We start from the raw sequence: 144,179 nt of genomic DNA, 5'->3' as shown, positions 1-144,179 counted from the left end.
CCTGCAGGTCCTCGTGGAGGGACAGCAGGAGTGGTCACCACATATGCCCAGCACTGTCCTGGGCCACATGGTCCCTATCAAGCCTAACAGCCCGTGAGTGTCAGTCCTAAAGGGGCAGAACGGTGGTCTGAATTCAGAACTGGCTCATAGACGGAGCAGTGAGGCCTGGGAAGTGACCGGCGGTGGGCAGTCAGCAGGGAAGCCTGAAGCTCCCTGGAGACCTGGGACATAGACCAGAGCCACAAAGAGAACATGGGACACCTGCCAAGATGGGGGCAGGGCAGGAGCAGCCAGCCGGACACAGGCTCCACCAGGGAAGAAAGATCTGGACCACACACAAGACACAAGGTCTTCTCAGGCGAGGCTGCTGGTTCCCGGAAAGGGGGGGTGAGGGCTCTGCCTCCCAGCCCAGCTCCGCTGGAGGCCACTGGCCTCTGGTTGCCCTGGGCGTGATGGCAGGGTGTGTGAACCTGGTCATTCACTCTCAGTACGTACCTTTGCCTCTTTTTCTTTTCGCATAAAGATTGGAGTGAGAGAACCCCCGCCCCCCAGAAATTGGTAGAGAGTGGGGTCTAGGCTCGGGGAGCCCTGGGCTGTTGCAGGGAAGCAGCTTGCTGCTGTGCCAGATGCCAGGGCCCCCGCTGCACAGTCCATCCTCGTCACCCTGTGTGAAGCGTGGCCCTGAGGATGTCTTCTGGGTCTCTGCACCCCAGGGTGCTGCGGGTCCACACACACGGCCACTCCACATAGTGAGAGTGAAGACACAAGTATGTGTGTAACCTCCTCGCTGGCAAACACACGTGTGTAAGCACCTGGGCACCAGATTCGAAGAGAATCCCTTACGTGCAAACTACCTGGTGTCATTGTGTCTAAAATGCCGCCACAGGAGTGGCGGGGAGGGAGCACGTGGGCCTCTTCCCCCCAGATGCCTTCTGTGCGGCTCTGGTGTCGTCTTGCTCAAGCACTCCGGAGACCAGGCTCCCCACCCGGCCAGCCCGTCTGGGCCACCCCTCTGGCCTGGTTCCAGCCCGCACCTAGCCTGACGATGAGCTTCTTGCGGTCGTCCAAGCAGTGGGCCGCTGTCAGCACCCAGGAGACGTGGACGAGCACCGCCCCGCAGGCCAGCTTCTTCTTTGAGTCCAGCAGGATCACCTGTAATGGGGGGTGGGCAGTGACGGCACCACACGGCCTTCCGACAGCTCCGTGTCAGGGCCCCCGGTCTCAGCACAGCCCCAGGCACTAGCTGCATAAATAGGTCTTCCCTGGGTTCCCTGGTCACACGGGCATGGACTTTTTTGGCATTTTCTTTTCTGCACGTTTGACGGCGTTTGCCTGTTCCAGGGTGTCTCCCCGCCTTTGCCTGTGCTGTTCCTATAATCCTCCTCAGCAGCGTCCAGAGAGTTCTTCTCACCGTCGGGGACTCAGGCTGGTCGTCGAGGCCTTTGAGAAGCCTTTGAGGCCCCCAGGCTGCCTTGGGAGCCCTCTCCAGGTTCCCTCAGTCCCTGTCCTGTCAGCCGGCTCTGGTCCCATTGGGTTACCATGTGTTTAGGAGCCTGAATCTCCTGGGGGCTGTGAGCTCCCCAAGACCTGCCAGTCCCCTGCTTTTTTTTTTTTGCGGTACGTCGGCCTGTCACTGTTGTGGCCTCTCCCGTTGTGGAGCACAGGCTCCGGACGCGCAGGCTCAGCGGCCATGGCTCACGGGCCCAGCCGCTCCGCGGCATGTGGGATCTTCCCGGACCGGGGCACGAACCCACGTCCCCTGCATCGGCAGGCGGACTCTCAACCACTGAGCCACCAGGGAAGCCCCCCACCACCCCCGCTTATTGATCTCTGGACAATCCCCCCCCCCAACCCAGTGCCTGGCAGAGATGGGGACCAAAGAAATGTTAGTTCCCATGGCGGGGCAGAGGACAACCCTCCCTCCCAGCCCTTTCCCATGCAAAACACCGCTCCCCTCAGCCAGGCTTCTGCCTCAAATACCACCAGCAGACCATTATCTTTCCAGCTCTTTTTAAAAGCTATACCTCTCCTTCCTGCACATTCCCCCTTGGCCCCCGGTGCCCAGCCCACCCTGCCCGGCTGCTCCTCTCCCATTGGGTTAGCGCCATCTTTCCCTGGAACCCTCCACCCTTAGCACTGCCGCCTCCCCCCCGCCCAAGCAAAGGCTGCACTTCCCTTCCCACTGGTGCCTGCTGAGCAGGAACTGGGTGGGCTCAGTGACTCCCGACCCAGCTGGTGAGCCGCTGCCTCTCTCTCCTCTCACCTGCCAGGGGCTCTCTCCCCATCCGGCCTCCTGCCCACCGATGAGCCGTGGATCTAATTGGCCTTCTTGGTCTACTTGGTCTGCGTCACGTTTCAAGTTCTTGCGTTTCTTCTCCATTCGCTTCCCTGGCCTCCCACAAGGGAACGTCACTGAAGGCAGGGGGAGGCTGCTGAGTGCCTGCTGGGTACTGCTCCCGAGACTGCCCTCCCATCTCTGTCCCCCTCCTGCCAGCAGCCTCCTTTGCTGCCTTGTAGGATAAATGATGCTCAACGCTCAATTCTATCAACTTGCAAAGCCCCTCGGGATAGTCAGTCGGTTAACGAACCGCGCCACTTAATGGCAAGAGTCAGACCAAGCAGCATCTCTACCTGGCGGTGCGCCCTTGGGCAGGTCGTTAAAGTTCTCAGAGTTGGGACACCCCAGGGCTGTTGGGAGTAATCCCTGAGATGCACAAGCAAGGTCTCAGCGCTGGGATACTGCCGAGCTCCTAACAGAGGTAAGGACTTATGGGGAGGAGGAGGTGGACACGCCCAGAGAGCCGCAGAGTGGCTCTGAGCACGGCTGTGAGCTCCAGCCCAGAGGAGAGAGCACTGAGCAGAAGTGAGGGCTGGGAGGCGGGCCAGGGCCAATTCAGGCTGCGATGGGAGATTTAGACTCGCGAGAAGCAGTGGGAAACCATCAGCAGGGGGATTGCCTAGTGACAGAAAATGGAGATGAAACAACAGCGACAAGGTTCCAGAAGCTGGACAGCAGAGGGACATGGTAACTGATTTGGCCGACTGAGAAAGTCGAAACCTCAGCCAGTGGTAGGAGACGCTGGGAGCAGGCTGCTTGGCAACACAAACGCCCAGGAAGCCTCCACGTGTCTCTGAAGAAGCTGCGCGGGTGGGGCTACAGCAGGAATGTTGAGAGCTTGTCAAAGAAACTGCTAGAGCCCTAGGCTTCTGTCTCGACCCCTCATCAGTGGCTTGACTCTCCTCTCTGACCCCTGCAGAAGACCCTAGGTGTATTCTCCGCAGACGGTGAACCAGAGACCTGGGGGCTCCAGGCACCGCCACAGGGAACAGTGACACGCAAGGCTGACCAGAGAGAGTCACGCAGACATCTGCAGACGGGGCAGATGCCAGTTCCTCTCCCCCTACTCTCCCCAGGGGCCTGGAAGCCAGGCTGGGACCACCCAAGCATGAACTTGGAGGATTACTCTCAGAAAAAAGCCTAAAGACCTAAGAATCTGGGCAATAGGGGTTCTGCCAGTGACCTGGGCCTTCAGATGGTCTCACAGAAAAGCCCACCAGCCAACAGGTCCACCAGGCATTTCTTTGCACCTTCCTGTGAATCTCTAATTACTTTAAAAGGAATAGTTGGCTTTTTTTTTTTTTCAGTAAAAGGACTGGAATATAAAGTTGTGGAAAGTTCCCTGAAAGAAGAACACAAAGTCAAAGATACGGAAAATAGAAGAGATAATGTGATAATAAAACTAGAAGATCAATCCGGGGAAAGAGATCTGATTAGGAGGTGCAGAAAGAGAGAACAGAGAAAGCACAGAGCAGGTCATCAAGGAAATAACTAAAGAAATGTTCCTAGAGATAGAAGACACGCATTTCCACATGAAAAGGGCGCTGCACGGTGAATGCAAGAAGATCCACACGGAGGAACAACCTGCTGAAATCATGGTAAGAGCTGTGAAACTCCGACTGTGGCGTAAGTATATAAATCTGATAGAAATTTCAATGTATAAAAAGGAAAGTAGAAGAGAAGGCAGAATCACGGTTCCTGTCTCTCCTCAGAGAAGCCAGAGGTGAAGGCGGAAAGAAAGCCGTCAAGAGAGATGAGGAGGACGCTGGAGGCGTGCCCGCCCCATCCGCTCCTCGCTGGGGAGATGCGCTACCTCTGGGTTCTTGCTCCAGGCCACGCCCCCAGAGTGGGCAGCGGCCCCTGGAGGAAGGCGGGTGGGCGAGGGCAAGAGCGGGCAGGAGACCCGACGAGGGCACCCTCCCTCCCCGTCGGGGCGGCCCGTCTCCTTCGCCTGGGACTCGGCCCTGTGGCTTGCTCACCGCCCGGGCGCCCCGTGCTGTCCCCCATCTGCGGCTCACCCTTGGGCTCGCAGAGCAGGTGGTCGTCCCCCAGGCGGTAGCCGGGCGCGCAGCGGCAGTGGCGCCCGCCCTTCTCCTCCAAGCAATAGTGCGCGCAGCCGCCGTTCTCCGCCGAGCAGTTGGAGAAGCGAACCTCTGCGGGGGACCGGCAGGAGGGCACCGAGAGAGCGCAGCGCTCTGCGCGCCCGGCCCCGCCCCCGGCCCCGGGGAGCTCCCCGGCCCGCCGCCCGCTGCCCCTCACCTTGAAGGCAGAAGCGGCCCTCCCAGCCCTGCGCGCAGTCGCAGCGGAAGCCGCCCAGGCCGTCGATGCACGTGCCGCGCCCGCAGCACGGGCTGTCGCACGGGTGCTCCGGCGGCGGGGCCGCGCACTGGTCCCCGTCTGCGACGAGGGGTAAGGAGGGGATTACGGGGGTCCTCCGGCCCCCGGCCCCGTCCCCGTGCCCTCAGCAGCCCAGAGACCTCGAGGGGCACGGGCACCGCGGCCAGGGGTCTGGAGCGCACTCACCGTGGTACTTGGACCAGAAGGCCATCTGCGGAGAGAAGGGGCGGTGTCAGGGGCCGTCAGCCCACCTGCGTAGATGGGGAGACCCCGGGGTCCCTCCCCGGGCTGGCCCAGGTCCGGGAGGCAGCATCTAAGCGGGCAGGGAAGGGAAGGGCTTCCACACAAAGAGGGGTCAACCCCAGCCTCTGGGCAGCTGCACCCTGAGAAAAGCCAGGCTCCTTGCCCCTCTGCCCATCTCCACCCCACATCCCAAACCCACCCCCCGTCCCCCGCCCGTGCCGCTGGAAGCGTCCTCTGGGCGCTGGCTGCTATCCCAGCAGCCTCTGCAAAGGAATGGACCCAAATCCCAACCCCACCCCCAGGGTGCTCTGCCTGCTTCCAGCTCCATCCCTCCAGGCACCCGGCGTCTGCTCTTTCCCTGAGCCTGTCCTCAGAGCTGGGTGACGAGCAGGACATGGTGTGCGTGAGACACGGCTTTTGTCGGTTCAGACAGTCTTCTTTTCTAAGCAGCTCTCTGGTGGCACTTCTGCTGCTGGGCTGGGACCACCAGTCCCTGAGATCTACTGCTTGATGCCCAGGCCGAAAGCCCCCATGCTGGCCTGGAAGACCCTGGGCGGGGGGGTGGGGGTGGGTGGGAGGGGGGGAGGCACGGGAGGGGTGTGATGTGCCCAGGCTGTGCCTGCCGAAAATTATCTTGGCATCTACTGAGGAGGCCATTTGGGGAAAGAGGCAGTGGAGATGGTGGCTGAGGGCAAGAGAGGAAGCCACCCAGAGCTCCGCCTTCAGCTGTGAGAGCTAAGTGGGAAGGGCATGCCTACAGACAGCTTGAAGGGGACCCAGGTGGTGGCACAACCCCCAGGTCCTAGTCGCTAAAGTGAGCTCTGGGTTCTGGAGGGGGTCTGAGCCTTGTATCAGGAACACCTCCCTTACCGAGCTCATCCTACCACCTCAGGGCCACCACCACAGGGCCCTGGGGGCCAGAGAGGATGCAGACCCTTTCCTTGGATCCCCTGAGCAATCAGGTTTCACCCCTGGAGTATCTAAGGCACAGAGTGTGTGTGCCCAGACATCAGGGAGTCTTGGGTCACCTGGTCAGCAGGGTGGAAGCAGGGGTGGTGGCCTCTGGATCAGAGGGAGAGAGAAGAGGGGAGGCCGTGGTGGCCAGTCACAGGTGGAGAGGGGGACTGAGCTACCTCCAGTGGGATTGGGTGGGAATCCCTGCCTAAGGCTTCCCCAGACCCTTCTCACGCTCATTGCAGAGTTCTGTTTCTTGGAGTCCCACGTGCCCTGGCCAAGACCACAGGGCCGTTCACTCCACTGCTGCACCCCTGGCAAGCTGGGAGGGTAAGGGGCTGGTGTCCACCGCTTCCCAGGACTCCCAAGGGGCCCCCGGCTGACGCTCCAGGTCCCACCCCTGAGCCTCACGCTCTGCACCCAGTCGGGCGGCCTTACTGTGTCTTCCATGTTTTGGAAAATCTCCCGAGCTTCCTCAAATTCACAGGTCTCCTCTGTGCACTCGCGCTCCAGGCTGCCGGGCCGCAGCTCCTCCAGGAAGGTGTTGGCGCGTTTGCGGATCCGCAGTACCTGGTGGGCACGCCGGTGGCTGGAGAACACTGAGTCTGGGAGGGAGACAGGGAGCTCGCGTTGGTGGGGGGGGGCTGGCTGGGGAGTCCCTGGGGAGGTTTTCATCTTGGGTCCCTCAGGATTATAACTCCAGGTACCGATACCCTCTCCTCCTCCCGAAGCCGGGGGCCGGCCATCGGAGGACAGGACACTTGACCATTCAGGGTGCATATGCACTGAGGCCGACAGACCTCCCTCCCTCCGAGCCCAGCCCGACCTCCGTGTGACCCTGAGCCCATGTCTTTACCTCTCTAAACTTCAGTTTATTCATCAAAAAATGAGGATGGGATAATCACATAAAACAGTACGGAAATGAGCAGCGACAAATGCCAGGTGCTGCTGCTGTTGTTATTATTATACGGCAAAGGTAAGTGGGCCTCGTTCTCCAGATACACCTTGTGCAACCCCGTCGTGAAGCCGTCCCTCCATCCTCCCTGCCCTCCCCTCCTCCCGTCCCCCTCATGGAGCATTTCCCACGCCCTTCCCCTAGGGCAGGCACACCTGGAAAAGGCAGACCTGCCACTCGGGGAGCATCACCAAATGTCTCCTGGGCTCTGAGAGGTGTCTGCCTTGGGGGCAGGGGGACAGCTGGGGTGGAGGGACCAAAGCAGGGGAGTGAGCAAGAGAGGCTCGAGGGTGCCTGGACCAGGAAGGGCATCCTCAGGAAAGGAAGACGTGCCAGACTGAGTCTGGACATAGGAGCCAAGAGGACCGCAGGTGGGAACCGGGGCTGGGAGTGGGGAGGAAGGGCCGCCAGGAAGACAGAGCAGCTCAGGAAGAGGCATAAATGGGAGAAAGAGCCCAGGGTGGCTGCAGGAGGTGTGGGGGGAGGGGCTGCCTAAGAAACCAGGCAGCACAGCTGTCCCGCGGGCCGCCTCCTCTCCACGTCCTGGTCCCCTGGCCGCGGGGACCAGGGGAGGGGTTGGGGCAGGGTGGCGGCCAGCAGATGAGCATTTTAGGAGGACAGGCTGCTCTGGGGCAGTTTGCGTGGCAGCGGGGCCTGGCACTCTCACAGTTGAGGGAGTGAACGGTGGAGTGGGGGGACCCAGGGGACTCTGTGACCAACCCCCCAGGTGGGAGGAAGGACGTGACCCCGCGACCCCGGGGGCTCCCTGCCATCGCCACAGGACTCAGCCCCTGAGCTGCGGCCCGCTGCTGTGTTCCCCTCAGTTAATTTATCCCTGTTCCCTCAGGTCCGCCTCTCATCTCCTCTCGCCCTGAGGCTCAGGGGAGACGGTGAAAGGTGTGAAGACCCCGAGGGTCCCGAGGAGGGGGGTGGGAGAGTGGCCTTACCGGGAGGAGCTGGTGCGCTGGAAACTCCCCAGATGGTCACGAACAATAAGAGGCTTGTAGGCCGCCACATTCTGAAGTTGCTGCCACCTGTCTGAGGAGGACTTCTGAGCTTCCAGCAGCCGCGCCAGCCCCCGCTCTGCCCCCTTCCCCGGCCCCGGGTGGGATCGCCAGGGCAAAAGCTGGGGTCGGGGGTCCCTGTTTACTATTCAGACACCCACGTGGCGCCTCGGTCCCCTTGTCTATATGGGGCTAAGGTCACACGACCCGAGCCTGCCCAGTGAAGAGAGGAAGTGGGAGGGGCAGTGACCTGGTGAAGATCAAAGGGGACTTGACACAGAAGGGTGATGGGCAGGTGCACCCAGAACGTTCCTGCCCTCCCTGGCTGAGGATTCGAGGGTGACGCCTGTGCTGATCTAAAGGCCAGGTTCAGAATAATAACTGACATTTATTGGACAGTCACGGTGTCTTGCAAGAAATTTGGACATGGTTCAGAGGACAGGCCACCAAGTCAGAGCGCCTGGTGCAAATCCCAGCTCCAGGACAGAATTGTCGGGCGAGATCCCTAACTGCCCCTCAGTTGCCTCGTTTGTAAAACGGGTGGAAAAACTGTATTTCTGCCTCAGAGGGTTATTGTGAGAATTAAATGAGTTAATCTACTTAAAGCTGTTGAATACGTTTGCACATAGCAAATGCTCGGTAAGCATGAGCTACTATTATCTCAGCGAAGGCTCACCACCACCCAAGAGGGAGGTATTAATGTTGTCACCCCATTTCACAGAGCGGGGGACTGAGGCTCACAGGAGAGAAATCGCTTATTACACACCCACAGCCAGGAAGCGGAAGAGCTAGTGCTCGAGCTCAGGCCTGTGTGGCTCCAGGCCTGGAACCTTAACCCCTGCCGCAAACCACCAGGCGCACCACAAGGCCACAGAGGTAGCCCTGCTGGCCGGAAACCTAGGAGCCCCCGCTGCCCCCCAGGCTGCCCCACCGGCACCCCCCTCCCCGTCTAACCTCATGTTCCACTTTGCCGACTCCCTCTGAGGCTGATTCTGACATTTGTTTAAAGGGTTTAGAAGTAGAGGTGAGGCTGCGGTGGGGAGCCTGGAGGGCTCCGGGTTCCAAGCTGCCTCTGGCGATGGCTCTGGGGTCTGGAGGCCCTCAGCCGACTTCCACTTCCCTCAAAATCTGGGAGGAAGGCCCCTGGGAGCCATGGCACCCCAGCCTGAGGAATGCCAGCCAGAGCCTTGGCCTGGCCGGCAGCAGAGCCCAGATTTCCTTTACCCCAAGCTCCAGCCAGCCTCTCAAACCCCGGCTAGAAGAGTCCACCTTCAGCCCTGCTCACCCTCCTCCGGCCCCCCTCACAGACCTGCCTCGAAGGGGACTTACTGGGGTGGACCGCCGAGAAACTGCAAGGTCGCCCTCCTGCCGCCATGACAGCCTGGACCTCGAGTTAATCCATAACTTCAAATATTTGCTTGGCCCTTGGTGCTGAGGCCTCCCTCTCCACAGATAAACAAACAAGTCCCCGGCTCAGGACCGCTCTGTCTGCCCCAAGCCCACCTGTGCCCATCAGTGGCGCCTGCAGGAGGGAAGGAGGGAAGGGGTGGGCGACGTCAAAACTGTCTACACACACGGCCTGATTTTAGCCTCACAGCAGCTGGCTGAAGGAGGGACGTTGTCCCCCTTTAGCTGATGGGGACATTTTTACCCGGAGATACTGCGGTTTGCCTCAGATCAGCACAACCGGTAATGATATTTCATCAAATCTAGGATGCCATTAGTTATAAGATGCATCTATTTTATGTGTCAGCGTAAAAGAAAAGAGACATTGTTAATTACTCAATGGCCGGCCATCCTGATTACATCATGAAGGTTTGATGTAAAACATGAAAAGATGTGCCTCTCAGGGTCCCTACCACATGGGTGCCAAGCACTCGGCTAAACTCTCAGCTCCAGCCGCTCCGGTAACTGCCCCCCAAGCCCACACACAGGCACACACGACTGCACACGACTATTCCCATAACCTCGATTTTGCAGATGAGGACGCTCGGAAATCTTTTGTCACTTGCCCAGATTCACGGAGCTGTTAAGTGGCGGGCCTGGATTAGAACTCGGGTCTTCCCAGCACCTCTTGGCCACTTCTGTGAGCAAGTGAGAAAAATAAACAGGATTCCAAAAAGGCTGCAGTCAGTTCTTGACCGGTTTGCCAGAAAAGGCAGGAGCAGAAGTAAAGGGTTCGACCTGGAGCCTCTGCCCTGGCCCTGCGGTCCGTCGGCATTTATTCTGTATCTTCCTTCCTGTATCGGGGATGCCCCCACTTCTCCCAAACCCCACTCCCTCCGTGGAGGACTTGACCAAACTCCTCAAACTCCCAGCCCCTGAACGGCTCGTGTGACCCTGCCCTGCCGGCCTCTGGTGACGGCACCAGGAAGTCCCCTGACCCAGGAGTCCATCAGATTCTCTCCCTCGGCCCCGAGGAGTATGGCATTAGAGCCTAGTTCCACTGTGAGCCCTGGACTCACAGATTTTTTAATTTTTGGGGCACGCCTTGCAGCATGCGGAATCTTAGTTCCCCGACCAGGGATCAAACCTGCGCCCCCTGCAGGGGAAGCACGGAGTCTTAACCACTGGAACACCAGGCAAGTCCCTGGACTCAGATTTTGAAGCCAGAGGCTAGGCACTGACGTTTCCGACTAAAGCAGACGAGGCTGATGAGGTGAAAGATGTAGAATGTGCAGACAGAGGCTGAGAGTCGCGGGTGGGCTGCGGGCGGGTGGTAGCATCCTACCTCGTCATGACTGGGGCATATCCTACCATTGGCTTCATGGCAGTCCCCCTGTGCTCCTGGGAAACCCCCTGTTTCCTTATGTCTCCTTGCAACCAGACGCCTCCTACTGGGGTACAGCACCGTGCCCGGCTGTGGAGTACAAGGCCCTTGTGCTGCCCACGCGGCCCACTGGAGAAGACCAGAGGAACAGGGTGACCTTCTAACAAGGCAGACCCACTGGGCGGAGGCCAGGTGACAGGTGCAGATGGCGATGCTTACGGAATTCCGAGGAGAGGGAAATCAGCACAAGTGGGATGGTCAGGGAAGGCTGCCTGGAGGACGCAGAGCTTCAGCTGGACATCAGAGGGCAGGCAGGACCCAGGTAAAAGAGGAAGGGCCCTCAGGTGGGGAGGGGGAGGGGACAGGGTTTGGGATGGAGCCTCGAGGAAGTAGGGAGCCAGCGGCTGTTTGTAGGGTCTGGGGCCACTGCTTGGAGAAGGGAAGTCACGGTCCTGTTGACTCGAGTAGGAAGCATGGAGACGACGTACCTGACCACACAGGAGGGGAGGCTTGCAAGCTGAGGAACGTGTGAAAATGCCTCCTGCACCCCTGTGCTTGCTCCAGGGTCCTCCCCCATGGGTCTGCGGCATCACCTCCACTCCACTGCCTGCCACCCCTCACCCCGCCTGCCAAGTGCAAGGCGCTGTGTGTGTTCACAGGGATTCCCGCCCATCTTCCCTTCCCCACCACCTCCTCGCCTCCCACCTGCTCCCCAGCCTAGCCCAGGAGATCAGCTCCATGTGAAGTCTATGTAGGGTCCACCACGGGCCCTGACCAAGACTAAGGGACTCTGCCCGAGGCACCCCCTTCCAAACCAGCCCAGATGCCCACTGGCACCCAGAAGAGCCAGAGCACCTGCAGTGGGAGGAGTGACCAGTGCTGGGGTCCGCAAAGGCCTGGAAGGCTGTCCGGAGGCCAGGGGGTCTCCTTTTGCTCTTTACGCCTGTTGGCCTCCTGGGGCGCTGCAGTGCGGGTGCCTGCATCACGGCCTCCGCATTGGCTGCCAGCTCAGGAGACCCGGCTCATCTCCCTGAAGCAGGGAAGGTCCACGCCGCCAGCTGTTGCCGAGTTCTGCTGGCTCTGAAAGCCTGGCATCACCTGGAGAGTCTAGGTGCAGCCTGGACTCCAGCGTCTCTGCTTACCTGCAACAGGCTTCCAGCAGGGGGCGCTGCTCTGGTCCCACAGAAGGGTCCAGACCGCTGCTCCAGGGTGCAGCTTCACCGGGCTTGGTGGGCGCGGATGACTGACCTTGTCTGACTCTGGGGGTTCTCTTCCCAGGTGTGTCACCCCACATGGGCCCGAATTCAGTCAGGTCGACTCCAGATGCTAGAGCAGAATTTAGGCATCCCAGCCAGAGGTGATTGAGAGACAGGGAGGACGTCTGTGTGCAGGGAATTCCCTGAATTTGTGAGGACCCAGGTGAAGGAACAAGAAGCAAAGGTGCGTGTGTGGGGAAACAGAAAGTCAAAATTATCAGACGGCATCCAGCAGTGGGGTGTTCAAAAACCTCATCTTTGGGGTCAGGCTTACGCGGGTTTAAACCTCATCTTGGCATCTTCCTGGCTGGGTCTTTAACTTCCCTGGGCCCCAATTTCTACTCCGTAAACGAGGCCAAGAATAGCATCCACCTCGGGTGGTTGTTATGAGGATCAAATAGTTTCTACAAGGTGAGCCTGAGACTTAACAGGTGATCGATTAATCGACAACAATTTTCCCTTGTGGCTCCCCAAATATCCCAGAGAGGAGGTGAGGATCAAACCCCCCGGGGGAAATGATGTCAACGGCACGAGGACACATTGATTCTTTTTCTTTTAATTTTATATTGGAGTAGAGTTGATTCACAATGTTGTGTTAGTTTCAGGTGCACAGCAAAGTGATTCACTTATACATATTCATATATCCGTTCTTTTTCAGATTTTTTTCCCAAATAGGTTATTACAGGGTCTTGAGTAGAGTTCCCTGTGCTCTACAGTAGGTCCTTGTTGATTATCTGTTTTACATACGGTAGCGTGCATATGCCAGTCTTAACCTCCCACTCCATCCCTCCCCCACCTCTCCCCCTTGGCAACCACAAGCCTGCCCTCTAAGTCTGTGAGTCTGTTTCTGTTCTATAAATAAGTTCATCTGCATCGTTTTTTTAGATTCCACATACAAGTGATATCATATGATATTTGTCTTTCTCCGTCTGACTCACTTCACTTAGTGAGTCCATCCACGGACTCGCTCAGGTCCATCCATGTTGCTGCAAATGGCATTATTTCATTCTTTTTTATTATTATTATTCTTTTTTTAAAAAATAGGTTTGAGGTATAATTTACCTGCAGTAAAATTCACTCTTCTTGAATGAACTGTTCTGTTTGTTTTGACAAATGTCTGTAATAGTGTAACCACCAGCACAATAATTAAATGGGACATTTTTAACACCCCCAGCCCCTGGCAACCACTGATCTGATTTCTGTTGTTTTTTGTAGAATGGCATATAAATGGAATCCTTACAGTATGTAGCCTTTTTTTTTTTTAAACATCTTTATTGGGGTATAAGTATGTAGCCTTTTTAAAACTGGCTTCTTTCATTCAACATGAAGCTTTCAGATTTATCCATGTTGATGTGTGTATCAGCGGTTTCTTTGTATTGCTGCGTAGTTTCCATTATACAGAGGTACCACAATTTGCTATCCGTTTGCCACTTCTTGGCTATTATTAAATAAAACTGCTAGAACATTCACGCACAGGTCTTTGTGTGGGTATACGTTTTCATTTCTTGTGGACAAATATCTAGGAATGGGATTGCTGAGTCATGTGGTAAGTACGTGTTTACTTTTGTTAAAAAAAAAAAAAAAGAAAGAAAGAAAGAGAGCAAAACTGTCATCAAAAGTGGCTTATATTATTTTGCGTTCCCACCAGCAACATACAAATGTTCTAACTGCTCTGCATCCTCCCCAGCATTTGGTGTGGTCAGTTCTTTGGGTTTTGTTTATTAACTGTTAGCTATTCTAATAGGTGAGTTGTAGTATCGCGTTGTAGCTTGAATTTTTATTTCCCTGATCACTAATGATGTTAAGCATCTTTTCATGTGCTTACTTGCCATTCATATATCTTCTTTGGTTATGTTACTGTTTAAATCTTTGACCTATTTTTTAAACTGAGCTTTGAGAGTTTTTATATATTCTGGCAACAAGTCCTTTGTCATATAAATAAAATTTTCTTTCAGTTGATGGTTTGTCTTTTATTACTTAACAGTGTCTTTTCAAGAGCAAATATTTTTAATTTTGATGAACTCCAATTATCAATATTTTTTATGGTTTGTGTTTTTGTGTCCTACCCAAGAAATCTTTGCCTTAGATCCCATAGGTCACAAAGGTTTTCTCTTATGTTTTCTTCTAGAAGCTTTATGGTTTTAGCTTTTACATTTGGATCTCCAACCCATTTTGAATTTATTAATTTTTATATATGGTGTGAGGCAGGGATTGGTTCTTTTTTTTTTTTTCCTATGGATATCTAGTTGTTCCAGCACCATTTGTGGCAAACACTATCACCCATTGAATTGCCTCAGTACTTTGTCAAAAATCAATTGACCATATATGCACGTGTCTACGTCTGCACTTTATTTTATTCTATTGATCTGTCTGTTCCTCCTTATGCCTGCATCATACTGTCTTAATTGCTTGACCACTGTTACAAGATTCCAGTGAGCCATGAAATCAGGCGGTGTAAATCCTCTTTGTTCTTTTTTAAAATTGTTTGGCTATTCCAGGTCCTTTGCATTTCTACACACATTTTAGGATCAGCTTGTCAATTTCTATGAAAAAAAATGCTTGCTGGAATTTTGATTGGGGTTGAGTTGACGCTATAGAACAATCTGGGGAGAAAAGACATCTCAGTATTGAGTCTTCTGATCTATTAGCATGGTATTTCTCTCCATTTTTTTTTTTTTTTTTAGCTCTTTGTTAATTTCTCTCACCAAAGTTTGATAGCTTTCGGTGCATCAGTCTTGAATATATTCTGTTAAATTTATCCCTACTTAACTCATGTTTTTAAAATGCTATTGTAAATGGCATTTTACAGATTACAATTTACAATTGTTTGTTGCTAGTATATAGAAATACGATTGATTTTTTAATATGGAGACATTTCTCTTTTTGCAGTTTTATTGAGATGCAATTAACATATAATGTATTAATATAAGGTATACAACATAATGATTTGAGATATGTATATATTGCAAAATGATCACCACACTAAGTTTAGTTAACAGCTGTCACCTCACCTAGTTACAATTTTTTTCTTGTGATGTGAACTTTTAAGATCTACTCTCATTGCAACTTTCATATATGCAATACAGCATTGTTAACTATGGTTACCATGCTGTACATTACATCCCCGGAACTTATTTATCTTATAACTGACCACCTTCACCCATTTCCCCCGCCCAGCTCCCACCTTCCGGCAACCACCAGTCTGTTTCCTTAATCTATGAGTTCTTTTTTTTTACAGTCATTAGTGATGTCATACAGTATTTATCTTGAGATGGAGCTCTTGATCCTGCAAGCATTTGCTAGAGTGACCAACCAACCTGGTTTGTCTGGGACTGTCCTGATTTTAGCACTAAAAGTCCTACATTGGGTAAACTCTTCCCTGGGATGAGAAAACTCCCAGTTTTCAGTGATGGGCACAGAAGGTTAGGGGAAAGGTACAAAACCCAAAGGTGACCCCCAAAAGAGAGGCTGAAAGCCACACTAGTTTTAGTGCCAAATGGACATGGCACTTTCCCTAGTCTCTGTTGCTGATGGTGACAACCATGATTTGCAGTTACTAACAATGGATCATCCATTATAGACCACCACCCCACCACTGCCTAGTGATTCCACTTAAGTGCATTGTAATCTAAAGCATGAACATCCACTTTGCCTGTGGACTGACTGTTATGATTTGTGTCGAGACAGTGCTAGTTTAATTTTTAACATGGTGAATATTGTGGCCATGTTTTTAAGAGTTTGAATAATGAAAATGATGACAATACCAATCAATGCCAGCAGGAACCGGACATGATGGTCGTTTAGAAGGCTAAATGACTATGTTACTTTAACGACAGCTGGCATAACACATACAATTGGGTTAGGGAGGTAAAAAATTAAAAAGAGCATACTGCACAGTATGCAGAAAAGAATTTGGGTTGGGCATGGTGGAAAAAGGAATGTGAAAGCACATGTAGAAACTGATTCTCACAAGTCCCCAATGAGACAGGCAAGTGCTTCTAAATTAATCAAAAGGGTTTTTTGGCCTCCCCCCAAAACAACAATTTGCAGTTGAAAATAATGGCTGCTGGAGGAATCATGCGCCCTGACTTCAGACTATACTAAAAAGCTACAGTAATCAAAACAGCATGGTACTGGCACAAAAACATGCACATAGATCAATGGAACAGAATAGAGAGCTCAAAAATAAACCCATTCACTTATGGTCAATTAATCTACGACAAAGGAGGCAAGAATATACAATGGAGAAAAGACAGTCTCTTCAATAAGAGGTACTGGGATGGGACATCCTTGGTGACGCAGTGGTTAAGACTCCACGCTCCCAATGAGGGGGGCCCATGTTTGATCCCTGGTCAGGGAACTAGATCCCACATGCATGCCGCAACTAAGGAGCCCATGTGCTGCAACTAAGGAGCCTGTGAGCCGCAACTAAGGAATCTGCGAGCTGCAACTAATGAGCCCACCTGCTGTGACTAAGACCCAGCACAACCTAATTAATTAATTAAAAAAATAAGAGGTGCTGGGAAAATTGGACAGCTGCATGTAAGAGTATGAAATTAGAACATTCTCTGACACCATATACAAAAATAAGCTCAAAGACCTAAATGTAAGACCAGAAACCATACAACTCCTAGAAGAAAACATAGGCAGAATACTCTTTGACATAAATCATATTAATATTTTTTGGAATCTGTCTCCTAAAGCAAAGGAAATAAAGGTAAAAATAAACAAACGGGACCTAATTAAACTTAGAAGCTTTTGTGCAGCAAAGGAAACCATCAACAAAATTAAAAGACAACGTGAATGGAGAAAATATTTGCAAGTGATATGACAGATAAGGGGTTAATATCCAAAATATATAAACAGCTTATACAGCTCAACATCAAAAAAAAAAAACCACCTGATTAAAAAAATGGGCAGGAGACCTAAATGACATTTCTCCAAAGAAGACATACAGATGGCCAACAGGCACATGAAAAGATGCTCAACATCATTAATCATCGGAGAAACCCAAATTAAAACCACAGTGAGGGGCTTCCCTGGTGGCGCAGTGGTTGAGAGTCCGCCTGCCGATGCAGGGGACACGGGTTCGTGCCCCGGTCCGGGAGGATCCCACATGCCGCGGAGCGGCTGGGCCTGTGAGCCACACCTACTGAGCCTGCGCGTCTGGAGCCTGTGCTCCGCAGCAAGAAAGGCCGCGATAGTGAGAGGCCTGCGCACCGTGATGAAGAGTGGCCCCCCGCTTGCCACGACTAAAGAAAGCCCTCGCACAGAAACGAAGACCCAACCCAGCAAAAATAAATTAATTAATAAACTCCTACCCCCAACATCTAAAAAAAAAAAAAAAAAACCACAGTGAGATGTTACCTCACACCTGTCAGAACGGCTATCATCAACAAGAACACAAATAACAAATGTTGGTGAGGATATGAAGAAAAGGGAACCTTTGTACACTTGTTGGTGGGAATGTAAATTGGTGAAGCCATTATGGAAAAGAGTATGGCAATTTCTCACAAAACTAAAAATAGAGCTACCGTATGACTCAGCAATCCCACTCCTGGGCATATAACCAAAGGAAACCACAGTTTGAAAAAATACATGCACCATTATGTTCGTAGCAGCATTATTTATAATAGCCAAGACATGGAAGTAACCTAAGTGTCCATCGACAGATGAATGGATAAAGAAGATGTGGTATATATATATATGTACACAATGGAATATTACTCAGCTATAAAAAAGAATGAAATAATGCCATTTGAAACAACATGGATGGACTTGGAGAGCATTATGCTAAGTGAAACAAGCCAGACAGAAAAAGACAAATACTGTATATATCACTTATATGTGGAATCTAAGAAATACAACAAACTAGTGAATATAACAAAAAAGAGACAGACTCTCAGATGTAGAGAACAAACTAGTGGTTACCAGTGGGGAGAGGTAATGGGGAAGGGGCATGCTAGGGGTAGGGGATTAAGAAGCACAAACCACTATGTATAAAATAAATAAGCTTCAAGAATATATTGTACAACACAGGGAATACAGCCAATATTTTATGGTAACTATAAATGGAATATAACCTTTAAAATTGTGAATTATGTTGTACATCTGAAACTTATAAATATTGTATATCAACTATACCTCAACAGGACTTCCCTGGCAGTCCAGTGGTTAAGACTCCACACTTCCACTGCAGGGCTCATGGGTTCTATCCCTGGTCAGGCAACTAAGATCCCGCATGCCACATGACCAAACAAACAAACAACTATATCTCAATAGAAAAAAAAGAAAAACAGTGGCCATTTAATTAGCTTGGGACTGCCACAAGAATGAACGTATTGCTCCTTTCACTGTTCAGTGAAACTGAGTAAAGTTACATTTCCTCATTCAGAGGCTGTAACTGAAATATCCTGTGAGTGAAAAAAAGGAGAAAAATTTTGATAACAGATGTGTTGGCTCTTTATGATGTAGAGCTGAATCTATCAGACACTACCAACAATCACACTTTCTGCAGCCCGCGTGCCACAACTACTGAGACCACATGCCACAACTATTGAAGCCCGCACACCTAGAGCCCATGCTCTGCAGCAAGAGAGGCCACCACAATGAGAAGCCTGTGCACTGCAACGAAGAGTAGCCCCCGCTCACCGCAATTAGAAGAATCCTGCGCGCAGCAACGAAGACCCAACACAGCCACAAACAAACAAATAAATAAATAAAACTGTTTGATGATGTTTGAAGAGGCCATATGGACCCGAAAAATGGATGAGCTGACTGCACCTGAGTTGTTCAATGTGATGTGTAGGTAGTGACAAAAACGCATATAATGAAAAATGATTCACCTTGCGGGAAATAAAATAAAATGTCACCAGAAAAGGACAACGAATTTAAACAGGATTTTATCATTTCTTTACTAAAACTTGAAATTACTTGTCATTCAACTTTAATTTCCTAAGTTCAAATATCACTGTGCTTAAAATCATTTTCCCTGAGAGGTTTAACTTACAACATCCAGAGTGCTTCAAAATGTCTAAAAAGGACATTTTAGACATGAATATCCTACATAATGAGTTTATAGATGCAAAGGAGCTGACAACTTATCTACCAAAACCAGCCTGTAGGTATGAAGCGGATGGACATTTTTGGAGATCTGGAAACTAATCCCTACAGTCTAAAAACTTGCTATTGTTAGTTAAGACCCTACGTATTCCACGCTCAAATGATTTTGTTGAGAGAATCGTTAGCTTGGTGCCATCACATTGGACTGACAGCTGGAATCAGTGCAAAGTGCACTTAATGACAGCAGGGTTGCAAGTCAAAGAATTTTATGTTTGACTACATTCAGTTTGATCACTACACAAAAGAAGGGTTTCCTAAAGGCTGCAGGCAAGGAAATAGAAAGAGGTAAAAAGGGCCTTTGTATCATAGAACAGAAATGTCGTTGTTTTTTAAAATTAAATACTGGTAATATCTGTTTAATTAGTCCTGTTATATTTACATTCTCCCTTTTAAAAGTCTTACATGTATTTTTTAAAAATTTATTTTGGGGCTTCCCTAGTGGCGCAGTGGTTGAGAGTCCGCCTGCCGATGCAGGGGACACGGGTTCATGCCCCTGTCCGGGAAGATCCCACATGCCGCGGAGCGGCTGGGCCCATGAGAGCAGTTTTAGGTTCACAGCAAAATCGAGGGGGAAAGTACTGAGATTTCTCATATACCCCCTGTCCCTACACATGTGCAGCCTCCCCCATTATGAACATCCCCACAGCAGTGGTGCATTTGTTACAACTATGAACCTGCATTGACATAACATCATCAGCCAAAACCCACAGCTCACATTAGGATTCACTCTTGATGCTGTGCTTCACCTATTCATCCCTGGCACTACCCCCCTCTCCCCAACCCCTGGAAGCTACTGATCTTTTCATTCTGCTCACAGTTCTGCCTTTTCCAGAATGTCATATAGTTGCAATCATATAGTACATAGCCTTTCATATGTATGTATCTTAATACAAAATTTTAGTAACCCATAATGGTTAAAATAAATTGCCCTGTCAGAGGAAAGACACATTATAAAACTATTTTCCTATTTCTTTCTCATACATATTACTTGCTTAATTCGTCCTACTCGTAATTTTTTTTTTAAGATGTTGGGGGTAGGAGTTTATTAATTAATTAATTTTATTTTTGTGTTGGTCTTCATTTCTGTGCGAGGGCTTTCTCTAGTTGCGGCGAGCGGGGGGCCACTCTTCATCGCGGTGTGCGGGCCTTTCACTATCACGGCCTCTCTTGTTGCGGAGCACAGGCTCCAGACGCGCAGGCTCAGTAGTTGTGGCTCACGGGCCTAGTTGCTCCGCGGCATACGGGATCCTCCCAGACCAAGGCTCGAACCCGTGTCCCCTGCATTAGCAGGCAGATTCTCAACCACTGCGCCACCAGGGAAGCCCTCTACTCTTACTTATTACTAATCCTATTGTTTTGTTGAAACAATAGCAGTTATGTAACAGAAAAGTAAATACAGAATATATCATTTTAAATAGACACCTAGTTTTCATATTACACACATAGAATGTGTAATTCTAATAGATATCATTTCAAATAAACCCGTTGTTCATATTTCTATGTTAAAGTAATATAGATATGTACGTGTAGAATTTTCTTACGTATTGTATTACTCTGGGTATAACAAATAAGTGTCTATTTTTTACCTATTATATTATCATCGGTTTGGGGGATCTGGTATGGATGTGTCTCAGGTGGGATCTCTAAAGTTGGTCACCACCTCCTCCTCTGCTTGGGCTCTGTTTAAGCCCCAGGGATGCAGAGCCAACTGAGACCGACGTCCAAGGTGCCAGGAGGGAGGTTCCCCAGCCAACCCTGGAGCCGGCCCTACCTAGCCCCGAGGAGGCCCCATGGAAAAGCTGCCTGGAGGAGGCCAGCCCCGTCTGGACCGCGCGGGGCGAAGGACCGGGTCGGGGTGGAGGACGAGGGCGGGGGCGTGGCTGGAATTCCGAGAGGGGGCGTGTGAAGAGGTGGGCGGGGCCGGCGCCCAGTCTCCCGGCCGGGGACTGGCCCCAATGGACCTGCGCAGCCCGGGCCTCCCTCCCGGTCACCGCCCCCGTGCGCCCGGCGTCTGCCGGGCCTGTCCTGCGCCGTGGGCCGTCGTCCTTCGGGGCGCAGGCTCTGGCGAGGCCACCGCTCCCGGCAGCGCGGGTTGCCCGGCCCCGCGGAAGTCAGGGGCCCGCAAGGCTGCTCCTGCGGCTGGGCGTGCGCGCGGGCCCGCGCCGCTCCGTCCCCTGCGCGGCCGCCGCCACGCCCCTACTTCCGAGGGCAGCGCCGCCGGCCCGCCGGCCGCCAGCCAGCCCGGCGCCCCGCCGCCCAGTCCGGGCGTGTGCTGGCCGCGCGCCTGCCGCTGAGTCAGCCTGTGAGTCAGCGCCCCCTGATCGCCGGCCGCCGCGTCTGGGCTGCAGTCGGGGACCCGGATCGGAGAGCGGGGGGCGGGCGGGGGGGAGGAAGGGAGGGATGGGGGAGAGGGAGGGAGGGATGGGGGAGACGGAGGAAAGAAGGGCCACTTTCAAAGCAAGGGTTTGCAACCTGTGGCCTGCGGGCCAAGTCCCGCATCTCATGTTTCTGTTCAGCCCAGGAGCTAAAATTGATTTTTACATATTTTCATGGTTAAGTCCCCCAAAATGACTTATTTTGTAAGAAACAAAATTATATAAAATTGAAACCTCAGCGTCCATGAAAAATTTCATTGGAACAGCAGTGCTTACTTGTTTATGTATTTTCCATGGCTGCTTTGCACGACAGCTGCAGAACGGAGCAGTTGTGAGGGGCTGTGTGGCCCCCAGAGCCTAGACTCCGCACCTTTCACAGAAGGCGCGCCCCGCCCGGCTGTTAAGAAGGCGGCTTGGTCTGCAGAGAGCACGTCCTGGGCTGGGGTGGGCGGCTCCGGCATGAGGGGGATTCCCACGCTGGGAACCGTTCCAGCCCAGCTAAGCTATCCCAGGGTTTGTCAGCTGGCGGGAGAGCCCTCGGCCCTTAGCCTCCTCTGCGGTTGAACTTGCTAGGCCCTGGGGCAGGCCTATACCCTGCAGTGTGCAGGGTCCCCCATGGGACCACACGCACCCAAGCTGAGTGGTTGTCGTCCCTGGTTACCCATTAACCAGCTAGTCCTCGAATCAAGTTTCAAGGAAGTCAGGCCTGCGCATTTATTGCCTGGTGGATCCCAGGAACATGACATGCCCTATGGCTTGCAGCCTGGGGCAAACTGTCTTGGTGATCCAGGTTCTAGCCTTCTGACAGTTGTGGCTTAAGGCAGTCTTTTTCAAACTGTAAAAAAACAAGCCCTCAACCCTCAGTAAGAAATACGTTTTACATGGTAATAGAGTTTCACAAAAACGACCCGTAATACAGTGATGTACTCTTGCCGTTGTCTATTCCTTTCTCTCTCTCTCTCATTTTTTTTTTTTTAATGGAAAGAAAAGCTGCCAGGAGATATAGCTTTACAGAAACTATTGTGGAAAGTCTCAAACACAGAAAAGTAGAATAATGTAATCAGCTTCCATGTACCGGTCCCTCAGCTTCACAATGAACGTTTTGTCCATCTTGTTTCATCTACTGTATTCCCGTTTTTTCTTAGAATATCTTTCCTATTTTTAAAAATTGATGATCATGAAACACTCAATTGATCTTTTGACCTACCTATTAGTGCAACACCAATGTGTTTGATGATATCCAGACATATCTGTCTTTTCTGTCTTCAATACAAAACACAGCAGCAGGAAAGGACCTTCTTCACCTGTTGGCAGAAGCTTCCTGGCTCTGACGCATCGTGACCCTCCTTGACTTCCTGTGACCGAAGACAGAGCCCCCAACCTCTACGGGCAATAAGTACACATACCTGTTTGTTATTATCTGATGTGCATCGAATCCTCTGTAACTGTGATAACCTAGGAGCGGGGAAGGGCGGTGGGGCGGGGGAGGGGAGGAACTTGGGGATGGGAAGAAGACTTTTCACTGTGGTGTTTGAATTCTGTTGTATATATTTTACTTCAAAATTTTTATTTAAAAACATTTCAAACCTACACAGAGGTGTCAGGAACAAATGTAACAGTCCTGTACCCACCACCAAGTTCACATACTTGGCCTTCCTCCCCCTCCCCCTTCCCTCCCCCTCCCCATAGACAACTCCAGCCAACCTCAGCTCTGCCCCTGGGATGAAGCCAAAGAATTAGCATTCGGGGCAGCCCTGAGTTGAGTTATTTGCCATCCTGTAGGCTGTACCCCTTTGATGCTGGCTACCAGCACCTCGTGTTTTTATTTTGAAAATCCCACACGTCATGTCTCCTGGGTCTCCTCCCATCTGGGACAGTTCCACAGTCCTTGCCACTGTGGCACTTTGGCCAGTTGTTTTGTAAGACATTCCTCACTTTGGGTTTGTCTGATGTTTTTTCATTCATAGATTGAGGTTATGCATTTTGGGCAAGGATGCCATGGAAGCAATGTTGTGCCTGTGTCAGGACACCACATCAGGTGGTGTTGATGTGTATAATTACACGATACCTCGTTTTATTGCTCTTTGCTTTATTGCATTTTTCACAAACTGAAAGTTTGTGCCAACCCAGCATCAAGTAAGTCTTGTGGCACCATTTTCCCAACAGCATTTGCTCACTTTGTGTCTCTGTGTCATGTTTTGGCAATTCTCACAATAGTTCAGACTTTTCCTTACTATTATATTTGTTATGGTTGTCTGTGGTCATTGACCTTTCATGTTCCTACTACTACTCGCTGAAAGCCCAGAAGATAGCACTTTTTTTTTTTAGCAATGAAGTATGTTTAAATTAAGGTATGTACATTGTTTTTTTTAGACATAATGCTATTACACACTTAATTGACTAAGGTATAGTGTAAACATAACGTTTGTATGCACTGGGAAAATAAAGTGTGGCTCGCTTTGTAGCAATATTTGCTTTGTTGCGGCGGTCTGCAACCTAAACCAAAATATCTCCCAGGTACGCCTGTACTAGTCATGGTAACTTTGATCACTTAGTTAAAGTGATGTCTTCCTGAGGTTTCTCCACTGTAAAGTTATTGTTTTCCTTTGTAATTAATAAACATCCTGTGGGGAGAATCTTTATGACTATGTAAATGTCCTGTTTCTCCTCTTACATTTTCCTTCTAATTTTAGCATCCATCAGTGATTTTTTAAAAAATTTATTTATTTATAGCTGCATTGGGTCTCCATTGCTGTGCGCAGGCTTTCTCTAGTTGCGGCGAGCGGGCTTCTCTTGTTACGGAGCATGGGCTCTAGGCACATGTGCTTCAGCAGTTGTGGCACGTGGGCTCAGTAGTTGTGGCTTGCGGTCTCTAGAGCGCAGGCGCAGTAGTTGTGGTGCACGGGCTTAGTTGCTCCACGGCATGTGGGATCTTCCCGGACCAGGGATCGAACCCGTGTCCCCTGCATTGGCAGGCGGATTCTTAACCACTGTGCCACCAGGGAAGTCCCGCATCAGTGATTCTTGTTTGCAAGAGTTATTACTGTGTGGTGTTTTTTTTTAACCAAATGGTGATTTTCCTATTACCATTGTTCTTTCTACATTTGTTCTTTGGAATTCTGCTGTAAAAAAGAGCTGTCTCTTTCCCCCATTTATGTATTTATTCCATTATTTCTATATCTGTATGGACTTTTGGATGTTTATTTCATTCTATAGGTTATAGTCCATTACTATTACGTTTTTATTTTTGCTCAGACTGCACCACATTTGGCTATTGGGAGCTCCTTTGAGTTGGTCCCTGTGTCTATGATGTGTCCTCATCATCCTTGGAGCACTTCCTTATTGTCTGACACAAGATGTTGCAGGCTCATCTTGTACTTTCCCTGCTCCAGAGCTGCGATCAACCCTTTCTCTAGGAGCCCTGGTTTGTTTCACTGGAGAACGTATTTAGAAAGTAAGATCTAAGCATGAGTCAGATTTAACTTGGTTAAATGAAAATGCAGAACTGGGCTGCCATTGGGGCAGCTTGGGAAGGCGAGGAGCAAACTGTGCAGGGCCGAGAAGAGAGGCAGGGGGCACACAGACTGTGAGACTGAGAGCGAACCAGAGCGAGGGAGGGCAGCTGGGTCCCTCAGTCCTTGGCTGGGAGCACTGTGGGGACCTGGCCTCCATTCGGATAAAAGGATGGATTCAGAGCGGCAGTGTCCCTCCATTGGGCTCCACGCAGAGCTTGCCTCTGGGGTGCACCTGGGGCCGGGAGTTGAAAGGGAGAGGATGATTTTTCTTTTTTCCCTTGCATCGGTACTGCTTGAATTTTTTTTTTTTAAACCACATCATCTATTATTTTTAAAACAGAACAGAAAAGATCTATTCTGTTTTTTTCTTTAACAATGTCTATATTGTTTCATTTTCCTCAAACTGAACAACAGCGGAGGGGATGTGGATGGATTGTTACAGTGGGTTTCACCCACCACAAAATGTGTGTGTGTGTGTGTGTGTGTGTGTGTGTGTGGAGCAGTCCACCTGCACTCCGGTTCCAAATGATGAAAGCCTCGGGGCTCAGAGGGAGAGGGACTTTCAAACTCTTCTGATTGTCACCCACAGTTAAAAATAAAAAATATATTTTACAAGATGTCCTACCATAGAGACACACATTCAACTTAAAATTTCACGACACAATAGTCACTCTTGTTGTGTGTGACACTTTCTACCCCATGCAGGTTATTTCCCCCTACTTTGATTTCACAACATACTAATGAATGGATCAGGACCTGAAGTTTGAAAAACACCCCTCTAGGCCAGCTTCTTATTGTGCAAACAGGGAAACTGAGGCCCTAAGAAGGGAAGTGAGGGCCCAAACTGCTGCGGCTTCTCAGGATACATTTGCTTATGGCCTTTAAAACAATGCTACATTTTTACAGCTATTGGGGAGAAATAGGTCTGAATAATAAAAGTAGATTTTTAAAAAGTGTCCAGAGCTGGATGAAATTAGCCTAAGGGTCATGAACCAGAGATTTCCTGCCCTTATTCGATAGCCTCAAATTCCTAATGTTGGAGGCTTTAGGCTCTTTAAGATAAAATAAACGTTTTGTCCTTCACCTACCCATGCATCCACTTACTCAGCAAATACGCACAGCTGGTCCTAGTCAGAAGCAGGCATGCACGATGGAGGTGGTGTACTTTGCCTTTGGGGTGCTTTCAGTCTCATCGGGAGGCAGCCGTAGAAGCAGCCACAGAGGACCTTGCAGTGACAGAGCTGAACAGGGTGGGAGTGAGGGCTGTCAGCCTGGCAGGATGGGAGTGTGACCATTGGAAAGTCATCTTTCTGAGCCTCAGTTTCCTCCCCTGGAAAATGGGGCAGCTAAGACCTACCCGCCTGAGTCCTAGTGAGCCTGGGAAGCATCCAGCACAGGGAGGCTGGGGAGGGCTTCAGGCGAGCATGGCGGGGAGGCCTGCGGAGGGAAAGGGAGGAGAGGAGACAGTCTGTGGGGGACCTGCAGGCCTGAGAGGTGGGACTGGTTGAGGATTTGGGGTCTGGAGAGCAAGGCGTGATGAGAATGACAAGAGGGGCTGGAGACGCAGCAGCCCCAGGATGGAAGCCTTGTCTGCCTGCCACACAATGGAGGTTAAACTTCATCCTGTGGGCAAGGAGGCCACCGTGAAGGGGAATTGAAACAGACTGGGACCTGGGACCTGGGACCCATTGCTGCAGTGCTTGCACCTGGACAAACATGTCCTCAGTGATGTTTGCAACAGGTACAAAGAAACTATGAGAAACTAAATACAGAGAAACTAAATACAAAGAAACTAAAAATAACTGTGTACATGCGCAGCTGGGGCAAATTCTGGACAATATGATATAAAAAGACCAAAATCCCAGCTGCCACTTCTGAAGAGCTGGGAGCAAAAGCAGGGTACTGCGCATGCCCCCTGCATGCAGCACCACCAAGGGGGTGGGCAGAGCACCTCAGCCGCCCCTCCGGCCAGACCCCTGGGCACACCCCTCCCCTCACCCCATATGAGGAACCAGTTCACTCCCCACACCCCACACTCCCCCGGGGAGGGAGCGAGCAAGGGAACCTGTTGGTTGTTCTCGCTCCCTCCTGCTCTAGCAGGGGCCCCAATAAAGCCTTGCCCGGCCTCTTATCAATTTCTATTTATTAAGGAGGCCAAGAACCCTGGTCGGTAACAGAGTGACATGGCCAGATCTGTATCCTTTACCCTGACTCAAGAGATGCCTGCAGCTCTAAGGAAACTGGTCAAAATCTGACACCGTGCAGCACTTGAAAGACACCCGGTAAGTTGACTCAAGAATAGAAAACGGGGGCTTCCCTGGCGGCGCAGTGGTTGAGAGTCCGCCTGCCGATTCGGGGGACGCGGGTTCGTGCCCCGGTCCGGGAAGATCCCACATGCTGCGGAGCGGCTGGGCACATGAGCCATGGCCGCCGGGCCTGCGCGTCCGGAGCCTGTGCTCCGCAGTGAGAGAGGCCACAACAGTGAGACGCCCGCGTACTGCAAAAAAAAAAAAAAAAAGAATAGAAAAGGGGGCACTTCCCTGGCGGCACAGTGGTTGGGAATCCACCTGCCAGTGCAGGGGACACGGGTTCGATCCCTGGTCCCGCAACAAGAGAAGCCACCGCAATGAGAAGCCCGCTTTCCAGTTAGAGGAGGCAAGCTGAGGCATGAAGGCAGCTGCAGCCTCTCCCAGGCAAGTGCAGGGACCATCCGTGCTAGTCCGAGACCTGGCCCTGACATCAGAGGGAGTTCTCCAGCCCTCCATCCTCTGAGGGTCTGCGCTGGAGAGTCACTTCAGGCTGAGCTCAGGAACTCAGTCCCTGAACCCCTTGGAGGGGCCAGGTATCTGAGCACCTGAGGTGGGGTGTCACAGTGAAAAGGCAGGGTGCTGTATCACCCAGATCCAATTGGAATCCTGCTTCTTCCACCTACAAATTAGGTGATTTTACGAAAGTTAGTCAACTTTGCCCTGGACTACAGTTTCCTCATTGTCAAGTTGGGGGCGGGGGTAAGTGTGAATGAGGTAATGTATTTAAAGTCTGTTGTAAGCCCCCAGTTAGGAGTCACTCTAAATGTGATCTCATACTCTTCCTTTACAGATGAGGAAGCTGAGGTCAGAGAGGTTAAGGGACTTGCCCAAGGCTACACAGCTGGCAGAACCAGGAGCCCGTTGGTGGTCTGACTAGGTAGCCCATGTACCTCCTAGGAGCTGGTGCTGCTCCAGACTCGGTTCCACAAGAAGAGCCCCGGCTGGCTGCACCCAGCCTGAAACGACGTGTACCTGGCAACCTAGTCCCAGGGGCCACAGTGTGCAGGGATGAGTCACAGCAACCCACTCCAGCAAGGAGACCCCCTCCTCCCCAGCCTGCTCGCGGCCCAGACCTGGTTGCCAAGCAACAAGACACAACACACATAAACACTCTGGGATCCCTCGCTGTAACAGTGAGGCTGTCTATGGCGCTGCTGTCTTTCCCCTGCCCCTCCCCTCCAGCCCCGGCCCCGCAGCCTTCCCTCCGGCTTTTTCTGGGGCAGGAGGTTTGACCCTCGGGCTAAGAGCTTCCAGACCGGAGTGAATGCGGACTTCCCGGGGTGGATACGGGGCTCTGCCCGGGCGATGAATGGGACGAGGCTACGAGGGGCAGGGTGGAGGGAGGGGCGGCCCAAGGCGTGGGCGGCGGCAGGCAGCGTGGACTTTCACCATTTCGGCTGCGTGAGGTGGTGCCCGGGCAGGGCTCCCTGAGGCCGAATCGGAGGACACAGGATGGTTCCACGATGAGAGTGCGTGCCCATTTCCCAGGGGCACGAGGGGCTTCTGGTCCTCTTGGTGCCTCGAGGGCGGTGACAGCGCCCTGCGTGGGTCTGCAGGACTCCGCGGCTCCTCTCCTCGAACCTGCGCACCCGCGCTTTCCTTACTCCACCTCGCATCACCTGGTTACTCAGTTTAGCTGCGAACGTCTTGAGAGGGTGGCTCCCTGGGCGGCCTCTCGTCTGCACACTTGCCTGCTTGGCCGAAGACAGCGTGCGCAGTTAGCAGCTATTATTTTAGGACTCCTGTCCTACTCAGGCGCTGAACTTGGGGCTGCATATATATCATTCCATTAACCCTCACAGCGACATTGTAATGCAGGTATTTTAAAATCAGTTTAATCAGGCTTAGCTGACATACAACAAAATTCAGCAATTTTATGTGTACAATTTGATGAGTTTTGACAAAAGTATACAAGCTTTTAATCACCGCCACCACAATGTTCCTGACATAGAACGTTCCCATCACCCCTCCGTAGACAATCCTCCCCACTCGGCCCCTGGCAACCACTGACCACTATAGCTTTACCTCTAGACTTTCATATAGATGGAATCCTGTACTCTGAAGTCTTCTGTCTGGCTTCTTTCACTTAGCATAACGCTTTTGAAATTCATTCCTGTGAGCACTGGTTTGTTCCTTTCTCTGCTAACCGGTTGATGAATAGTTGGATTGTTTCTGGTTTGGGGCTCTCATGAGAAAAGCGGCTATGAACATAGATGTGCAAGCCTTTGTGTGGACATATGATTTCATTTCTCTTGAGGAAATCCTAGGAGTGGAATTGCTGATTCATTTAATAGGTATTATTATTATTATCTCCATTATATACATGGAAGAGTGAAGCTCAGAGAGGTTAAGCAGCTTGCCTGAACTCCCACAGTTTGGCAGAAATTCAAAGTCAAGTCTGACCTGTATGCCAAGTGGCCACCCATAGAAAACAGGTATGTTTTGATTTCAAGGTACCTCTTTGGTCAGTAATCACTGTAGTGACGTGTACGTGGGCTGAGTTCAGCTGCATTCAAGTTCATAGCCTGACACAGAGCATAAGCTGCTGAGCACACCATATGCACAGGGACAAAGGTCGCTCCTGGAGGGCACTTCAGCAGGTGACTCCTGGAAGCTTAAACGGCAGGGCTGCGGGGTGTTTGTTTGGTAAAGGTGGTGTTTGCCGGGTTTCTCCACTGTAAAGTGACTATTTCCCCTTTGTAATTAATAGTTTGAGAGACTTTGAAATAAGTATCCTGTACCTCATCAAGCTTTCACCCACCAGTTTGAATATCCAACGTGAATTTCCTAACTCCACCATTCCTTTTACATTTGTTGGTTGACATTCTTCTGCGGCTCCTTCACGTGTCAGTATGCCCCATGGTTTATTTTATGATATGGGAGAGAATTCATTACTATCACTGTTTTATTGTCCACCATGTCCCACATTTGGCCAGAAGCAGTCCCTTTAAGCTGACTCCTGCGTCCTTTTAACACACCCTCATGGTTTTCTGAGCGCTTCCTTACTCTCTGGTGTACGATGGTCCAGGCTCTCACACTTCTGCACCAGCCCTGGTCCCTTTAGTGGAGAATGGCAAACAGAAACCAAGACTAGGGCATTAGACATACTCATCGTCACTGGGATGTCTGACTTCTAGGCCCCCTCAAGCTACGGGATCTTAAGGCAGCAGGGTTAGGTGAAAGGTATGGACCAGAGACTGGACTTGCAAGTGAGGGCGCAGCGAAGCCAGGCATCGGCCTGTAAGAGAATCTGTAGTAAGAGCCAGGTTCACTGGGTACGGGAATCCAAGCCAAACCAATCACAGTGCAGTTTGTCTGCTCAGCAATCTCTCTACAGCTTCATAATTTTATAAACCTCCAGGGATAACATCTTTCAGCTCTTCTTGCTTTGGCGTGAATTACTTCCAGGGCAGAGGACCTGAGAGGCTGGTTCTCAAGGACGGTGGTAGAGGGTCAGGGAGAGCGGGGGCAGGCCCAGCAGGGGAAGGGTTGTCTCAGGGGCTCCAGGTGGTAGGTTGTGTCTCCCACGGTGACAGAAAGCTGCCCAGATTTCTCCTGGCACAGACCCTGTGCTGTGCTTAAGGCTGACCGTCAACTGGCTCATGAGAGCCTGATTATCCGTGTGACTCCAGGAATGAGAGGTGGTGACTCGTCTCGTGGGGACACAATCTCAGAGTTGGTCTCCCTGAAAATGACCGTGCCTGCTGGTCGTGCTGGAAGCCCTCCATTCTGAAGGGCTCGCTGGCTCTTGGTCTAGTGGGGAGGGGGCAGTGCTGGGCTTTCTGTGGGCAGCAGGTGCAGACGAGTGCTGTCCGTTTCCAGTGGCTTCCACACGCCTTGCCCCGCGGTGTCCACCACAGTCCCGGGGCAGGATGCCTTCTTCTGTCTTCAGATGAGGATGCGAAGCAAGCTGGGCTGAGAAGAGCGGGCGCTGGTGTCTGCTAACTCCAGGGTTCTGTGTGGCTCAGCCTGGCCAGAGCTACCAGGCCTGGCCATGGCAGGGCGGCCACCGTTTGAGGACACAGGGAGCCCCGCTCTCTGAGACTGGTCTGAGCAGTCTGGAGGGCCTGAAGGTTCAGTGGCACTGCTGTCTCTTGAGACACTGAACCCTGCCCCGCTCAGCTTCAGCTAGGCTGGCCTCTGATGAAGAACCAGTGGAAGAAAGGCCCCCAACCTTCGTGATTTGACTTGTAGAAACCATCTGCCGAAGGAGCTACGTTACACTGGGTTGAGGGGTGTGATGAGCCCTAAGGATGACGATGACTGACCCTTAACTCACCTCTCTGGTGCCAGCCTCACCTCTGCTGGTGCCAGCCCCCTTGAAGGCTTGGAGTGAAGGACCAATGGTTTCAGGAATGACGAGGCTGAACCTGGAGAGCAGAGCCCTGGTGCTGGGAGGAACCCCCAGGCGTTAGGCAATCAGGGAGGGACCTGGCATCAGGGAGCTACGTGAGACATCAGGCACGAGGGAGGACCAGACAGGTGGACTCCAGTTCAGGGCTGCTTCATGAGGTGTCCCAGGGACGTGGTGACAGTAACCCCAACCTTTCTCTGCCACTTTTTCCTCATAGGCGAATGAGAATAGTAATTCTGCTGAGCTACTCAGGATGTTTGTGAAAACTAAGTGATAATACTTGGTGAATTAAAGAGAGTGGAGGAGAGGCAGAAAGAGAAGGAGAAAGAGGCACGGGAAGAGAATAAGAAGACGGCATAAACAGGAGCAAGGGAAGGGGCAGCCAGTCCTCGTTGTGCTGACAGAAGTCAGAAGCGAGGGGCCCGTGGTGTGTGCGGCGGCGGTGGGGGACACCAGGAGGCCCCAAGCGAACAGCCACCTGCTAAAAAACCTGGTTATTATTGTTCACAGTTTGATGTCTTAAAAGCATATCTTTTACTATAAAGTCTTAGAATGCACTAATGCGGATAAGCCATATGATTTAAATACCTATGGGTCCTTTTCCAAAATAGGAAGTTCTCCCCCAACGGTAATCCATAATATTCCGTTGGCACTATACGCAAAATTAGCTCGTGCTGGGACAAGGGCTAAGGGGATGCGAAATGGACAGTCATTCCCTGTAGTGTGAGGTTCACTTCTCAGACGTAGGTTAGCATTGGGATCTCCTGTGGCCGTTCTCTCTCTGCCTCCAATACTAAGGGCAAAAAGAAATCTCTCTCTGATGTGTTCCACAGCCGCCAAGAAGCTGTCATTGGCTCCACATATATCCATTTTATGAACATGTTTCATTAAAAAGATTAGAATAAAGGCAAAGTTTTAAGTATACATACCAGCGATTCAAATTTCTGTTTGCAAGTGTAAGGAAAATAAAGTCAAACTACTTAACGCTGTGTTAAGTGAAAAAAGCAGGATATAAAATTACACGCACAACTACCTGAAAACTATCTTAAAATGTATCTAAAAATAAAAAAAAACTCCTCAGCAAAGATCTGCGCGAAGAGAAAAGATTGGATGGAAATACAGCTACAGAAGGAATTATAGGGCGTTTTCTCTTGTGTTTTCCACATTTTCTATTACTATGTATAGCAGAAAATATGTAACAAATATAATTTTAAAGAAATGTATGTATGAGCAACAGATAAACAGAAGAACTGGAGATGATCAAGATCACAGAAAATTTAAGATAATCCTCTGTTAGAAATCCTTCATATGGCCTTTTACCAAACTCAGAAAATTTCTCGGGCAGTTCCAGGCAGCAGAAATCCCAGAAATGACTTTTCTTTGGTTGTGGAAGCACTGCACTTCGATCAGGAGATTACCTTACTAATGTTTTGCTTTTTGAAACAGCAAAGTGCGTTTCCACCGCAACTGCCCTGAGGATGATAAGAATAATAGACACGCCACCGATCATTTACACAGTACAAGATATGCTTAGGGGTCCTGCTCTGGCTCCCCGAGTCCTGACTCTCCACGCGCTTCTCAGGCAGACACTGTTGGCCGCTATGCAACAGCCATCCATCCCTCGGCTCCCCTGTAACCTAACCTGGCTTTCTGTCCAGATGTGGCCTGGCAGTGTGCCCAGCCCCAGTGTGGGCCTCATATGGGCTGAACCCGTCATCGCAAAGCCGAGTCCTCTGCAGGCACAGGCACGTGGCCCAGCTCCTGCCAATGAGATGCTATTAGGAGTAGGTTCTGCTACTGGTGACAGGTATTTACTCCTCTCTCATGAGAAAGTACAGACTGGGAAGGGGGCTCTGCTTCCAGCTCCACCATTCCTGTGTGTGGCCCCTTGTCCTCACTCTCCAAGATCGCCAGGAGGTCTTCCAGAATGGAGGAGAGGATGAAGACGGAGGGGCAAAAGCAGTGGTCTGCTGAGAAAGGGTCTCTCAAGGCAAGTACTTGGACTAGACACTTCCACTGATTTCCCTTTAGCCTGTACTTACTTAGTCACACAGCCACATTTAGCTGCAAGGGAGACTGGGAAATGAACTCTTTATTATGTGTGGGGGGGGGTGCCTATGTACTCAGCTAAAATCTGATGACTTGGGAAAGAAAGGGATGAATTTGGGGCCACCACTAGCTGACCTTGCTGCAAAAACAAAAGAGGCAGTCTTCTGGGGGGGAGGGGGGCTGATGTGAGATCATCCTTAATGAAAAGAGAGTCCCAAGCATACCCAGCCTCAGATCTTTGTTTCTAATGTCATCCCCCAATCAAAGAAACCAGGGCTCCTTGGAGAAATGGCTGAATCTATGACTGGGTCAGGAAACAGTCAAGATGAATCTGGCACATCTGTGAAGGCAAGAAAGTAAGGGAGTGCTCAAAAAAGTAAAACAAAAACAAAAACAAAACAAAACCCGCACAGTGATGGGGGTATGTCAAAGGGTCACAGGAGTCAATGGAAAGATCTCCTAATGCCCAGATCTGGAGCTACTTGAACAAGATAATGTGGTACTGGGTTATAAACCAGAGTAAAACATAAACACCCGTGAGTTCATAGTAATGTAAATAAATGACTGTATAAGTAAGCAACTGAGGTAGAAGGGACACATCTCCCACGCAGAAGAATTCTATGGAACTCACGTCGACACTCTGCACTCCAGGGAGTGGAGCATAACTCCCCAGTCCTCAGGTGTGAGCACGGTGCCTCCTCTGCAGAGAGTACAGTATGGAAAGGGGGGCAAAAAGACTGTAGAAACCTGACGAACCAGACCTCAAACAGGCAGTCAAGGTCAAGCTCAACAGTCATAAATCATGTGGGTAGGAGGTATCCTTGACAGGCTGTGGTGAGAATGGCACGTTACCTCTGTGCTCTGCATCCCCCAAACCCATAACCCTGGTCTAATCACCAGAAAAGACAGCAGACATACCACAGTGAAGGGATATTCTACAAAACACCTGCCTAGTACTCTGCAGAACTGTCAAGGTCATCCAAAACAAGACAAGTCATGGCCAAGAGCAGCCTCAGGAGGCATGATGACTAAGAGTAACGTGGTGTCCTGGATGGGATTCTGAAACAGAAAAGGGACATTAAGTAAAAGAACTAAGGAAATCTGAATAAAGTATGGACTTTAGTTAATGATAATGTATCAATATTGGTTCCCTAATTGCAACAAATGTACCATTTTAATGTAAATATGAATAACAGAGGAAACTGGGTGTGGGGTATATGGGAACTCTCGGTACTATCGTCTCTATTTTTCTGTAAATCTAAAACTATTCTAAAATTAAACGTTTATTAAAAAGAGGGGGGGGCTTCCCTGGTGGCGCAGTGGTTGAGAGTCCGCCTGCTGATGCAGGGGACGCGGGTTCGTGCCCCAGTCTGGGAAGATCCCACATGCCGCGGAGCAGCTGGGCCCGTGAGCCATGGCCGCTGAGCCTGCGCGTGAGCCTGTGCGTGAGCCTGTGCTCCGCAACGGGAGAGGCCACGACAGTGAGAGGCCCGCGTACCGCAAAAAAAAAAAAAAAAAAAAAAAAAAAGAGAGGGACTTCCCTGGTGGTCCAGCGGTTAGGACTTGGCGCTTCCACTGCCATGGCCCTGGGTTCAATCCCTGGTCAGGGAACTAGGATCCCGCAAGCTGCAAAGCGTGGCCAAAACAAAGCAAAAACAAAAAATGAAGAGAGAGAGAGAGAGAAGAGAGAAAGACGCTTTCCCCTCTTTCGTGAGTGGGAGGTCATAACGTTTGAAGCTGAGGCAGCCATCTTCTGACTGCAGAGATAACAATTCACAGCCCTAACCAACTTTGGACCCATCTATTGGATTTCTGTTATGCGAGAACATAAACTTCACTGTTTAAGCTGTTTTTGGTCCCGGTGTTTTGTTCCTTGCAGCTGAATGCATCTCAATCGACATTCTTCAAATAACTTTCACAGACACTGCTGTGGTTTACACCTTCCCCTCGTTACTTCAGATATTTAGCCTGCTCCAACACCCTTGCTTTTGCTCTCTTCCTTCTCTGCCTTATCCCCTGCCTGCATCTCTTCCAACACCCCAAGGCCAGCAACTCTTGCCATTCCCTAGACAGGGCATGTTCTTTTACACTTCCAAGCTTGTGCATACTTGATTCCCTCTGCTTGGGAATGCCCACTCCTCCATCCTTATTTCTCCCAGCAAATAAATACCCTGAACCAAGTTTTAGCTCACCGTGTGTGGTGTGCAGTATTCTCCTGTGTCCCTGAAAATGCCTGCCCATTGGTGGACATGGCCTGCATAACCCTGGCTACTGTGAATACAATGAGCTGTACTCCTATGTAGGACAGTGGGTCTGGATGGGTCTGGGTGGGCCTGATCTAATCATATGAACTCTTTAAAGGCAGACAGTTTCCTCTGGCTGGTAGCAAAAGTGGAAGTCAGATATTCAACATGTATAGGGGGATCTGGTGTGCAAGAAATCCTCTGCTGCTGGCTTTGAGGATGGAGGGGGTCACACGGCAAGGAATGCCAGAGGGCTCTAGGAGCCCACAGCAAGCTCTGGCTGACTGCCTGCAAGGAAATGGGGACCTCGACCCTACAACCACCAGGAACCAAATTCTGCCAACAACAAGGAGGTTGGAAGCAGATCTTTCCCAGGTACTTCAGATGAGCACTCAGCCCAGCTGACATCTTGCTTTCAGCCTGTGATACTGACCAGAGAACCCAGCCAGGATGCTGTGCAAACTTCTGACCTACAGAACTGTGAGCTAATAAACAGGTGTTGTTTGAAGCCACTAAGTCCCTGGTCCTTTGTTATGCAGCAACAGAAAACAAACACATCATGCCTCCTCTCGCAAGTTTCCCTTCACTCCTTGGGTACCCCTGTGCCGTCTTCCTCTCCACTGCTGTGGCACTTCATAAACATCCTGCTATAGGGCATGTCACTCGGTATTATAATGATTCATTTGCCAGTCTGCTCTCCTCAAAAGATTCTAAGTTCCTGGGAGAGGATGGGACTACCACTTTATCATCGTAATCCCAGGCACAGAGCAGGGAGGCAAAAGCAAAAAATATTTGTGCGATGAAGGTTTCATCCAGGAAAAGAAGGCCTGAGATCACTAATTTGTAATCATATATACTAAAGTAACCCAGGATGCCAGAAATTTAACGTCTAAGCAAGAGTCTCACCAGTGTAAAAAGAGACCGGAGAAAAAGAAAAAAGAGACTATTATTAATGTACACGCGGGGTGTTTCTAAGGAACCAGTGGTGGATGAAGTCCCTGGGTAGGAAAGGAAGGAGTGAGCAGAGGTGTGAAGAAAAATCCATCTCCATCTCTAGATTATTTAGTAAACAAGTATTTATTGAGCGACTGCTATGTGGCCAGGCCAGGAATTGTTGAAAACAATATAGAAGTTTAAGATTTAAATCCTGCCCAAGCATACTGAGATCCTTTTTTTCTGTGGTCTACCAGGTTTAGATGTTAGAACCAAAAGCAATCTTAAAGACTGATTTTATGCGTATGTAAGCTTAAAATTCCTCCACTTCTTAAATTAGTGGGAGCAATCTGCTCTTCTATTTAGCTGTGTATTTTTGAAGTCCTTCAGCATTAGCCCTTCTTTGTGTTGGCTGCCTAAGCCTCCGCAGAGCAGATGAACCACCGTCAGCTCAGTCCTACAGTCATGTAGGTTTCCAGGCTTTCACTGTTACAAAAACCTGCCAATGAACATCTCTGGTCCTGCTCCTTTGACAACACCGCTAATGGGTCTGTAATAAAAACTCCACGAAGGGGATCAGATATTTTATTACATAACATCCTCCTCCTCAGTCCCCGCCCCACGGATGCCAGCTCCCCTGCCCTCTAGGGCCCTGAGTTGGGGCAATTGCTTGACTCTGGGTGGCTACCCACCCCAACTCTCGGTCTGGAAAAGTCAGGAAGCGGGTGGGACCCACAACGTACCGAGAAACCAAGCAGATGCTGAGAGAGAGGAGAAATGGCACAGGAAGTTGTAAGGAGGTATTTGAGGAAAGAAGAGATGGGGAGGGACAGATACTTTCCGGATCAGAGTAGTGTGGGCTAAAAACAATCGGAATGTACGTTAGTCACATCACAGAGGCCTCCAACGCTAGCACGATGAATTTGTATTTTATCCCGCGGGGCGAGAGGGGGTGAAAATGGCTTCGGTGAAAGAGATTGGGTTTTAGACTCTGCCACGAATTCTGGAGGTGGGGAGTCAACTCATCTCTCTGGGCCGAGATTTCCACATCTGTTAAACTGAAAAGGTAATACTTGCTGGGCCGACCTCGAATACATACATGTAATAACTAAACACAAAACAACTATAAAACTTAGAAGGCTGATCTCCAGGGGGGTGGTTTACGGTCAGGTGACAAGCCGACAAGAATTTCGTAAGTCCTTTAGGAAAAAATTCTGAAACCAGATCCAAAAACGAAGAGGCAGATGGCTTTTCGCCTGCAAACGACTTGCCATGGACTCGAAGCGGGTCGCAGCCTCTTCTTGCTCTGCTCCTCCCGCTCTGCCCGAAGCCACGCGGGAGACCCTTTTCGAGGTTTGCTTTGGAATCTCGGCGCCGAGGACTCCCGCAGATGCGAGGTGACCGAAATGCGTGCGCGCGCGTGTGTGTGTGCGCGCGGCTCACCCGCCGGGAACCGGTAGCTACGACCTAAGTACAAGGCGGCGCGACAGCCGGGCCCGGGCCGGGAATCTCCGCACGGCGTAGCGGGCGTGGGCAACGGGACGTGCGTGGACGCATCCGGCCACTGCGCAGGCGCGGACACACTCCCCTCGGCCTGCGCGCGGCGCTCCGGGCGGGCGCGCGCCCACGGCGGGTTCCGCTCCCGACAGGCGGAGGGCTGCGCGCGCACGAGCGAGCCGGCCGTGACGTGTGCCGCGCTACGCCCGACGTCACGGGTCCGTGTGTAGTGGCGGCCGGGCTGCCTTCAGCAGCGGCTCCTGACGAGGGCGGTGCGTCCGCTGGGTGCGGCGTTCGGGGGTCTTGCGGCCCGCGGCGGCGGCGGCAGCGACCACGACCGGGAGGCCCGGCGCTCCCAGCCGCGGAGTCGCCGCTCCCGCCCCTTCTCCGGCCTCGGCGGCGCCCGGCCGCGGCTTCCTCCTTTCCTACCCAGCTTCCCGCGGGCCTTCTGGCCGCGGCGGCGAGAAGCTCCGAGGGGCTCCGAGAGGCTCCGGCCGGCCGCCACGGTCCACGCGCCCGGCCCGGGCTCCATGTGAAGGAAGGACAGGCCTGGTCCCCCGACCCGCGCCCGACTCCTCGTGCGCCCCTCCGGCTCCCGGGGGCCCGCAGCCTCCCCCGACCGGGGGGCGCGGTGACAGGCCGCGCGGGGGCGGAGGGGTGGGCCTGCGGCTCCCTATGTCCCGGCGGAGCGGCCGGTACGTGTGCTCGGGCGCGCGCATGTGTGTGGGGGTGGGGGCGGGGGCGGGGGCGGGGGTGCGGGCCGGACGTGGGGAGGGGGCCGCCGCCGGCCTGAGCGCTGCTCCTGGGGCGGAGGTTTCGCTAGGTGGTTGCCTCGCTCCGGGTGGGCGGACTTCTGGCCCCTTGCATCCTGTCCTGAAGTCTAGGTCTGAGCGAACTAGACTGCTGTGCGGTGGAGCTGTCAGACGCGTACTCTGCAGGGCTTTGGGAAGGAAGAGTGTCCCTGGTCCTTGGCAGAAGCAGAAATGTTATATGCAGTGAGCGATAAAGTGCTTGTCTTTGCACTGTTACCGCGTGGTTCACTAGTGGTTAGGGTCGAGGCCCCTTTCTGTTTACGGACCGTTTAGCTAGCACTTGCACTTAATGCGCGCCCGGTATTTGTCGTGCGTTGTCTCACTTCACTTTCGAAGCCCAGTGAGGTGGGTACGTGTCTCCCCATTCTACAGTTGAAAAAATCGAGGCTCAGATTCAGGAACTTGCCCAAGGTCGTGCAGCTTGGTAATCTGGGAAAGTCTTGATTCGAATATGATGTCTTTTTTGTAGAACCGTATTTCTGGGTCTTGCGAAAATAAATTTGTGAGGAAAATGAGAATAGCTGGAAAGTTTCTTCTTGGGAGTGAATTCTAAATATATAGGTAGAGTTGATTTGCCGTAATGTAGGCTGTTCGATGTGTTTTGCTGCAGCCTAGACAGATGATTTTCTTGGCTCTTCTTTTAAAAAAAATTACTTTTAAAAGGTGACTCCATGCACCTTTACCTTTTTTTTTGCAGTGGGACTGAATGAGCAGAAATTATTTTCTCTCTTAACAAAAAGAAGAAACAGATTTGGTAAAACTCCATGTTTCTTGAAAAGTTACAATTTTACTTGTGTAATTCTTGATGCCTACAGGGAACTCGCAGTTGGGTTATTTCCTTGAGATTTCCTTATTGCAAAATTTGTTGCTGGATTATGTGGCAATGGCAACACGCTTAGTAATTTGTGCGTTAATTTGTGCAATATTTCTGAGTAGAGTGTCAAAGTTTAATGTGCAGAATATTGTAAAAAGTTATCTTTTATTGGTGTGATTTTTTTCTTTCCTTTGTATGTATCAACTAATGAGTGTTTATAAACTAATTGAAATTCTCATTTTAACATTGGCCTGTACTGTTTCTTTGGTTATGGTTAGGGAAAAACGAAAGTTCCTTTACGTTTCTCTTTACAGAAGAAAGTGTTGATAAATCCCTTTGAGTAGTTCAAGCTTCGTGCATAGTTGTAAATGTTTAAGAAATCTGTTGATGCCCAAAATTGTAGTGCTTTATAATTTCCTTTAGTGTATTATCAGGTTTAAGAAAATTTGTAGTTGAATGTCTGTAAGAGAAAAGGTCGAATTATATAGTTAAGAAGTGGATGGTTCACAGATTGATTTGTTGTTTGGTTAAAATATAAATGTATGGTGAGTCTTGTTGAACATATCGTTGTAGAATGCTTATCCAGTCATGCTCTCCATGTGTCTCTCTTTTTTTTTTTTGCGGTACGCGGGCCTCTCACTGTTGTGGCCTCTCCCGTTGCGGAGCACAGGCTCCGGACGCACAGGCTCAGAGGCCATGGCTCACGGGCTGAGCTGCTCCGTGGCATGTGGGAGCCTCCCGGACTGGGGCACGAACCCATGTCCCCTGCATTGGCAGGCGGCCTCTCAACCACTGCGCCACCAGGGAAGCCCCATGTGTCTCTCTTGAAAGAAATAACTATTAAAGATTTATCTTAAATAATTGGATTACATTGTAGATTCAATCTTTTAAGCAGTGTTTTAGTTGGAACTTTCATTCCTAGTTTACCTTATTCCTACCAAAGGGGTAAACTATATTTAATAGATGCTATATTAAAATGAAATCATGTTTGGTTCTATGCAGTGCCCACAGCTTTGGTTTCAGGTTGATTTTTTTTTTTCCCTGTAGAATCCGAGCTCTTTAGGCTCCCTCCCACCACCACCCCCAAACCCAGCCCCAACTTTTTATTATAAAACAATTTCAAGTACACAGGAAGTTGGTAATATTGAACATCCGTATGATAACTCTCCGTATGATAACTCTCTAGTTTCATTTGTTGACGTTTTGCCGTATTTGTTTTGTGTATAAATATGCATATATTATTTTTGGTCATACCATTTGAAAACTAAGCTGTAGACATCATGACACTTTACCCCTTGCATCTCCAAAGATAAGGACATTTTCTTACATAGCCAAAATACCATTATTGTTAACTTCCTTAGTTAATACTTTTTATTGATAGTTAATAGTTTCTTATTGATCATTTTTTAATGTAATCTAGTATCCATCCATGTTTAAATCTCCCCATTTGTGCTGCACGGTCTTTTATGGCTTTTTATACTCAATCCCACCAAACCAGGATCCCATCAAGTTTTATTCACTGCATTTGGTTAAGTCTCTTTGATCTCTTTGAATCTAGAACAGCCTCACCTCTCCCTTTTATTTATCTTTATTTTTTATTTATCTGTGTATCTGTCTTTTGGCTGTGCCACATGGTATGTGGGATCTTAGTTCCCTGGCCAGGGATCGAACCCGTGCCCCCTGCAGTGGAAGTGCGGAGTCTTAACCACTGGAATGCCAGGGAAGTCCCATTACCTCTCTCTTTTAAAATGGTGGTTTCTTTTGTTTGTTTTGTTTTGTTTCAGAGATCAAGCCAGTTACCTTATAAAATGAGTCACATTCTGGATTTGTCTGATTTTTTTCCCTCATGTCATTTAGCATGTTCCTCTATTCCCCCTACACTAACTGTAAGTTAGGTTTAAAGGATTAGTTTCAAATTAAATATTTTGGGCAAGAATAACTACTGGGTGTTGCTGTGTACTTTATATTGCTTCCCATCAGGGGATGTATATTGTCAAGTCCTGTTATTTGTGATGCTGAGTTTGATCACTTGGTTATGGGGGTTAAGGTGAGGTTTATTTTTCCCATTGTAGTTGGCAAGTAGTCTGGCATGATAAATTAGCACTCTAGTGCTGGCCTGTTCTCCAGTAATCTTTTACCTAATAGTTTTATCTATTGCTGCATCTATTGCTGATCCTTGTCAAGGTGACTTTTGAATTTCAATGTTAACAATCTTTTGTTGGTCTATAGATAGTAACAACATCACAGGAATTGTAAAAATCTGTGCAGCTATATTAATCAGGTTCTGATTTCTAGGATTTTAAAGATTTTTAATCATGAATTCAAGTTATCTCCTCTTATGAATAAAAGGAAACCTGGCCCGAGAAAAATGGGAAAAATTCAATGCCTGTCTTTTCCTGTACTCTTTCATCTGTCTCAAGGAGTGTGAGTGTGTGTGTGAGTGTGTGTGTGTTTTGTTTTTTTTTTTGTTTTTGGCTGTGCCACATAGCTTGTGTGGCTTGTGAGATCTTAGTTCCTCGACAAGGGATTGAACCCAGGCCCTTGGCAGTAAAAGCGTGGAATCCTAACCCCTGGACCACCAGGGAATTCCCTTAAGGAGTGTATTTCTTTTCAGTTTTTCTTAGCCAATATTTGTTGCACAGGAATAGCCAGAAATACAATAAAGGGAGAATGGTTTTACTAAAAAACGTTTTGACAAAACTGTCTATTTTCTGGTGTAATACAAAGGAGCACTGGATTGAGAATCAGAAGATCTAAACTCTAGGCCTAATTCTACCATTCTGTGAAGTGCAAGGATTATAAGTTTTTAAGTTTCACCCTGTATTCTTATGTCATAATGATTGTTAGTAAACATTTGTGTATTTCTGATAATGAGACATGTTGGTTACATTTAGAGGCAAACCTCACTTTAATTAAGCCACATAGAAATAAATCAACTATGTGTAATATAAAATTGAATTTATTTCCCAACGAATTAACTGACATTTAGTAGGTGATTGTTTTAATGAAGGGTTCATAATACAACTTATAAGTCACACATTTTCTCATTAAAAGTATGATTTAATTCATGAAGCAAGTTTACATGGAGGTTTTCCACACATCTCTTTTATAAACAGGATGAACTGTACATATGGAAATTAAAAAACTTTTCCCTTATTCTCTAAGCGTTGTGAGAGGTATACCTCTTTATACACACACATTTATAAGAAACATGTCTGTATAATTTCATCTTTTTTTTTATGGTACGCGGGCCTCTCACTGTTGTGGCCTCTCCCGTTGCGGAGCAACAGGCTCTGGATGCGCAGACTCAGCGGCCGTGGCTCACAGGCCCAGCCGCTCTGCGGCATGTGGGATCCTCCCGGATTGGGGCACGAACCCGTGTCCCCTGCATCGGCAGGCAGACTCTCAACCACTGTGCCACCAGGGAAGCCCTAATTTCATCTTTTATCTAGGATATCCCTGGATTTATTAGGAACATTGGCTGACCTTCTCATTCTGGTTAATCACATATTTGCTTTGTAACATCTCGTGTTGCCTTTATTGTTACTTTTGTTGCTTACTTTTTTTGTTATGCATACTTTGTCAGGAGGATAGGGGTAGAATCTTCTTTGGAGTTCCTCTGGTAACTAGCTCATCACCTTTCTTATAAGTGTTCAAGAGTGTTACACTTGAGATTCATAGTCCCATAAATTTAAAAAGCACTGTGGTGTTTATAAACTTCAGAAGTTTTTTCTAGAGTTTTTCCCCCAGTTGTGCAGTTAGTCATTTAGTGTGGACTTTAATTATTAATGATGACCAATTAAAATAATAGTTTAAGATATGATTTTATCAGTATTCTTTTGATAATTCCCAGATTGAGTCCCCTCAGCACTACTACCTCAGGCAGAATGCTCCCTGAGCACTCTGCACCTGCCTCGACCACCCACTGACCACATTGCACTGTGCACATCTCTGTGCCTTCCACTGGGAAGTTTTCTCTTCAAGAGCAGAGGCAGTGTTTTGTTGATTTTGGTGCCCCAGCACCGAGCACAGTGCCTGTTGCCAAATGTTTATTAAATGAATAGGGAGTTGACAGAAGAGACCTTCTTTCGCACTGTTATAGGAGTCTTAAAAGGTCGTGCCTGCCTGAGTTGAACAGGGTGGGGAAGTTCAATAAAATACTTCCATGTGCCCAGGAGAAAATTAAGTAATTGTGAACAGCTCTAACACAGAGGCAAGGCTGTGGAAAAGTTGTTGTTTTTTTAAAAAAATATTTATTTATTTATTTGGTTGCACCAGGTCTTAGTTGTGGCAGGCGGGATCCCTAGTTGCGGCACGCGGGCTCCTTAGTTGTGGTATGTGAACTCTTAGTTGTGGCATGCATGTGGGATCTAGTTCCTTGACCAGGGATTGAACCCAGGCCCCCTGCATTGGGAGCACAGGGTCTTGCACCACCGGGGAAGTCCCTCAAAAAGTTTTTGAAAATTATTAGCAGGAGCTAGTGGGAGAATATGAGATAATATTTATTATTTTTGTAAGTCTTTGAGAACAGATCTGCAGTCTAAGGTGAAGCCAGTTTTTAATTGTTTCTGTGCTATTAGTTAAATACTTCCAACTCATATTGTATTCTAGATTTGTGACTTGAAGGTGCTTCCTTATCATTATTTGATAAGTTTGTGATTACTCTTAAGTTTGACTGACTTGGCTACATTTTAATTGTATTTGTGGAGTTTTAAATTAACCCAAAATATTTTGTTCTTTTGTTTTAATATGAAAGAAATGAGACCAATGTCCTCTGCCTAAATTTAAGGAGAATTATATGATTTATATGATGACGTTAATGTATTTTTAAATCAGTTTAGGCATTTTAAAGTAGCCTGTTGACTGCTTTGTAAAATTAGTAATATTTTATTGTACAGTATGAGATAATGTCAAACTATATTTACAAACTTTCTGATTTGCTTAGACATTAAAAGGAAATGAAAGAAGTAGAAGGTAGCTCAGCCTAGTGTTGATGAAGATTTACTTTGAGAGATGGTGCAACATTAACCATCCGACCTGTGAGCAGTACCTGGCTGCATTCTATTGACTTCGCCCCCAAACCACCATGTACCTGCATATATAAATCTTGCCCCATGATATAAGAAAGGATAGGGCTCCAGAGCTGCTTGGAGAGAGTTTGGGAAGCTGATGGGGACTTTGAATTCGGAACCTGAACAGAATACACAGCACCCACACTAAGGAAGCCAGTCTCCTGGGAACAGTTGTAGGAACCTGAAGATGGATCAGGACTAAAGTGTGGAGGACTGTTTGTGACACAAAGTGAATCGTCTGCATCCCCTCCACTGCTTACTGGGTCTCTGCACTTGCACGTTCTCTGTGAGAAGGACAGCGCATTGAATCTGGTCAGCGTCTGCAAATTTGCAGGGGGGGACCTTGAAGATGGCGGAAGAGTAAGACGCGGAGATCGCCTTCCTCCCCACGGATACACCAGAAATACATCCACACGTGGAACAACTCCTACAGAACTCCTACTGAAGGCTGGCAGAAGACCTCAGACCTCCCAAAAGGCAAGAAACTCCCCACGTAACTGGGTAGGGCAAAAGAAAAAACAGAGACAAAAGAATAAGGACGGCACCTGCACCAGTGGGAGGGAGCTGTGAAGGAGGAAAAGTTTCCACACACTAGGAAGCCCCTCCGCGGGCGGAGACTGCGGGAGGCAGAGGGGGGAGTTTCGGGACTGCGGAGTAGTGCACAGCGACGGGTGCGGAGGGCAAAGCGGGGAGATTCCTGCACAGACGATCGGTGCCGACCAGCACTCACCAACCCGAGAGGCTTAGCTGCTCACCCACCGGGGCGGGCGGGGCTGCGAGCTGAGGCTCGGGTTTTGGTTTTGGACGGAGCTCAGGGAGAGGACTGGGGTTGGCGGCTTGAACATAGCCTGAAGGGGTTAGTGCACCACGACTAGCCGGGAGGGAGTTCGGGGAAAAGCCTGCACCGGCCGAAGAGGCAAGAGACTTTTTCTTCCCTCTTTGTTTCCTGGTGCGCGAGGAGAGGGGTTTAAGAGCGCTGCTTAAAGGAACTCCAGAGACGGGCGCGAGCCGCGGCTAAAAGCGCGAACCCCAGAGACGGGCGCGAGCCGCGGCTGAGGGCGCGAGCCCCCGAGACGGGCGCGAGCCGCGGCTGAAAGCGCAAACCCCAGAGACGGGCGCGAGCCGCGGCTAAAACCGCGGAGCCCAGAGACGGGCGGGAGACGCTAAGGCTGCTGCGGCCGCCACCAAGGGGCCTGTGTGCGAGCACAGGTCACTCTCCACACCCCTCTTCCGCGGAGCCTGTGCAGCCCGCCACTGCCAGGTTCCCGGGATCCAGGGACAACTTCCCCGGGACAGCGCACGGCGGGCCTCAGGCTGGTGCAACGTCACGCCGGCCTCTGCCGCAACGTCACGCTGCCTCTGCCGCCGCAGGCCGGCCCCGCACGCAGTGCCCCTCCTTCCGCCATCCCCCAACCCCCGGCCTGAGTGAGCCGGAGGCCCCGAATCAGCGGCTCCTTTAACCCCGTCCTGTCTGAGCGAAAAAACAGACGCCCTCCAGCGACCTACACGCAGAGGCAGGGCCAAATCCAAAGCTGAGCTCCTGTGAGCTGTGAGAACAAAGAAGAGAAAGGGAAATCTCTCCCAGCAGCCACAGAAGCAGCGGATTAAAGCTCCACAATCAACTTGATATACCCTGCATCTGTGGAATACCTGAATAGACAAGGAATGATCCCAAATTGAAGAGGTGGAATTTAGGAGCGAGATCTATGATTTTTTTTTCCCTTTTCCTCTTTTTGTGAATGTGTACGTGTATGCTTCTGTGTGACATCTAGTCTGTATACTCTAGCTTCCACCATTTGTCCTAGGGCTCTATCCGTCCATGACTTTTTTTTAAAAATTCCTTTTCTTAATAATTAAGTTTAATTGTAATAACTTTATTATACTTTACCTTCGTTCTTTCTTTCTTTCCTTCCTTCCCTCCCTCCTTTAGACAACGAATCACCCCAAATTGAGGAGGTGGTCTCAGGGAGCAGGATTTATGATTTTTCCCCCTTTACCTCTTTTTGTGAAGGTGTATGTGTATGCTTCTGTGTAAGATTTTCTCTGTATAGCTTTGCTTCCAACATTTGTCCTAAGGTTCTATCCATCCCTTTTTTTTTTTCTAAATATTTTTTAACTCAATAACTATATTATACTTTATTTTATTTTTACTGTATCATCTTTCTTTCTGTCTTTTTTTTCCTTCTTTCCCTCCTTCCTTCCTTCCTCCCTCCCTCCCTCCCTCCTTTCTTTCCTTCTTTGCTTCTTTCTTCCTTCCTTCCTTTCCTCCTTTCCCTCTTTCTTTACTCATACTTCTACTAATTCTCCCTACTTTTTCTCCCTTTTATTCTGAGCTGTGTGGATGAAAGGCTCTTGGTGCTCCAGCCAGGAGTCAGGGCTCTGCCTCTGAGGTAGGAGAGCCAACTTCAGGACACTGGTCAACAAGAGACCTCCCAGCTCCACATAATATTAAACGGTGGAAATATCCCAGAGACCTCCATCTTAACACCAGCACCCAGCTTCACTCAACGACCAGCAAGCCACAGTGCTGGACAACCTATGCCAAACAACTAGCAAAACAGGAACACAACCCCACCCATTAGCAGAGAGGCTGCCTAAAATCATAATAAGGCCACAGACACCCCAAAACACACCACCAGACGTGAACCTGCCCACTAGAGAGACAAGATCCAGCCTCATCCAGCACAACACAGGCACTAGTCCCCTCCACCAGGAAGCCTACACAACCCACTGAAACAACCTTAGCCACTGGAGACAGACATCAAAAACAACGGGAACTACGAACCTGCAGCCTGCAAAAAGGAGACCCCAAACACAGTAAGCAAAATGAGAAGACAGAAAAACACACAGCAGATGAAGGAGCAAGATAAAAACCCACCAGACCTAACAAATGAAGAGGAAATAGGCAATCTACCTGAAAAAGAATTCAGAATAATGATAGTAAGGATGATCCAAAATCTTGGAAGTAGAATGGACAAAATGCAAGAAACAGTTAACAAGGACCTACAAGAACTAAAGATGAAACAAGCAACGATGAACAATGCAATAAATGAAATTAAAATCACTCTAGATAGGATCAATAGCAGAATAACTGAGGCAGAAGAACGGATAAGTGACCTGGAAGATAAAGTAGTGGAAATAACTACTGCAGAGCAGAATAAAGAAAAAAGAATGAAAAGAACTGAGGACAGTCTCAGAGACCTCTGGGACAACATGAAACGCACCAACATTCGAATTATAGGGGTTCCAGAAGAAGAAGAAAGAAAGAAAGGGACTGAGAAAATATTTGAAGAGATTATAGTTGAAAACTTCCCTAATATGGGAAAGGAAATAGTTAATCAAGTCCAGGAAGCACAGAGGGTCCCATACAGGATAAATACAAGGAGAAACACGCCAAGACACATATTAATCAAACTGTCAAAAATTAAATACAAAGAAAGCATATTAAAAGCAGCAAGGGAAAAACAACAAATAACACACAAGGGAATCCCCATAAGGTTAACAGCTGATCTCTCAGCAGAAACCCTACAAGCCAGAAGGGAGTGGCAGGACATACTGAAAGTGATGAAGGAGAATAGCCTGAAACCAAGACTACTCTACCCAGCAAGGATCTCATTCACATTTGATGGAGAAAATAAAACCTTTACAGACAAGCAAAAGCTGAGAGAGTTCAGCACCACCAAACCAGCTTTACAACAAATGCTAAAGGAACTTCTCTAGACACGAAACACAAGAGAAGGAAATGACCTATAGTAGCGAACCCAAAACAATATATAAAATGGAAATAGGAACATACATATCGATAATTACCTTAAATGTAAATGGACTAAATGCTCCCACCAAAAGACACAGATTGGCTGAATGGATACAAAAACAAGACCCTTATATATGCTGTCTACAAGAGACCCACTTCAGAACTAGAGACACATACAGACTGAAAGTAAGGGGATGGAAAAAGATATTCCATGCAAATGGAAACCAAAAGAAAGCTGGAGTAGCAATTCTCATATCAGACAAAATAGACTTTAAAATAAGGACTATTAAAAGGGACAAAGAAGGACACTACATAATGATCAAGGGATCGATCCAAGAAGAAGATATAACAATTGTAAATATTTATGCACCCAACATAGGAGCACCTCAATACATAAGGCAAATACTAACAACCATAAAAGGGGAGATCAACAGTAACACATTCATAGTAGGGGACTTTAACACCCCACTTTCACCCATGGACAGATCATCCAAAATGAAAATAAATAAGGAAACACAAGCTTTAAATGATACATTAAACAAGATGGACTTAATTGATATTTATAGGACACTCCATCCAAAAACAACAGAATACACATTTTTCTCAAGTGCTCATGGAACATTCTCCAGGATAGATCATATCTTGGGTCACAAATCAAGCCTTGGTAAATTTAAGAAAACTGAAATTGTATCAAGTATCTTTTCCGACCACAACGCCATGAGACTAGATATCAATTACAGGAAAAGATCTGTAAAAAATACAAACACATGGAGGCTAAACAATACACTACTTAATAATGAAGTGATCACTGAAGAAATCAAAGAGGAAATAAAAAAATACCTAGAAACAAATGACAATGGAGACACAACGACCCAAAACCTATGGGATGCAGCAAAAGCAGTCCTAAGGGGGAAGTTTATAGCAATACAAGCCCACCTTAAGAAGCAGGAAACATCTCGAATAAACAACCTAACCTTGCACCTCAAGCAATTAGAGAAAGAAGAACAAAAAAACCCCAAAGCTAGCAGAAGGAAAGAAATCATAAAAATCAGATCAGAAATAAATGAAAAAGAAATGAAGGAAACAATAGCAAAGATCAATAAAACTAAAAGCTGGTTCTTTGAGAAGATAAACAAAATAGATAAACCACTAGCCAGACTCATCAAGAAAAAAAGGGAGAAGACTCAAATCAATAGAATTAGAAATGAAAAAGGAGAAGTAACAACTGACACTGCAGAAATAAAAAAAATCATGAGAGATTACTACAAGCAACTCTATGCCAATAAAATGGACAATCTGGAAGAAATGGACAAATTCTTAGAAATGCACAACCTGCCAAGACTGAATCAGGAAGAAATAGAAAATATGAACAGACCAATCACAAGCACTGAAATTGAAACTGTGATTAAAAACCTTCCAACAAACAAAAGCCCAGGACCAGATGGCTTCACAGGTGAATTCTATCAAACGTTTAGAGAAGAGCTAACACCTATCCTTCTCAAACTCTTCCAAAATATAGCAGAGGGAGGAACACTCCCAAATTCCTTCTACGAAGCCACCATCACCTTGATACCAAAACCAGACAAGGATGTCACAAAGAAAGAAAACTACAGGCCAATATCACTGATGAACATAGATGCAAAAATCCTCAACAAAATACTAGCAAACAGAATCCAACAGCACATTAAAAGGATCATACACCATGATCAAGTGGGGTTTATTCCAGGAATGCAAGGATTCTTCAATATACGCAAATCTATCAATGTGATAAACCATATTAACAAATTGAAGGAGAAAAACCATATGATCATCTCAATAGATGCAGAGAAAGCTTTCGACAAAATTCAACACCCATTTATGATAAAAACCCTCCAGAAAGTAGGCATAGAGGGAACTTTCCTAAACATAATAAAAGCCATATATGACAAGCCCACAGCAAACATCATCCTCAATGGTGAAAAACTGAAAGCATTTCCACTAAGATCAGGAACAAGACAAGGTTGCCCACTCTCACCACTATTATTCAACATAGTTTTGGAAGTTTTAGCCACAGCAATCAGAGAAGAAAAGGAAATAAAAGGAATCCAAATCGGAAAAGAAGAAGTAAAGCTGTCACTCTTTGCAGATGACATGATACTATACATAGAGAATCCTAAAGATGCTACCAGAAAACTACTAGAGCTAATCAATGAATTTGGTAAAGTAGCAGGATACAAAATTAATGCACAGAAATCTCTGGCATTCCTATATACTAATGATGAAAAATCTGAAAGTGAAATCAAGAAAACACTCCCATTTACCATTGCAACAAAAAGAATAAAATATCTAGGAATAAACCTACCTAAGGATACGAAAGACCTGTATGCAGAAAATTATAAGACACTGATGAAAGAAATTAAAGATGATACAAATAGATGGAGAGATATACCATGTTCTTGGATGGGAAGAATCAACATTGTGAAAATGACTCTACTACCCAAAGCAATCTACAGATTCAATGCAATCCCTATCAAACTACCACTGGCATTTTTCACAGAACTAGAACAAAAAATTTCGCAATTTGTATGGAAACACAAAAGACCCCGAATAGCCAAAGCAATCTTTAGAACGAAAAAAGGAGCTGGAGGAATAAGGCTCCCTGACTTCAGACTATATTACAAAGCAACAGTAATCAAGACAGTATGGTACTGGCACAAAAACAGAAAGATAGATCAGTGGAACAGGATAGAAAGCCCAGAGATAAACCCACGCACATATGGACACCTCATCTTTGATAAAGGAGGCAGGAATGTACAGTGGAGAAAGGACAGCCTCTTCAATAAATGGTGCTGGGAAAACTGGACAGGTACATGTAAAAGTATGAGATTAGATCACTCCCTAACACCATACACAAAAATAAGCTCAAAATGGATTAAAGACCTAAATGTAAGGCCAGAAACTATCAAACTCTTAGAAGAAAACATAGGAAGAACACTCTATGACATAAATCACAGCAAGATCCTTTCTGACCCACCTCCTAGAGTAATGGAAATAAAAACAAAAATAAACAAATGGGACCTAATGAAACTTCAAAGCTTTTGCACAGCAAAGGAAACGATAACCAAGACCAAAAGACAACCCTCAGAATGGGAGAAAACATTTGCAAATGAAGCAACTGACAAAGGATTAATCTCCAAAATTTACAAGCAGCTCATGCAGCTCAATAACAAAAAAACAAACAACCCCATCCAAAAATGGGCAGAAGACCTAAATAGACATTTCTCCAAAGAAGATATACAGAATGCCAACAAACACATGAAAGAATGCTCAACATCATTAATCATTAGAGAAATGCAAATCAAAACTACAATGAGATATCATCTCACACCAGTCAGAATGGCCATCATCAAAAAATCTAGAAACAATAAATGCTGGAGAGGGTGTGGAGAAAAGGGGACACTCTTGCACTGCTGGTGGGAATGTGAATTGGTTCAGCCACTGTGGAGAACAGTATGGAGGTTCCTTAAAAAACTACAAATAGAATTACCATATGACCCAGCAATCCCACTACTTGGCATATACCCTGAGAAAACCAAAATTCAAAGAGAGTCACGTACCAAAATGTTCATTGCAGCTCTATTTACAATAGCCAGGACATGGAAACAACCTAAGCGCCCATCATCGGATGAATGGATAAAGAAGATGTGGCACATATACACAATGGAATATTACTCAGCCTTAAAAAGAAATGAAATTGAGCTATTTGTAATGAGATGGATAGACCTAGAATCTGTCATACAGAGTGAAGTAAGTCAGAAAGAAAAAGACAAATACCGTATGCTAACACATATATATGGAATTTAAGGGAAAAAAATGTCATGAAGAACCTAGGGGTAAGATAGGAATAAAGACGCAGACCTACTGGAGAATGGACTTAAGGATATGGGGAGGGGGAAGGGTGAGTTTTGACAGGGCGAGAGAGAGTCATGGACATATACACACTAACAAACGTAGTAAGGTAGATAGCTGGGGGGAAGTAGCCGCAAGGCACAGGGATATTAGCTCGGTGCTTTGGAACAGCCTGGAAGGGTGGGATGGGGAGAGTGGGAGGGAGGGAGACGCAAGAGGGAAGACATATGGGAACATATGTATATGTATAGCTGATTCACTTTGTTGTAAAGCAGAAACTAACACACCATTGTAAAGCAATTATACCCCAATAAAGATGTTAAAAAAAAAAAAAAAAAAAAAAGAAAGGATAGATGAGTTATGTGTTCTTAGATCATGTAATATATACTAAATAGCATCTCAAATTTATGTCCCATAGTCATGGACTGTTGCATACTGCCTTAGGGTTAGAAGGTTTACTCAGGGATGTATCTTGCCTAGTGTTCCTGAAGTGAGTACCACAAACTACAAACTGTATTTCATGCTGTTTGTTGAACACTGATGGTAGGTAGGAAGCCTGAGGTCAGTCTTAAATCTGCCATTAATTAGAAATAGACTGTGATAAAGTGACTTCAACATTTCTTTTTTTAAAAAAAACTTTTATTTTTAATTTTTGTTTAATTTTGGCTGCGTTGGGTCTTCGTTGCTGCGTGCGGGCTTTCTCTAGTCTGGCGAGCAGGGGCTACTCTTCATTGCGGTGCGCAGGCTTCTCATTGCGGTGGCTTCTCGTTGCGGAGCACGGGCTCTAGGCACACGGGCTTCAGTAGTTGTGGCGCACAGGCTCAGTAGTTGTGGCTCGCGGGCTCTAGAGCACAGGCTCGGTAATGTGGTGCACGGGCTTAGTTGCTCCGTGGCATGTGGGATCTTCCAGCCAGGGCTCAAACCCCTGTCCCCTGCATTGGCAGGTGGATTCTTGACCACTGCGCCACCAGGGAAGCCCACTTCAACATTTCTGAATTTGAAAAAGTTACCCTAGTTGATTTCTTAAGGACCCGTCTAGTCTCTGATTCTGTGAGATCCACAACATAATAGAAAATAGTAAAGAGTCAAAAGAGATTTAAGTTTTCTTGGTTAGGAGGTTGTTAAGATGACAACAGTCCAGGGAATGTTAGTTATAGGGCAGCATTTGGAAGATAAATAGCTCTCTTTAAATGTGATTAATTTGTCAGAATGAGATTTTTTCCTTAAAGGTAGTTTATTGCCAAGTACCTTGTGTTGAACTATGATAACCTATAGTAGGCTCTCAGTAAATTCTTGTTGAAAGAGTGACTGAATAACTTCAGGACTGAGGCGATAGACATCAGAATCACTCAGATCAGTTCAGTGATAAAATCCAGGATAGTAAGCATTGAACCCTAGAAAATAACAGAGGAGAACTACATTATTCTCATGAATGGGGAGCCAAGACTAGTGAAATACATTTTTTGGAAATACTTTAGCCAAAAGAGAGGGAAGATCTTTCTGGAAAAGGAGAAAAAAAGTATTGGAAAACTTGTACATGCAGTCTTTCATGCCCACTAGAAATTTTAAAATAATTTATGGATGTACGTGGATAAGCCCAAAACGATTACATAAAAGAATGAAGCTTTCTACTTCCCAATGGAAAAAAACATTTGGGACAAATTATACATCAGCAAATTTTTTTTTCCTCAGAATCTTTCTGTATCCTTATTCTTTCTTTCTCCATCTTCACATCTCTAACCAAAGCACAAAAGTACCTTAAGAGTGCTTAGCTTATTTTGTCCATAGTTAATAAATTGGTATTGGCTTTTGTTAATCTGATACCCACTCTAGTGTTTTCTCTCATGTAAATCTTGCTGTCTTGCAAATGGGAGGATCAAGTAAGGGAGATACAGCTTCTTTAGAATGATGGACACTTCAGCCTGTTTTCAAAGATGGGCAGCTCAGAACCTATAAAAGAAGGCTTGATTGGAGATTATGAAAGGACTGAGTGGCCTAGATTTGGTTATGCAGGAAGATCTCAAAAGGGAAAGTTGCAGAGATCTTGGTCAGTAGATGGGGGGAGGCTTGAGTAGTTGCATGAGTTAGGGTTCAGTCACAGAAGAAGAACTGCTATGGTATTATGGAATTAAGGGATCTATGAAAGGAGGAAGACCTTATGGAGTTGTGGGAGAAACTTGGAAACCAGAGTCTGTAAGGGGAAATCGGCAGATCAGAGAAGTCACTAATCAGCCTTCCTGAAGTGGTGGTGCAGTGGGCAAGTCAGAGTTTGCAGGTGAATCTGAGAAGCTAGGTATGCCCAGATGCTGGAGTGTGACTGCCCAGTAGAGCTGGTGGAAAGTATGGAAAGCTGTTGCCTCTGCATAGCTACCTCTTCTGTGGTCTTTTGTCAGGCTTCTGGTGGTGGGGCTGAGGTTGCTGTTTGGTCAGCAGGGTTGGCAATCAGGAAGAAGAGCCGCATGCAGTACAGGGGAGAGCAGAGACACGGTGCAGTCTTCTGGCAACTGTGCACCTAACCATAATCTTCAGAGAGTAATTTCCATCTTTGGCCAGCTCTAACCTGGAACCATGTGCGAAGAGGATTCTGGGAAATGTAGTTTGAACTTAAAAGTTGACATGGTACAAACTGTCACTGCAGGTGAGAGTGGCGAGTGGGAAACCACAGTAGGGGATGTGGTAGTTGCGGGAGTCCACAGTGATATTTTATAGATCTAGGTTCATCCTCCTGTGAGAGAGCAAGTTCTTTAAAATCTCCAGGCCTTTTTCTTCCTCTGTGAAATGGGGAGATAATACCTACTTTACAGGATTAAATGAAATGTTTGTAAAGCATCTAGCAGTGTCAGCACAATGTAAAATATTGTAAATAGTAGCTTTTGTTATTAGTAGTAGTTGTGGTAGTAATGAGAAGGGATTGAGAAATAGGAAGGGTGTATTTCAAAAGGGAGGGGAGAAGTAGAGCAGATGAGTGGAGATAAGAATGAAGTAGAGGGGCATCCCTGGTGGCGCAGTGGTTGGGAGTCCTCCTGCCGATGCAGGGGACGCGGGTTTGTGCCCCGGTCCAGGAGGATCCCTCATGCCGCGGAGCGGCTGGGCCTGTGAGCCATGGCCACTGAGCCTGCGCGTCCGGAGCCTGTGCTCCGCAGTGGGAGGGGCCACAGCAGTGAGAGGCCCGCGTACCGCAAAAAAAAAAAAAAAAAAAGGAATGAAGTAGAATACATGGTTCCTGTATTTGAGAATGTTATAGTCAAGCTGCAGAGAACACATGTAAACATAAAGCATGGTTGGGAAGCTGTTAAGTAAGGTGATATCCTTTAAGAAAAATGACTGCTGTGATAAGTGGAGAGACAGCAAGTGCTGTCATTCCAGGGCAGTTTAGGTTAAGCGGTAATGTATGTGAAATTCCTAGTACACTGGCAGTCCACAGAGGTTAATTATTTTCCACTTCTTATTTATAGAAGGAAAGATGCCCAGATGAGGGGGGGGTAGGGGAGGCTTAAGCTGGGTCCTTGTTTAGACAAGTAGAAAAAGGGAGGAAGCATTTCAGACAGCAGAAATAGGAGGAGACATGGACAAGGTATGTAGCATTTCATTAACACAGTTTGGGACCTGTTGACTCCACTCTTTGCTTTTGGTAATCGGTTTGTAGTTTCTAAAGATTGTCCGTGTTTGCTCCTGCTTGGGCCAATTGCCCACCTCTGGACCATCAGTTATGGTGTGGGACCACACTGAGCTAATTTGGTGACACTTAGTAATCAGGTGGGTGGTTGGAGGTGGTGGTGGTAGAAGGGACAAGCTTCCAGAAGAAGGCCACTATGGATGAGTCCCTCCTTTCGTTATAGTCATTTGGTACAATAATTCTGCCTCGTTATTTTTCAGTTCCTCGAATTAAGCATTTTATTCTTTTAATACAATTAATATTTGTATAAGTTAACCACATTTACCAATTTTTTCCAGCTTTTGTTCTCCTGGAATCACTTTCTTTCTTCATGAAGTATATCCTTTAGGAGTTCCTCAACTAAGAAGGGTCTGTTGGTGATAAATTACGATTTCTGTTTGTTGGAAATTTTTAGCTCTTGTTCTTGAATGACGTTTTAGTTGTGAGTGAAAGTCTAGATTGGCAGTTATTTTTCCCTCAGCATTTTGAAGATATTATTCCAGTCTGTTTTCTCTTGTATAATCAGACCTAAAAGGCTGTACGGATATTTTATTAATGATAATTGTTTCATTGTGTTGTTGGAGTATATAAGTGATTTTTTAATGGAAGTATTCACATTGTTTTTTTTTCTTTCTATTTTAATTTTTAAATTCACTGAATGTTTATTGAAAAATCTTAGGAATCAGTAAAATGAGCTTTTAAAAGTTTGTTATCTAGTTTCAGTTGTTCATGTGCACAGTTATTACTAAAATGTTTGACTGCCTTCTCTGTTAGCACTGAAGATAAATAAATTGATCATTGTTCCTGTAGTCATAGACTCCATTCTGGCTGGGGAGAGACAGACATATTAGGGTGACCTCATAATTAGTTATCCAGACTGGGCTACTTTTGAGAGTGAAAGCATGCTATTTTAATAATGATTTTGGAGCAGCAAAAATAAACTGGGGAAGACCTGCAAGATGGCAGAGGAGTAAGAAGTGGAGATCACGTTCCTCCCCACACATACATCAGAAATACATCTACACGTGGAACAGTTCCTGCGGAACACCTACTGAATGCTGGCAGAAGACCTCAGACTTCCCAAAAGGCAAGAAACACCCTACATACCTGGGTAGGGCAAAAGAAAAAAGAAAAAACAGAGACTAAAGAATAGGGATGGGACCTGCACCTCTGGGAGGGAGCTATGAAGGAGGAAAAGTTTCAACACACTAGGAAGCCCCTTCACTGGTGGAGATGGGTGGTGATGGGGGGAAGCTTCGGAGCCACGGAAGAGAGCACAGCAACAGAGGTGCAGAGGGCAAAGCAGAGAGATTCCCGCATAGAGGATCGATGCCAACCAGCACTCACCAGCCCGAGAGGCTTGTCTGCTTACCCACTGGGGCGGGTGAGAGCTGGGAGCTGAGGCTTTGCCTTCTGAGTTCAGATTCCAGGGAGAGGACTGGGGTTGGCTGCGTGAACACAGCCTGAAGGGGGCTAGTGCACCACAGCTAGCTGGGAGGGAGTCCAGGAAAAAGTTTGGACCTGCCTAAGAGGCAAGAAGAGGTCATTGCTTTGGGGTGCATGAGGAGAGGGGATTCAGAGCACCGCCTAAACGAGCTCCAGAGACGGTCGCGAGCCGTGGCTATCAGCATGGACCCCAGAGGCGGGCATGAAACGCTAAGGCTGCTGCTGCGGCCACTAAGAAGCCTCTGTGCAAGCACAGGTCACTATCCACACCTCCCCTCCCGGGAGCCTGTGCAGCCCGCCACTGCCAGGGTCCCATTATCCAGGGACAACTTCCCTGGGAGAACACACAGTGCACCTCAGACTGTTGCACCATCACGTCGGCCTCTGCCACACTTTAACCCCGTCCTGTTTGAGCAAAGAACAGATGCCCTCAGGTGACCTACGTGCACAGGTGGGGCCACATCCAAAGCTGAACCCCAGGAGCTATGTGAACAAAGAAGAGAAAGGGAAATCTCTTCCAGGAACCTCAGGAGCAGTGGATTAAATCTCCACAATAAACTTGATGAATTCTGCATCTCTGGAATACCTGAATAGACAACAGATCATCCGAAAATTGAGTTGGTGGACTTTGTGTGATTTTATCTGTGTAGCTTTGCTTTTATCATTTGTCCTAGGGTTCTGTCTGTCCGTGTTGGTTTTTTTCTTTTTTCTTTTTAAGTATAGTTTTTTTAGTGATTGTTATCATTGGTGGATTTGTTTTTTGGTTTGGTTGCTCTCTTCTTTCTTTTTCTTTTTTTAAAATTACTTTTACTTTGCTTATTTTTTATAATTTTTTATTTTAATAACTTTCTTTTCTTCCTTCCTTCCTCTTTCTTTCTTTCTTTCTTTTGTTCTTTCTTTTTCTTTCTTTCTTTTCTTTCTCTTCCTTCCTTTCTTTTTTCTTTCTCTCTCTTCTTCTTTCTCCCTTCCTTCCTTTTTTCTTTCTCTTCCTTCTCTCTTCTTTCTTTCTTTTTCTTTCTTTCTTTCTCTTCCTTCCTTCCTTCCTTTCTTTTTTCCTTTCCCTCCTTCCTTCCTTCCTGTTCTTCCTTCTTTTCTTTCTCTCTTTCTCTCCTTCTCTTGCTTTTTTTCTTCTCTCTCCCTCCCTCACTCCCTTTTCCTCTGAGCTGTGTGGCTGACAGAGTCTTGGTGCTCTGGCTGGGTGTCAGGCCTGTACCTCTGAGGTGGGAGAGCCAAGTTCAGGACATTGGTCCACCAGAGACCTCCTGGCTCCACATAATATCAAACAGCGAAAGCTCTTTCAGAGATCTCCATCTCAACGCTAAGACCCAGGTCCACTCAACGACCAGCAACTACAGTGATGGACACCCTACACCAAACAACTAGCAAGACAGGAACACAACCCCACTCATTAGCAGAGAGGCTGCCTAAAATCATAATAAGGTCACAGACACCCCAAAACACACCCTGGACACGGCCCTGCCCACCTTGAAGACAAGATCCAGCCTCACCCACCAGAACACAGGCAGGCACCAGTCTCCTCCACCAGGAAGCCTACACAACCCACTGAACCAACCTTAGCCACTGGGGGCAGGCACCAGAAACAACGGGAACTACAGACCTGCAGCCTGTGAAAAAGAGACCCCAAACAGTAAGTTAAGCAAAATGAGGAGACAGAGAAATACACAGCAGATGAAGGAGCAAGATAAAAACCACCAGACCTAACAAATGAAGAGGAAATAGGCAGTCTACCTGAAAAAGAATTCAGAATAATGATAGTAAAGATGATCCAAAATCTTGGAAATAGAATGGAGAAAATATAAGAAACATTTAACAAGGACCTAGAAGAACTAACGAGCAAACAAACAATTATGAACAACACAAGAAATGAAATTTAAAATTCTCTAGACGGAATCAATAGCAGAATAACTGAGGCAGAAGAACGGATAAGTGACCCGTAAGATAAAATAGTGGAAATAACTACTGCAGAACAGAATAAAGAAAGAAGAATGGAAAGAATTGAGGACAGTCTCAGAGACCTCTGGGACAACATTAAATGCACCAACATTCAAATTATAGGGGGCCCAGTAGAAGAAGAGGAAAAGAAAGGGACTGAGAAAATATTTGAATAGATTATAGTTGAAAACTTCCCTAATATGGGAAAGGAAACAGTCATTCAAGTCCAGGAAGTGCAGAGAGTCCCATACAAGATAAATCCAAGGAGAAATAAGCCAAGACACATATTAATCAACCTATCAAAAATTAAATACAAAGATAAAATATTAAAAGCAGCAAGGGAGAAACAAAAAATAACATACAAGGGAATCCCCGTGAGGTTAGCAGCTGATCTTTCAGCAGAAACTCTGCAAGCCAGAAGGGAGTGGCAGGACATATTTAAAGTGATGAAAGGGAAAAAATCCTAAAACCAAGATTACTCTACCCAGCAAGGATCTCATTCAGATTCGATGGAGAAATTAAAACCTTTACAGACAAGCAAAAGCTGCGAGAGTTCAGTACCACCAAACCAGCTTTACAACAAATGCTAAAGGAACTTCTCGAGGCAGGAAGCACAAGAGAAGGAAAAGACCTATAATAACAAAGCCAAAACAATAAAGAAAATGGTAATACATATTGATAACTACCTTAAATGTAAATGGATTAAATGCTCCAACCAAAAGACACAGAGTGGCTGAATGGATACAAAAAAAAGACCCCTATATATGTTGTCTACAAGAGACCCACTTCAGACCAAGGGACATATATAGACTGAAAGTGAGGGGATGGAAAAGATCTCCCTGCAAATGGAAATCAAAAGAAAGCTGGAGTAGCAATTCTCATATCAGATAAAATAGACTTTAAAATAAAGACTATTACAAGAGACAAAGAAGGACACTACATAATGATCGAGGGATCAATCCAAGAAGAAGATATAACAGTTGTAAATATTTAGCACACAGCATAGGAGCACCTCAATACATAAGGCAAATGGTAAGAGCCATAAAAGGGGAAATCAACAGTAACAGAATCATAGTAGGAAACTTTGACACCCCACTTTCACCAATGGACAGATCATCCAAAATGAAAATAAATAAGGAAACACAAGCTTTAAATGATACATTAAACAAAATGGACTTAATTGATATTTATAGGACATTCCATCCAAAAACCACAGAACACACTTTCTTCTCAAGTGCTCATGGAACATTCTCCAGGATAGATCATATCTTGGGACACAAATCAATCCTTGGTAAATTTAAGAAAATTGAAATTATATCAAGTATATTTTCCGACCACAACATTATGAGGCTAGATATTAATTACAGGAAAATAAAAAATACAAACACATGGAGGCTAAACAATACATTACTAAATAACCAAGAGATCACTGAAGAAACCAAAGAGGAAATCAAAAAATACCGAGAAACAAATGACAAAACACGATGACCCAAAACCTATGGGATGGAGCAAAGGCAGTTCCAAGAGGGAAGTTTATAGCAATACCGTCCTACCTCAAGAAACAGGAAACATCTCAGACCACCTAAACTTACACCTAAAGCAATTAGGGAAAGAAGAACAAAAAAACGCTAAAGTTAGCAGAAGGAAAGAAATCATAAAGGTCAGATCAGAAATAAATGAAAAAAAAATGAAGGAAACAATACCAAAGATCAGTAAAACTAAACGCTGGTTCTTTGAGAAGATAAACAAAATTGATAAACCATTAGCCAGACTCATCAAGAAAAAAAGGGAGAACACTCAAATCAATAGAATTGGAAATGGAAAAGGAGAAGTTACAACTGACACTGCAGAAATAGAAAGGATCATGAGAGATTAATACAAGCGACTATATGCCAATAAAATGGACAACCTGGAAGAAATGGACAAATTCTTAGAAAAGCACAACCTTCTGAGACTGAACCAGGAAGAAATAGAACACATGAACAGACCAATCACAAGCCCTGAAATTGAAACTGTGATTAAAAATCTTCCAACAGACAAAAGCCCAGGACCAGTTGGCTTCACAGGTGTATTCGATCAAACATTTAGAGAAGAGCTAACACCTGTCCTTCTCAAACTCTTCCAAAATATAACAGAGGGAGGAACACTCCCAAACTCATTCTACGAGGCCACCATCACCCTGATACCAAAACCAGACAGAGATGTCACAAAGAAAGAAAACTACAGGCCAACATCACTGATGAACATAGATGCAAAAAATCCTCAAGAAAATACTAGCAAACAGAATCACACAGCGCATTAAAAGGATCATACACCACGATCAAGTGGGGTTTATCCCAGGAATGCAAGGATTCTTGAGTATATGCAAATCAATCTATGTGATACACCATATTAACAAATTGAAGGAGAAAAACCGTATGATCATTTCAATAGATGCAGAAAAAGCTTTTGACAAAATTCAACACACATTTATGATAAAATCCTCCAGAAAGTAGGCATAGAGGGAATTTACCTCAACATCATAAAGGCCATACATGACCCACAGCCAACATTGTTCTCAGTGGTGAAAAACTGAAACCATTTTCTCTAAGATCAGTAACAAGACAAGGTTGTCCACTCTCACCATTATTATTCTACATAGTTTTAGAAGTTTTACCCACGGCGATCAGAGAAAAAAAAATAAAAAGAATCCAAATTGGAAAAGAAGAAGTAAAGCTGTCACTGTTTGCAGATGACATGATACTATACATAGAGAATCCTAAAGATGCGACCAGAACACTACTAGAGGAAATTAATCAATTTGGTAAAGTAGCAGGATACAAAATTAATGCACAGAAATCTCTTGCATTTTTATACACTAATGATGAAAAATCTGAAAGAGAAATTAAGGAAACACTCCCATTTACCATGGCAACAAAAAGAATAAAATACCTAGGAATAAACCTACCTAAGGAGACAAAAGACCTGTATGCAGGAAACTGTAAGACACTGATGAAAGAAATTAAAGATGATACAAACAGATGGAGAGATACACCATGTTCTTGGATTGGAAGAATCAACATTTTGAAAATGACTATACCTCTCAAAACATCTATACATTCAGTGCAATCCCTATCAAACTACCAATGGCATTTTTCGTAGAACTAGAACAAAAAATTGCACAGTTTGTATGGAAACACAAAAGACCCTGAATAGCCAAAGCGATCTTGAGAAAGAAAAACGGAGCTAGAGGAATCAGGCTCCCTGACTTCAGACTATACTACAAAGCTGCAGTAATCAAGGCAGTATGGTACTGGCACAAAAACAGAAATATAAATCAATGGAGCAGGATAGAAAGCCCAGAGATAAACCCACGCACATGTGGTCATGTTATTTTTGGTAAAGGAGGCAAGAATATACATTGGAGAAAAGACAGTCTCTTCAATAAGTGGTGCTAGGAAAACTGGACAGCTACACGTAAAAGAATGAAGTTAGAACACTCCCTAACACCATACATAAAAATAAACTCAAAATGGATTAAAGACCTAAATGTAAGGCCAGACACTATAAAACTCTTAGAGGAAAACATGGGCAGAACACTCTATGACATAAATCACAGTAAGATCCTTTTTGACCCACCTCCTAGAGAAATAGAAATAAAACCAAAAGTAAACAAGTGGGACCTAATGAAACTTAAAAGCTTTTGCACAGCAAAGGAAAACATAAGCAAGACAAAAAGACAATCCTCAGAATGGGTGAAAATATTTGCAAATGAAGCAACTGACAAAGCATTAATCTCCAAACTTTACAATCAGGTCATGCAGTCAATATGAAAAAAACAAACAATCCAATCCAAAAATGGGTAGAAGACCTAAGTAGACATTTCTCTAAAAAAGATATACAGATTGCCAACAAACACATGAAAGGATGCTCAACATCACTAATCATTAGAGATATGTAAATCACAACTACAATGAGGTTTCACCTCACACCAGTCAGAATGGATGTTGTCAAGAAATCTACAAACAATAAATGACGGAGAGGGTGTGGAGAACAGGGAACCCTCTTGCACTGTTGGTAGGAATGTAAATTGATACAGCCACTATGGAGAATAGTATGGAGGTTCCTTAAAAAATTAAAAATAGAACTACCATACGACCCAGCATTCCCACTACTGGGCATATGCCCTGAGAAAACCGTAATTCAAAAAGAGTCATGTACCACAGTGTTTATTGCAGCTCTATTTACCATAGCCAGGACGTGGAAGCAACCTAAGTGTCCATCGACAGATGAATGGATATAGAAGATGTGGCACGTATATATCACGGAATATTACTTAGCCATAAAAAGAAACGAAATTGAGTTATTTGTAGTGAGATGAATGGACCTAGAGTCTGTCATACAGAGTGAAGTAAGTCAGAAAGAGAAAAACAAATACTGTATGCTAACACATACAGAATCTTAAAAAAAAAAAAAAGAAAAAGCTGAAGAACTAGGGAAAGAACAGGAATAAAGACGCAGATATAGAGAATGGACTTGAGGACATGGGGAGAGGGAAGGGTATGCTGAGATGAAGAGAGTGGCATGGACATATATACACTACCAAACCTAAAATAGCTAGTGGGAAGCAGCCACATAGCACAGGGAGATCAGCTCGGTGCTTTGTGACCACCTAGAGTGGTGGGATAAGGGAGGGTGGGAGGGAGACTCAAGAGGGAGGAGATTTGGGGATATATGTATATGTATATTTGATTCACTTTGTTATAAAGCAGAAACTAACACACTATTGTAAAGCAATTATACTCCAATAAAGATGTTAAAAAATAAACCGGGACTGTCCTTAGCAACCTGGGACTTAACAGTTTACTGTATATATGTGCAAATACAAAGTACCATGGGAATATCACAGATAATATAAAATAAAGAAATAAAATTAAGTACGAAAGTATAGGTAGTAATCTAATATTGAAATACTGAAGCTGTATTTAATTAAATAATGATAGCTGTAATACTTTTGATCTTACAGGAATGAAGGATACCTAAATGTCAGCTTAGCCTAATGAAAACATGGCAAAAGCCACAGTGGACAAAAATTTTAGAATTTTCAAATTGGATATGTAGGAGATCATGCCCAGAAATTGGGGAAATAGGGGGCAAAGTGCTCAGAGTGGCAATTCAGTTAATTGGAAAAGGTTTCATGAATAAGTTGTTTTGAGATGAATGTTAGGAGTAAGAATTCCTAAAGAGGAGGGGGAAATAGGCGTTCAGGAGATGAACAGAAGCTAAGACCCAGTAAGTAGGATCTATCGAGTCCTTTGGGGAAGGAAGGTAGATTGGATTGACTGAAACAGGTGTGTGCTGTGTTATGTTGTGGTAGTAAAGAGATTCAAATTTGAGGTTTAAGGTATTTGTTAATGGCCTAGCTATTTACAAAGTGCTTTTAGGTGCTTCAGGAGATATAAAGCTTTGTAAGTAATGTTTCTTGCCCTCCAGGAGCTTACTGTATCATGAGGACACAGCCCGGTACACATAACTTTTTTACAAAGCATGAAGTGAAAGGGATTATGGGAATTGATTTGATGAAAATTGGCTAGCTTTGGGGTTTTATGTTGGAGTTTGAGGTTCTGGCAATATATATTGAATTCAAGTTCTGACTGAGAAGTACTATGTTTCATATTATTTGGCAGTTTTGTTTTATATAAGCAATAGAAAGTGTCTGACTGCTACCAGCAAAACGAGTGTGCTCAACATAATCCTATCTTGAATATAACCCTGGCCGTGATTTTATTATACCAGTATAAGGTATACGTATTTGCTTATCTTTTAAGCTTTGGATAGATTTTAGAATTTTAAAAAGACATCAGTATTTTAGAATTTGGTGTTTTGTCATTTTTTAAATCCAGGAGATTAGTGAGGGGAGCATATTGGTACACAGTAGGCAGGGGCTAAGTGTTGGTGGACAAATGAGAGGCAATATAATGTAACATGTAAGAGTGGATTCTGAATAAGGTTGTGTGGGTTCCAAAGCTGAACTTAATAAATAAACTTATTATTTTTTTGAGTGTTCACTATGCTTTGGTATTGTTCTAAGTGCTTTACAGATATTTCATTTAAGCCTTATAATGAAGTAGGTACAGTTACTGTCCCCATTTTATAGATGAGGAAATGGGCTTTGAGAGCCATCATTATCATTATTGTCAGGGAATTTTGTGACATTTTTGGTAAACTAATGTTGAGTTTTTTCCTCTCTAGTGCATGATAGAAATATCAGGGAATGCCAGTCAGGGTACAAATACATCTACATTAGCCTACAGTGATTTGAGAGATGTTTTTTTTTTTTTGGCTGCGTTGGTTCTTCGTTGCTGCGTGCGGGCTTTCTCTGGTTGCCGTGAGCAGGGCCTACTCTTTGTTGCGATGCGTGGGCTTCTCATTGAGGTGGCTTCTCTTGTTGCGGAGCACAGGTTCTAGGTGCACGGGTTTCAGTAGTTGTGGCATGCAGGCTCAGTAGTTGTGGGCGCAGGCTCTAGAGTGCAGGCTCAGTAGTTGTGGCACCCGGACTTAGTTGCTCTGCGGCATGTGGGATCTTCCCGGACCAGGGCTTGAACCCGTGTCCCCTGCATTGCAGGCAGATTCTTAACCACTGCACCACCAGGGAAGTCCCGAAAGTTTTTAAAAGGCCCAAATTTCTTAGAGTATTGACTGAAGAGCTACCCCATTCTCCTTTAAGATCCATTTAATAAAATGTAGGAAAGAATTAAGGTTTGTAGACATTTAAAATCAATTCCCCAACATTCTTAGTGTGATTTAAGAACTAAGAAAGAGAAAAAAAAACCCTTAATATATCAACTTAATTTTAACAAACATTTACATAATTACTACTATATGCTAGACCCATTCTAAGCACTTTACAAACATTAACTTGTTTAATTTCCGTGGCAATCTGGTGATGATTATACCTATATAAATCTTCCTGTTACAGATAAGAAAATTAAGGCAAAGAGAGATTGAGTCATTTGCCTAAGATTACACAACTAGTGAGTGGCAGATGCAGATTTCAAACCCAGGCAGTTTGGCTCCACAGTCTGAGCTCCTAACCAGTATGCTTGCTATTTTTATTTTTATAGGGAGCATGACCTGTTGAATGTTAAAATGCAGGTGAGTATGACATAATGTTACAGATCACAAATATTTTGTTACTGTGTTATACTTAAAAAAGGAGAAAAATTAGAATTTGCTTTTTAGAATTTAACCTGCCTTTAGCTCTGAGTTGTTTGGTGGAAGAGAAGGCAACCGACATCTATTAAGTTAGAATCTCTATGTTAGGTATTTGTGTTAGGTGCTATACGTATCATCTTATTCAGTGCTTAAAGCGAACCTGGAATATGACCTCTGATATCTTCATTTTATAAACAAGACCATGAATACTCTGATTGTATTCAGAATGGCAAGAGTTATGAATGCAAGTCCGTGTGAATCTAATACATTCTACTACAATACTCTGCTTCCCAAGGAAATGTGAAAACTCAAATTTGATTTGCCAGATAAACTACATGTCCTTTTGAAATGTTAGTTCAAGAAATAATAAAACATTTTATTAACTAAAAAGTCTTTTAGAACTTGATAACAGAAAGGAAGCAAAAACATCCTAAATACGATGATTATCATGACAACAGGGACCACTAGATGGACATTAGATTTTTCTCTGCCTTTCTGAGGATGTGCAGGCCTGTTTACAAATGATTGCCTGCACATGAGGGTGATCATTCAACCAGTTTGAAATTACGTTAGAGCTAGCGCTATTAAGTTATTAAGAATTAACCAGATTTATTGCATCTAGGTAAGTATTTTCTTAAATCATTCTAGGAGGCTATGTATTGTTGTTATTATATCAGTACTTAAGATGTTTTGGGAGCACTTAAAGTTCTCTTTAAATTTGATCTTTATATGGTTTTGAGTAGATAATATGGTACAAAGTTCAGAAACTATGAAAAGATACACAGTGCAACTCTCACCCCCCAGCTACCCAGTTCTTCCTAACTGGAGGTGACCAACATTACTGGGGAAGTACTCCTTCGAAATTGTCTTCCGAACTTTTGAATACCTGAAATTGGAATGTGTCTGACAAATGATGGCAGACTTTATTTTTTTAGAGTCAGAATTCATTTGTAGTCTGGCAAATAAAGGGGCCACCAGTCTGCGTAATTTTTTAAAAATCAAAAGCAAGGGGTGTCTGTAAGGTAGTGAGACTTGTGTAACTTATAAATTGGCTTAAAGTCAGTGGTCAGAGTTGCAGTGCTAGTAGCATTATAGAATAAAGTTTGTAGCTGGATTGAGATAATTGACAGACTACACATTTAAAATACGTGATTTGCTAAAATTGGACATACACACCTGTAAAACCATCACCCCATCAAGATAGTGAACATATCCACCACCCCCAGAAGCTTCTTCATGCCCTTTTGTAGTCCCATCACTGTCTTGCCTCTTTCCATTGTCCTTAGGCAACCAATGATCTGCTTTTTGTCACCATAAATTAACTATGCACCTGGTGATGGACATTTGAGTTTCCAGTTTGGGGCTATTACACATAATGCTGCTATGAGCATTTGTGTACAAGTATTTGTGTGGACATACGCTTTCATTTTTCTTGAGTAAGTATGTAGGAGTGAAATGGATGGGTTGTAAGATTTTGCCAAACCGTTTCATAAGGTGGTTGTACTGTCTGACATCCTTACCAGCAATGTGGATACTTTTGTTGCACAGCATCCTTGCCAACACTTCATGTGGCCATTCTTTTGGAATCTCATTGTATTTCCCCCCGCCCCTTGCCGACTGGGAAAAGGAAGGAATTTTACTTTTTTTTTTTTGAGCAGTTTCAGGTTTACAGAAAAATTGACCATAAAGTACAGAGTTCCCATTTACCTCCTCACCCCTCCCAATTGTCCCTATTATTAACATTTTGCATTAGTGTGATATTGATACATTTGTTACATTTGATGAGCCTGTATTGATGTATTCTTTTTACAAAATATTTATTTGTTTGTTTATATTTGGCTGTGCCGGGTCTTAGTTGCAACATATGCGGGATCTTTAGTTGCGGCATGCGGGTTCTAGTTCCCTGACCAGGGATCGAACCCGGGCCCCCTGCATTGTGGAGTCTTAACCACTGGACCACCTGGGAAGTCCCGATACATTCTTATTCATTGAAGTCCATAGTTTACATTGGGGTTCACTCTTTGTGTTATTTATTGAATGAGTCCTGACAAATTTATAATGACATGTATCTACTATTATTATAATACCCTACAGAATCTTCTGTGGCCTAAAAATCTTCTGTGGTCTACCTATTCATCCCTTCCTCCCTCCCTCCCTGGCTGCCACTGGCAGCCACAGATCTTTTTACTGTCTCCATAGTTTTGCCTTATCCAGAATGTCATATGGTTGGAGTCATACAGTATATAGCCCTCTCAGATTGGCTTTTTTTCAGTTATAATATTGCATTTAAGGTTCCTCCATGTCTTTTTCATGGCTTGAGAGCTCATTTCTTTTAGCACGGAATATTCTGTTGCTTGAATGTGTCACAGTTTATTTATCCACTGACTTAAAAAAAAAAAAGATCACTCTCGTTACTGTATGAGGGTTTGGAGTGAAAACAGGCTGGTTAGGTGGCAAGGTATTGCAGTAACCCACACAAGAGATGATCATGCCTTGGAATGGAATGGTAGTGGTGGAGATAAATATTTAAGGAAAAGCTAACAGGGTTTGCTGACAGGTTGGAATGCAGAATGAAAAAATGAAGGGAATCAGGGCTATCCCCAAATTTTTGTCTTGAACAGCTGGAAAAATAGAGACGCTTTTTTGATGAGATAGTGAAGACTGGGGAGGAACAGTAATGTTTATATTTTCCCAACTTTGTTCGTTTAAAATTTTTTCTTTAGAAATTTTCAAAAGTTGCAGAAATGGTTGTAAAGAAGTTTCTTTTCTAATCATTTGAGACTAAGTTGCCAGCATGAGGCTCCATCACTCCAGAAGACTTTAGTTTGTAATTGCTATCAGCAAGGGCATTTTCTTACATATCTGGAATACAGCCATCAAAATCATGAAGTTATCATTGATAGAACAGTATCATCTAATCCACAGAATCCGTTCAGGTTTTGCCAGTGGTCTCAGTAATGTCCTTTTTAGCAACACAATTCAATCTAGGATCATATTTTGTATTTAGTGTTTTTCTGTCTGGAACAGTTCTTCCATGTTTCCTTGACTTTCATGATCTTGATAGTTTTGAAATTTATAGAGTAGTTGACTCTTAAAATATTCCTCAGTTGAGGTTTGTCTGATGCTTCCCCTATGATTCAATTTAGGTTATATATTTTTGGCAGGAACATCCCAGAGGTGATGTGATAGTCTTCTCAATGCATCTCATCAGGTGTAAATGATTTTAATTTGCCCATTACTGGTGATGTTAATTGATTACTTAACTAAGCTTTCTGCCAGATTTCTGCTAAAAAAAGGTACTTTTTTCCTTTATAATTAATAAACATTGGGGGGAAAGATATTTTGAGACTAAGTATCTCATTCCTCATCACTTCACCCACTAGTTTTAGCATTTATTGATTTTTCTTGGCTGAATTATTACTACTGATGACTGCCAAATAATGATCTTATAATTTTATTATTATAATTTATAAGTCTACATTCAATAACCCATGCTTTGAATGTCAGAATAAAGGAAAGTCTTCTTCCTCTTCTCCCATTTATTGATTCATTTTTTAATGATGTGTCTGTGGACTCATGGATTCCTTTTTTGTTCAGTAGGTTGTAATCGATCATTATTTATTTTGAAACCCAAATTGTCCCATATTTGGCTAGTGGGAGCCCATTCAAGGTCGTTCCTGTGTCCTTTTGACATGTCCCATGATTCTTTGCATACTTTCTTCCTGGCACAGTAAGATGTTCTAGGCTTCCTTTGCAGTTACCTGATTCATACATGGAAATAACCCGTATTTTCAAGGATCCTTCATTCCTCTTAGTGGAGATTGGTATTTAGAAACCAACATTTAGCAGGTGTACTCATTGTGAGTAGGATGTCACTGCTTCCAGGTCTCCATAGACAAAGCTTTAAAACATATATAGGGGGGCTTCCCTGGTGGCGCAGTGGTTGAGAACCTGCTTGCCAATACAGGGGACACGGGTTCAAGCCCTGGTCTGGGAAGATCCCACATGCCGCGGAGCAACTGGGCCCGTGAACCACAACTACTGAGCCTGCGCGTCTGGAGCCTGTGCTCTGCAACAAGAGAGGCCTCGATAGTGAGAGGCCCGTGCACTGCAATGAAGAGCGGCCCCCGCTCGCTGCAACTAGAGAAAGCCCTCGCACAGAAACGAAGACCCAACACAGCCAAAAATAAATAAATAAATAAATTTATATTTAAAAAAAGACAAAAAAACATATATAGGTACAAATGTGTGTGTTTGTGTACATCTATATCTGTTTTTTTACATATTTCAAAACTGTGACTTATGATGATACCTTCAATCCCAATTCCACACCACAGGATTCATTCTTGCCTTACCCCTTTCCATATTTGCAAGACCCCCAAAGACATTAGATGGAGCAATTGTTGGGTGGGCGGAGGCAGGTGTAATAGCAGCCCAGCATGGTGCTATAATTTTTCCTCTCACCACTTCTTTGCCTGTGTTTTACATGTTGTATTTCCGTTTAGTTCTGTATACTTAAAAATTTGTTGAGACTTTCTCTTTTAGCTGCAGATTATTCTTTAAGTATGTTGTTTCACTTCCAAATGTTTGAAGATTTTCTTGTTGTCTTTCTGTTATTACTTTCTGGATTGCTTCCACTGTGGTCAGAGAACATAGTTTATATGATTTTAATTCTTTTAAATATGTTGAAATTTATTTTGTGGCCCAGGATATGGCCCAGGTCTACCTTGGTGAATGTTCCGTGGGTGCTTGAAAAGAATGTGTAATCTGCCATTAATGGGTGGAATGGTGTGTGTGTGTGTGTGTGTGTGTGTGTGTGTGTGTGTGTGCACGCACACATGTATGTATGAATTAGCTTAATACAATCATATGTTTTTTAAGGAGCTTAAGAGAAGAAAAAAACATTTTAATAATCCTCAAACTTACTCTCATATTTCTTTCTAGTGTGCTTCATTTTGTCTGTTGGATTTGAGTTACCTCATCTGATGTCACTTCTCAGTCTGAAGAACTCACCTTAGTGTTTCTTTCCTTTTTTTTCAATTTATTGCCTTTTTTTTTTTTGGCTGCATCAGGTCTTAGTTGCAGTATACAGGGTCTTCATTGAGGTGTGTGGGATCTTTCGTTGTGGCGTGGGCTCTTCGTTGTGGCACGTGGGCTTGTCTGTAGTTGTGGCGGGCAGATTTTCTCTCTCTAGTGCTGCTTGAGCTCCAGAGCGCGTGGGCTCTGTAGCTTGTAGCGTGCGGGCTCTCTTGTTGAGGTGTGCGAACTCAGTAGTTGTGGCACGTGGGCTTAGTTGCCCTGCAGTATGTGGGATCTTAGTTCCCCAACCAGGGATGAAACCTGCGTCCCCTGCATTGGAAGGTGGATTCTTTACCACTGGACCACCAGGGAAGTCCCCCCTTATTCTTAGAAAGCAGTTCTTCTTGCAGTTAATTCTCTCAGTTTTTGTTTGTCTAGGAATGTCTTTATTTCACCTTCCATTTTGAAGCATAGTCTTGCTGAATATATGATTCTTGCTTGATATTTGTGTTCTTGTTTTATTTTTGTTGTTACACATGCCATTCCACCTTTTTCTGACTCAGTTATTTATGACAGAAGTTAGTAGTTGTATTTTTCCTCTCTAGCAAAATGAGTTATTTTCTTTCAGCTTTTAAGATGTTCTTTATGTTTGGCTTTCTGTAGTTTAATTACAATGTGTGTCTAGGTGTGAATCTTTTTTTAAAGATTTTTCAAATGACTTTAAAAAAATTTTAGGTGTTGATTTCTTGATATTTATTGTGTTTAGAGTTTATTGAGCTTCTTGGATCTGTAGATTCCTGTTTTTCAAGAAATTTGGGAACTTTTCAGCCATTGCTTCTTCAGATATTTTTTTCTGTCCACTTTTTTCTTCTTCTTTCCTTGTGGGACGTGCATTAAAATGTGTTCGTCTGCTTAATGTCTCACAGGTCTCTGAGGCTTTGTTAATTTTCCTTCAGTCTTTTTTCTCTCTGTTCTTCAGATTAAATGACTACTATTGATCTCTTTGTGGAGTTTAATTCTTTCTTCTGCCATCTCAGATTTACTGTTGAGTCCATCTGATACACTTTACGTTTGGATATGGTATTTTTCACCTCTAGAATTTCCATTTCAGTTCTTTTTTTATAGTTTCTATTTATTGATGTTTCTTATTTATGGAATAATTTTCACCAGATTTTCCTTTAATTCTTTTAAATATATTTATAATAGCTGCCTTGAAGTCTTTGCTAATTCCAACATTTTAGCCTACCCAGGGTCCATTTCTACTGATAGCTTTTTTAAAATATATATATTAAGTATGGGTCCCACTTTTCTCTTTCTTTGCTTGCTTCACTTTTTTTTTTTTTTTTTTTTTTGAGAACTAGACATATTAGATAATACATTGTAGGATCTCTGGATTGGGATTTTTTTTTTTTTAAACCAACTTGCTTCTACTTAATCCATGGAATACATTGTTCCCCATTCTTGTTTGGCTGTTATTGTATTTGCTTAGTTATTTTTGTTTGTTTTTCTGTTTGTATTTTTATTTATTTATTTATTTATTTTTGACTGTGTTGGGTCTTCGTTTCTGTGCGTGGGCTTTCTCTAGTTGCAGCGAGCGGGGGCCACTCTTCATCGTGGTGCGCGGGCCTCTCACTGTCGCGGCCTCTCCTGTCGCGGAGCACAAGCTCCAGACAGGCAGGCTCAGTAGTTGTGGCTCATGGGCCTAGTTGCTTCGCGGCATGTGGGATCTTCCCAGACCAGGGCTCGAACCCATGTCGCCTGCATTGGCAGGCAGATTCTCAACCGCTGCACCACCAGGGAAGCCCTCTGTTTGTATTTTTAAAGCCAGACTTCCTAAGGGTTGCCCTGTGACTGCATAACTTAGTGGTCAGTCAGTGATAGAACAGAGGTTACACTCAAATACTTCCAGCCTGTAAGGCTTCAGCCATCTTCTGGTGGATGTGTGTGAATTGGAGAGTGCAAATTTAAGGCAATAGCCAAGTGGACCTTACTTTTTACTTTGTACCTGGCCCTCTTGGGTTTCCTCTGTCTACATATGCCCATAGTTTCCTAGTCAGCCAGGGATTTGTACAGTTCATCCAGCACTTCTGTGGCTCTTTCATTTTCAAGATCTTCCCATTAAATTTTTGACTGGTCTGACTTTGCCCCCAGCTGGGACCCTTTCCTCCTCCTCCTAGCAGAGCTACTGGTTTTCCCTGTTCATTTTTACCCTGTTTTTTCCTTTTATTGACAGTGTCACTTAGCGTGACTTTTCATCTTTCACACCAAATCAAGTCAAGCCCTTTAGCAAGAGTTGCTGAATTTCAGGGCCAACTCTGCCCTGTTGAAAGTTCTTATGTAGGCCAAACTGGGCTAGTGTTGGGAATCTTCTGACTCCCACTGCTTTACCTGAAGTTCTGGTAGTTTTCCCTGAATAAATACTTCTCAATTTGTTGTTTATCTTTTGGCAGTTTCCAGATCCCTGAAATAGTTATTTTGGGCAATTTGTCCAGTTTTATTCTTGTTTTTGGAGAAGAGGATTTGCTGACCTTTTTATTCCGCATTAACTGGAAGTCCAAGCTCTTTTTATTTTGTCTTCAAAATATACCATGAATCCTTTTTTCTTTCTCCATCTTCCCTGCTGCCATATTATTCTAAACACTTTAATATACCATCGTCTCCTTCTGGACCTTAAGTAACCTTATAACTGTTTTTGCTGCTTCTGTTTCTCTTACAGTTCATTCTTTAAATAATTTTTTGAGTTTGGGAATGCTTTAGATTTACAGGAAACTTTTAGATAGTTCAGAGGGTTCTTGTATTCTGCACCCAGTTTCCATATTGTTAACATCTTACGTTATTATGATACATTTGTCACAAGTAAGGAATCAATATTGATATATCATTATTAATCTCATATTTTATTCAGATTTTGTTGTCCTTTCTCCATTCCAGGATCCCATCTAGGATGCCAGATTACATTTGGTTTTTATAATGCCTTAATTCCTCTGGGTTGTGGTAGTTTCTCAAACATTCCTTGTTTTTAATGACCTTGACAGATTTGAAGAATATTGACTAGATATTTCATAGACTGTCTCTCAAATTTCATTTTGACTGATATTTTCTCATATTACTTAGTTTATGAGTTCTTGGAGGAAGACAACAAAGGTAAAGTGCCATTTTCATCATATTTGATACCATCATATTAAAGGTTGAATATAAACTTGATTTATCACTGTGATGTTGACCTTGGTCACCTGGCTGAGGTAGTACCTGTTATATATCTGCACTTAAAGTCATTCCTCCCCTCTTTTGCAAATGAAAGCACACTGTAAGCATTCTTTTTTGTTTGCTTTTTGGTCAGCATATGTTTTTAACTTCAAGCATTGTTTGCTCAGGCCCAGTGGCCACGGCCCACGGGCCCAGCCGCTCCGCGGCACGCAGGATCCTCCCGGACCGGGGCACGAACCTGTGTCCCCCGCATTGGCAGGCGGACTCCCAACCACTGGGCCACCAGGGAAGCCCTCTTTTAGCTTTTTAAACATATTTAGGACAGTTGTTTTAAAGTCTTTATCCAGTAAGTTCATTAACTATGCTTCTCTAGAGCTGGTTCTGCCACTTATTTTTCTTCCTTTGAATGGGCCATGTTCTCTTTTTTTTTGTATGCTTTGTCATTTTTTGTTGAAAATTAATCATTTGAAAAAACGATCACTTCTCCCTGCCTTTGCAGACTTGTTCTGTGTCTGTCAGACCAGTCTTTCACTAATAAGCTGAGTGTGCTTGGGGCTTAGGATCAGCCCAGTGTGAAGGCTTTTTGTCTTCTCAGGCCTTTTCTGGGCATACCTTTTGCTAAATCTCCATGTGACTTCTTCAGTTCCCCCATATCCACAACTGCTTTTTTTTTTTTTTTTTAATGCTGATCCTAGTCTCTCTACCATTAACCTCCGTTGGAGGTTATGGGGTCCCACTGTCCGCATCTTGTACCCCAAACTCTGACCTTTCTGCTATCTCTGACACTCCATTTTTAAAAAAAATTTATTTATTTTGGCCACACCACATATGCGGTCTTAGTTCCCTGACCAGGGATTGAACCTGCGCCCCCTGCAGTGGAAGTGCAGACTCTTAACCACTGGACTGCCAAGGAAGTCCCCACAACTGCTTTTGAAGGTCTTAAATTTCCAAAGAATCTTCCCCTTGAATCTTCTCCTCAGAGCCCTAGATGATCTGTTGTATGTATCATAATCTCTTGTTTCAAGCATTTGCAGGTCTGTAGGCCCCCTGCAGTTTACCCACATAGTACTGGCGTCTTTTCCATCTGAGTTCTGAGTTAGGTACAGCAGAGAGCAGTCGGTCCTTCAGGCAGCTCCCAGCAGCTTAGAACACTGCGAACAAATTTGCTTTGTTCCCTCTAGTTTGGGGGAGGGATTTGGGAACCAGGCTGTTTGCTCCTGACCAAGACTGTGTAGGGAGGGGGTGGAGCAAGGTCAAATAAAAATGCCACAAAATTTGTTTCTATTTTGAATGTAGCTTTTACTTGATTAGATATTTACTTGGTTGTTGTAGTCGTTTAACTGTTTTCCAGAGCTCCTATTTCACCAGCTTCCGGCTGATTTTAAATGTTCTGTGGGGGAATAAGGGCTTGGAGCTTCATAGTCCATCGTGTTGCTGATGTCACTCCTGAGTATCTTATTTCCTTATATTGCCTAGTAATAGTCTACTGTATAGATAGATCACATTTTTCTTATCAGTTCCTCAGGTGATGGACATTTGGGTTGGTTCCACTTTTTACTCCTGTAAATAATGCTGCAGTGAATCCATTCAGTTTTGACAGAAAGACACTATACATCAGAAATGTCCTCTCCATTTTATGAAACTTAAGTAATAACATATTAAATAGAAGTGTAAATATTTTAAATATACTTTAAAGATTTAAAGTATGTAAGTATATATGTATAGGCAGAATGGCATTTGTATTGTAAGAATGGCATCACTTTATAGCTCATACATCTCTGTTTAGTTAGTATTTTATTTTTGTGTGGAAATATCAATCAACATTTACATAGATACAAAAAGTTAATTTTTTTCTCTTTGTCAATTATCTATTCTGCATAAGAAGTTTCCTCAAAACTCAGGGGTTTAAAACAGCGAGCATTTGTTCTCTCACAGTTTATGTGGAGCAGGAATCGCAGCACAGCTTATCTGGATACTTTTGACTCTGGATTCCTTACAAGGCTGCAGCGAGTTTTTTGGCCATGCCATGCCGTAGTCATTTTAAGGCTCACCTGGCGTGTGACCTGCTTCCTCATTCAGTTGGCTGTTGGCAGGCTTAAGTCCCTGTTGGATGTTGGGCGAGATATTGTTTCTTTGCCATGTGAGCCTTTCCATAGGGCAGCTTACAGAATGTTGTCTGGCTTTCTTCAGAGGGTGCTGCTGAGAGAGAGCAGGATAGAAGTCAGTCCTTGTAACCTAATTTCAGAGATGACATCTCATTTTTTTTCCTGTTCTTTTTGTTGAAAAGAGAGTCACTAGGTCCAGTTGTGCTTAGCAGGAGGACATTACACAAGAACATGAATATAAGTTTTCAGCATGCCACCTTGTTGAAGTGAATGCTTATAATTGAGGTTTTGGACAGTGAGGAACGCTGTGATATAAAGGCTTTTCCCTAGTCTAAGCCTAAATGATTTTAGATAAAGACCTTAGATAGGTTGTGAGTGACATGAAATGTGGTCAGTGTAAATTATTTTGTTTGGAAAGCTTCAGAAGATTATAGAGTGTTAATGATATTTCAATATAAATTATAGTTTTCATTTTTAGCATATATTTTTGTGGGTTTAGTGCTTTAGAAAGTTGTTTGAATTATTGAGTTTCAGAAATAGGTTACTTTGTTTTAAGTGTATTTTGATTAGATCCTGGAATGAGAATGATTCCAGGACAAAGGATGTATTTTGGAAAATAAAGCCACATACAAGCAAAATTTTAAAAAACTTTTTTACATGATACATAGAATATAGGTCATCTTTGCTTCGACTGAATCTTAATAGGCTGAAATGTCATGAGATGCTCTCAGTTTACTGTCAGCTTCTCGTACACCACTTTCGTAGATCTCATTTAACTTGTAAGTTATTCGTATCAGGACAGTCTTCTAATCATTAGTTTCCTATAAACGTGAAAATCATTAAAATCTTGTTAGAACAGTTTAACAAATTTAGATTGAGTACCAGTTTTGACTGTCGTTTGTTAGTGAGGATAAAGAGTTACATAACATTTGGTTTGATCTCAGTGAATTCATGATCTGCTTGTGGATGAGGGTGTGCTTAACTATAATGAAATGCACCTTAAATAATTAGTTGTAGTACAGTATGGCAAAATACTGTCACACAGTTGGGCTTTTCTTACCTATATTTTAGTGACATATCTCTGTTAACATGCATGACACTACAGCAGTGTCTTTTCCTCTTTATTGGTCCATGGGCTTTTTGAGTGGCGTGCAAAACTGTCTTACTAATGTCTTGCTCATTTTCTTATAGTGTGAGTATTTGTGTAGACCTTTTTCCCCCTGTTCTTTTATTATTTTTTTCCCTGTTCTTTTAGATTTAGTTTTTTATCTTTGCAAGCTAACTTCTCTCTTCTCTTATCCTCCACCTCCCACTTTTTTGCTTTCTGTCTTTCATTCTAAAATACTCAGCGCCTTCTATGAGCCAGGCACTGTCCTGTGCATAGGAGAATCAGTAATCAACCATATCAATAAAGTCTCTGTTCTTAAGGCTCTTGGGGGTGGAGAGACAATAAATAAGTAAATTAAATTAAAAGTATTTTTGTATCATGATAAGTTGTATAAAGAAGCAAAAATAGGATGATGTAAAAGAATAATTGAGTGAGTGGGAGAAATGTCTTATATTGGATGGTCAGTAGACATGAGCAGCCATTTAAGGACTTGGGGAAAGACTCTTAGATGTAGAAAAAGCAAGTGCAGAGGCCCTAAGTTGGGTGTTGTGAATTGAACAAAGTCAAATTGTTTAGGCACAATTATTGTGTTCTTTTAGGTAAATAAAAGTAGCTACCAGTCAATGAAGTTAAGTGAAGATCAGCTGCTTCCTTGTAATCTGTTGGCTTATAATGAAAGTAAACCTTAAACTAAATTCTGCCAAATATAATAGACTTTTATTTCGCCAACATTTATTAGCAAGCAACTTCAAAAATAGTAAGTGCCATTTGCTTTGTAAACATGTTAACTTCCCAACTTTCTATCCTTAAGGTACTTCAGCCATACCTTGCATGAAAGATTCACTTGATATATAGATGCAACAAAATTGTAGAGGCAGCAGTTGGTTAATCTTATTGGTGACATCAAATAATCAGAATCCTCTAAATGAATGACTGACCTTGGCACTATCTTTAAGAATATAGGCTTTTACAGAAATAAACCAACACACCTACGGTCAGTTAATCTTCGACAAAGGAGGCAAGAATATACAGTGGGAAAAAGACAGTCTGTTCAGCAAGTGGTGTTGGGAAAACTGGACAGCCATATGTAAATCAATGAAGTTAGAACACACCCTCACACCACACACAAAAATAAACTCAAGATGGCTTAAAGACTTAAGTATAAGACATAACACAATGAAACTCCTGTAAGAGAACACAGGCAAAACATTGTCTGACATAAATCATACCAATGTTTAGGTCAGTCTCCCAAGGCAATAGAAATAAAAGCAAAAATAAACAAATGTGACCTAATCAAACTTATAAGCTTTTGCACAGCAAAGGAAACCATAAACAGAATGAAAAGACAACCTATGGACTGGGAGAAAATATTTGCAAATGATGTGACCTACCAGTGCTTAATTTCCAAACTATACAAACAGCTCATACAGCTCAATAACAAAAAAAGAAACAGCCCAATCAGAAAGTGGGCAGAAGACCTAAATAGACATTTCTCCAAAGAAGATGTACAGATGGCCAACAGGCACATAAAAAGATGCTCAAATTGCTAATTATTAGAGAAATGCAAATCAAAACTACAATGAGGTACCACCTCACACTGGTCAGAATGGCCATCGTTAAAAAGTCTACAAATAACAAATGCTAGAGAGGGTGTGGAGAAAAGGGAACCCTCCTACACTGTTGGTGGGAATGTAAATTGGTGCAGCCACTATGGAAAACAGTATGGAGTTCCTTAAAAAACTAAAAATAGAATTGCCATATGATCCAGCAATCCCATTCCTGGACATATATTGGGACAAAAAGATGCATGCACCCTAGTGTTCATAGCAGCACTACTTACAATAGCCAAGACATGGAAACAACCTAAATGTCCACTGACAGATGAATGGATAAAGAAGATGTGGTATATATACGCACTGGACTACTACTCAGCCATAAAAAAGTGAAATAACGCCATTTGCAGCAACATGGATGGACCTAGAGATGATCATATTAAGTGAAGTAAGTTAGGCAGAGAAAGACAAATATCATGTGATATTACTTATATGTGGAATCTAAAATATGACACAAACGAATGTACTTACGAAACAGAAACAGGCTCACAGTCATAGAAAACAAACTTGTGGTTACTAAAGGGGAAAGGGGGTGGGGAGGGATAAATTAGGAGTTTGGGATTAGCAGATTCAAGCTAATCTATATAAAATAGATTTTAAGAAAGGTTCTGTATAGCACAGGGAACCATAATAAACTATATTCAGTATACTGTAATAAACCAAAAGAATATGAAAAAGAATATGTATATATATATGTGTAACTGAATCCCTTTGCTGTACACCAGAAACTAGCGTTGTAAATCAACTATCATTCAATAAAAACATTCTAAAAATTTTAGAGAGCAAAGAATATGGGCTCTTATACGTTGTTTATGCAAGAGTAGAGGAGTGTTTCTTTGGTATTTTAGCCGGCCTACTTATTTGAACCCCACCAGTTTCATGAATGAAAACTCATTTCTAATATCTTTCATGCCAGTTAATAACCACCAAAACACACATGAGCATTTTTATCATTTACTATGCAAATAATAAAGGCTCTGATGTTGGGAATAAAAGGAAAAAGGATAGCAGAGACAGTAGTAACTGGAATGTAGCCTTTCTGAATAAATAGTAACTGTGCGTATTCCAATTTTGTCAGTTGACCTAATAATGGTCTTTATAGCACTGTTTCCCTCTAGTACAGGATCCGGTCTAGGGTCAGGATGGATGAAGTTGCCATGTCTCTTTACTCTCCTTAAATCTGCAACATTTCCATAGCCGTTCTTTGACTTCTATCTCACTGGCATTTCTGAGGAATGCAATCTCCCTTTTTGTTTAAATACAATGTTTATTATTTTTTATTTGTCTGAAGTTTCTTTATGAATTGTATTTAGGTTATACATTCTCAGAAAACTGCTTAATTTACGTTGTGTCCTTCTCAGAGTATCACATCTAGAGACACAGGATGTTCATCCATCCTTTATATGTGATGTTAATTTTGATCACCTCATCAAGGACTTGCCCAAATTCTCCACTGTATACTTACTGACTCCATTAAATTTGTTAGAGTGAAGATATCATAAACAGAGTGTAAGGAGAAGACACCGTAATGAACATATCCAACAAAATTCTTGTATCTAAAGTTTTAAAAGGTGCAAAATACGTAAGCAGTCATTTTACAAAAGAGGATATCAAAGTGGCCAGTAAACCAATGAAAATGGTACTCAACATCATTAATCATCAGATAAATGTAAATTAAAACTATAGTGAGATATTACATAACCACCAGAATGACTAATAGTGTTGCTGAGGATGTGGAAGAACTGGAACTCTCTTACATTGCTGGTGAGAGTATGTATATTTAACACAATCACTTTGAAGAAATGTTCGGCCATAACTGCTAAAGCTAACTATATGCATGTCTTAGAGATCTAGCAGTTCCCTCCTTGGGTATATATCCAACAGAAATATGTGTTTATGTTTACCAAAAAGCATGTTCAAAGAGGTTCATAGAAGTTTTATTTGTAATAGCCAGTAACTGGAAACAGCCTTCATGTCCATCAGTAGTAGAATGGGTAAATTAGTTGAGGTATAGGCTTATAATGGAATATTACACAGCAATGAAAGTGAACAAAATACTCATACAGATAATGTGGAAGAATTTCAGAGACATAAGATACTAAGTGAAAATAAATACAGGGAATTCCCTGGTGGCCCATAGGTTAGGACTCCGTGCTTTCACTGCCAGGGTCATGGGTTCAGTCGCTGGTCGGGGTACTAAGATCCTGCAAGCTGCACAGTGTGGCCAAAAAAAAAAAAAAAAAAAAATACAAAGTTTGTCTTGTATGATTCAACTCACATGAAATTTTAAAAGGCAAAACTAATCTATGGCAATAAATGTCAAGATGATGGTTACCCTTGTGGGGAAAGGGTGACTGGGAATGGGTACAAAGGAGCCTTTATGGGTCCCGGAAATGTCTATATTTTTATCTGTTTGGTGGTTATGTGGGTAAATGCATATGTAAAATGTATATTTAAAATTTGTTCACTTTAGGTAAGTTCTGCATTCAAAAACTAAGGGTGGTAGGTAGAAAATGATGTTTATACCTCTGTTCCCTTCTAAGAGTTTTATGAATTTAGCTTTTCCATTTAGTCTTTGATCCATTTTGAATTAATTTTTACATATCATTTGAGGTAGGGGTCCAACTTCATGCTTTGGCATGTGGATATCCAGTTGTCCAGCACCTGTTATTGAAGACTGTTTTTTCCCCCATTGTCTTGGCACCCTTGTCAAAAATCATTTGACTGTAGATGTTTGGGTTTATTTCTGGACTCTCAATTCTATTCCACCAGTTTCTCTCCTTATGTCAGTACCCCCACTGTTTTGATTGCTATAATTTTGTAGTAATTTTTAAAATCAGGAAGTGTGAGTCCTCCAATTTTATTTTTCTTTTTCAATATTGTTTTGGCTCTTCAGGGTCTCTTGTAGCTCCATATGAATTTAAAGATCAGCTTTTCCATTTCTGCAAAGAAAGGCCATTGGAATTTTGATAGAGGATTTTGATAGAGATTGCATTGAATCTGTAGATCACTTTTTTTTAGAGTGTAATTGCTTTACAGTGGTGTGTTAGTTTCAGTTTTATAATGAGTCTGTAGATCACTTTGAGAGTTTTGTCACCTTAAAAATATTTTGTTCCAATCCATGAACATGGGATGTCTTTCCGTATATTTAGATCTGTTTCAGTTTCTTTCAATAATGTTTTATAGTTTCCAGTGTACAAAACTTTGTTATTCTTTTGATGCTGTTATAAATGGAATTTATTTCTAAATTTTATTTCTGTATTGTTCAGTGCTAATGTATAGAAATACAACTGATTTTTCATTGTTGATCTTGTATCCTGCAACTGTGCTGAACTCATTCATTAGCTCTAATATTGTTTTTGTGAACTTCTTAGATTTTCTGTATACAAGATTGTCAACTGCAAATAGGGATAGTTTTGCTTCTTATCCAGTCTGGATTCCTTTGATTTCATTTTCTTGCCTCATATTCTGACTAGGACCTCCAGTACAATATTAAATATGAGTGGCAAGACTGGACATCCTTGCTTGTCCCTGGTCTTAGGGGGCACATGTGCAGTTTTTCATCATTAAGTATGATGTTAGCTGTGGGTTTTTCATGGATCACCTTTATCAGCTGGAGGAAATTTCCTTTCCTTCCTAGTCTTTTGAGTAGGCAGTTGGATCTTGGCACTTGCGTTTTCTTTGACTGTTGAGATGATCATGTATCTTTCTTTTATTCTATCAGTGTGGTTTATTACATTGATTTTTGTATGCTGAACCTACCTTGCTTTTGTGGGATATATCCTACATGTTCATGGTATAGAGTCTCCTTTTTTTTTTTTTTTTTTTTGCGGTACGCGGGCCTCTCACTGTTGTGGCCTCTCCCGTTGTGGAGCATAGGCTCCAGACGCGCAGGCTCAGCAGCCATGGCTCACAGGCCTAGCCGTTACGCAGCATGTGGGATCTTCCCGGACCCGGGCACGAACACATGTCCCCTGCATCGGCAGGCGGACTCTCAACCACTGCACCTCCAGGGAAGCCCTAGAGTCCCCTTTTTTAACGTTCTGGATTGGGTTTGCTAGCATTTTGTTGAGGATTTATCTATATTCACAAAGTTATCAATCTGTAGTTTTCTCTTGTAACGTGTTTGTCTGGTTTGGTTATCAGAGTAATACTAGGTTCAGTTTTGTTTTTTTTTTTAATAATTGGTGGTAATTCTTTCTTAAATGTTTGAAGCCATCTATCTGGCTTAGGACTTCTTATTTGTGAAAAGTTTTTAAATTTCTAATTCAATCTCTTTATTTCATCCAGGTGATCTAATCCATTGATATACAGTTCTTCATAGTATTCCCTTATCCTTTTTATTTCTGTAAGGTTGGTAGTAATTCTCCTTTAACTCCTGAGTTTAGATATTTGTATCTTCCCTCTTTTTTTCCTTGGTTAATCTAGCTAAAATTTTGTCAATTTTATTGATCTTTTCAAAGAACCATTGTTTCATTGATTCAAAAAATTTCTATTGTGTTTTAATTTTTTTGGCTTGTTTCCACTTCTAATCCTTATTGTTTCTTTCCTTCTACTTGCTTTGGGTTTAACATGCTCATCCTTTTTTGGTGTTTTAAGGTAGAAGTTTAGTTTATTGATTTGAGATCTTTTTTTTTTAAATATAAACACTAACTGTTACAAATTTCTCTCTCTCTCTCTCTCTCTCTCTCTCTCTCTCTCTCTCTCTCTCTCTCCTTTTTTTGGAGGGGGCCATGCTGCATGGCTTGCAAGATCTTAGTTCCCCCACCAGGGATTGAACCCAGTCTACGGCAGTGAAAGTGCTTAGTCCTAACCACTGGACTGCCAGGGAGTTCCCAACAGTTATAAATTTATCTTTAAGTTGTACTTTAGGTGTATCCAATAATTTTCAGTATGTTTTGTTTTTATTTTCATTCTTCTCAAAGCATTTTCTAATTTTCCATGTGACTTCTTTTTTGTTCCATTGGTTCTTTAGGAATGTGTTACGTAATTTTCACATATTTGTAAATTCCCCAAATTTCTTTCTATTATCAGTTTCTCATTTCATTGCATTGTTGTCAGGGAACATACATCATATTTCTTAAATCTATTTATACTTGCTGAGATAAGTTTTATTGCCTAACAAGTGGTCTGTCCTGGAAAATGTTGCACATGTATTTGAGAAAAATGTGTATTTTTCTGTTTTGGGGTTCAGTGTTCTAGATATAGTGCTCTATATCTATATAGCATTATTTTATCTGTATAGCATATTATAGCATTATTTAAGTCTTCACTTTTTCATTGATTTTCTGTTTACTTGTTTTATCCAGTATTGAAAATGAGGCATTGAAATCTCTGTTATATTTGAATTGTTTATTTCAAGTCTATCTTTTTTTTTCCCATGCATTTTGAGAGTCTGTTGTTAGGTGCATACATGTTCATAATTACTATATCTTGTTGATAAGTTGGCAGTTTTTTCACTATAAATGTTCTACTTTGCCACTAATAATGATTTTGTAATATATTCTTTTTTATATTTAATAATTATTTATTATTTACAGTTATAGGAAACAAATTTTAAACAAATTTGCATACATGTTTTGTTGCTCTGATATATGAGACTGATCAATAAAAGACTGTCGAGCATAAAAATATCAATGTATAACATCAGGATAAAATTCTGTGGGGGAAGTGAAATGGAAATATAATTTCAAGGAGTGAAAGGAATGATGTAAAATGTCTGATTGTTAAAGAGCTTGTCTTGTACTTTTAAAATGGATGATGGTGGCTCTCACATCATAATGATGCTTTCTTTTTTTTCCCAACATCTTTATTGGAATATAATTGCTCTACAATGGTGTATTAGCTTCTGCTGTATAACAAAGTGAATCAGCCATACATATACACATACCACATATCCCCTTCCTCTTGTGTCTCCCTCCCACCGTCCCTATCCCACCTCTCTAGGTGGTGACAAAGCACCAAGCTGATCTCACTGCAGCTGCTTGCCACCAGCCATCCATTCTACATTTGGTAGTGTATGTATGTCCATGCCACTCTCTCACCTTGTCCCAGCTCACCCCTCCCCATCCCTGTGTCCTCAAGTCTACTCTCCACATCTGCGTCTTTATTCCTGTTCTGCCTGTAGGTTCTTCAGAACCATTTTTTTTTTAAGATTCCATATATATGTGTTAGCATACAGTATTTGTTTTTCCCTTTCTGACTTACTCGGTATGACAGACTCTAGGTCCATCTAACTCACTACAAATAACTCAATTTCGTTTCTTTTTATGGCTGAGTAATATTCCACTGTATATATGTGCCATATCTTCTTTATCCATTCATCTGTCGATGGACCCTTAGGTTGCTTCCATGTCCTGGCTATTGTAAATAGTGCTGCAGTGAATACTGTGGTACATGACTCTTTTTGAACTATGGTTTTCTCAGGGTATATGCCCAGTAGTGGGATTACTGGGTCGTATGGTAGTTCTATTTTTAGTTTTTTAAGGAACCTCCATACTATTCTCCATAGTGGCTGTATCAATTTACATTCCCACCAACAGTGCAAGAGGGTTCCCTTTTCTCCACACCCTCTCCAGTATTTATTGTCTGTAGACTTTTTTTTTTTAGTTTATTTTTGGCTGTGTTGGGTGTTCGTTTCTGTGTGAGGGCTTTCTGTAGTCGCGGCAAGCGGGGGCCACTCTTCTTCACAATCTGTGGGCCTCTCACTATCGCGGCCTCTCTTGTTGCGGAGCACAGGCTCCAGACGTGCAGGCTCAGTAGTTATTGCTCAGGGCCCAGTTGCTCCGTGGCATGTGGGATCTTCCCAGACCAGGGCTCTACCCCATGTCCCCTGCATTGGCAGGCAGATTCTCAACCACTGTGCCACCAGGGAAGCCCCGTTTGTAGACTTTTTTTTTTTTTTTTTGTGGTACGCGGGCCTCTCGCTGTCGTGGCCTCTCCCGTTGCGGAGCACAGGCTCCAGACGCGCAGGCTCAGCAGCCATGGCTCACAGGCCCAGCTGCTCCGCGGCATGTGGGATCTTCCCGGACCGGGGCACGAACCCGTGTCCCCTGCATCGGCAGGCGGACTCTCAACCACTGCGCCACCAGGGAAGCCCTGTAGACTTTTTGATGATGGCCATTCTGATTGGTGTGAGGTGAAACCTCATTGTAGTTCTGACTTGCATTTCTCTAATGATTAGTGATGTTGAGCATTCTTTCATGTATTTGTTGGCAATCTGTATATCTTCTTTGGAGAAATGTCTATTTAGGTCTTCTGCCCATTTTTGGATTGTTGTTCTTTTTTTTGATATTGAGCTGCATGAGCTGCTTGTATATTTTGGAGATTGATCCTTTGTCAGTTGCTTCATTTGCAAATATTTTCTCCCATTCTGAGGGTTGTCTTTTCATCTTGTTTATGGTTTCCTTTGCTGTGCAAAAGTTTTCAAGTTTCATTAGGTCCCATTTGTTTATTTTTGTTTTTATTTCCCTTTCTCTAGGAGGTGGGTCAAAAAGAATCTCGCTGTGATTTATGTCATAGAGTGTTCTTCCTATGTTTTCCTCTAAGAGTTTTATAGTGTCTGGCCTTACATTTAGGTCTTTAATCCATTTTGAGTTTATTTTTGTGTATGGTGTTAGGGAGTGTTCTAATTTCATTCTTTTACATGTAGCTGTCCAGTTTTCCCAGCACCACTTATTGAAGAGGCTGTCTTTTCTCCATTGTATATTCTTGCCTCCTTTATCAAAGATAAGGTGACCATATGTGTGTGGGTTTATCTCTGGGCTTTCTATCCTGTTCCATTGATCTATATTTCTGTTTTTGTGCCAGTACCATACTGTCTTGATTACTGTAGCTTTGTAGTATAGTCTGAAGTCAGGGAACCTGATTCCTCCAGCTCTGTTTTTCTTTCTCAGGATTGCTTTTGCTATTCAGGGTCTTTTGTGTTTCCATACAAATTGTGCAATTTTTTGTTCTAGTTCTGTGAAAAATGCCATTGATAGTTTGATAGGGATTGCACTGAATGTATAGATTGTTTTGAGAGGTATAGTCATTTTCACAATGTTGATTCTTCCAATCCAAGAACATGGTATATCTCTCCACCTGTTTTTTATCATCTTTAATTTCTTTTATCATTGTCTTACAGTTTTCTGCATACAGGTCTTTTGTCTCCTTAGGTAGGTTTATTCCTAGGTATTTTATTCTTTTTGTTGCAATGGTAAGTGGGAGTGTTTCCTTAATTTCTCTTTCAGATTTTTCGTCATTAGTGTATAGGAATGCCAGAGATTTCTGTGCATTAATTTTGTATCCTGCTACTTTACCAAATTCATTGATTAGCTCTAGTAGTTTTCTGGTAGCATCTTTAGGATTCCTTATGTATAGTATCATGTCATCTGCAAACAGTGACAGTTTTACTTCTTTTTCGATTTGGATTCCTTTTATTTCTTTTTCTCTCTGATTGCTGTGGCTAAAATTTCCAAGACTATGTTGAATAATAGTGGTGAGAGTGGGCAACCTTGTCTTGTTCCTGATCTTAGAGGAAATGGTTTCAGATTTTCACCCTTGAGAACAATATCGGCTGTGGGTTTGTCATATATGGCCTTTTTTATGTTGAGGTAAGTTTTCTCTATGCCTACTTTCTGGAGGGTTTTTATCATAAATGGGTGTTGAATTTTGTCAAAAGCTTTTTCTGTATCTATTTTGATGATCATATGGTTTTTCTCCTTCAGTTTGCTAATATGGCGTATCACATTGATTGATTTGCGTATATTGAAGAATCCTTGCCTTCCTGGGATAAACCCTACTTAATCAGGGTGTGTGATCCTTTTAATGTGCTGTTGGATTGTGTTTGCTAGTATTCTGTTGAGGATTTTTGCATCTATATTTATCAGTCATATTGGCCTGTAGTTTCCTTTCTTTGTGACATCTCTGTCTGGTTTTGGTATCAGGGTGATGGTGGCTCTGTAGAATGAGGTTGGGAGTGTTCCTTCCTCTGCCAAATTTTCAAAGAGTTTGAGAAAGACAGGTGTTAGCTCTTCTCTAAATGTTTGATAGAATTTGCCTGTGAAGCCATTTGGTCCTGGGCTTTTGTTTGTTGGAAGATTTTTAGTCACAGTTTCATATTCAGTGCTCGTGTATAATATATTCTGTTTTGTCTGCTATTAGTATAGCTAGGTCTCCTTTGGCTACTGTTTGCATGGTATATCTTTTTACAGTCTTTAACTTTCAGCCTGTTTTGTGCCTGAATCTGTAATGTGTCTGATGTAGACAGCATATAGTTAGATCTTGTTTTTTAACCTAGTCTGCTAATCTCTGCCTTTTAACTGGTTTGTTCATTCCTCTTATATTTAATATAATTACACATAAGGTAAGATTACATCTGCCATTTTATTTTTGTGTTCTTTGTGTTTTGTATCTTATTTGTTGTTCCTCATTCCTCCATTACTGCCTTCTTTGGGTTAAATAGATATTTTGTTGTGTGCTATTTTAATTCTCTCATTTCTTTTGCCATTTAAAAAAATGTATTCTTCAGTCATTGACCTGGGGATTAAAATTAACATCTCAACTTAAAACAATGTAGTTTGAGTTAATGCCACTTAACTTGAGTGGCATACAAAACTTTCCTTTTAACTCCATCCCTCCTCTTTCCTTTGTACTATACAAAGGGAAATTTGTGTATATTGTTGTACAAATTATATCTATATATTGTACACCCAACAACACGCTTATAATTATTGCTTTATGCAGTTTCTTTAAACTTGTCTATTAATTTCCTTCTGCTGTTTGTAGAAAAGAGTTCACATAGCCTCACTGCTTATCTTTGGAATGAATTGCTTATCATTGGCTGGCATCTGAGAACTTGGATTTCAGGAGAGTTCCCAGCTGCCTAACTGATAAGAATGGCTTATTGTGCCTAAGCTGCTTATACAAACAGTATAGTTTATGCTGAACACTGGCTTTTCATCTAGGAATCTGGAATATTTTTATGTGTCTAGTTAGTCTGACATTTAGGCTTTCTCAGGGTCAGTTTCTGTTGATTGCTTTTTCTCTGTGTATGGACTAATATCTTTGTATGTCTCATTTTTTTCTTGAAAACTGGACATTTAAAATATTATAATGGGCCACGTCTGGAAATCAGATTCTTCTCCCTCCCCAGTGGTTTTTTGTTTGTTTGTTTGTTTGTTTTTTGGCTGTGCCACACAGCATGCCAGATCTTAGTTCCCTGACCAGGGATTAAACCTATGTCCCCTGCATTGGGAACATGGAGTCTTAACCACTGGACCACCAGGGATGTCCCCTCCCCAGTGTTTTTTGTTTATTCTTCTTATTTGTTTGTTTAGTGACATTTCAGAACTCACTTTTTAAAGTCTGTATTCTTTGTCATATATGGTCACTGAAGACTGCTCTTAGTTGAGCTGTCATCTAATGATTAGACAGAGATTTCCTTAGATACTTGGAACAGATAAGTCTCGAAGTCTGTTTTGAGTGGTTTTCTGTGTGTGTTGGGGCTGGCCTTTAACCTTCTCCCAGGCATTTACAACTCCACCTTATCCTTTACTTACTGCTACACAGAGCCTCAGAGTTAGCCAGAGGTGAAAGCCTTTCTTGAGTAAAGCAACAGCCTTGGGCATTTGTGTACCTTCTAGAGTCCCAGGAGTCTGTTGGAGCTTTTCAGAGTTCCCTGTTGACATCTCATTTCTCAGCTTTTCTAAAAAATTTTTTTCTTAACCTATTGTTTGCCCAACTATTTTCCCCTTCCTCAGACAGTTGACATATGTTGTCCCTGATTGATTTCAGCAAACACTCCAAGTTCTTTGCAATGGAAAAGCTTTGAGTCAGGTTAAATAAAGGCAGCCTTTCAAATGGGGTCTATCAGCCAACCATTAGATAGGTCAAATAATGACAGTTTTTTTGGAATCAGACTTTGAAGGCATTCCAGTTCCATTCTGCCCTTTCCAGTTGCTGCCAGGCTGCTCATTTTCATGGTGACTGTGGGCTGTTGGTTTAGATTGCTACTTTGGAGCTGGGAATAAGGGGCAGGAAGATAGGAATAGGGAAGGTCAGAATGCCACAAGCTTCTCTCTTTTTACTGTGACTCCTAAATGCTGTCCAGATTGCTGCAAACTTTTGGAATTTTTGTTGATTGTGATAATATTTTCTTTTATGGAGATTTGTAGGCCTTTACTATTTTGTTGATGGCTCTAAATATGACATTTGCACTCAGTCTTTATATCTGCCATTGCCCTGTGGGAACTTCAGTTTTGTTTTTTTGATACTTATTTATTTAGTTTTGGCTGCATCGGGTCTTAGTTGCGGTGCGCGAGCTTCTCTGTAGTTGTGATGCGTGGGCTCCAGAGCACGTGGGCTCAGTAGTTGTGGCATGCCAGCTTAGTTGCCCCGCTGCATGTGGCATCCTAGTTCCCCTACCAGGGATTAAACCCGCGTCCCCTGCATTGGAAGGTGGATTCTTATCCACTGGATCAACAGGGAAGTACCGGAACTTGAGTTTATTAGATTATCTCTTAAGTTTTTTGACTCTCAAAAATCATTTTGTTTTGTTTTGCTTTAGCTTAGATAGATAGGAACCTGAAAAGTACTTAGGTAAATTTAATTTAAAATAATAATAATTTTCATTTCCTTCTCAATAATTGAATATCTGGAAAAAAGAAGGCACTTCTCCCCAGCAAAATGTGTAAAGTATTAATATTGTACATTCACATTAGTGTTATTTATACTGACTTTTTTCTTTTTGTGGCTACCTCTTCTCTTTCTTCGTCTTATTAACGTGTTCATCTTTTTATGTTCTTAGGCAATAGAGAATGCTGATGAGAGAACCATTTCCCTAATTTTCAAATAGTCAAGCTGGTTGCCATGATGGGTGAGTTCCAACTAAAAGCATTTCTCATCTATAATTAAAGGATAAAATGGGAGGGACAACTTTTTCTCTGTGTGTATGATAAGTTTTTATGAAGAAATTTTATGATTAAGTAGATTTATGTAATATTTTACATTTATTTACTTAATAGATTTTCAATTAAAGCACTTTTTGTGTTGACTTCTACAGTTTTGGGATAACCAGTTTATGCAGGACATAGTATGGACATTCAAAATAAACTGTTAAGATGGATCGTGATTTTCTTAGAACCTGATGGCCAGAGAGAATACTTGGTAAAGAAACCTGACTTTTAAAGATTGAATAAATGCTGAAGAATGAATTGTTGTAATTACTCAACAGTGTAATAATATAGATAGGCTAAAGAAAATAGCTGCATAAAAATAATAAATCATGAAACTTTATAAAATAATAGAGCAGTAAATCATTGGTGCTTGAAGAGGATATGTTTTACAACTCTTGTGAATTTCCTATGGTGTCATAATGTTAATGGAAAGAGAGGCTAAAGTATGGGAATGGATTGTGGGTGTTCAGTTTCTATATCATTTTGTTTTCTTCTTTACTCTCTTTTCTTTCTTTTCTTCTCTTTTCTCCTTGGGGTTGAGCATTCCAGTGTGAGGCAGGGATTGGACAGTGAAACGCTAGAAAGAAATGGAGCAACTGGTCTGTCCTATCTTAAATGGGGAAAAATGGACTGGGTAGTTGGAAGCTAAGGTTTTAAACTTAGACCAGTATCTTATAACGGTATCTTAATGCTGACATGTATTTGCCAATGTTTGTGTTTGTCACACTTTTCCTACCACTTGCTTAACAAATGTATCAATATTGGTCACTCTGATTTCCCTGGTTGGTGCAGTGGTTAAGAATCTGTCTGCTGGGGCTTCCCTGGTGGCGCAGTGGTTAAGAATCCACCTGCCAATGCAGGGGACGTGGGTTCAAGCCCTGGGCCGGGAAGATCCCACATGCTGCAGAGCAACTAAGCCAGTGTGCCACAACTACTGAGCCTGTGAGCCACAACTCCTGAAGACCATGTGTTCTAGGCCCAGTGCTCTGCAACAAGAGAAGCCACTGCAATGAGAAGTCTGTGCACCACAACGAAGAGTAGCCCCCGCTCGCTGCAACTAGAGAAAGCCTGTGTGCAGCAACAAAGATGAAACGCAGCCAAAAATAAATAAATTAATTTAAAAAAATATATTAGTCACTTGTATATGTATATACATGGCATTTAGGCCAAGGAACTTTAATTTGTCTGTGTTCTTTAGTGGGAGGGCTAGCACACTTTCAGTGTGTCTACTCGTGGTAAGTGTGTAAAATAAACCTCCACCTTCCTACTTTCTAAATTTCTCTTCTACAGTCTCTTTTATTTATTTATTTATTTTTTTAAATTTTTGGCTGCGTTGGGTCTTCATTGCTGCACGCAGGCTTTCTCTAGTTGCAGCAAGTGGGGGCTACTCTTCGTTGTGGTGCGCAGGCTTCTCATTGTGGTGGCTTCTCTTGTGGAGCATGGGCTCTAGGCACGTGGGCTCAGTAGTTGTGACTCGCTGGCTCTAGAGCGCAGGCTCAGTAGTTGTGGCACGTGGGCTTAGTTGCTCCACAGCATGTGGGATCTTCCCAGACCAGGGCTCAAACCCGTGTCCCCTGCATTGGCAGGCAGATTCTTAACCACTGTGCCACCAGGGAAGCCCTACTTTCTCCTTTTTTAACCATGAGTGCAGTGCCATCATGTAGTCCAAATTCTCCACTTTTGTCACCTTCGCCTCCAATTCCAAATTGGATATCCTTTTACTGAATTCATACCAACTTTTCATTTTTGTTGCTCTCACTTGCAGTCTGAACTTTATATTAAATTTGAATTATACCATACTTCTCAAATGATACTTATAGTATGCAAAGAACAGTCATTGCTTAAAAACATGTACAAAGCTAGTCACAAGAAACTGTGAATATTTAAAAGTGTGTCACAGATATTTGAATTTTTGATTGAAGATTTTCTCCTGTAGTTTTAAAGTAAAATAAGAATATAAGCTATCAAATTAAACATTGCTGATAAATTTTTTATTTGAAATTATTTCCCAAGTATTTTCCGGTTTTCTGCTCAACTCACTGTCCTTTTAACGTTTGTCAGAAATACACTGCTTCTCCTGTGTGACTGTTGGTCAGGCTCTGGGATCCTTCAAGCATCCTCTCTGCCATTTGGATCAACTCGTGATCCTATGACGTTTATAACCTGTCTAATTTTCCTAGTACCTGTAACCACCATAGAGATTCTTAATAGAGTAAAACAGTCTAGGAATAGTTAGAACAGTGCTTGTAGTGTATGTTCACCACTTTGTTCGATCCTTTGGGAATTTGTTAGCTTACATCTTATCAAAAGTAAGTTACCTACTGGGTACTAATTTACCATCTGATTCTCCTTCATTCCAGAAAAAGAAGGAATTCAATTAAGTAACCCTTCAGTTGTATGGTATCTCCCTGAGAAGTTACTTTTATTCAAATGGCTCTCTTTACTTTTTTACATGTACTGTAGAAAACGGTATTCATTTTTTTAAACAAGGAAGTTAGTATATGTAAATGTGATAAGAGATTTAAGCCAAAGCCTTCCCAGGCATTTATTTATTTTGGTGTTATAATATTAAACATGTAATGTTAAACATTAAATATTGTGAAAATGCCTAAATTCAAGTGTTTAATGAAGAAAATAAAACATAGATATGTGTAAGAGTTTTCCTTTCCCCAGTATAGAATTAAGGGTCTTACTTTTCTTAAGAAGGTTACATCAGATAATTTTATTCCAGTTCAGATCATTTTCAACTTATTCTTTTTCTAAGGGAGGATTTATTTTTATCAATAAATGACATAATCTGGCTTGGACCCATATACAATACACCTGTTGTTATTACATTATACCCATCTGGCTCAGTTACTGTTTGGCTAAGCTAATATTATGTAGAAATTTTATTTTACAAAGAATACTTTGTGAAGGATTAAAATTTTCTCCAGACCTGGAATTTATTAACAAAACCTTTGGAGCCATTATTTTAATTTTAATATGCAAGTTTTTTTTACTGTAGAACAGAATATATTGAGTGTTATAAAAAATTAACATGTTAGAGAAGTCAGCTATTTGTGTGTTTGAAAGACTGATGAAGCCATTGACTTGCCACATTCTTTTTAATGATCTCCCTTTACAGGATAAAGCATGTTTTAACTACTGCTCTGGAACTTAAATTACTCTTCACGAAAATGGTTACATTTTAAAATGTAAGCTGTAAAGTCCCTCAGTTCCTTTATTTACCAATTGGTGATTATCATTAGTAGAGTTGATTTACTAGTGAAAATCAATTAAATTGTCTCTGAAGTTTTCCAGAGATCATATAGTTGACATTACTAGGAGGCTCATGCTTATAGTCTTAGAAATCTCTGATGTGTTTGGAAGAGAGTAAAAGTTCATGGTTCATGATCCTTTCATTCAGTTTTATGGATTCATTACTTTTTTCTTGCATTGATACCTTTTAAGTTGTTAGTGGCTGAGACCATTAAATAGTTTGTCTGTTAAATGTAGTCTTGTTGAACCTTATGGTGAAGAAGTTAAAAAAAAAAACACTTCCAAGTATCAGTATAGGTCTTCATCCACTGATAAAGCATTTCTTTGTTTCTGACATGAAGTATTGATGAAAGAGAAAAACTCTAAAAGGCATTCCATACTTTGAACATAAATGTTAAATAATGATGGTATTTATAGAAAGTTGTTTATTTTTTCCCCACTTGTTTTAATTAAGATTTTAGATGTCTTGTTGATGTTTTGTTTAGGTGTCGTAGAAAAGAATTTGTCATAACAGGGCTGTTTTGACTCATGTGCTAGGATGTTACATCATTAGAAGCATCAGAATGACTTTACTTGCCTTATAAATGTCTCGTGTGAACACCTATGCGAGTAAGATGCAAGTGCTTGAGTCTAGTGCAGTTTTAATGTTACTTGTCTTCAGTTTTTAAATAACTAAATTTTTATTTCACCAAAATAGCAGGAATGTAGGCATTGAAAATGTTCTAGATGCATTTTTTGCATTAAATTAATGTATTTTTACATTAAATTTTACTATAGATTTTTGTATTGGTGTCTATGATAAATACATATTGAAATTACAATTCTGTGTATATGTTATTTTAAAAATACCAGATGATCAGCAAGCTTTGAACTCAATCATGCAAGATTTGGCTGTTCTTCATAAGGCCAGTCGACCAGCATTATCTTTACAGGAAACCAGAAAAGCAAAATCCTTATCACCAAAAAAGCAGGTATTTGTCTCAATAATATTTTAATAAATATATATTGTTATTCTATGAATTACTTTCTTTGAATATCCTAATTGTATACAGGGTTTGTTTAAAGTGATTAGCTTTCACACTTTCGAATCAAGTATTTTGTTATTTGCATACATTTTTCCGTAGGGTGTCTGTTTTGTTTTGTTTTTTTAAATGGTAGTTTCATTTAATGTGGTAACTTCTCTCTAGAGTTGATATTTCATCCAATTCTTAAGGCATGTAACACGAGCAATAGTTTTTATTTAAAATAGTCTATTATTCTGTATATTTACAGATGAAGATCATTTTGATTCTTTTTTAATTAATTTTTATTGGAGTATCATATTAAATTTGTTTGGGATGTCTAACATAAAAAAGTGGAAATATAGTATTCTATATTGCCCTCTAACAGAATTAACAAATGTCGCAGACCCATGATGCCATCACTAATAGATCTTGGTGCTCTTTCCCTTTGAGCCCAGATTCAGCAACCTAATTCTCAGCTCAGCTCTTTGGTAGACACTATCGATTGATTGGAGTTGACACTGAAAATGAAACCTCCTTCCCCCTCTGCTCTATTTTAAATGAGTGACTAAGAAAAAAAAAGTGATTTAGAAATTCTGGAAATTTTATCTGATCTCTGAAATGATTTATTATTTCGTTACAGAATGATGTCCGAGTCAAATTTGAACACAGAGGAGAAAAAAGGTGAGGAAGGAAACATTATATGTCGGTTTATTGATATAATCAAATGCTTGTCCTAGTTAAGACCATTAGAGGTTGTTTTTAGATTTTAATGAAGGTTCATGGCTTACAAATTGAGAATGGAATAGTCCTTGGTAACTGTAATGTGTACTTGGACTTAAGATAGAACCTGTCAAAATTCAGGCTAAACATCAGAAATGATTAATGTTTTTACTTTGCAGTACTAGGAAATAAATAAGGTCATTGCATAATGCAGTTTTAAATATTACTATTTTTTAAAATTTTTACTCAGTGGAAATTAAATGTATTTCTCCTTATTATAATTGTATCGTCCCTTCAGATACTTTAGGTGTGTGGTCTTAAATTCACAATTTTGATTATTCTCAAGAGACTTTAATCATATGACCTGTATTTAATTAATAACATTGAGGAAAGTGAGTTGGAATGGTGACTACAAATTACTTAGCGGAGGTGGAAGCCTAGCCTTCAACTGGGTATCTGTATCTCAGTGGAATGGTGGAAGTCATAGTAGTGGTGGTTGACAACAGAATTGCTAAACAAGACCTAATAGGAGTTAGAGAAGATGGGATTTTATTTCTATTATTAGTGTCTCATTAAATTAATTTAATGAAAGATCTATCCATTTTAAGAAATTTTAGAAGGCTCATAAATCATACAAACTGAAGATGTAAAAATGATTTACACAGAGATGTTTAAAAAAAAGAGGGGGGGGACATACTAGATATACCATACATGTATTGTCCAATCTACTTTTTTCCTATTTACAATTCTTTATGGATATTTTCTCAGTTTTTTTTTTATTCATTGAGCACTATGTATTGAGTACTTACCATATGCTAGGCTATGAAGGGAATAAAGTAAGTGAAATAGACATGATCCCTCCTGTTACAAAACCTACGGTCTAGTAGAGTAGTCTCCAAGCTTAGGTTCATGGTCCCCAGGGGCAACACAAGTCAATCCTTTGTGAAATACGAAGAAAATTCTAAAATTAAAAAATTTTAACTCTTTAAAGATATTTATCTGGGGGAGATGTGCTTACACGATATATATATGTGCTCAGAAATGTTGAGTTGATAAGGGTATAGGAATCAAAATTTGGATCCCTGGAGAACAGCTTTATTCTTTTTAACAGTTTTGATGCATTTCATCGTATGGATGTCACATAATTAATCACTTTCCTCAATGAACATTTTACATTGCTCTTTTATGTTCATATAACACTTGCAGCACAAATTATAAAGTGCAGAACATTTAGAGAATTTCCTTTTTATAATTTTTATTAAGATAGAACAAACTTCAGAGTTCTTGAACTTTGTGTTGAAATATTGGTGCACTTGATCAAAAATGCGCCATTGTAGTGTTTAAGTGAATGTTTACATTTTAACTTAATTTTATATTTCTCTGTCCAAGCGATAACTGTTGCAAGTAAGTTATTTAACTATGCCTAAGAAAATAAAATATATAAAAATTCTGTCTATATAGAATCCTTCAGTTTCCCAGACCAGTTAAACTGGAAGATCTGAGGTCTAAAGCTAAAATTGCCTTTGGACAGTCTATGGACCTACATTATACCAATAATGAGGTAAACATGTACAGTTTAACTTTCAATAGTTCTTGTTTTGGAAAGCAGTGTGTTTATTTAAGAGATTGTTTTAGGATGGTTGTGCTTTTATTTGGGGCTTGATTAAGGATATGGTATTTTAGAGAGGAATAAGATAACAGAAGTAAATTTTAACTTATTAAAATGAGTTTTTTCATTGTGGAGGATACTGAAAGGTGCTGCTGTGCAAATAATTGAGAATCTGTTAAAGGAGGAACTGTATGTATTATTTAGAGGTTTGCTGCTTATTTGTGTTTTATTTTTACTCTTTGTTCTTTATTGATGAACTCTTTTCTTTTCATACTGTATACTTGTCTACAGAGTCAACAGAGCTTTGGTAGTTGGACAGTTTAGTTAAAGCTTAAAGGACTACTTTCATGTTTGTAAGGACGTGATTAGATCATCATGTTTATGTTGGGGGTCAGTACGTGTAATCTTAAGGGCTCACTGTGGCATTCAGGAGCTCTGTGTTCTGGGGAACCCCTTTTGAACCTTCTGTAAAATGTGGATTGCAAATCTCTGAGATTTCTTTCAAGTCCTGTGATCTCAGATCAAGATCTTGAGATTTAAAAAATTTTAGGGACAGTTTAGTTAATTGGTTAATTTGTTATTGTTCCCTGTCGAAAAATACTGTTGAATTTGCCAGGCATGATGGCTATGATTTATGAATTACAGCCCCTCATGGAGTTTATAGACTTGTGGTAGAAGCAGACAGTTAATAATTGATTTGTTTAAATATGTGAAGTTCTTCGAAGGAAATGCATAAAGTGTTATGATAAAGGATAAAGGCAAGGGCAGTAGGTGTCCTATTTAGGTAGTACTAAGGAAGAGCTGAATGAGGTCGTAATATTTAATTGTTGAGATTTGAAGTATGAAAAGCCAACCCTGCAAAGAGTTTGAGGGGAACAACATTCCTGACAGAGAGAGCAGCTTGAGAGCAGAGCACACAGAGATCCTAAGATGGAAAAGACTTGTGTGTCAGGAGTAGAAAAAGTGTCAGTGGGAATGGAGTGACAGTGGAAAGGTCAGTAAAAATTAATTTGAGAAAATGTGAAAGTACTTTGCAAATGTTAAAGCATTGTGCTAATAAAAATATTTGAAATATTAGGTTTTCAAATGAATTATTGTTATTTTAAAGCAAAAGAACATGCTAATGTAGCTTGTCTAAAGAAACCACTTATGCTGAAAGTGGAAAATATTTTGATAAAGTAAAAATCCATATCCAAATAATATTTCTGAACAAAGTGATGAGTATTATACTGTGGTAATACCTTAAAATGTTATTTTTCAAATACTTTTTTGGGTTTTCAGTTAGCCATGAACACCTCTTGTTGCCTGGCCCTATCATGATACTTATTTCTGTTTGTGTTGGCCTGATTTCCATCTGCCAGCCCCTGAGACTGAGGGCTTTTCAGAGGTATGGCTGTAGGGTGTAAGCTGAAGTACATATGGCAGTGGGGAATTGGGATTGGCGATATGAGGCTGAAGGATGTGGTGGGAGGTGGGGATGGATGGGCCTCACTTACCCACGGTGGTAACTAGCTGGATAGGATACCCTTTATGGGGCTCCTTCTCTTCCCTGTCTTCCCCATTCCCCGATCAGTGTGTCCTAGTATCTTTTATAAACATACTTGAATCTTTATCTCATGTTATGATTCTAAGGAACCCAGTTATATCTTTGTTTTGGTTTTGTTTGGTCTAAAATTGTATCATGGAAAACTTTCAAATGCCAAGATACATTGACTACAATATTGTCTTGATCTGTGAGCTTAGTAGTTCTGTCAAAAAAAATGAAGTTAGTTTGACATGATTTGTTCATAGTGTACCTGTCTGAGCTCCTAAAATTGCTGTTTCCTTTCTGAGTTCTCCCAATTTGTTTATAGGCATACCTTGGAGATACTGCAGGTTCAGTTCCAGACCACTACAATAAAGTGACTATTGCAATACAACTAGTCACATGAATTGTTTGGTTTCCCAGTGCATATAAAAGTTATGCTTACATTATAATATAGTCTCGTAAATGTGCAATAGCATTATGTCTAAAAAAAAATCTTACCTAATGATACTTTTATTGCTAAAAAATTCTAACCATCATCTTAGCCTTCAGCAAACTGTAATCTTTTTGTAATAGTAACATCAAAGATCACTGATCATAGATCACCATAACAATTATAATAATAATGAAAAAGTTTGAAATATTTGGAAGAATTACCAAAATGTGACACAGAAACATAAGGGGAGTAAATGCTGTTGGAGAAATGGTGCCAGTAGACTTGCGGCAGGGGTGCCACAGACCTTCAATTTGTAAAAAACACGGTATCTGAAGTGCAGTAAGGTGAAGCACACTAAAACAAGGGGTGCCTGCATATAATTTTTTCTAGGGTTTTCTTGAGGATTGACATCAAGCTAATTGATCTGTAGTTTTAGGAACCCTCTCCCATTGTCTAAAAATTGGAAAATGTCTCCATTTCAGTTTCTTTTTCTCATGCTTTCTAAAGGATTTCTGAGAGTGGTTTTGCCATTATGCTGGGTGGTCTCTTGGTAGAAATGTGGTGGAGGAGGCATTGGGGTAACATTACATTGTTTAAAATTGTCTTGCAACTCTTGAGTTTCTGTGAGAATCTGTGATTCTGTAAGTTAACCATGTCCTGATTCACATCATGACAAGCCCAGGGCATGTCCTTGGACATTGGGGGCACTAGGGAAAGACTTAACAAGGTGTATTAGTTTCGTGGACTTGTAGACAAGCTAAAAACTCATTTAGACTTCTTGTTTTTCCAGTTCCATAAATATTTTTTTCTCGTGTGATATAAAATCCTCTGTTCTAAAAGACTATAAACTTCTGGTTTGCCAGAATTGAAACAAGCAAATTTAAGCTGGGATTGGTTGGATCTGTGAGTTAGGCTACTCTTTATCTAATAAAGTGTCGGGTTTGTGTGTATTGTCACAGGAGATAAATGCAGGCAAAAGTAAGTGGGTTTTCTAAGACCTTTTCCATTTCAGATAGGTAGAGGAGGACAAGCCTTTTTATGGGCAGTTTTCATGTTTCACTATGTAAAGTTAGGAAGATAATTAACTTATTTCAAACTTAGGTTCTATTTAACGGGGTTTTGGACTTAATTTTTAGTTTCCTTTCCAGAAATGATTTTTATTAACATACAACTGGATTTATCAGTAATAAGCCAGAGGCAAATAGATTTCATGAATGAGGCCAAAATGAATTCACCAAGCAGGGAAATATTGGGTGACTTATTTAGTATAATTTAGGTAGGGTGGGACTTGTTCGTGACTTTTAGTCCTTGTTTTAAAATTTGTAATAAGTGATCTCAGCACATATGAGGGATTACATCAGCGATATAGACAGTAGTCCAGGCTGCCACTCCAGGTACTCCAGAATGTCCAGATTTCACTTTCATAAGCTAAAGAAGAGCGGAATCATTTATGGTCATACTTTGTTACTGTGATTTAAATTAGTGTCTTTTCCTTCCAAAGCAGCAGTATCTTGGAGAAGTAAACAATCCAATTATAAATAATGTGTAGTTAAAGTAAACATTCAGGTTTTCCCCTAAATGAAAGGTTGGCAGAACAATCCTCTTCATTGCTTTAAAATGTTCTCTAGTGCTTAAAATATAATTTACAAACTATTAAAGATGGGAACAAGGTGTACCAATATGGTTCATGATTGATAGGAAAATGAAAGGAATTTAATTAAGTAGATCAGACTTGTTCTATGATACCAAACAGTTAATATTCTTTTTTTTTATTAGAAAAAAATTCTCACAGAGAAAAAAAGGCCTGATAGTAGCTAAATTGTGACAGTATAAAACTAGCTATATGAACAGAAATTGGGAATATAATTTCAAGTACAGAGTAAGTAAATGTAAGCAGATTGTATGATGTAATTCACATTAGTTCTGCTTTGTATTTGTGTCTGGCAGCCTTTCTTAAAACAAGGAATAGTTTTCATAAAGAAATCTATAGAGAATGAATGCACACCATGTCAGCTAGTGGGTTTGGGTGCAGATGAAGCTTTTACCCTATGATATTTATTAAACAATATTTACCAAGTATTTGGTTTTTGATGTGCTCTGTGTTCATTGCTGGCTTAGGGGGGGAGTCCTTACCCGCAAGGTATTTGTACTGTAGAGGACCCTTAACTAACTAGGCCTTTACGTTTGATTGGCTTATATACTGTGTTAGTTGGTGCTGGCTCACAAGTATGGAATATGTTCACTTGTTTTTATTCTGTCCTTTCAATGAAACGGAATGTACTTTGAAGATTATTGACAAAGTCATCTTAAGCTACTAAGTTTACTTTTTTTTTTTTTTTTTTTTGTGGTACGCGGGCCTCTCACCGCTGCGGCCTCTTCCGTTGCGGGGCACAGGCTCCGGACGCGCAGGCCCAGCGGCCATGGCTCACGGGCCCAGCCGCTCCGCGGCACGTGGGATCCTCCCGGACCGGGGCACGAACCTGCGTCCCCTGCATCGGCAGGCGGACGCTCAACCACTACGCCACCAGGGAAGCCCCTAAGTTTACATGTTTAAAAAAAGAAGTATTTTGTTTAGTAGTATGAATCATGCTTTTTCCTCACAGGCTGTTCAGGTGCTTTTGTCCCTTATAACATCTGATCCATGAGAGGACTAATGAAAGCAAATTTCAACGTTCAGGGGTTACTGTAGGATGGCTCACCCATTTAGCTTACTTGTTTTAGACTGTAGTGGTCAAGTCAGAGATAAGCGTGCCAGGTAGGCTGTAGATTGCAGGTACATTACTGGTGGCACCCCTCCACGGCATCCGTCACTGATGCTCATTGTATTTTGTATGTTGGTAAGCATACCAGGTGAGGACGAGAATCTGTGGTTGCTATAAAAAAAGTAAAACTTTCATCAATGCAGATAAAAGAGAGTAATTTTATTTTACATAGTTTTTGTGTATGTTCCTTAATGCTGTTTTGAGGTGAAGATATTATAACTTAAGTTTAATAATAGTATGGAACTATCCTATAAAACTGATCTTTAATCTTTAAATGTGTTTTCTAGAAGAATTTAATGTTCAGTAAAGGAAAAAAATTTATTAATCCATATTCATTTTATGATTTTAGTGATGGTAGGATGGGAAGAGCAAAACAATCTAGATAACATGTATTCATTCAGAATTTCATTATACTGACAAATCGAAGAGCAAGGTATTTTGAGATTTATAATTCCATAGTAATGGAGATGCTCCTGGGAGGACTTGACCTGGTGAGATGGCTACAGAATTCCTATGTTCCCTTTTGTTTAGTTGGTGATTCCATTAACCACCCAAGATGACTTGGACAAAGCTGTGGAACTGCTGGATCGTAGTATTCATATGAAGAGCCTCAAAATATTACTTGTAATAAATGGAAGTACACAGGTATGAATTGGGATTTTGTTTTTTCAGTGAGGATTATAGGATTTATGCTTGTAAAAGTCAATAAATGAAACGTAGTTACCTAGAATTCCTGGGTTATATTTGGTAGGGGAAAGGATTCTGATTAAAGCCCTAAAGGGGAAGAATAGTATGAATCTGCTTTTTTTCTTCGTAGGCTACTAATTTAGAGCCATTGCCATCACTAGAAGATTTGGATAACACAGTATTTGGAGCAGAGAGGAAAAAAAGACTTTCTATAGTAGGTAAGAAAGCTAGCGTCGAAATCATGAAATGGGTGATTTCTTGGTTTCATCTCCATCCTTTAAGGTAGGGCAACACCTAAACATAATCCTGATAAATAGCAGCCTATCTCTGTACTCTTTGTAATTTAGTTCAGTTAACTATGTTCTGGTATCTGATGTCCCTTGAAAAGTTAATGTCAAGTATTACACGATTAGCAGTCTCCAGTTTAAATATTTCCTTTCTTAAGATACCCAGGGTATTTTGATGTTTAACAAGTTAAAAGGAAACCTCAAGAGCGTTTTAATTGTACAAATAAGCTGAAGGGAAAAAAATTAAAAGAAGTAATTCTAACACATTAAAATTAATGGATGGACTAAGTTCATAAACCTTTCTCTAAGTTTTAGTTATTGCCAAGAATGCTACCAAAATAAAGATTGCTAAGAATTTCCAGATTATGTTTTATAATTACTTTATTAGTCATTAAAAATACACTTATATTTACATTTATGGTAAAAAGAAAAATGGATCCTGTGTGCTTTTTTTTTTTTTTTCTTTAAGGAGGCCTATTAGAGAGGCATAGGCTGGGCAGAGGTGCTCTGAACTCCCTAGTTCTGTGCATCTTCTTCAATTTGTATAAAACATTGATAATCTACATTTTTATATGATAAAAACATTTCATTGCTTGAAAATGGGTATTAAAGATAGCATGAAAACATATGTGAGGGATGGATTTAAAGGGGGAAGTAGGAGACATAAAACAGATGAATAGGGAGGAAGCAGGAAGGGAATCTAAGACTGGTGATAGAAGAGGATTGTTAGTAATGAAAGAAAAGATTAAATTAGCATGTGAACCAACCAGAAAATCTGTTATTCATCTTCTGTTTTGGTACCCAAAAGCTTTTTTATGACTACTTCCTTCTAAGTGTCTGTCTTTTGTCTTACTTTGGGTTTCAGAAGTGTTGGAAGTATGAACAGCAGAGATAATATACAAGTAAAATAAAAATTGCTTGTCTTCATTTGGATGTATTTTGATATAATTTAAATTTTTGATGAAAGAACATTAGGGGTACCTGAATTCAAATTCCAGCTCTATAATTAACCTGAGACCAATAACATTGTCCTCATCTTTAAATCATGGGATTGTTGTAACAGTCAATTGAGAGAACACTTTTTTTTCTTTTTAATAAATTTATTTATTTTTGGCTGCATTGGGTCTTCATTGCTGCGCATGGGCTTTCTCTAGGTGCGGTGAGCGGGGGCTGCTCTTCCTGGTGGTGCCTGGGCTTCTCATCGTGGTGGCTTCTCTTGTTGCAGAGCACGGGGCTCTAGGTGCACGGGCTTCAGTAGTTGTGGCGCAAGGGCTCAGTAGTTGTGGCGCATGGGCTCTAGAGCACAGGCCCAGTAGTTGTGGTGCATGGGCTTAGTTGCTCCGCGGCATGTGGGATCTTCCCAGACCCAGGCTCAAACCTGTGTCCCCTGCATTGGCAAGCGGATTCTTAACCACTGCACCACCAGGGAAGTCCCTGAGAGAACACTTTTAAGCTACATTTTGCTTTTCAAACTAGAAAGCATGACTATTATTAATCATACATTTCTTTATCCTTTTTCTTATCATTATAGTACCTATCATTTTAAAGTAAAAAATTGCTAATTCATCTTAGTTGCATTAGACAGAACAAGCTAAATACATTAGTTAAATTGACATTTTAAATTCATTTTGATTTAAAACTGTACTGAATGTCTCACTCTTATTCTACTAATAAATATTCTTGTTTGACTTCAGTGCCAGCATAAGAAGAAACTGGAAATTGTAAAGTATAAAATTTACTAGTCTTTTCTTGGCACCTCTTTAAACTTGAAATGACTTTGATAGATATGACCGTTATCTTTTTTCCTTATTTATTGATCATTATCTCCTTCAATTATTTTTACAAAAGATAGAGGAAGAACTTCCTTTGGGATGGGAGTATATGCTGGTGTGGAGGTTTTGACCAAGAGTGCATTGGCATACCTATTAATAACAAAGGTTCAAAAAAATGGGTTATCAAGTAAGAAGATGAAGAAATTTTCTAAGCTTTTTTTCTTCCCTGTCTGCTTCAAATAATGAGTATATTTATCTTCGTTTATAAATAGGGGCGTATGGAAGAAATAAAAATATTAGGGACATTGTGATCATAGTTGTTACAAAGCCCACATCAACCACTGACTCAATAGTTCCTAATAATTTTGGAGTCCCGTGTAGAAAAATTATCTTTCATGCATATCTCTTGATAATCATTTTGTTCTCTTTCTCCCTATCTCTTCACTAACAAATGCCAACACGTATTTACAGTGACCCCTTACATGAGGCAAAAGCCTTTTTTGCTTTAAATCTGACCAGAACTCAAATGCTCACATGATTTCATCATATCGTTTTTATAGTTTAATTTCAAAAAATAAGGAGGAAAGCTGAGAAAACTATGTTAATAAACATAGCATAATTAGACGAACTGTATTAGATTCTCTGATTTTCTAAAGTATGAATAAATTTAAATTCCAGGAATATGGCTTGCCACCAAAAGCCTGATTTTAAGCACCCAAGAATAAAGTCCAGGATTCCAAATTGGAAACATTCTAATGTTGACTAAATGACTAAGAAGTAACCTCACTTTAGGTTTCTAAAGATTAAAGAGCGGCAATGGAAAGAACATCATGTAGACAGATGTGCACAGCATATGTTCATTATGAATAATTTTGCCATCACAACACCCTTGCAAAGGAGAGATTTAGTCCCATGTTTACAGATGAGGAAACAGGTTCATGGCGATTGGATAACTTTCCCAAAGACGCAGAGCTGGTAAATAACTGGAACTGAGATTTAAATTGAGGTTAGACTGTAAAGCCCATATTCTTTCCACTACATCATGATGCCTTCCATAAATTACATTAAAGGGTAACATATACCAGGGTACAAGTGACCTTTGGAAGTGCAGAAGCAGTGGCATTTATCTAAAAATCTTTATTATCAATACAATACTCATAATGCAGTTGTCAGCAGTCAGAAGAACATACCACCTAATAAATATAAGTGAATATTACAATAAGGTTAATAATTACAGTAGGTGGGAGTTTAGAAAGGAATAAAAACATTTGAAGTTTTACAGACGTGAGTGCTCTGATAAGCTTTAATAAAAACTAGATTTCAGTTGCTAAAAGCATTTGTATTATAGTCCAGAAATTTTGAGTGTATATTTAACTAAAACAAGAATTGGTTCCCTGCTGGAATTTATAAAATCATACAATTTTTTTCCTTTGAGGTCCCACTAGTAGAGACAGAAGCTCCCCTCCCCCTGGATACATTCCAGATGAATTACACCAGGTTGCCCGGAATGGGTCATTTACCAGTATCAACAGTGAAGGAGAGTTCATTCCAGAGAGCATGGACCAAGTAAGCAAAATTTGGATGTGGTTTTTAATTTCATTTAAAGGGATGTTGTCAGGGAATAGTGTGGTTTGGCAGGTATATGGAGGAGGGGGTATTTGTTTTACCTCTTCTCCAATCCCATATCTTCCTTTATAAGCGAACAAAATAGTAGAAATATAGGAAAAAACCCACTAATTTACATGTGTCTGTGTGCATTCATGTATAAAGAAAGGTGGAATAAGGCTGATTTTCTTATGTTGCTCATCCATAAGTGAATGAATGCATTTGTTTATAATCCTGGGATTAACATTCGGATTTTTTTAAATTAACATTTGAAAGACACAGTAAAACTATAAATATTTAACTTTGTGAAGCTGAGGTTTGTCTACTTTCTAAAACATTTAAAAATGTTTTTTAAAGTTTTGTGGTATTGAAGTATTTTCATGGATTTACTATTGTTTTCTTAACATTAAATTGGCTGCTTATATTATTACAGGAGTGTACATTTTCTAATAATGTAGCAGTCGTGGTGTCATTTGTTTCAATTTGGGTGGTGCCTTTGTTCAGTTTTCAGTAAACAAAATTATGTGAAGTGTTTTAGCTTTTAATTATTTAGATAATAATCCAGAGAGAAAGAAATAGAAAATTCCTATTTTTCTGTTAGGAAATTTTGAAGTTGTAGCCTACCTACAAGGACAACTACTTTTAAAACATTTAAAAATGAGTAACTCTGGGGATGACTGCTGTTGGATATGGATTTTCTTTTTTGGGTACTGAAAGTGTTCTGAGATTATGGTGAGGGTTATACATTCTCAGTGTTAACCACTGAACTGCACTGTATGCTTTACGTGGGTGAATTTTATGATACATGAATTATATCTCAATAAAGCTGTTTTTAAAAAACAGTAACTTCTGGTTATATCATGCAGACTCAAGGTGGACCCATTTATTTTTCTAGATGCTGGACCCATTATCCTTAAGCAGCCCTGAAAATTCTGGCTCAGGAAGTTGTCCATCACTTGATAGCCCTCTGGATGGGTAATGTTGATTGTAGTTTTTGTTTTTTAATATATGTGGGTAAATATGCATATATATAACATGTCAAAGTATCAACTCTTCTGAGTTACATTCAGAGGAATGTAGTTGATACTCATCTATACTTACGGCAAATTGATTTTTTCAGTTTGGACAAATTTCTTAACTTCATGGGCTCAGTATCTTTTTTAGTTAAAATGATATCTGATTATAATATTCTGAGTTTCTTGCTAAATGGTGTTTGAAACTAAAGGCAAACTTAGAATTTATGTACGTTTACTTTTAAACCTGTGTTGGTGAAACTGCTGTCAAATTTTTCATAATAGGTTTTGTTTTGGAGATTCTTGAGTTGTTGCACCTGTTCAGGATTACGTTCATTCTGGCACCAAATTATAAATAACATATATTCTTGGTAGTTATGTCCCAGTATTTTGGTCAATTAAAGCTTAAGTACTTTTGTGAGACAGCTGTTCAGGAATATAAGCTGGGACAAGTTGCATCTGTGAATTTTTGGTTACAAGTGCTCCCTCTCTCTTGGTCTCAGTCGGACAGTGTTCGCCTGTAGCATGCAAAGTCAATATCTTTATTAAGATCATGACCTATTTAATCTCTGGAATTGCTCTATGAAAGCAAATTTGGAAAATATAACTAATATTGTGTGGAACTTTACGTTTAATTTTTTGTTACCCATATACATGAAACCTTTGTCTGTGCCCATGTCTATCTCAAGATAGATATTTAAAACATTTAAGAAATTCAGGGAAATTGTGTTGTGAAAGCTATATATTGAGTACTTAATATTTGAAAGACAGTGTCCTGAGGTAGATAAGTATAAAATTGATGAGTTAGACATTATTATCTCCTTGTTATAAATGCAGAAATAGTCTCAGAAAGGTGATTTGCCAAGGTTGCAATAGCTAGTTTAAGTGGCAGAGCTAGGATTGAAACACAGGTGTTTCCATGCATCTGTAATTCCAAAATATATCATTCTTACCACTGTACTCTGTGGGTTAATTTTAAAAGCCAGGCTTTTTGCGGTGCATGTACCGAATAGGTGTTTGAAAAGAAGTTCCCCCTTTCTCAGTTAATGTTTCAGAGAGGGCATATATATGTGTATATATATGTATGTGTGTGTGTATATATGTATGTATATATAAAATATATGTTGTTTTCTATATGTATGTATGTATATATACACGTACATACAGATAGATATTGGTATTGCATAAAGATTTTTTTTAATGCCTTAAATATTTTGTCTTAAAATAACAAGACTTTTTCTACTTTTAGAGAGAGCTATCCAAAATCACGAATGCCTAGGGCCCAGAGCTACCCAGATAATCATCAGGAATTTTCAGGTTAGACTGTTCACATTCTAACTGTTTAAATGTTATGTCATTGAATAATCTTTTGGCTGGGAGGGCGAGGGAACTTTTTAAAATAATCAAATAAAAATGAGTAAATGTGTTTTTCATCATTGGAAATATTTGACTTTTGTATAACTTGTATACAACTTTCTTGTGTGTCTTAATAGACTATGATAACCCTATCTTTGAGAAATTTGGAAAAGGAGGAACATATCCAAGAAGGTATCATGTTTCATATCATCATCAAGACTATAATGATGGTAAGTTTATTAGATCAAAGAACACAACAGTTTGTTAAAAATCTCAGAAACAATAAAAAAAACTTGTTCCTATATCACTTAGTTTTCTGCTTAAAACTTTTTTTAAAGATACTGGATCATAATTAAAACTACAATAACAGCTTTATGCCAACTTACCTCATAATACTTATCTTTCCCTTAGAAAAAAGAAAGGAGTAGTTAAAAATGGTATTAACTAGAAAATTATTCCTTGATGTTGAAATGCATACTTGCATTGTCCTTTTAAGGAAAAAAAATTGCTGCCTATAAACTTTGCAATTTTTATTTTGTATTTTAAATCATTATTGGAAATAAGAATAAATATATTTTTTCTCCTTTTTATACAAAACTGAGGGAGTTCTATGCTTTTATGAATGTATGTGTGTTAACATAAAGGTTATTTGAATTTATATTCAGATTCTGTTTCTTTTCTCCCCCCTTTTCTTTTCTGCTTTCACTTTTCTTTGTATTTTTATTTTTTACTTCATGATTCAGTGTTAACAAAGATATTTCTTTGCACTCTTAAAAAATACTATTCTCTTTAAGTTTAAAACATATAATCATATAATTGCTGTTTTAGTTTCTTAGCCTAGTCACAGAGCAAATTTCTCTTATGTTACAAATTTTAAATACTTTTAATTATAATATATTAATAAAAGTTGCAAGGTAATTCTATTTTCACTTTGTAGGTCGTAAAACTTTTCCAAGAGCTAGAAGGACCCAGGGGACCAGCTTCCGGTCTCCTGTGAGTTTCAGTCCTACAGACCACTCCTTAAGCACTAGTAGTGGAAGCAGTATCTTTACCCCAGAGTATGATGAGAGTCGAATAAGAAGAAGGGGAAGTGACATAGACAATCCTACTTTGACTGTAATGGACATCAGCCCACCCAGCCGCTGTGAGTAATAGAAATTGGCATAGTGAAATGTGTAGCAGAGCCTTTGCAGAATTTTATAGTATTAAAAAAAGAATAAATACCAAGCCAGTCTTCACAGGGAGACCAGAATCTCAAAAGAGGTAAAAATGGTATTTCTAAAGGTGGTTGTAATGTCAGGTATAAGCATGGTATTACTGCTATTACTTTAAATGATTCTGTCTTTTGCTTTTATTGGGAAAATTGTTACCAATTAGTCATTCATTCATTCATTCCACATATCCTTATTGAGTACTTAGCTCTGAGATTTCAAATATGGCCTCTAAGATGTAATCTAATGGGGATAATGATGTGCATAGGAATTCACCAGTTAAGGAGGTGACATGTGCAAGAGGCCATGATATTTTCTGAAAATGGGGAATAGTTCATCTTTGGCTGAAGTAGAGGGTGTCTTACTTGAAACAGTGGAAGTAGAATTAGAATGGTAACTAAGGCCGGATGGTAAAGTATTTGAACTTTATCATGTAAGCAATGTATAAAAGATTCATGCTCAAAGATATTTATTGCAACAATATTTTTATACTCTGAATTCCTCTCTTTTGTGCTAGTGTTGTCATATTTTACTTTCACATCTGTGACTCGCACTACATTGCTGCTATTTTTGCCTTAGGCAACTATATTTTAAAGTGATTAAAAATAGGAGAAGAATGTCTTTTAAATATACCTCCAGTTTATTTCGGTAGATCTTTATGTAGATCCAAGATTCTGTCAGGTATCAAATTCCTTTTGCCCGAAGAATTGTTTTTAACATTTTCTCGTAGTACGAGTCTACTGGTAATAAATTCTTTCAGCTTTTGTTTGTTTGAAAAACTCATATTTCTCCTTTATTTTTGAAAGATATATTTTTCTGAGTATAGAGTTCTGGGCAATTTTTTTTTTTCTTCCAGCACTTTAAAGTTATTTCTCCATTGTCTTCTGGCTTGTATACTTTCTGAGGAGAAGTCTGCTGTATTTCTTATCTTTGTTCCTCTGTATATAGTGTGCTTTTTCCCCCACTGGCTGCTTTCAAGATTTCCTCTTGTTAGAATGAGAACGATGGTCTTTCCAGCTTTCTACATTGTAGGCAGTTGAAAAACTAATTACAGATATTACTGCAATAAAGATTAGAAGTAGTGCATCTTACATAATCAGTGGCATCTTAAATTGAGTGAAAGATGCTATTACGTTTATAATCAGGTGAAAAAAAATCTCATTGGAAAAAATTAGTCATAGGGATCTGAACCCTGTTTGGGTTTAGAATTCTTACAGTTTTCAAAGATGATGATCATTATGAATTTGGGTGAACATGATTTTCCCTTAATATCCAAGCATATTCAATTAAGGATATCAATAATGCAGTAGTCCTTAACCATTGTGTGCCATTGGGCTATTTTAAGAAAATGTTCTTTTTTAGCACCTCGTGCTCCAACCAACTGGAGATTGGGCAAACTGCTTGGCCAGGGAGCCTTTGGCAGGGTCTACCTCTGTTATGATGTTGATACAGGAAGAGAATTGGCTGTTAAGCAAGTTCAGTTTGACCCAGATAGCCCTGAGACCAGCAAGGTAAGAATCACTGCATAAGCTACTTTGTCACATTATAAGAAGCATTTTTACTAAAATAAATATAACACATAATAGAATTTTTTGTTTTTCCGCAATGCAAATTATTTGCAAAAAATAGATAACTAGATATGTTTGTTTACTTTGTACTATGGATTTTTCCCTTTTAGTACTCAGTTATATTCCTAATGTGATTTAGTGTTGCTTTAGCATACCATCAAGGACAGTTACAAAAGTGATTATTGTTTAGAGACTTTAAAATGTTTATTCCTTGGGAAGTGAAAATTTCAGATTGAAATCACCTTGAGGGTCCATGACGTTAGAATTTTTTTGCTTTTACTAGCAATGCTGTAAAGACTTAACAGTGAGTTCTGTCTTTCAGGAAGTAAATGCACTTGAGTGTGAAATTCAGTTGTTGAAAAACTTGCTGCATGAGCGAATTGTTCAGTATTATGGCTGTCTGAGGGATCCCCAAGAAAAGACACTTTCCATATTTATGGAATATATGCCAGGGGTAAGTTAGTGCATCCTTTGAAAATAGAGATATTCTATTTAAAGTCTTAGTTGAGAATAAAGAAAAACAACAAAACTTTGATTATAAAATGTTAGGGACATTTTGGAAGAGTTTTAAATGAGAAATGGGTAATATACTTTTATTTTCTGTCTTCTTCATCTATCTTTGTATTTTTTAACTCGTTTTTTAAAAATACTAAAGTATACTAAAATAGGTTACAGACATCATAGCAGTCTATACTCAGATTTCCCTAAATGCCCTAAAAATAACCTGTAATAACTGGTTTATCCAAACCAGGACTCAGTCCAGGACCACACATTACATTTTGCTGCTATGTCTCTTATTCCTCTTTTAATCTAGAACAGTTTTAGGTGACAGATTCGACAAAGAGACCAAGCTATTGGTGCTTTGTGACCACCTCGAGGGGTGGGATAGAGAGGGTGGGAGGAAGACGCAAGAGGGAGGAGATATGGGGATATACATATAGGTATAGCTGATTCACTTTGTTATAAAGCAGAAACTAACACGCCATCGTAAAGCAATTATACTCCAATAAAGACGTTAAGAAAAAAAAAAGAAAGAGACCAAACTAGTTGTTCTGTTGACAGTCTCATCTCATAGATTTCTCCCCTTGCATCCTCATGGTGGTGTTTAGTTTGTTCGTTTATCCCTATATTTCCTGTAAACTCCAAGTTAGATCTAAAATCTAAATTATATTCAAATTCAGCATTTATTCGCATGCATCCTAAATGATGCTGTGCATCCCATTAGGAGACATACAATTTCTGGTTGTTCTACTGGTAGTGTTGCTAAGATGGACTGCTTGACTAGGGTGATTGACGTCCTGATTCTTCCATTGTAAAGTTTTGTTTTTTCCTGAAGACGAGAAAGTAATCTAGGCTTACAGCAGTGGCACATAGGAATGTCCAGTTCCTTTTCAACCATCCACCTAATGCTTTTAACACAGATTGATAGTCATTGCCTGAGTCAGTAATTTCATTGGGAGGTGAAAAATGGGATTTGCAAAAAACTCTGTCATTCCTTCTTCATTATTTTTAGTATTTGTAGAGTATATTCTAATACTAATGATTTTCAAGATGGTGGTATATTTACTCACTTAAAAATACATTCATTCTTATAATAGGCAGTATATGTTAGAAAAAGGCTCGATTTTTGGGTCTTTAAGGAAATAGCTTATTAGAATTGTGTGTAGAATGTACAGGTTGCAGTTTAATCTTATGGATCAATAAAACTGTGGATCAGTATCTCATAGTACAGTTGTCCCTTGGTATCCCCAGGGAATTGGTTCCAGGACCTCCCACGGCTATCAAAATCCAAAGATGCTCGAGTCCTTTATATAATGGTGTAGTATTTTTTGCATATAAGCTACGCATATCCTCCCATATACTTTGTCATCTCTTAATTACTTATAATAACTAATACACTGTAAATGCTATGTAAATAGTTACAACTACAATGTAAATGCTATGTAAATAGTGCCAGTGCAGCAAATTCAAGTTTCGCTTTTTGGAACTTTCTGGAATTTTTTTTTCCAGATATTTTCAATCAGCAGTTGGTTGAATCCCCAGATGAGAGGCCTGCAAATACAGGTCGATTGTAATGGTCTTAACACATCCTCGGTCTTACAACAGCAACAGTAAATTTTACTTTGATTTTTATCTTCATGAATAATTGTTTATAGGGACACCACTGGTATTCATCATTGCTATTTTTTATTTTCAAAGATTATGTTGGCAGTGTAAATTGTTTTTTAAAATTTAGTCTACAGCAGTAATCCAAAAGAAGGAGAAAGCTGTGAACCTTTATTTTAGTACTATCTGTGATGGAAAAAGTGGAAATATCAGTTCCCCCAGTGGAAGTAAATTATGATGGCATTGTCCAAGACAGTATATATTAAAAATTAAAATTGTGAAGCCCATGTAGCAAAGTTGGAGGAAGTACTTAGAGGAAAAGAATATAAAATGCTTTTTAATATTAATGATATTTTAAAAGTATCTGTATTTGGACAAGAACAGAAGAAACTTAGAAGAATGAAAATGTATTATGTTGGGATTGTGATTGACTTTTCTCTTATTCAGATTCCCATTACTGTTTGTGCAACAAATATTTAAATTAAAAATAAGGAAATAACTATGAATAAATGTGAATAGAGACCCAGATTGTTGAAGATAAAATTAATTAAAATGACTCATTGGTTAGAACCAGTTTACATCGCAAATGGAGATATGGGTAATCTTTATATATTTAGCAATCTTAAGACTAAACTAGGACTATTCAGGAAGAGGTGTTAGATCATGTTTCTCATTAGCTTTTGTAAAGGCAGCTGTCTTTTCAAAGTCTAGGTTATCACTCCTTGAATTTGAAAAGCATGTTACTAAATTAATGATAGTTCACTGGCAATCTAAATGAATTATGTGTATGGCAAGCCCATGGCATACGTGGGATGGACATAGATGTTCCTAGACTTTCCTGAATCTCCAAGTCTGTAAATGATGCTATATAATTTCTTTCATTAAATTTGGTATAATGGACCCCTTTATGCCCTAGATTCAAGCTTTGCCAAAATTGTCATTCCATTCTTCAGTTTTTCCCAACATAACATTCCATTCCTTAGTCTATCTAGAACTACTTTTACACCGGAACCATAACTTTCTTTTATTTCCAATACCTGGCCTAGCAGTTGACTTCTCTCTGTTACTCTTACACACACACACACACACACACACACACACACACACACACACACACACTGTTTTTATCTGACACAGTGCTTTCCAGCCCATTCCAGTTGTTCACACTGAAGAAGGTAATATTTTCATGTTACACAGCAGTAAACAGACTACACTGATGGAGCTGTTAGCACCATGGGCCACTGGCGCAGCTGCCAGAGGGCCCAGAGGATCTGTAAGTCTGACACTCATTTGCAGCCTACAAGTATCTGGGGGCTTATGGTTTGGAAAGCTCAGTTCTAGCTCTGTTATTTTGTGCATTACTGCAAGTAGAGACATAATAAGTTGACTGAAGAACGAGCCACATTGAGTTATAGGTATGACTGGTTGTCTGGGTTCACTCACTGCCTAAGACTTTCCACACGTGTTTGCAAGTTGGGGTCAGCAGAATTGCATCTTGCTGTCCCTTCAGGGATTGCTCATGAATAGTGGAAACAGCAAGTGGCTAAACCTGTAAAATCCAAGGATCTATTTTTATATGACAAAGTACACAGTTTACCAAAATTCAAGGAAAGACAGGAACATTTGGTTATGTTATCTCTAAAAGATTTTGTCCCTCAGGAAGCATTTTATTTCCATCTTTTAAAGTCGTGATTATTTATCAAATTTGCACATTGGAATCAGCAGGGAAGCTTTTTCAAAATTCAAGTGCCTATGTCTCACCAGATTGATTCCCTATTCTCAGAGATGGCACCTCATCCTGCCTAAAACATGTAAGAAAATTAGAAATTCCTTTTTAATTTTCTCATGTTTTGAACTAAAACAGTGAATATATAAAAGAAAAACTTTAAAATCTCACGTGTGTTCTGATCTTCTAATCATACCCATTCTTTCTCCTGAGAAGTAAATTTGCAGGTATCAATAAAACTGTGTTTTAAAAACAGAGTAAGAACAAAATAAATAAAATTAAAGTAGGACGTATATAGAAGAGCAAGTAGGAAAATCAAAACTGTATTCAGGGCAAAAACAATGCAAGATAAAAGTACTGGAGAATTTTAAAAAATACAGTTGCAAGGAACAGGAGATAGAACTAGCATAGTCATAGAAACAAGGGTATCAGTCAAAGAATAGTTTTAAAGGCTTCCTTCCACAATTCTAGTCAGGGAATATAGTAGAGTTTTATGTTAAATTAATGGCATATAATGTCCTTCCTGAGAATTCCTGTGCTGTCCAATTAAAGCCTCCCAGTCATGAACTAGGATTCTCCAAATTAAAATGTCTAGTTTTAAGATAAATAAGTCATGTAATATACAGCATAAGGAATATAGTCAATAATACTGTAATAACTTTGTACAGAGATAGATGGTTACCAGACTCATCGTGGTGATCATTTTGTAATGCATTTAAATGTCGAATCACTGTGTTATACACCTGAAACCAACATGACATTGTATGTCAACTAAACTTCAATTAAAAATAAGTAAAATAGGACTTCCCTGGTGGCACAGTGGTTGAGAGTCCGCCTGCCGATGCAGGGGACCCGGGTTCGTGCCCCGGTCTGGGAAGATCCCACATGCCGCGGAGCAGCTGAGCCCGTGAGCCATGGCCGCTGAGCCTGCGTGTCCAGAGCCTGTGCTCCTCAACAGGAAAGGCCACAACAGTGAGAGGCCCACATACCGCAAAAAAAAAATAATAATAATAAAATAAATAAAATATTGTAAAGCAGTTATACTCCAATAAAGATGTTAAAAATAAAATAAAGATCACTTTATTCAGTCGATAAGAATAATAAATACCCATGTACACATCTTTAAAAATAAAGATTTACTAGTAGTTTTCATTTCAAACCATACTATAGTTTTCTTTCGTTTTCTTTTATCCTAGGGTTCAATTAAGGACCAACTAAAAGCATATGGAGCTCTTACTGAGAATGTGACTAGGAAATACACCCGTCAGATTCTGGAGGGAGTTCATTATTTGCACAGTAATATGATTGTTCATAGAGATATAAAAGGTAAGTAATGAGGTATATTTTAAGTACACAGTTCTTTTAACGAAACATGTGCTGTGGTTAAGAAATTCAGCATTTAATGCATGTACCTTTAAAGTACCATGGGAAAACAGTTCCAGCTAGTTGTGTTGTTCAGGTCGCCACAAGAGGAAAGCTCCCCTGTTGGGGCCCACAGAATCAGTAAAGTTCAAATGAGCATGAAAATGAGACATGTTTTCACATATAGCGCACAGGCATTCGGACATAGCGGTTAAGAATAGGGGCTCTGAATTTGACCTGATTCAGATTAAGGCTTTATCCATCACCAGATGTGTGACCTTAGACGAGACAATCTCTCTATGCCTCAGTTCCTCATTTTTAAGGAGGGTGATAATAGTGAACAGCTCACAGGATTCTTACAAGGATTAAATGAGTTAATGCATATAACATGCTTAAAACCGTTCTTGGTACCTAGAAAGCACTCAAAAGTTAGTTACGGTGATGATGTACTTTATGCTGAGATCATATTTAAAGCTGAGGGATGGACCTCATTACCTAAGGGAGAGAATGAGAAGAGAGACCAAGACTGAGCTTTGATAAACTGCAACTCAGTTAAGCTCACTTTTTAAAACTCAAAAACTCAACTGTTTTCATGGATCAGTTACATAAGGTAACTGCATGAAGTGAGACAAAATAGTGGTGGAGGTATGTAAGTTTGAGAGTCATAAACTCTGTACTGCAAAGCACGCTGAGAGGCTTCATTCTGTAAAAACCAGGTTGTGACCCGAATATAAAGATCACTTTATTCAATCATTTGATGAGAATAATGAACAAATACACAACACACATTTATAAATAATAAATTGAATTCTTTTTCATTGGTCTTTCTAGGGGCTCTTATGAGCTACCAGGGATTTACTTCCTTTCTGTGGTATATCACACCCTGAATATGGCCATATTCAGGCTAAAGAGAACATTCCTAACCAGTGTCTGGTCACAGAGCAGGATCTGCTGCACAATGCCTGAGCCAGATCACATGTAAAGAAGAGCCCTTACTAGTGAGTCTTAGAGGATGACAGCATGGCTCATGATCTGAAAGAAAGAAGAGCCTGTCTTTCACCTCAGGGTGTACCCAGCTTAGGCAGACCTCAGCTATCAAGTTCAAAACCCTAAAGCTTAAAGAACCACATAAGGTGGTGACCATTTTGTAATGTATGGAAATATTGAATCACAATGTTGTACACCCTGCAACTAACATAGTGTTGTAGGTCAAGTATACTTCAATTAAAAAAAAAAAACACATAGGAAAATGATTTGATTGTGAATTATTCGATTAGGAATAATCTCTATTCAAGCCAGTTTCTCTTTACCCCTGATAATAAGATAAGGTAAAGGAACTGAGGGGAGCTACCCCCCAAGCGGATCCTCCTCTAACCTTGCCAGTAAAATGAGGAGTTTGGAAACAAGCTGATTTAAAAACATTATAGGGGAAATATATTGATAAGAAAAATGTAAGGTATAAAATTGGATAAAGCAGTATGATCTCAAGTTCGTTCTTCTAGGTCATACTTTAATTTTACAATCTCTGCATGATTAACAGTGGTTATTTCCAAGTGGCAGAATGAGTGATAGTTGTTTTTCTCCTGCATACTTTTTACTTTTTATGTAATTCCTAAATTTTTATAATGAGCAGTTTTTAAATGGCGAGGGCAAAGGAAAGCTAGTTGATTACTTTTAAGTTTAGACTCATGAGTTCATAATGAAACCTAGGATAAAAGTTAATTGATCATTGTCGCTAGGGAACCAACTCATTATTTAATAATAGGGTTTCTTTATTGGACCTTTCTTTTATGAACTGTACTGAGGACTAAATAGTGGATGAAAGGAAACTTACCTTTATAAAAATATTTTGGCTAACAAATGAAGCAGGAATGATAGAATAGTACCATTTTACAATGACTAACAGATTAGTAGACATAAGCACTAAACATTAATAGCTGTTAACATCACTTCACACACAGTCTATCATTACATACTTCCTATTCATAGACTATATCATTATCTACAAAGCAGTTTTGCCAAAAAAAATTTTTTTTGAACCTGAATCTGATCAAGCCTCTAGATTCAGCTACCAAATTGGAGAATTATAGAATATATAGAACAGATGAACATGTTAAATGACTCCTTGGGATGGACTCAGCAAAATCTAGACAATAAGAAAGCTATAGGCAGACAGCTTAGACTCTTCATAAACTGCAAAGGAAAAATAAAAAAGGAGGGGACTTTAGGAAAAGACTTAAAAGATGTATTAATGATTCTCAATGTAAGGACCTTATTTGGATTCTGATTTTTTAAAGAAAAACAAAAAGACACTGAATGTACATTTAATAATATTAAAGGCGTTACTGTCCATTCTCTTAGGTGTGATAAGAGTCTTTATCTTTTAAAGATATGGACTGAACTATTGATGGATTGCAATGTCTTTCATTTGATTCAGGTAGTGTGAGGGGTTCATATGCGGTTCGGTCTGCTTTATGTGTATATTTGAAAACTCTCCTTCATAGCTTACTTTTAACATATCCAAAGTAAGTTTTTAAAAAATTAGATAACTGTATTGGGAACCTGGCTATACATTTTCTCCTCAGCCCTTTGTATGGATGGCCGTTGGTTCAGCATTGGTGATTACTCCCTGGAGATAGCTCTGTCTGTCTGTGACCTGCCTGGGACTGTTCCTTCCCAGCTGGTAACTAGTAAAAACTGGCTTGTTTCTTGTCCTTCCCCACGTTAAATATTTTAGACACGGTGGCTTTTTTTGACAGAGTCCTTCTTTAAGAATTGGACAGCGGGAGATGTTAAAAAGGCAATGGTGTCTTAGAGAATTACTGGTACCATGGCGTACTTAGGCTTATGGCATGCAGAGAATGGATCCTTAACCCTCCCCAGAGAGAGGCTTTGCAAAGCCTTAATTGACTAGACTGGGAAATTTGCTGGGAGAACAGAAAGACAGGTACAGAAATTCATGGTGGGGATGGACAGTCTGCATTCTCTCCAGTCTATAATACATTTTCTCCACTATTCACTCTCCTTCTTAGAGGCCATTAAAAAAAAAAAAAAAACACAAATAGGGAATTTTTTAAAAAATATATTAAATATGATTAAGGTTAGGAAGACTTAAAAATAATTGAGGTAAAATTTAGAAACTAAAATTAGATAAGCTAATAAAATAAGTTGCTCATTTAAAAACAGGTAGTTTATAGAAAAAGCTAAAAATGAGAATAGAAATAATTTACATAAGAAGAAACTAGACTTACAATCCCAGAAAAAAGATTGAGTTTAAAGAATGATAAAGGGGGGAAAATAGAGAATAAAAATAAATGAACCTAGCTCCTAGATCTTGGTTTCTGATACCATTCTTCAGTAAACAGAGAAATGGCTAATTCTAGAAGTGGTTACAGGGGATACACAAGGTGAGCCTGGAGCGTCTTCTAGTACCAGAACGTAAGACGATACTAAGAAACAAACAAACAATCCAGAAATCAAATCAAGCAAGAACACAATGATTGAGGTATGGCAGAGGGACACAGGAGCCAACAGAGAGAGCTCCCCATGGCCAAAGCTGGAACAGCTTGAGTGAAAAGTCATTGGATTATAACCCAAAGTATAAAATTAATATCCATGTGTTCAGACTGATAGAAATGGATGGTTGAATAAATAAGTGGGAGAGAAGACACAAATCTCCCATGCAGAATAATTCCCTTATATGTAACTACTAAGCCTGTAGCATAACTTCTCACTCCTTTACACATAGTGAACTTCTTCCAAAGAGCTAAGTATGGAAAAGGGGAAAGAGTAACTTTACAGGGGAGGACTCTGCAAACACCACCTCAGCCAGGCTATCAAGGTCAGTTTATAATAAATAAAATTAAAAGTTTATTATAGAAGTAAATGAAATTTTAAAACAGAAACCTCAAAGCTTGCTTAGATTAGATTTAAAATACACTGTACAGAAACTGAGAATGAAGAATGAAAAGATTTTGATTATGAAGGTCCCTTAAGAGGTTCCTGAGGAGATGCTAGGTCCTCAGGGAAATAATCTATAGACATGGGCTTCTTACTTTATGACAGAGAAATTGGGGCCAAGAGCCTGCTACTGCTTTTCTTCATCCTTCTCTGAACTTCACATTCTTAGCCCTTTCCCCCTTTCTCTTCTTTTTCATCCTCGCCTCCCACTTGCACCAGTCCTTTTCAGTGGGAGAAACTCCTTAGGTCTTGAATCACACAGGTGACTCTAAATATTCAGTGTTCATGTAATAAGTTTTTAATGCACACTGACTGTATGACTGGCATTATGCCAGGTACTGCTCGGAAGGTGAAGAGCAGCCTGATTTTGGAGACAGATTGAAGAGTCTGCTAAGTAATTTTCTGCCGTTGTTCTTTTATGTTGTATTCCAAATTGCCAATACAAATAATGAAATGAGGATATTTCTTATTTTAGGCGCAAATATTCTGCGAGATTCAACAGGCAACGTCAAACTAGGAGATTTTGGGGCCAGCAAACGGCTTCAAACCATCTGTCTTTCGGGGACAGGAATGAAATCTGTCACAGGCACACCATACTGGATGAGCCCTGAAGTGATTAGTGGAGAAGGCTATGGCAGGAAAGCAGATATCTGGTAGGTTTTGATGGGGGATTTGACCGAAAGCACATGCCTTCTTAACATATTTCCACCCAGGATGGAATTTACTGAGGTAAATTTATTTTTTTGTACTTTTGAAATAGGATGTCAGGATTACAAGGATTAATATCATTTTAACTGTGTGTGTTTGAGGCTTAATAAATGACTAAATAAACAGAGCTTTTGAACCTGTCTTCCATTCTTTAGGAAAGATCTCTTTTTTTTTTTAAACAGAGGACAACTTATTTTTATTATTTATTTTAATTAATTAATGTATTTATTTTTGGCTGTGTTGGATCTTCGTTGCTGTGCGTGGGCTTTCTCTAGCTGTGGCGAGCGGGGGCTACTCTTCATTGTGGTGCACGGGCTTCTCACTCCGGTGGCTTCTCTTGTTGCGAAACACGGGCTCTAGGCACATGGGCTTCAGTAGTTGTGGCGCACGGGCTCAGTAGTTGTGGTGCACGGGCTTAGTTGGTCCACGGCATGTGGGATCTTCCCGGACCAGGGATCGAGCCCATGTTCCCTGCATTGGCAGGCGGATTCTTAACCACTGCACCACCAGGGAAGTCCCAGGAAGGATTTCATCTTGAGCAAATTTCAGCATTAGAAAGCTATCTTCATTTTATTTCCCTGAAGAACTTTAAAAGTAATTAATCTTTATTATTAGTCTTATAATTCAGTTAACCTTTAATTGCTTAATAATTTTAAGTTAGAACATAAAATGGCCATTTCCTACTTCCCACTGAGAAATTTTTTTTTAAATTTATTTAATTTATTTATTTTTGGCTGCGTTGGGTCTTCGCTGCTGCGCACAGGCTCTCTAGTTGCAGTGAGTGGGGGCCACTCTTCGCTGAGGTGTGCAGGCTTCTCATTGTGGTGGCCTCTCCCGCTGAAGAGCATGGGCTCTAGGTGCACAGGCCACAGCAGTTGCAGCATTCCGGCTCAGTAGTTGTGGCTCATGGGCTCCAGAGCACAGGCTCAGCAGCTCTGGCACACGGGCCCAGTTGCTCCGAGGCATGTGGGATCTTCCCAGACCAGGGCTTGAACCCATGTCAGGTAGATTCCCAACCACTGCACCACCAGGGAAGCCCCGAGCAATTTTTTTGATAGATATGCATTTTAGGCACCTAAAGACAAAGAATTTCTAGCGTTTGTATTCTTTGTAAGATAAAGACAGAAAACAATTATATTGAATGTCAGGTTAGAGAATTATATAAAGCAAAAATTATAAAATGAATAACATTCTTTGCCTAACAAATTTGAGAGCTTAAATTTTAGTTTATTTTCATTGATATTTATGTTTAAACTACAGGTTTTTGTTTTTTCTTTTAGCTCAAACACAGGCTGTAGTACTTTATTATTTTTTTTAATTTAAGTTTGGCTGTGTTGGGTCTTCATTGCTGCGTGCAGGCTCTCTCTAGTTGCGGTGAGTGGGGGCTATTCTTTGTTGTGGTACTCTGGCTTCTGATTGTGGTGGCTTCTCGTTGCGGAGCATGGGCTTTCCGCGCATGGGCTTCAGTAGTTGTGGTGTGCAGGCTCAGAAGTTGTGGCACACGGGCTTAGTTGCTCTGCGGCACGTGGGATCTTCCCGGACCGGGTCTTGAACCCGTGTCCCTTGCATCGGCAGGCAGATTCTTAACCACTGCGCCACCAGGGAAGCCCTGCTTACTTTATTTAACAATGAAATAGTAATAACAGTAATTTAGTTGTAACAAAGCCATCAACAGAGCAATATAAAAACAAAGCCCAAATTGATTATCTCCTTTAAACAGGAAAAACCACCGTTAGTCTAGTGGTTCTCAAACCTATCCACACATTTGAGGAATGGAGGGAAGGAGGAGGATTGGTGCTTAAAAACTAGCTATACCCAAAGCCCAAATCTGAACAGTTATATGAGAATCTCTCAAGAGTGGGGCCCAGGCAAAGATTTTTGAAGTATTGTCAGGATTGAGAACTACAAGCCTAAAGTAATAAGCAATAAAAACCATGCTTTCAAAGCAATTCAAAAGAAGAAGCTAAAAAAAAAAGAAATATGATAAATTTCTTTCCCTTTATCCTGGGAAAAGGAGGGTAGCCCCTATTCATTTCCTCAGTATTTTTTATTCATTTTTGATTGCCCAGAGTTGAGTTTAACAAACATCAAATATTGGAAGTTATACAAACATTTTACCCAAATTGAAATTTTCAATACTTTACATTTAGAAAGCTCTTTCAAAACAGTACCAGCTTTCAGAAAGAAAAGCACATTTTAAGTTTGCATAGGTGTTTAAACTGTTAAACTAAGAAGAGTCAATAAAATGCACTAGAAAGTATTTCACTAATAACAGTTGTTATAAAACAATATTCATTTCATGTACCGCAAATTAACTTTTTGGTGCAACGAGGAATATTTGAGTGTTTCCCATCTGTTTCTACAACTGTCAGAATTCATTGAAGTCTAGAATCCAAATATAAATTTTTCTTCAAGACTGCATACATAAAATGCTTCCCCTCTAACTGCCCTCTGCCCCTGACAAATCCCTGTTGGGAGGTCCAGTAGTGTGTGCAGGCATATTTATCTTTAAAACAGACTTTCCTCATTTTTCAGGTTTGGGAATGATACCACATCAAGTATGGATATATTTTTCCTTATTTCTTAAGAATACATAAATTCACTTAAAGATGTCTCCTCAAATTCAGAAAACCCCGTTTCTTCAGCCCTTTCTGTCAGGTCTCCGTGTCAGTCGATCTTAATCGCCTCATTCCTGCCCCGAAGCCTTCTTCTCTCAGGTTGTCTACATTCGCGCCCTCAGGGTCCGCCAGACGACAGGAGCCGAGGGATTCTCCTCCAGTACCCGTAGGGGGCGCGGGACCGGGGGCTGGTGTCCCCGCTGTCGGGTGCTGGCCGCGCTTCAGGCCGGGCCCGCCGAAGCCACGCGCACCCCTGCGTCTTTTTGGCGCTTTGCGGCGGCCCGGGGACCCCGCGGGGCTGCCCAGGTTGTGGCGGCGGGTTGCGGCGGCGGGTTGCGGCGGCGGCAGCGCCTCGGCAACTCGGAAGTGAGGAGAGGGAGCCGCTGCCGAGGCATGTGGAACCGCCCGCCCGGCCCCGGCCCCGGCCCCGACCCCGGCCCCGGCCCCGACCCCAGAGGCTCCGTGCGGGAGGCCGAGCGCCGACCTCAGTTTTTACAGCCTTTTAATGAAACTTTACGTTTGAAACCAAGTCGTATTTAAATGTATATGGACTTCACGCCTGTTTCTCATTTTGTAGTTAGTTAGCTGACTTCATGATGATGTTGTTTGTGTAAGGTCTTTCTTTTATTTCTTCTTAGGAGCGTGGGCTGTACTGTGGTGGAAATGCTAACGGAAAAGCCTCCTTGGGCAGAATTTGAAGCAATGGCTGCCATCTTTAAAATCGCCACTCAGCCGACGAACCCTAAGCTGCCACCCCATGTCTCAGACCATACTCGAGATTTCCTCAAACGGATCTTTGTAGAGGCCAAACTGAGACCTCCCGCTGATGAACTTCTAAGGCACATGTTTGTGCACTATCACTAGCAGCCAGTAACCTCTCCTGTGCCTCTACCCAGCTCCCATCTATTCATTCACCTTCTCTCTGACTGCACTTTTCTTTTTTATAAAAAAGAGAGATGGGGGAGAAAACAAAGACAAGAGGGAAAGTGTTTCTCTTGATTCTTGGTTAAATTTGATTAATAATAATAGTATCCTGAAGTTTTTATATTTAATCTTTTTTTCCCTTACAAGAACTTGAAACTTTTTTTTTTTAATTTTTATAATGTACTGATGTGGTTCAGAGACATAAAGCACTTTAGTACATAGTCACTCTTTTTAGTACAAAAAGATCATTTGGAATACCTAAAGATTGTAGAGTCTTTCCCTGTGTCACTGACAGATTGGCAGTGATGGGGAGACATGGAAAACAAGGAGAAGAAAATGATGTATAATTTGTAGTTTTTAGTGATAGTATTTAAAATAGATTCTTGTTTGTGGGGTTGAGCCCTAAACTTGAGTTTAGGATAGGTACTCAGCTTAAAGAATATAGGTTCCTTCTTGTATCTGTATTCTTTAGATCCTAACCTCTGTCTACCAAGCTTTTTGCTCAGTAGGACTCTTGATAGCAAATATGAATCTCTAGGAGGTATGTTTGTTTGTTAATCCTAACCAGTATAATAAGCAAATACACTATAATAGATCCATGTTACTGGAATCTATAAACCTTGAGGGATAGCTTTCTGCTTAAAAAAAGAAAAGATATTGTTTTATTTTAAAACAGATATAGGAAGTCAATAAGCAAATCCAAATTAAAAGACAAAAGGAGATTGCTCTAATTAAATGTGTAAGCAGTAGAAGAGACCACATTTGCCGGTCAACAGAAATAATGAAAAGAAGAACTAAGTGTTGTTTAGTGTATTTTAAACTGTGTTCTTTACCCGAGGGGGAAAGTCCCAGAAGTCAAGGGGAAGGAGAAATAATCAAAATCATGTATACTATATCTTCCTTTCTAGCTCCTGATTCCCCATTGTTTAGGAACTAAGAGTTTAACCTGCAGTATCCATGTGTTAAAAGCTAGTGTCATGATATGAAACCCTTGTTCTTGTTCTTTGGATCACGGACTACTAAAGCACCTCAAAAAACAGTTAGCATGTGAAACAGTGGTTTTCACAGCTGGGGTGAGGATAGTTTTGCTTGGCATTTGGCAATGACTGGAAACATTTTTGGTTGTCACAACCAGGAGGATGCTAGAGGCATCTAGTGGTTAGAGGCCAGGGATGCTGCTAAACTAAAGTATACAAGAACAGCACGTCCAGCCCCCCAACAAAGAATTATCCTGCCCCAAATGTTAAAAGTGCCGAAGTTGAGAAACCCTGATGTACGTACCAGCCCCAGTTATAAATGAAAATGGCCATTTACAAAGCAGGTTCCTTGCAAAAAGTAAGTTTCAGAGAGTGATGTAATGCATAATGAGGGTTTTACAAGAGAAGATACCACTACTTCAAGTCGAGGGTGAAAGGTCTCAACAAACAGCCAGTAACAATCCTTTCCCTTCCAGCTGCATATTGCACCCAAATCAGTAACTTCCATTTTAGACACAAAATGAACTTAAACACGGAGCCTGTTGAACTCAGTCATCTGTGTGTATTCTTTCCTCAATAGTCAATTCATAATTGTGGGAAAACAAAGGCATATTAAAACAAAGTATTAGCTACTTTATAGGAAGGTTAAAAACCGCCAGGTATTTCTAATATAAGAGCAACGACATTAAGCGGAATGAGACAGCTGGGAAACTCCCACTATCTCTAATGGACTTGTGCTACTGAAAAACATGAATGATATCGGTAATTTGGCCACTTGCGATTTTTTTCAACGTATTAAAGCAAATGCTAAGTACTTTATTTTTAAAGGTCTAGAAAATAGTATTCTTGGAGGCCCTAACTGTGATGCTTTTCATGGGATTCATAAGGGACTCAGGTATTTTGTTTTCTGCTAAAAGGTATGCTCGTTTAGGAACTCTTTTAAAATACTTTGTTTCTGAACTTAAGTAGATCTTGTTTTACTGTATCAAGGTCCTATCTGGCATTCCCTGTAGGAATATTTGAAACTCCATTAGCTAGTCTGAGAAGAAGTCAAAGCACAAATATAGTTGTTAAAGCTTCTCACATACCCTTATAATGAAAGGAAGCAGCTTGCAAGGAAGAACATGAATTACTGGCCTCCTCCCCCTGGGAACTCAACTGCCGAATCTTGTGCTATAAACATAGTCCCCAAGGATGTGGATCTATTATAATTTCTTTATCTTTTATGAGTGAAGGCATCTCTTCTACTTGAGCAGGATCATGGTATCTGGACCAGTGGGCTTTTCCTTTGTTTCTTTGTATTGTGTGGTTGTGATTTCCTTTTGGCTCATTTTTGGTCTATCAGGGTAATCAGCAGTGCAGAATATGAGACAGGTGCTCTTTAAAGAGAAATCTTGGGAGACTGTGAAACCCAAAGCAAAATTGTTTGCTTTATTTTCAGTCTCTTTTTCTTTTTGAAATGCTATAGAAAATAAAATCACCTGAAAAGAAACTACTACTTTAACACTGCTGCACAAGACCTTTGTTTTATAAGAAAAATATTACTAGCTATGGAAAAGTATTGTTCTTTATGAAAGACTTAAGAGTAGACTAATAGTTTACAGAGTTATATAAAAATGTGATGTGAATTTATTTCAGACAAGTTGTAAAGGTACCAAAAACCACAGTAAAAGTTAATATATATAAAAACTACTAGAACAAAAAAGCTTAAAGTGGGGTGAGGTATGAAAGACCAAAATTAAATTTAAAAAAGAAAATTTTCAAAGGAACCACCTCTATCAGGGGCAGTTAAAATAACACTCCAATTTTTTCTTTCTAATAATTGTATGGATCAACAAATGAAATTTGGACTTTTTAAGATGACTCTAAATGTATTTTGTTTTTTAAATGCACAACTGATTCTTCTATACTGTAATGTTTCTTTGCTGAGGCTGGAAAATGACCTGACTGCTAACTTTGTGCCTTTAAAATGCATTCTGCTTTGATAGTGGCAGACTTTTTGGTGCTGGAGAAGATTCACTAGCAGTCTTATATGTGCTTTTCAGGAAATATCTTTCTACTTAGGCCTTGAGAGATTCAAAATGGCATGATTTAGGCTTGGACCAAATATAAGATCTTTTACATTGCAAACAAAGTGTATTGAATAAAAGGGTTGAGAAATATCATAATGACTAATGGAAGTTTTGATGATAATTCTTTAAAATGTATTTAAAAATATACAGACTTTGAAATTTTCAGTATGACTATCTTTAATTTTCCTCATTTACAAAACATGTTTCTAACCTGAAGAATGGTTAAAGACTACTGCCTTAGAAAGTTTTCAAAGGCACAGTCAACCTTACATAATTTATATAAGAGATGGAAATGTTAATGCACAGGCTGAACTATAAAAGAAAAATTAAAACTTATTTCATAGTAAATTGAATTGGCTTTCACTTGAAGGAGTCTTTATCTTATTCCCAGTAGAAGCTACATTAAAAAGAGGAAACTATTTCTTTAGAGTAGCTTTCTTTGCTACTTCAGCTCTTATATACGTCAGGTCTGGTGTGTCATATTTCTGAGACGGAGTTGTTATAAGATACATGAAATCATTTGAGAAAATCAAATCTGAATAGTTTATAGGACAACTAAGCTTGGGTGCAAAAGCCAAGATGTTCGCCAGATGCAAACTCCTTGGCCCACAGCAGAATTCTTTGTCACTGATTTCATTTGGGACCAATAGCATGATATAAAATCACCTGGTGTCAACCAAGTATAGGAATCTATTGATTTTTTTTTTAAATATGGTGAATCCTTTTCATTTGCTTTTTCAGTATTGTGGCTTATTATGGTACTAAATTAACTTAAGGAGGTCACAGTCTAGGAGGAAAAATGGGCAAACAGTTTCTTTTTTTTTTGCGGTACGCGGGCCTCTCACTGCTGTGGCCTCTCCTGTTGCGGAGCACAGGCTCCAGACGTGCAGGCCCAGTGGCCATGGCTCACGGGCCCAGCCGCTCCGTGGCATGCAGGATCCTCCCGGACCGGGGCACGAACCTGTGCCCCCTGCATCGGCAGGCGGACTCCCAACCACTGCGCCACCAGGGGAGCCCCCAGTTACTTATTTTTATGGCATATCCTGAATCTGAAAGTTAAGCAATGATGTTTTAAAATGTTATTTCTTATGAAGTGAGGGAAAGCAATTTTGGGTAACCATTGGCTATTATAAACTAAAATGTCATTAGCAACAGCAATTAAAAGTATCCCCAAATTGGAGGGATCTGCGTAGGTCAAGCAGCCTCTCTCTCAGGACTCCCTCTTACAAAACCCAGCCTCTGCTCAAACAGTTCCAGTGATGGGGGCATTTATTCCATTACAGAGTATTTTTTCCTGCTTTTTCCTTTAAAGAAAAAAATATTTTCTTTTGGTCTAAATTGTTAAAATACCCAAAAACATTTGATAGAAATTGAATTCTGTCAACAGTGTTATTTATACTAAGATCAGGAAAATTTCTTGAGATCTTATTGTTTTATATGAAGTTTGGCCTTAGTTACAAATGCACTGTTCATATTTATTTGAATTTTAACATTGGTTAAAATGTCAACGGAAAGCAATTTGTTAATTTTTCGTAGTGCCTTTTTCTCTGTATGCCTTAATTTTGTTTTGTATCAATAATAATTCAAGTTACCCACCGAAATGAAGGTTTTTCCAAAATCAGTAGGCTTCAAGAGTTGATTTGGCCTTAGACTGTGTATTGGCCCTTAAACATTTCTTAATGCCTGCTTCTTCCTCCTACCCTTTTCTACCTCTTTTTTTTTTTAATATGTTAGAAGAGAAACATTAGCATTGTTCTGTGATAGACACATTGCAGTTTTACTAGACACAAATTCCTAAGATAAGGATAGAAAGAGGTATTCTAATTCTAAAGAGACATAGTGAATTGTTTTCCAGGTTGATTACTTGATTTTCAATCACACTGGCACTGTCCAAATTCTTTGTATGTCGTGGTTCAGTTATGATTTTCAAAGCAGAACTAGAAAGGTGGTTTTTGTCCTAAAGAGGTCAGTTAAATGGTTTACAGATGTTAAGGCAATGAGACTTAGGGCAATGAGCAAGAAATCCAGGGATAGCAAATTCTAATCCTTACTTTATGACTAACATTTTGACTAAAACTCCACCTTACTTTTCTGTGAAGTGTGTATGTGTGTGTACGTGTGTGTGTGTGTGTGTGTGTGTGTGTGTTTGGAGTTGGTGCAGGGGTGGGAAGGAAGGAAAGGTGTGAATGTCCAGTTAGATTAGTCTCTGTTCTTGGAAGAACAGCTCAAATGTGTGTGACCTACTGATGATGGAATGCCAGCACATTTTCCACAAGTAGCTAGTACAAACGGTTGTTTAATAAAGGTATTTATTGTAAATTGCCAAGCTCTTGGTTGCTAAAAGTAGATTAAAATTGAATTTGTATGTGTGTATAATAGCTTATATGTAATTCTTAAGTAGAAAGTAATTGGTTTTGCATAGTTCTTCATGAGCTCTTTGGAATAGAAATTCTGCCAGACATTATCAAAACAAGCTTCCTTAGCTTACCAAGTGTTCAAAAGGAAATTTTACCTCTGTTTTGGTTGGCTAGGGAAGGCGTGCTGTGAAGCCACTGTTCCTACTTCATAGTCGTCTTTAGCTTTGCTTTAACTTCTGCCACAGTCTGGACAGGATGCCATAATAGGTGTGAAAGTATCAGGGCCAACCATCTCTCTGTAGTCACCTTTCAGAGCTGTAGATGGTAGTGAGCTCTCAGGGGAGTCTAGAGAACCTTCTCTAGGTTATAGTGAGAGCAGACATGGTTTCGTTTCAGAAGGTCAAGGGAGGAGTCGCAGCTATCGTAAAGAAAAGAATAAATTTTACCTGTTGCCTGTATACAGTCTCTTATGTAATTCTTCATATTTTTCATAATTGGGCATTTTAATTGACAGTAATGATATTTTTGTTAATAACAGCAAAGGCATTAAATCAGTGAGTACTATTATTCCCTATGCCTGATGACTTATTGTTTGTATTTACAATCTGTATTATCAGAATCACATTAAACCAAAGCTTTTGTATTCTCTGCACATACAGCCAAAATGATTATCACTGTTACTTCTGCCCACCTGTAAGCTAATAGTGTAAAAATAATAAAACAGGTACTAGTAGAATTTGTATCTCAATCTAAACTTCAAGTTAAAGACAGGTGCTCAGTGTTTGCATTTAGACATGCAGGAATTTACTTCAACTATTATGGAACTATATAGACATTATGAGCTTGAGTTTGTACACGTGCCAATCTTAATTAATGTCACTTGACCATAAACGCATATACATATACCTTGACATATGATGCCTCAGGTTGGTGGCGTACTTTCTTCCTAATGTCTTAACATTTATGAACTTGTGTTTGACTCGAGGGGCATTTCAGGAAAGCTGTGAAGAAAAGTAGGTTATGGACTTTTTGTGCCATAGACACTTTGGAACGTAAGGACGAGTCTGCTCTCCAGCATACATGCAGAATTTGTCCCCAGGTAGGATTTCTGAGTCCCTTAATGCCAGTTGAGAACAGTAAAGTTTGTGACTATACTGGAAAGCACTTTTGTGTTCACTTATTCATGTAACTAACAATTGGTGACTTTAGCATTAGCATTGCTTGGAGGGGAGAGATAAGTAACAAAATTACATCCTAACTCTATTAGATACTTAGGCTCCAAAATGGATTTGTCATGTTCTCATTTTTTCCAAAGACTTTTTTCCACCTGGAACAAGAAGAGAGAACTAGTGGAAACATTTGAGCTGGAAAGGTTTATGGGCCAAAAAAAAAAAAAAAGTGGGCCAAACCCTTGCAATATACCCTGTTCAAGTGAAACTACAGTGTCTAACGATAAGAATACTTCTTTAAAAACAAACAGTTGTTTTTAATACAATCTTAATTAGTAAGTAAAAGGTTTACATTTTTTCTATTGCTGTTGGTTTTAAAATTTGCTACCCTGCATTCTGAAATATTGTAAAAGAGTTAATACCAAAAATACTTTTAATGTCTGACATCTCTTACATTTCACATGGTTCTTTCTATTCAAATATCATTGTAAATAAAAGTAAACTTGGATAAATCTGAGAATAAACTTTTAATTGTTGCAAACTATGATTATCAATTTGTAAATTTACCCTTTGACCTAATGTACATTTTTAAATGTAGCCATTAAATTCTCTATATTTAATCCATTAGTTTCTCTCTGTAAACGTTTTTAATCTCAGTTGAATGCTGGGCAGTTTATAATTATGTACAAAGGTGTTCTTTTCCTATCAAGGTTGACTTTTTTGCACATTTTTGGAAATGTTTAATTTGTACACTGATTTACTACTCTGACCAATAATTGTTGATGGGTGTATGAGCATCATGAATGCGTGCATTGAACTACTGTCTGTGTCTCTACGTTTAAACTTCTTTCAAGATGTAGCCGTCAGTAACTGCACTGCTATTACTGACTTAAATGGACTTTCTTGCTTTTACAAAGTATACATATCTATGGTTCTATCTTTGTTGAAGAACTCAGGAGTTCGACATCACTTTCTGATTTTATATGTATTCTGAAATCCATGACTAAGTGGAAAGTATGCTTGTAACTCTGTGTATCAGGGGATGTGTGTGTGGAGATGTCTTTTTCTGTCTGTAGGTACATGTATATATCCCAGTAATTTCTTATTTTCATTTCTACATTTTTATGAACTTGTTTTATAAGGGTACTGTTTAGTTAGAATAATTAAATATATATAAAGCTTTCTGAGAGATTATTTACTATATGAATATATTTTCAGCTGGCTGATCAAAAATATTTTTTTAGTTTTGTTTTTAACCATTCAAAATGTATTTGTATTTCCACAATTGGATGCAGATTTACTTAGATATCTATCAATTAAAATACTCTTGCAAAGAACAACATTGAATTCTCTCTGGGAATTCTATGAAATGCAAATTAAGAGAAAAAAATAGGTTTTAAGCAGTAGCAAAAACACTGTCCACTAAAACAGTCTTTGAATTCTCAGAACTATGAAAAAATGTGAGAAACTAAATTAATTTGAAGAGATGTCAAAGGTTTTTATATCTCCAGTTGCTGTTGGCCTGGCCTACTGTTGTTTTTGAATATTTCCTTTATTCTTCCCCAAAGATTTCAACTTTCAGTTTTTTTCTTACTGGGCAAGGTCAGACCTCATTCATAAAACAATATATTGACAAATTCTGATTCTCTGTAATTGACTATAAATTGGTTTAGAAATGTCCAAACATACATTGTGTCTTTATACCGTACTGTGTATTTTAAGTAACTGGCAGAAAAAGAATTGGGAATTAAAGTTCCAATCTGACAATGTTGTTGTGCTTAAGGAAAACCTTGTTTTTAATATGCGGTACCATGTAAAATTACTTATGTTAGGAATAAAGTCCACTGTTGAAGTTGAATGTCACTAAGCTTATTATGTTACAAGGAGCCGATATGATTAGAAAAACCTACCAGAAGCCAGATACAGTGTGGTGTGTGCCACATTTCATGCACATTTTGACTTTGTGTTCATTCAAAATTGTGCTTGTAAAAATGTATAAAATTTCTGAGTTTTACAGATTTTATGTACTTGTTTTTTCTTGCTGGTAAATAGCCTTTTTTTTTTAATCTAATGTGAAAGAAACCATGTTTATATTTTGTTAGTGATCAATGACTTTGTTTATATGGAAATTTGTATATTGTTGGCACCCATCTTTGTTTAGATTTATCGTGCATGAAGGCCTGCAATAATTAGCACAATGAAAATTGCTTTTTCTTATATGTTAGTTCATTTTTTGAAAGATTGTGGTGCAAAGGCTTACTCTAAGTAACCTTCTGGACTATGGAATGAATATAAATGAATGGCACTTTGAGTGTTAATAAAGCTGATATTTATTTCCACTGTGACTGTTCTGTCCAGATCTGTTCTTGGACACATTGCGCTCACGGTTGTCTTTCCTTTGCCTGAGCTGATCACTTCCTAGGAGACCAGTAATAGACCAACCTAGAAACACTGCAACTAAATCTTCCCAGGATACAAGTTTATAATGTTCTACCCAACATGCTCTGGCATATTTCTCTGGACACTTTGATTACCCAAATCAGAAATCAATGGTGATTAAAAACAAAGTCTGTTGTCAGAGGGTAAGGAATGGATGCTCCCACAGTATTGGAGATCATTTAAGTTAATGCCACATTTAGAGCAGGGGTCCCCAACCCCTGGGCCACAGACCGGTACCGGTCTATGGCCTGTTAGAAACTGGGTCGCACAGCAGGAGGTGAGCAGCGGGTGAGCGAGTGAAGCTTCATCACCCCGTCGCTCGCATTACCGCCTGAACCATTCCCCCCGCCCCACTCCCCTGTCCGTGGAAAAATTGTCATCCACGAAACCGATCCCTGGTGCCAAAAAGGTTGGGGAACGCTGCAGAGGGCAACTTAGCAATGCAAATCAACAGTCTCAATCTTGTATATCCTCTGACACAACAGTTTTGTATATAGGAATATGATTGCAGATGCGCTAAAATATATCCATAAAAGCTCAAAACTGAGGTTCTACATGTCCAACAAAGTACTACAACGGGGTGGCTCGTAACAGAAATTTACTGCCTCAGCTCTAGAAGCTGTAAGACCAAAATTAAGGTGCCAGCAGGGCCGTCCGTGCTCCCTCTGAAACCTGTAGGGGAGTCCTTCCTTACCTCTTCCTAGCTTCTGGTAGCCCCAGTCATTACTTGCATGTGGCTGTAACTCCCGTCTCTACCTCCTGTGTTCGTGTGGTGGTCTCCCTCTGTGTGTTTCCCTTTTTGTAAATAAGGACACCAGTCATATTGGATCAGTGCCCACCCTACTGACCTCATTGTAACTTGATTACCTCTGTAAAGACTATATTTCCCAATAAGGCCACATTCTGAGCTACTGGAGATTAGGACTTCAAAATACCTTTTTGTGGGGAACACAAACCGATTACAGTCTGCCCTGTGGCCTCTGAAAATTCATATTTTTCCCAGGTACCGAATACTTCCACCCCAGCCCAACTTCCCCCAAAGTCTTAATCGTTCCAGTGTCAACTCTAAGTCCAGTATTTCATCTAAACCACATCAACTCAGATGTCATCATCTAAATTATCCAAATCAATTATGGGTAAGAGGTATGATTCATGCTGGAGCAAAATTCCTTTCCATCTGTGAACCTGTGAAACCAGACTGGTTATCTGCTTCCAAAGCACAGTGGTGGGGCAGGCAGAGAGGATAGACACGTTCATTCCAGAAGGGAGATGTCAGAAGGAAAAAAGGGACACAAGTCCCAAGCAGGTCTGAAATCTAGCAGGGCACATTTGATTAGATTTTAAGACTTGAGAAGAATCCTCACTGGCACCATGCCCTGTCTTAAGGAACCTACTGGGGTAGTTGCACTGCCCCCTCAGAACCAAGAAGGTGGCCCAGAGTCAGTGGACCTGCACCCTGGCCTGTCTCTTCTGGGCCTGTGGTGGCAACAGCAGCCCTGCTGGCATCTGAACTGCCCTCAAATCGTTCTTCCCTCTTCTTTAAGGATAACACATTTGCAGCTGAAAAGCTCTATCCTTTTCCTGCCTGTAGAATACCTGATGTCTACCAGCCTTTCTTCATTTTGTCCCATCTCTGTCCCCTTCCAAGTGGTCAGGGTTTTAGTTGATTGAATCCACAAGTCACAAGCCTAATCTCTTTAGCAAATGGTTGTCCAGCCACACCCTTGGTGTTTTCTTCAGAGCATCCTTTCTAGTTATTTGCCAAATGGATAGGCTGAGAACTTTCCAAATCTTCAAATTCTGGCTCCTTTTTGCTTAACAATTCCTTCTTCAATGTATCGTTTTCGTCTCACATTTAAACTTAGCAGCAAGGAGAAGCCAGGCCACACCTTCAACCTTTGCTTACAAATCTTCTCAGCTTATCCAAATCTTATCCAAGTTCATCACTTACAAGTTCTCCTTTCCACCCAACAGAAGCAGTTCAGCCAAATTCTCTGCCACTTTATAACAAGAATCATCTTTCCTCTAGTTTCCAATAACGTAATGCTCATTTCCATCTGAGCACTCAGCACAATCACCTTTAATGTCCATGTTTCTGCCACCCATCTCTTCAAGGCACTATAGGTTTCCTCTATCGTGCATTGCAAAATTCTAGCCTCTACCCATTACCTGATTTCAAAGACACGTCCACATTTTGGGGTATTTATTGCAGCACTTCCCTTTACCAAAATCTGTACTAGCCTAGGTTCTCAGAGAGGCAGAACTTCTGGGTCACAGTCTGGAGGCACAATTCCTTTTTCCTTCGGAAACTTCTCTTTGCTCTTAAGGCCTTCGACTGGTTGGATGGGACCTGCCCACATTATTGAGCAAATTCTGCTTTAGTTAAGTCTACTAATTGCAAATGCTCATTGCATCTAAAAAAAAAAAAAGGACCTTAGTAGCGACATCTAGACTGTGTTTGACCAAACAACTGGATACCATAGCCTAGACAATTGACGCATAAAATGAACCATAGCAGGGATTGAGCAAATAAATTGTAGTATATCTGTACAATGGAACTCTTCATCATGTATCATCGACTGAAAGAAAGCAAGTTACACAAGATGTATAGTTTGATCCCACTTTTTGTTTAAAAATAGCTAGAAAAAATATTGAGAGAATATATATGTCACTCAAGTGATGGTTATTACTTTACTTATCTGTAATTTAAAAACTTTTATGATAAATGTGGGTGTTTTTGTTTTGTACAAAATACTTTCCACCCTCCCAGCTTTACTGAGATGTAATTGACATAAAACATTGCATGTAAGTTTCAGATGTACAAAGTGTTGACTTGATACACTTACATATTGCAATATGATAACCACTGTAGCATTATCCATCACATAATTAGCATTTCCTTTTTTTGTGATGAGAAGGTAAAGATCTAGTCTCAGCAACTTCCAAGTATTTATTTATTACAGGTTGTTGTTTTTTTGATGTGGACCATTTTTAAAGTCTTTATTGAATTTGTTACAATAGTGCTTCTGTTTTATGTTTTTGGTTTTTTGGCCCTGAGGCATGTGGGATCTTAGCTCCCTGACCAGGGATCCAACACACCTCATCCCCTGCATTGGAAAGCGAAGTCTTAACCACTGGACCACCAGGGAAGTCCCCGTCTTACAAATATTTAATACAGTGTTATTAAGTATAATCACCATCCTGTACACTAGATCCCCAGAACTTATTCATCTTCTAACTGGAAGTTTTACTCTTTGATCAACATCTCCCCACTTCTTCCCACCCCCAACCCCTGGTAACCATCACTCTACTCTCTGTTTCTATGAGTTCAGAGTTTTTTAGATTCTGCATGTAAGTAATATCATACAGTATTTGTCACAAATGGCAGGATTTCCTTCTTTCTCACTGCCGCATAATATTCCATTGTATATTTAAACTGAATATTCTTTATCCATTCATCCATTGACAGACACTGAGGTTGTTTCCATACCTTGGCTATAGTGAATAATGCTGCAATAAACATGGGAGTGCAGACATCTCCTTGAGACCCTGTTTTTATTTCCTTTGGATATATATACCCAGAAGTGGGATTGCTGGATCATATGGTTGTTCTACTTTTAATTTTTTGAGGAACCTCCATACTGTTCTCCATAGTGACTGTATCAATTTACATTCCCACCAACAGTGTAGGAGGGTTCCCTTTTCTCCACACCCTCTCCAGCATTTGTTATTTGTAGACTTCTAAAAAAAAATTATTGGATTATAGTTGATTTATGACGTTGTGTTTGTTCCTACTGTACAACAAAATGAATCAGTTATACATATACCCACTTTTTTAGATTCTTTTCCCATATAGGTCATTACAGAGTACTCAGTAGAGTTCCCTGTGCTAGACAGTAGGTCCTTGTTAGTTATCTGTTTTACATATAGTAGTGTGTATGTGTCAATCCCAATATCCCAGTTATCCCTCCCCCTTGCCCCTTTCACCTCTGGTAACCATAAGTTTGTTTTTTTAAATTTGCACCTCTATATCTTTTTTGTAAATAAGTTCATTTGTACCCTTTTTTAGATTCCAAATATAAGCAATATCTTATGACATTTATTTTTCTCTGTCTGACATTTCGCTCAGTATGACAATCTCTGGATCCATCCATGTTGTTGCAAATGGCATTATTTCATTCTTTTTATGGCTGAGTAATATTCCACTGTATATATGTACCACATCTTCTTTATCCATTCCTCTCTTGATGGACATTTAGGTTGCTTTCATGTCTTGGTTATTGTAAATAGTGCTGCAATGAACGTTGGGGTGCATGTATCTTTTTGAATTATGGTTTTCTCTGAATATATGCTCAGGAGTGGGATTGCTGGATGATATGGTACCTCTTTTTTCAGTTTTTTTTTTTTTTTTTTTTTTTTTTTTTTTTGCGGTACGCGGGCCTCTCACTGTTGTGGCCTCTCCCGTTGCAGAGCATAGGCTCCGGACGCGCAGGCTCAGCGGCCATGGCTCACGGGCCCAGCCGCTCCGCGGCATGTGGGATCCTCCCGGACCGGGGCACGAACCCGCGTCCCCTGCATCGGCAGGCGGACTCTCAACCACTGCGCCACCAGGGAAGCCCTTTTTTCAGTTTTTAAGGAACCTCCATACTATCCTCCATAGTGGCTGTACAAATATACATTCCCACCAACAGTGCAAGAGGGTTCCCTTTTCTCCACACCCTCTCCAGCATTTATTGTTTGTAGAGTTTTTGATGATGGCCATTCTGACTGGTGTGAGGTGATATCCCATTGTAGTTTTGATTTGCATTTCTCTAGTAATTAGTGGTGTTGAGCATCTTTTCATGTGCCTCTCGGCCATCTGTAGATCTTCTTTGAAGAAATGTCTGTTTAGATCTTTTGCCCAGTTTTTGATTGGGTTATTTGGTTTTTTTTGATATTGAGCTACATGAGCTGTTTGTATATTTTGGAGATTGATCCCTTGTTGGCTGATTTCATTTGCAAATATTTTCTCCCATTCTATGGGTTGTCTTTTCATTTTGCTTATGGTTTCCTTTGCTGTGCAAAGGCTTTTAAGTTTAATTAGGTCCCATTTGTTTATTTTTGTTTTTATTTCCATTACTCTAGGAGGTGGACGAAAAAAGATCTTGCTGTGATTTATGTCATAGAGTGTTCTGCCTATGTTTTCCTCTAAGAGTTTTATAGTATCTGGTCTTACATTTAGATCTTTAATCCATTTTGAGTTTATTTTTGTGTATGTTGTTAGGTATTGTTCTAATTTCATTCCTTTACATGTAGCTGTCCAGTTTGCCCAGCACCACTTATTGAAGAGACTGTCTTTTCTCCATTGTATTTTCTTGCCTCCTTTGTCATACATTGGGTGACCGTAGGTGCGTGGGTTTATCTCTGGACTTTCTATCCTGTTCCATTGATCTAGATTTCTGGTTTTGTGCCAGTAAATTACTGTTGGAGAGGAGCGAGTGACCAAAGGAACCATAACTGATTTAATGAGCCATTCACAGTTTCACTGTAGCAGCCGTGCATACTTAGACAGGCATGGTTTAATCTTTGAGACAAGCATGTGCTACTGGCATGACCAACCGGGTATGTTACTTGTAGACTTTTTAATGATGGCCATTCTGTGGTGTGAGGTGGTACCTCACTGTAGTTTTGATTTATATTTCTCTAATAATTAGTGATGTTGAGCGTTATTCATGTGCCTATTGGCCATCTGTATGTCTTCTTTAGAGAAGTGTCTATTTAGGTCTTCTGCCCATTTTCTGATTGGGCTGTTTGTTTTTTTGTTATTGACGGACACAGGAATCCCTTTCCTCCACATCCTTGCCAGCATTTTTTACACTTTGTCTTCTTGATAAGCCATTCTGACCTGTGTGAGGTGATATCTCACTGTGGTTTTTGATTTGCATTTCCTTGATGATTAGTGATGTTGAACATCTTTTCATGTATCCTTTGGCCATTTTTAGGTCTTCTTTGAAAAAAAGGCCTTTACAGTTCCTCTGCCCAATTTTAAATTGACATTCTTTTTGTATTGGGTTGTATGAGTTATTTATATTTTTTGGATATTAACCCCTTATCAGATATATGGTTTACAAATATTTTCTCCCATTCTGTAGGTTGCCTTTTCATTTTGTTGTTGTCCTTTTGCTGCACAGATTTTTACTTTGTTGTAGTCCCACTTATTTATTTTTGCCTTTGTTTCTTGTGCTTTTGGTGTCGTATCCAAAATGTTGCCAAGACCAATGTCAAGGAGCTGTTCCTTGTTTTTTTTCTAAGAGTTATATGGTTTCATGTCTTTTATTTAAGTCTTTAATCCATTTTGAGTTAATTTTTGGGAGTGGTATAAGATAGGGGTTCAATTTCATTCTTCAGCATGTGGTTATCCAGTTTTCCCAACAAAATTTATTAACGAGACTAACCTTTCCCCATTGAGTATTCTTGTCAAGTATCAGTTCACAAAATATCTTCTTAATTATGAAAAGGTCAGATTAGTCATTCTTCCTCATCAAATCCTTCAGTAACATTAACCAGGTTTGGCAATTAGAGCTTAATCAAAAGCCATATGTTTAAGGCCATTATTTCTTTTCTCTCTCTCCTTTTTTTTGGCTGTGCCATGCGGCTTGCAGAATCTTAATTCCCCAACCAGGGATCGACCCTGTGCTCTGTGGAAGCGTGGAGTCCTAACCACCAGAAAGCCAGGGAATACCCAAGGCCATTATTTTTATTTCTTAGAATTTTCCTTAAAAAAATTCAAGATGTAGTTAGAGATAAATTGCCAATGATACTCATTGCAGAGCTATTTACAATGGGATAACCTGGAACTATTCCAATGCCCCCAAATTAGGGTTTGACTAAATAATGATACTACCATACAACAGAAAATTAAGTAGTCCTTAAACATTCATTTTAGTGAGAGGTGAGCAAAGCTTATGTTAGAAGGATATAAAATTATATGTCCAGGTGACATCTTCTTGGTGTTAAAAATACCTACTCACAGGAAAAAAGCCTGAAAGAAAATAAACCAAAATATAGATAGCTAGGGGTAGTGTTAATGTGTGATTTAAATAAGCTTCACCATGCTTTTCTCTGTTTTCCGAGATTTTCACACAGCATGCATTACTTTAACCAGAGGGAAAATATAAAAATGCAAAAGTCAGTCTTAACGGTGTGGTTCCTCCATTACCTGAGGAAGTGAAATTCATTTAGAGCAGGGAACAAAGCTTCAATTCACTGAAGGCCATTTAGCTGAGAGCTGATCTCTACATTGCAAATTTTGTGGCTGAGTCTTGGTCTCCAATTTGCTCAGCTGATCAGCGGCATCTAACACAGTAGATCACTCCCTCCACCTTGAAATGAAATGAATGAAAGGACTTCCAGGATTCCCAATTTTCCTATCTCACTTACTGTTCTTCAACTGGTTGCCCAATTCTCCATCTTCCAGCCTCTTCACTGTGAAATGTTCCCAGACGTTCTCTTTACCTACATTCATTCCCTAGGTAACTTCAATCAGTTCTATAGATTCAATACCATAGATATAATGGCAATTCCCAAGCTTATATTTCTAGGTCCCTTGTTGGATGGAACTTCAGACTTCCATCCAACTGCCTGCTTGACACTTCCTTTGATCGTGTAATAGGCTACTTCTGTGAATTGCATCCTTCCCCAAATTCATACATTGAAGTCTTAACCCTCAATGTGACTGTATTTGAAGACAGAGCTTGTGAGGGGGTAATAAAAGTTAAATGAGGTCATAAGGGTGGGGCCCTAATTTGACAAAGCTGGTGCCCCTATGTGAAGAAAAGACACCAGAGAGCTTGCCCTTCCCTCAGTCCCCATGTGAGGACATAGCAAGAAGGTGGCTGGCTGTGAGCCAGGAAGAGAGCAGGACCTTCAACTTGGACTTCCAGCCTCCAGAATTGTGAGAAAATAAGTTTCACTGTTCAAGTCACATGGTCTGTGGTGTTTTGTTATGGCACTCGGACAGGCTAATGTAGCCACTCGTATTAAATACATCCAAAACCAGTGTTCAAATCCGTACTTTCCGAGGAGAGGACGCTGCCGAGTTCTGGGAGCCGCCCACACAGATTGTTTCCTTCAGGTGTTTCGAGGTCGGGGAAAGGTGCAGTGCAGCAGGGACCCATACTTCCTGGAAGGACAGTGCAGATCTTGGCCAACGGTGAAATCGTGCAGGATGACGAACTCCGCGTGAGGACCACTACGCAACCTTGCAGTAGCACCCCTTAACAGAGACTTTGAGTGGGGGTCCTGGCCCTCACCAGCAGCAGGCTGGGTGCTGCTCGGTCCCCCTTATTAAAAAAAACCCAAAAACCTGTACCTTCCCTGAGGTACATCATTTTTGCAATTGCTCAGATCAAAAACATTGCAGCTTTCCTTTATTCCTCTCTCTCACCTTCCATATCTAGTCAGCAAATCCTGTGCTATCTTCAAAATATATTCAGAATGGAACCACTGTTCATCACCTTTACCCCAACACCCTAATAAAGCCAGTTATTTCTCGACTGGAGCACTGCAATAGCTGCCCTTGACCTTGCAAAGTCCATCTTCAACACAGCAGCCAGTGCAGAGTGATCCTTTAATACGAAATCAGATTGTCATTTCTCTGCTCAAACCTCTCCAGTAGCTTCTCATTTCATAATAAAATCCAAAGTTTTTGCAATGACCTACACAGCTCTACATTAGTTGTTCTCAGATTTGAGCATCACAGTCTTCTGGAGGGCAGGATGGTTGCGCCTGCCTGCAAAATTTTATGACTTAGATATTTTGCGTTTGTGCCTTTCCCATCAGTTTTAACTAGTTTGCATATAATGTCGATGCAGCCAGGGGACCCCATTTTGAGAATCACTGCTCTCTATGTCCTGGACCGTCTCCCACCTCTTATAGCCATACTGCTCCCCCTCTCAGCTCCCCTTAAACGCCAAACCTGTGTCGGCCGGCCCCTAGACCCACACTGCTCCTTCCTTGTATTTACATAGGACATCATCTCACCTTCATGACCTTTTTCTCAAATAACACCCCTTCAGCGAGATATTCTGGGACAGCACTGCCTGCCATTCTGGGCTCTGTTTTATTTCTTCCTTAG

At 41.5% G+C, this 144,179-nt stretch overlaps 2 protein-coding genes across 4 annotated transcripts in view; one reads left to right on the top strand and one right to left on the bottom strand.

The window, feature by feature from the left end:
* The window catches only part of PROC (protein C, inactivator of coagulation factors Va and VIIIa), a 9,976-nt gene extending 765 nt beyond the window's left edge, over positions 1–9,211 (bottom strand). Inside the window, exons 1-8 of one of the 3 annotated variants that reach the window (XM_032637656.1) lie at positions 9,161–9,211; positions 7,775–7,861; positions 6,311–6,477; positions 4,862–4,886; positions 4,598–4,735; positions 4,357–4,491; positions 2,264–2,412; positions 1,035–1,152 (exon numbers count right to left, since the gene is read on the bottom strand). In XM_032637656.1, the coding sequence (XP_032493547.1) occupies positions 1,035–1,152; positions 2,264–2,412; positions 4,357–4,491; positions 4,598–4,735; positions 4,862–4,886; positions 6,311–6,477; positions 7,775–7,861; positions 9,161–9,206 (865 nt within the window). In that variant the 5' untranslated portion in view covers positions 9,207–9,211. Of the gene's footprint in view, positions 1–1,034; positions 1,153–2,263; positions 2,413–4,356; positions 4,492–4,580; positions 4,736–4,861; positions 4,887–6,310; positions 6,478–7,774; positions 7,967–9,160 lie in introns of those variants that run through there. The other 2 variants (XM_032637658.1, XM_032637657.1) reach the window with 2 other exon arrangements.
* A 29,274-nt stretch (positions 9,212–38,485) lies between these two features.
* On the top strand, positions 38,486–134,970 carry MAP3K2 (mitogen-activated protein kinase kinase kinase 2). The gene is made up of 17 exons (XM_032637069.1): positions 38,486–38,949; positions 91,683–91,751; positions 95,944–96,062; positions 96,736–96,776; positions 98,277–98,376; positions 103,679–103,792; positions 103,965–104,052; positions 107,329–107,459; positions 108,394–108,473; positions 109,761–109,828; positions 110,005–110,097; positions 110,805–111,011; positions 112,441–112,589; positions 112,969–113,100; positions 117,675–117,804; positions 122,276–122,453; positions 125,765–134,970. Exons 2-17 carry the CDS (start codon positions 91,745–91,747, stop codon positions 125,988–125,990), a joined length of 1,863 nt encoding a protein of 620 aa, XP_032492960.1. The 5' UTR covers positions 38,486–38,949; positions 91,683–91,744; the 3' UTR covers positions 125,991–134,970.
* The last annotated feature ends 9,209 nt before the right edge of the window (positions 134,971–144,179 follow it).

The sequence above is a fragment of the Phocoena sinus genome, chromosome 7, assembly GCF_008692025.1.
Source record: "Phocoena sinus isolate mPhoSin1 chromosome 7, mPhoSin1.pri, whole genome shotgun sequence".
NCBI classification, from domain to species: Eukaryota; Metazoa; Chordata; class Mammalia; order Artiodactyla; family Phocoenidae; genus Phocoena; species Phocoena sinus.
The sequence above is the reverse complement of the archived record's forward strand: the minus strand, read 5'-3'. Positions and strand labels throughout refer to the sequence as shown.

Coding starts and splice junctions, on each gene's coding strand:
- MAP3K2 (XM_032637069.1), top strand. Junction 96,777..98,276: donor GAACACAGAGGAGAAAAAAG/GTGAGGAAGGAA, acceptor CTGTCTATATAG/AATCCTTCAGTTTCCCAGAC. Junction 110,098..110,804: donor TCATCAAGACTATAATGATG/GTAAGTTTATTA, acceptor TTCACTTTGTAG/GTCGTAAAACTTTTCCAAGA.